The sequence below is a fragment of the Amphiura filiformis genome, chromosome 18 (genome assembly GCF_039555335.1).
Source record: "Amphiura filiformis chromosome 18, Afil_fr2py, whole genome shotgun sequence".
Taxonomy (NCBI): Eukaryota; Metazoa; Echinodermata; class Ophiuroidea; order Amphilepidida; family Amphiuridae; genus Amphiura; species Amphiura filiformis.
Window position 1 is genome coordinate 37,232,802 of NC_092645.1, and position 144,179 is coordinate 37,376,980.

Below are 144,179 nucleotides of genomic sequence, written 5' to 3' on the forward strand. Positions count from 1 at the left end.
GAAACGGAAAATCAAAATGTATCTTTTCGATGATTCTACCTGTCCAGTAATTCTTCCTGTTATAGTGAACGCTCCCGTTTACTCATCTAGCGGGGACCCCCGCGAAGCGCGGGTATCCCGCCAGTGTTTTTAATTTATCGTTTTGGTGATTTTCTTTTTTTTTTTTTTTTTTTTTGGTGTTGACAAATATTGCATTTTTATGTTCATTGTCCTTTTCTGAACCGCAAACATGATGTTGTTACTTCTCGTTGCTTTTTCTTTTTAGTTGGTGCTTGAAAGGCACCACAGCGGCCCGTCCGCGCCAAAGATAGGCATTTTATATTAACGCCCAAGTAAAATTTAAAAAGATTCTGATGTGTCATTACTCAATATTCCGTTTTTGTTATTGTAATTGTTTGTTGTTATCATATTTTATTTTAAACTTTTTACGGAATATCAAACACGTACAAAAGTCATAGGCCTATTATCATGATTATAGGCCTAAAGCCACAATAAAGTTGTAAAATATTTTGTACCGCATAAAAACTGAATAAAATACAACAACAAAAATAAAAAAAAGTGTGTCTGTTGTTGTTTTCAATCAAATAAACGTGTAAAAAGTGGGGTAAAAGTTGTAATATGTCTTGAATAAACTTGTAAAACGGACAAAAAGTAGGCCTATATAGGCCTAATGTTAAACGGGCAAAACACGGAGAGGTCACAAGACAACTGAAAAACACGGAAATTGACATAGCCTAACAAGACCGAATTTCAAAAGTAGAAAACGGAACACTTATGGCTTTAAATTAGATTGTGGTTTATGCAGTAGGCCTACCGTATATAGGCATCATGCTATAAAGAGCGTTTTAAAACACTGCATGAAAACATTCACGAAAAATGCTTTAAAGCAGTTTGCCTTTTAAAGTATGCAGAAAACATTATAAACGTGAAAGTTGAAAGCCAGACAAACATCTTACTATAAATAGGGGAATGTTGTATGTATCTATGTGGTTTATGTAAAAGGCTCCGTCAGTTTCGATCCACATGTCGCCAAATTCATACGGGAGATCAAGGAATATACGGGAAATTGCCTCGACTTTATTTGGTTGAAATCGGTCAAGAATTGGCTGCAAAAACAGTGAAAATATGGGCAAAAACGGGGTTTTTGTTATGAAAATCAGTTACCAGCCTGCGCGTCACTGCAGCTGGCAGGCAGCGCGTCGGCGCGCGAGCGTATTGCGCACTACGCCAATGCGCGCGTAAACGGCGCAGAGCCACGCGACTTGCGAGCCAGAGACCAGTGGACATGATAATACAGAAAGAAGGAAAAATAAATAAAAATTAAAGGAGAAAAAGGTACACGGGATTATGATAAAGATGAACACGTCCGCATACACGCTCTGAGAGGACGTATACGGGAAAAATATGTGTGTTGTATAAACAAAATGAAGCGGTAGACCTATACTATAAAGAAAAATGAAATTAAAATGACAAAAGAGGTACGAGGTTCAATGATTCTACCTTTTCAGTAATTCCTCCTGTTTTAGTGATCGCTCCCATTTACTCATCTAGCGGGGACCCGCGCGAAGCGCGGGTATCCCGCTAGTCTTACTATAAATAGGGGAATGTTGTATGTGTGTCCACGCAAAAGCTCCGTCAGTTTCGATCCAAATGTCGCCAAATTCATACGGGAGACTAAGGAATATACGGGAATGTGTTTAAACTTCATTTGGTTGAAAACGGTCAAGAATTGGCCTCAAAATCAGTAAAAAGTGAGTTTTCCGGGCAATAATAAAGTGATTGTTTGTTTACGGCCTATGACAACCAACGCGTCCACATGTCAAGCATAAACCGCGCCGTCGTTAGCGTCGTCGGCGTACACGACGCGCGCCACTTGACTTGCACGCAGGGCGTACACGAGTTCGCATAGCCAACTTGCGTACGGTGTTTATGGTTTAGGGTATATGGGATGGGATAACGGGATTAGGCCTACGAATACTATAAATAAAAGGTAGGCCTACTTTAGATGGATTACGGGTACGGGGTTGCGGTTTAGGGTACGGGATGGGGATAAGAGATTATCAAGGTGATAAAAATCGGAAGGAAGGAAGGAAGCAGTAGTAATGCAAAAATCGTAAGAATACGGAAGGAAACTATACAATTATGAAAGAACAAATGAATAAAATAAATAAATAAATAAATAAATAAATAAATAATTAAATGTGAAAAAAGGAAGCTAATATAATAAGAACAGAATTAAATAGGCCTATTTCATGCAAACGGGGAAATGTAAGAAAAGGCAGATTTAAAAAATAATTAAATGAATTTCAAAAAATAAATAAATAACATGAAAACGGAAAATTACAAGCTAAGCAGGAAATATTTTTAAAGTGGGGTAGGCCCACGTAGATGAAACTGAAAAAGAAAGAAAGAATTAAAAGAAGCTAAAAAGAAAATGCAAGAAGGGACATGTCTAGAAAAAATAAAAATTACCTTTTTAATGAGTCTACCTGTTCAATAATTCCTCCTGTTTGAGTGAACGCTTCCATTTACTCATCTAGCGGGGACCCGCGCGAAGCGCGGGTATCCCGCTAGTTGCAAATAAAAAGGCATTCGGCCAAAACATTCGCAAAAAGTGTTGTAAAACCAAAAGCTTTTATCGCAATCATGGCATATGGTACACCTAATAGGCCTACTAATGGAAATGTAGTTAAAATGGGTTATGAAGCACGAATTTGCGTTTTCGATTATATTTCTCGTTTGAAATTATTATTTAGCATTAAAACATTCATGAAAATGCTTTCATAAACGCGTGCTCGCTATGCCGATTTCAAATATAGACATTTTTTAAATAGAGTTGTAGGCCTATGCTATAGATGGTCGATATATGATGTATTGACATGTCAACGTTTTTGACATTGCGTTAATGGTCATGAAATGAATGAATGAATGAATGAATGAACGAATGAAATAAAACACATTTTTAGACATAAAATAATAAGCCTAATGATGTACTATACGGGCTAAGTCTAGCCTTCTAGCAAAATATTTAGGGCCTATGTTTTCTATCGTATCTACCAGATTGCGTCATCATTACAGGGCTTCTTACGGGTAACTACTTCTTACAGATAAATTTCATCTTTTCAAGTTCAGAATGAAACTTGAAAAATAAAACAAAAACAAACAAAAAATTCACTATTATGTTCATATAAAAAAAGACTAATTTATACCACTATACCAGCACTTTTTGGCGAAATTTATCGAGTAGGCCTACTGATTCTGGGACGGGGACGGTGGTGGTCTGTCGGCCCGCAGTTTCGCAATGCAATGGTGCAAGCTTTACCTACCTTGGAAGAGATCAATACCATAAAATACGGCAGTGATCGCGATTGGCGACTCCAGCGCCTCAATCAGCAATCACCTCGCCCATCCAGTTTACCATGTGTGCGTGTCTTTGCTAGCTGTACGCCGCAGTACGCGTTACGAGAACGCGATCTATTGCGGGAAAACAATGATTTATTTGCTTTTGCATTTTGACGAATTTTAATGAAAAAGGGTCTTTAAAATAGCTTTTCTTATGGTTCAAATTTTAAGATTTCTTTAAAATCTATTAATGACAAGATAAAATACGGTTTGAAGATGACATTAGTGATGAAAACTCAATTTTGGCCATGTAACACTTAAGTGATCCTGTGTGCATCCTTAAGGTTTGCAAATTGGGATCCCAAAAATTTGGCATGTGCAAGGGGGGGGGGGGGGGCAAGCGATATTTGGCGGGCCGAGAGGGGGGAGCAAGCGATTTTTGGCGAGTTGTTTAGAAATGTTACCCCCCCCCCCCTTTTTCAACTGGAAAGGACTTGTCCCTAATTTGGGACGGCAAGAGATTGAAAAACAATAAAAATAAATCTTTTCTACTGAAAATTCAATCGAAAAAGATTTGCCCCTAACTTTAATCGCTAAAAGATTGTAAAATATTGAGAATCACTCCTTTTGATTGGAAAACTGTTTTAAAAATTCAAATCACCCGACTGAATACAATCGAAAAGGATTTGTCACTAATTCGGGACGGCGAGAATGAAAAATCTTTTTTTATTGAATATTCAATCGGGCAATTTAAGAGACTATACCATAGGCGAAAGAGCTATAAAGAAGGTTCGGGGTAAAAAAAACATGGATGTTATTTTGACCTAATTATCGGCGTTTTCGTTATCGATTGGGAGGGAGGAATGGGTTATTCCAGAAAATAAATGCACATCCCTTATAGTGTATCGGATTTACGGACTTTGTCCAATCGTGCATTGGAAATCCAGACTTTTAAATTTAAAGTGTCCAAAGGCGAAAAATCGAGCAGAAAATTAGTTTAAAATCAGAAATTCCCAATTTGAAAGCTCATTTTGGACATTTCCGTGAATTTTTATTCACTTAATTGTATTTGCAAGCTTTTTTAAAGTAACATTGGCAACTGGAATTGTCGTTTTTAAAAAGCAAACGGGAAAATCCAGACATATCTTTGATTGAAAAGTTACTCCTCTATTGGGGATGTATACTTTTATCTGGAACGGCCCAATCAGCTATATCAATCGAAACAAGTTATATTAGTTTATATAAGACTTTTGTCCTATATAAACTAAGAATTATTCTAGGACATTATACCTTATAATTCGATTAAATAACATTTTGGACTTTGAACAGTCTGTGACTTTGACTTTGCTCTTTAGGGTGTCAAACATGCTCATCTGTCAGTGCAAAGTTCTTAAACTCCAATTGGCTTCTACGTGCATTATAATGACCTTTGCGTGCATGTGTTGGGTAGGCCCTATACACATAAAAATTCATAATAATCCACAACGAGATTAATTTTTGAGCTATAGGCCTACTTTTTGAATGGAAGTTCGTGATTTGCCATTGGGATGAGGCTATTGTTGTATTTTATAGCAGTGACATTGTCATTGACCAGTTACTAATAATCACAAATTATTAGGGCTGTGATTTTATCTGACTATTGACCTATACTTTTTCACATGCCGCAGTGTTGAGAAAATATTCGTGCCGGTTATATCCCAAACACCCACAGAGGTGATAGTTTACGGCGAGTTTTGTAATTATTACTTGATTTTGATATGTAAGTAATACGATAAAGTCGTCATAGGCAGTAATGTGTTTGTATTAAAAGCCTAACAAAAATTACCGGGTGAATGAATTTGGACGTAAGTCGAGAAATAGACATCAGAATCCAAAATTCTAAACATCAGCGTGTACGTGTATAGCCCATCTTATTCTGCATCTTTGAATTTCAGCTGGCTTAAAAACACACATTAATGATTTTGGAATGTTTCCAGGAAATTTAAATGCAAAGTTTAAATCTGTTAAAACTTCACAGTAATGTTGCATGGTATCAAAAATCACACGTAAAGCTGTAAGCACATGATCATTGTTATTCTTGGCTAAAATGTTCTTTGGAAAGTTAAAATATAACATATTTGCACAACATAAAGAATTGAAGTTGAAAAGCTTCCAATTGCAGAAATCAAAGTTTTCTCGGACAAACTATTATTCATCTTCAGTGAAAGCATGAATGACATAACACCGTCGGATTATAAAATAGACTGAGATACTCAAACTTTAGGAAGCGGTGAGCGAATAAGAAAACCGCACCTGTTAATCAAACTTGAATTGAATTGATGCACACATTATGTAATCGTTCATTTCTTCGCAACCAGTCAACCGAATCGAATAAAATTTTCGTACGTGATGCACAACAAAATAAGCTATGCGCTACATTTTAAATTGTTTGATTCTGATGTCTAATTCTCGACTTACAGTCAATTTTATTAGCTCCGTATTTTTTTCTGGGACCCCCTGTATGCTTTGTGCGTGATCAATTTGTAATATTGGCAGACCTATTATAGGTCTAACATGATATATATTTTTTCTATCTTGCCTATGTTCGCTAAATGCCTATTGCTAATTTCGGATTCATCGAACTCTCGGTATGCCAGCAAGTTGCAGCAACTCATGGGTAGCACCATAGACATTTGTTGGTGGCGGGTATTTATCAGTTTTCCAGTCTGTAACACAGACTACATCTTACTATAAATAGGGGAATGTTGTGGGTGTGTGAACGGAAAAGCTCCGTCAGGTTCGATCCAAATGTCGCCAAATTCATACGGGAGATCGAGGAATATACGGGAACGTGTTTAAACTTTATTTGGTTGAAAACGGTCAAGAATTGGCCTCAAAATCAGTAAAAAGTGAGTTTTTCGGGCAAATATATAGCAGTTGTTTGTTTACGGCCTATGCTAATCAACGCGTCCACATGTCTAGCATAAACCGCGCCGTCGTAAGCGAGTTGGCGTACACGCCACTTGACGCGTACGCACGGGTGCGCATATCCAACTTGAGTACGGGTTTATGGTTTATGGTACGGGACACGGGATAACGGGATTAGGCATACGAAGACTATATAAATATCGTAAGGGTACGGGGAAGGAAGAAAGCAAAAATAATTAAGGAAGAAAGAATAAAACAATGGGAACGGGGTTAAATAAATAAATAACATGAAAACGGAAAATCACAAGCTAAGCAGCAAATAAAAAAGTCTAATAAAAGGGAAATGTAAGAAAGGGCAGATTAAAAAAAAATAGTGGGAACGGGGTTGAATAAATAAATAAATAAATAAATAAGATGGAAACGGAAAATTACAAGGTAAGCAGCAAATCTTTAAAGAAAGAAGCCAAAAAGCAAATACAAGAAGGGACAGGTCTTTTCAATGAGTCTACCTGTTCAGTAATTACTCCTGTGTGAGTGAACGCTCCCATTTACTCATCTAGCGGGGACCCGCGCGAAGCGCGGGTGTCCCGCTATTTCGCTTGCAGTGGCATTGTGGGTAATAAGGACAGTGTGAACCGCGTAATAATATTTCCATTAAAAAACCATACGCAGAGCAACATTGCCCTGTTTTCTGCCAACTGCGAGGTGGCCAAGAAATGATTCAGGCTATCTAGATGCACAACATCGCGTAATTTAAGAATGATCTTACGAGCTTTTCGCCCCTACGCAGAGCTACGCACCCGATTTTCCGCCACTGCACCGAAGTTGGCAGCCAAGAGATTAAGGCTACGTCGCGTGAATTTTATTATTTATTCTAGGCCTATGAATCGTCGTTTAGTTTTACAGCAAAATTCATACGGGAGATTGAGGAATATACGGGGAACGCATTGCACTTTATATGGTTGAAAACGGTCAAGACCAAGAATTGGCCTCAAAATCAGTGAAAATATGGTTAAAACCAGGGTTTTTCCCGGGATTTTTTGTTGTCAAAACTCAGTGGTAGCGCGTACCGTAACTAACTGGCAGCAGCGCGTTGGCGTTAGTGCGTTGGCGTTAGTACGTCGCCGTACTGAGCAATGTGACCAGAGAAATAGAAAAGAAAAGAAAGGAAGACAAAACTGAAAAGGTAGGCCAATGGATGGGTCGGGTTGTGGATTATATGCATGGTACTGGATTCGGTTAAGAGATTACCCGCCAAGATAATAAAAAATCGTGAGGATACGAGAGGAAGGAAGGAAGCTAAAAATGAAAGAATAAATAAATAAATAAATAAATAAATAAATAAAAAAACGGGAAATCACAAGCTAAGCAGGAAATATGAAAAATGGGAATAAAATGTAGAAAAAAGCCAAAACTAAAAGGAGAAATGTAAGAAATTGTAGATTTATAAAATAATGCATGGGAACGGGGCTCAATAAATGAATAACATGGAAACGGAAATCACAAGCTAATCAGCATGGGAACCAAATATACCTATGCAAAAGAAACTGAAGAGAAAGAAAGGAGCTAAATGAAATTTAAAAAAAGAAGAAGACAAAAAAGGTACGGGTAGGCCTATTCTACGGGTTATGGTTACAGTAACTAAATGAAACGGGAGCAAACTAAAGAGGGAAAGAAAGAAACTAATCAGGAAAATTAAGGGAAAAAAAGAAGTTAAAATTAGAAACTAATCAGGAAAAATAAGAAAAATAAATAACAACTGAAGGAAACGGGAAATCACAAGCTAAGCTGCTAATAAAAATGAAGCTATAAAGGGAAACGTATAAGAAAGGATAGATTTAGAAAATAATGGGATTGGGGTTAGGCCTAGATAGATAAATAACATGGAAACGGAAAATCACAAGCTAAATAGCATTTTGTTTTAATGGAAACAAACTAGGCTTGTGCAGAAGAAACTGAAAAGAAAATGGAAATGCAAGAAGGGACAGGTTTAGAAAAATAAAATTTACCTTTCAATGATTCTACCTTTTCAGTAATTCCTCCTGTTTTAGTGATCGCTCCCATTTACTCATCTAGCGGGGACCCGCGCGAAGCGCGGGTATCCCGCTAGTAGACATTATACTAGTTTGTCTGGGGGTACGGTAGCACTGCCGGGTAGCACCGCGCGGTAGGGTGTACGGCGCGGCGCGCGCAGTTCAGTGCAACCAATCGCGTTCGCGTTGTGTTCTACGCTGTGCTGTGTACGCCCGTCCATGCGGTGGGAAAGTTCGGATGAACACATGTGAACACTAATCTGCTAATTACAACTGTATGATTTTAGAGAAGGCACGATATAATTATACCGGAACCATGGTTTATGGGGTTTTCTTCGAGACCGCTGGTCCAAATGAGATCATGGTCATATCTGGTAAGTAGGCCTATTGACAAATTAGGTATAGTATTAGGCCTAGTAGGCCTACTATAAACATTTAATTATCTCTACAAGTACAAACATTAAAACCTTATATGCAGGCGGTAACATTCCAAACTTGGTCAAATCATTTTTTTGGGATTTCTTTCCTTCTCGTTGCGCCCTACTAATAACAAATAAGGCGAAGCTTTCTCAATCAGGTTTAACGTACAAACATACCTTTTATTCCGTCGAACAAGTTTTATTTTGTTCCAAAATTAGCTAAAATTCACGTTTTTAGCAATCATTATAAAGCCATATTATAACATTTGCTGAAAAGAACGCCCTCAAAAAAAATGTTAATTCAGGTTTTTACACAATTGTAATGTACTTTAGTAAACAAAGATTCTCTGCAAAATCAAGACTTCAGGTGCTGTAGTTTTGTCAAAATCCGAGATTTTCAATAAAGCGCCGGAACCGGCGTTTTATTATTACGATAGAAATGTTAGTCGAACGCGTATGCGATGTCAACACCCCCCTACTTACACGGCGTGCGGGACACACACAGACACGCCACGGGATCGTACCATATTACAACCGCCAGATTAACATGCATTGGTGCTAGTAGTAAATTCCCATTTTCTTTGCATCTGCATCTGCTGATATACTGCCCAACACTCCTTGTTGCTGTATGCAGGTGGAGTAATCCGAGCAGGGTTTAGTGAGTGCGCAAGTTATGATTTAGTTTCTTAAGTGTTCATGGAGTTGTTGCTTGAATACTTCTTGGTCAGTTGCTGATGTGATGTGAAAAGGTAATTGGTTCCAATCGACTATGGTCCTTGGGAAAAAAGAAAACTTGTAGCAGTCTTTCTTCGTAGATATACGGTGGTAGGTGTTGTTTATGTTGACAAATCTAGATGAGCGTGTGGTCGGGCGTAAGATGGTTCTTGCCGGGATGGATAGGTGACCGTGTACTGCGTCATACAGCACATTCAGGCGACGCTCCTTCCTCCTCAAAGAGAGAGGATCCCACTTTAAGGCGGTGATCATAGATGTAGGACTGCTTGTATACTGGTAGTCGTTGAAGACAAATCTGGCTCCCCTGCGTTGGATGGCTTCTAACTGAGTAATCTGATCTTGTGTATATGCATCCCAAACAGCGGCACTATATTCCAGATGAGGTCTTACGAATGTGGTGAAAGCCCTGGCCTTGGTTCTTCTTGAACAGATGGAGATGTTGCGTCGTAAGAAGCCTAGGCTACGATTGGCAGAGGCAGTGATCTTGTCCACGTGATGGTTCCATTTGAGGTCAGACGTAATATCAACTCCCAAGTAGGTGTGGTTTGAAGTCTCCTGAAGGATGGATCCTCCCAACATGTACTTATGGGTAGATGGGTTCTTAACATGAGTCACTTTCATGACGAAGCATTTCTCCGTATTGAAGGCCATCTGCCACCTAGTTTCCCATGCTCTTAGCGTGTTGAGATCTTGTTGCAGCTGCTCTGCGTCCTCTGGTCCACCGACAGTTCTATAAAGAATGCAGTCGTCTGCGAAAAGTCTGACAGATGACGAGATGTTATGAGGCAAATCGTTTATGAAAAGTAGGAAGAGCAGGGGACCCAGAACAGTGCCCTGGGGAACCCCTGAGTCGACATGGATCCATTCCGAGTGATGACCGTCAACAACCACTCTTTGATGGCGCTCTTTTAAAAGGATGATAACCATTTGAAAGTGTTCCCTCTGATACCATAATGGTTGATTTTCATGAGTAATCTGTTGTGGGCAACTTTATCGAACGCTTTCGAGAAATCCATAATCACTGCGTCCACCTGTTTCCTCTTGTCAAGCGCTTGAGCCAGGTCGTGAACTGTCTGAATGAGCTGTGACTCGCAAGAATGTTTTCTGCGGAAGCCGTGCTGTTCATCACACAAAATACCATGCTGGTCAAGGTGATCCATTATGCATGAATGAAGGATATGTTCTAATGTCTTGCTGCATATCGATGTCAAGGACACAGGGCGGTAGTTGGAGGCTTTCGTCCTATCTCCTTTTTTGAAGATGGGGCTGATGTTTCCTCTTCTCCAATCTTCCGGCAAACTTCCCGTGTCAATTGATCTCTGAAAAATGCAGGCAAGGGCGGTGCAATCTCTTGAGCATATTCTTTGAGAATGCGAGCTGGTAGATCGTCTGGACCTGTTGCTTTATTGGGCTTTAGGTTGGCAAGAAGTTCGTGAACACCTTTAATACTGATCTTAATTTCAGGCATAGCTGGGGAAGGTTCAGAGTCCATTGAAGGCATGCTGGTCATATCTTCCTGAGTAAAGACTGCGCGAAATTGAGTGTTGAGTATTTCAGCCTTTTGGGTACTATCAGATACGAGTTCACCTTTGTCTCTGAGGGAGCAAATACCAAAGGAGTCTTGTTTTAGGCTCTTGATGAATCCCCAAAAACTTTTTGAAGTTGCAGAACACGAGCGCTTCACATAACTTCTATGCTGCCTTCTTGTCTTCCTTGTAGCCTCCTTCCGAAGATTTTGAAATCTTGCATGGTCTTCTGGGTCTTTGGTTTTATTATAACGATTATAAGCCCGTTGCTTGCGTCTATGCAGTCTCTTGATGTCTTGATTAATCCATGGAGATTGTTTACCCTTGGTGATTAACTTAGAGGAATGGACTTGTTCATAGCATCCGTCAGTCCTTCTTTGAAGTCATTCCACATAACGTCAACTGAGCAGTCACTGTTATCGAACTCCCTGGTGATGTTGTCAGACAATTTAGTGATCGCATCATTCTTGCTTTAGGCCTACCTCACTTGTTTGGCTCAAAATTAAAAGGGGACATATCTGACCATAAATGCTAACATTTTATTGAAAATGAATACTAATCTATTTTTAAAGAAATGTTATATTACCGTAAACGTTCGCCTAATGGCGCTTTTGGATTCTTAGAAATGCGAGAGCGCCATCCTTGTAAAATCTCAACAGCATTAAGGATACGTGTATGTTAAATTGAGCAACCTGGACATAATGCCTCAGAAAAAATATCGTGACATGACCCAATACTTTAGGTCACTAGGTTAGTTGCTAGAGCAGCAAATGTTTTGGGGTTTCAGGTATTCTTTCTCAAAGTGCCGATTCATACGTTATACCTAACTGATTTTGGTAAATCTTTTTATAACATTGTAATTTCTTCATATTTTTTTTAATATTCTTCAGTTCAAAATTACACCCTTCTATTGTCTGACCCGTTAGCTCAGTCGGTAGAGGGTGCGCCTTGAATGGTGAATGGTACTTGTTCGAATCTTGATTTCTGCCCTTTTATGTGAAGAAGGGTCAAGAAATGTTTTTGGATTTTGTCCCCATTTTACGAACGAATATTGTGAATTTTTTTTAAATTTAATTTTCTTATTTTTTTAGATAAATAGGCACTGCGAACAAACGGCAACAAAAACCGCTGACAAAATTTGCTCCACCTGCTACCTATCAATGCGTGATATATTCCACTACATTTAACAGTTAAATGACCTTTGAAAAATAGAACGGCCTCAATGTTTCAAATTGTGTAACTACATTACTTTATTCATTTATGCATTATAAATGATCAGCTATTTTTCTTTTCTTAAAAGGATCGAACCCAAGTAGATCAGACCATTGATCATATAACTATCAGACCACGAAGTAGTTACGTAACTCCGTGATGGTATCGGAACCAAGCACTGTTTGTATGGCGATCATTACAATCACGCTATTTTGGTATGCCTTTTTTGTGTACTGATTGTTTCGATCGTGGTTCATTACTTAAGCGCGTGATCCCGTTGACATAGTAACATTACGTAACTTCGATACCGGGCTTCGATACTGAATAGTTGTTGAATGCACATAATATGGAAAACCATTGAGGTATTGTGTGCCTTCCAAAGCGCCTTATAACATGTTCTCATTGTGTTGTGGAATCCTAGCCAGTATTCAATGATAGCTATAGAGGCCTTGCGTTTATCGATTGGCTCCAAACAAAGGATTTGAACCGGTTTCTTCCCCGTAATTATGGCGCAGTGCAGTCCATTCAATCAAATGTTGTCATCAACCTATTTGATCGTAGTGCATTTTGTTATGTGTGTGAGACGAACTGTCGCGGTAGATGCAATCATGCTTTTGTTGAATGCATTTGAGTAGTCCGCCATATGCACAGCCTCTATTCAGTTGGTCGTTGTATGATTTTATTTATATCATTTGAAGACTGGGCCTATTATGATACATCCTCCGTGGAACAGTTTCAAACAAATATAGCTAGGGATTATTGGGGCAGAGGTTATCTTTTGAATCCTCTTAGAGGGCTATAATTTTTTTCGGAAGGGGGGTCCCAAATGTACAAAAAGTTTGTGTCAATAAAATTGCGCACCCCCTATTTCGGCAACAAAAATTTTATGATCTCAAACCCCAAAATTGTATTGAAATCAGTCTTTTTGAATAAAATAACACACTTTCTGTGGTCTCCCTACATTTTGGTCATAAAACATTTTATGACCCCCTCCTATTATTCTTTCCAAGACTTTATGACCCCCGTATATTTGGGACCCCCCCTTTCGAATAAAATGATATACCTCTTATGACCACTGATGCATAGGCAAGGACACTCGCGCGAATTGAAAGACTTGTCGCACGCGACAGTTCGTCTCACATACATAGCAAATGCCTATAGACCACTTGGCATGTGACGTCATTGCCCGGCAGTATGCGTGCGCATTATGACAATTTACATTGTTCTTTGCCCTGCAGTGTGCGTACGCATCATAGTCTGCTAAGGGCACGTGTATTTTAAATCGCCCGCCACATTTCATACAGTACAAGAAAGCCATTGAACAGTGTAGCGGCTCGTTCGAGCATATCGATAGACGAGTCCCTCGCCTTTGTTGATAAACAGTGATGTCAAGTGGTCTATACATGTACAATCAAATAGGTTCATTACAACATTTGATTGAATGGATTGAGTTACTCTAAAATGAAACGATAAAAACAAAGAATCATGAAAAAGACACATACAAGATAAAATAATAAAATTATATAAACAATGTTAAAGATAAAATCAAGAAAATAGAGAATAAAATTTCCTCAAATCAGAAAAAAAAACATTGACAGACATCATAATCTGTCAGAAATTACTGCATGAGATTCGAACCATCAATCCTCTCCACAAGTTTTCGTTATCCTCGCACTATAGTCTAATGCTCTGCTCACTGGGCCACAACGTATCAGGTGAATGATTACCGCATTATCATGAACAAGTTTGTTCGATCTTGTTCATAATTGTATGTGTCGATAGGTTTCACTCTTTAACTACACGTACCCTTAATTATCAGTGATAATAGTCGGCTTTTACAGGGATGGCGCTCTTTCATTTCCATGAACTCCTTAGCGCCATTAGGCGAACGTTTACGGTATGGGCATTATGGCTTTAACGTATGCTTGATGCAAATCGGCGATCGCACCGCATTGGCCTTCGTTCGCGTAAAGCACGAGCGCATGATCAAGGATGATGGAATACGCACGCATGATGTGAGTTTTTCTGAGAAAATTCCCCAATTTGTTTTATTTCCTACAACTTTTCACTCATGTGACTGATCATCTTTTCATGTGACGGAAGTGATGCTGATTTTATAAAGGTAGGTCCTACGTAGGCCTACGTTTCTTGCTTTTACGATTATTTTAAGATTTTTTAACAAGACAAAAACTCCCTAGAGAAATTGGCCATTTTCACTTGTTTTCTTTTACCCCATAATTTCCATCATTTATCGAAGCACAATTGGTTTTCAAACTTTTCAGGACAAAAAAAAACAAAACAAAACAAAACAACAACAAGAACAAATTTGGTGGGCCACCCATTTCCCTCTATATTATCACATTTTTTTAAACTCTTCCTAGGATTATTGGGGGGGGGGGCATGGGGGCGAGGGCCGAAAAGGTAGGTCTATTCCAGCCCCCACACCGGAACCCAACGTCACCCCATCCCCGAGTTCCCCAGTTCCTAAGCCTATGTTTTTGAATGGTAAAAATCCACTCTAATTAAAGAATTGAAATTGCGTAGCCTATACTTTCTCCCTTTTTAGAGTGTTTTCCACTCAAAAAACGGATTATCCTTTGAAAGTGGAAATGAGTCCATTTGCCAAGTGCCGGAACCCATGTGCAAGTTACCCGCATTTAAACCTAATTATTCCTGTAGACGTGCTTCCCGCCTTAACTAGTGGTGTTGCGTCCCCGGTTGCGTCATATAGGGGCACGGGGAAGTTGGGGGAACAGTAAAGAGCAGTAATGATCTTCATCATTCTAAAAGTTTTCATCAGATGTTATTACACACAATACTGCTAAAAAAGCATACCATCTCTTTTAATTTATTTTGAATGAAGGCTCCTGTAAATCCAGACACAGGTCACAGCTATCCCCGGGACAGCTATTTGGCGAGGCATGAAATCCACACTTTCATCACCATCAAAACATATCTTGAAAATAGATGTTTCTGACTACAAATGTTCACTTTAGATGTGTTGTCAATATCTAGATGGAACATTCACTTAAAATAAACGTAGGCCTACATGCTTTTTGTGAGTTGTTACGGACCACTGTTTTGGTTGTTCTGGAGAGGACGTGGCATTTTGTTTAACAACATGATATCATCAGATATTGGCTACTTTGAGTATTGTGATTAAAAACTAATGTCTTGTCTTGCTAGAGGGAAGGAGAAGGTTAATTTTGTTAAAATAAAGTGAAACATTTACCCTTGGTTTTGCCGATTTACCCCTAACGCGAAATCAAGACACCAAAATTGGCAGGTTGTGATATTTTCCCGGGGATATTTTATACAAATATCCTCAGAACTAATTGTCCTGTTTTATGATCATGATGATTGCGGAACACCCTGAAGATTCTACAGATGCAAGTTTTGGCAGGAACTACCAATTTATAGTTTCAATTTTGATAGTACTTGCCGGGAGTACTTGTTTTGGAGAGGACATCGCTGTTTTTGTTTAACACAGAATCTATACATAATTACAAAAATGTCGCAAAACTGGACCAATTTGTGCCAAATAACCGAGTGCATTGTATTGTGTATGCTTCATCTTTGTTACCAACACAATTTATATTCTATCCTAAGAAATCATTCACAGATTCACAAGACATTCAAAATATGAAGTGGGACTCCAGAAATGTGTTAAAAATGCAGTAAATGCAATGTGATCTGATATATAAAGTTGTCAGCCTATGAAAATGCTTCTGTAGCTTCTCCTCCATAACACCCATCTAATAAAATCACCCACATTATATAATGTTCCAAATTCAGGTAACCAGAATTAATGCTGAAGCACCATTTTGAAAAGTGCACACGTAACTTGAAATAGCCCAGAAGAAGGAATCAAATTTTAATTTTAAAACTTAAAAGTTTTTCTTGTCCGGCACTACCTGTATGTTTTTCAGTGGTAAATACCGCCCTCTTTCGGTATGTTATGATTAGTTTGGGAAGCCATCTTTGTTTTGTGGGCTGGGCCGATTAGCCTGAGTCCCTCGGCCCCGATCTCGAAACAATCAACATGGCGGAATAAAATGGCCGTTTCTCGATCCAAAAACGGAGTCCCACAATTATGACTAGGCCTATCATGCCTAGGCTCGGGCTTCATGGCTTAGGCTTTATAGCCACAAAGTATTCAAATGTGAGTAAGCCTAGAAGAATGATAGGCCTAGGCCCTAGCCTGTCATGGTATGTTTTGCATGAATGTAGGACAAAATACTGGTACTATGTACGGTACATGTAATCCTATTTACCTAACTTTTTCCAAGTCTACGGTTGGGCCTTGCACGCATTTCTCCATTTAGGCATTACACTTACCGTAGTCTATGGCTGGGCCCTCATGCATCGTACCATCAGGGCATTATACTTGCCGGGTCTACGTCTACGCACCCCCACATTAGTCTAAGATTGGACCTATTATACACACATCGTATCGTTATGTATGCACGTTGTTACACTTGCATGACTTGCTATAGTCTACAGCTTAGCCGTGTACCTACCGTTATTGTGACGTAAGTTACGCAACGTAAGTTACGTTTGTAAGTTACGTTGGGTAACTTAACAATGCAATGCAATGTAAGTTACGCAACGTAAGTTACGCTATGTAACGTAAGTTATGTTGCGTGATTAACAACGCAACGTAAGTTATGTTGCATAACGTAAGTTACGCTATGTGGCTTAACAACGCAATGCAACGTAAGTTACGTAAAGCAACGTAAGCTACGTTGCGTAAATTAACAATGCAACGCAACGTAAGTTACGCAACGTAAGTTACGTCACGTAAGTTGTGTGACCTACGTTGCGTAACGTAAGTTACGCAACGTAAGTTACGTTGCGTAACTTAATGCAACGCAACATAAGTTACGCAACGTAAAAGTTGCGCAAAACAACGTAAGTTACGTTCGCGTAAATTAACAATGCAACGCAGCGTAAGTTACGCAACGTAAGTTACGCCACGTAAGTTGTGTGACCTAAGTTGCGTGGCGTAAGTTACGCAACGTGAAGTTACGCTGCGTAACTTAACGCAACGCAACATAAGTTACGCAACGTAAAAGTTGCGCAAAGCAACGTAAGTTACGTTGCGTAAATTAACGCAACGCAACGCAACATAAGTTACGCAACTTAAAGGGGTGTCACGTTGCGTAAATTAACAACGCAATGTAAGTTACGCAACGTAAGTTACGCCACGTAAGTTGTGTGTCGTAAGTTGCGCGTAACATTGTGACTACCGCATCGTAACACTATACTGACTAGTGACTACCAATCCCGCATCGTAGTTCTAGGCCCACTCCCAACTGCACATTTATACATGACTTACAACCGGTATAATCTGAGTAAATTTTTTATGACCCCCTATCGCGGGCTAATTTTTTTTTACGACCCCCTTATCTCGAGTCGAAAAGTTTTATGACCCCCTCCCGCCTACACAGACTGACGACAAATTATTCATCACTGGAACTCTATTTTTGGTCTAAAAAGTCTATGATCCCCAATATATTCATGACCCACCCCCATTCGAAGAAAATGACAGCCCCCTAATATAAACAAACACACTGGTCATAGAAAAAAAATACACGTGAATCAAGTTGAACAATTAATAAAATAAACAGTAAAAAAAAGTGAAATATTGTATTACAATTCTTTTTTTTCTTTAATTTCCCACGTGCGTATTAAATGATGAAGGAAAAGAGGAAAAACAATGCATATTTTGCAAGTCAAAGAGCTAGAGCATGAGGAGACAAGTGACAACTCAAAAATGCATGGAAAACGGGCTGGAAAATGATGTGTGAAATTAGAATGAATAAATATTCAGGCAGTACAAATTTGTTTATTTATTTATAATTTCATGTCAAATGTCATGATTATAGTAAACAATGCAAATATTTCATTCATAATAAATTATAACATCCTTAAAAGGAGATGCTGTGACCACGTGATAAGAACTAATTAATTATTCATGAGCTAATAAATGCTCCAATTTTCGAACGCAATCGTTACCAGTCCTCACCTGCAAGCACAACCCGATGACCGTGCGTAAGCAGTTGAAGGACTGGTGGATCAAGTCTATGGGCCGATTTTTAGTGTGTCTGTAATCAGCGAATTAAAGACACTTAACCATGGTTTTCTTCGAGGTTTGTGGCCCAAATGAGGCAATGGTAGTTTCAGGTAAGGAGGGAAGAAATATGTATTGCAATCCATTTGTAACTGACGGTGCATTTTGCAATAAAATGATCGCTGTAATGACGTAAACATGTCTGACTTTCGTGTGTACACGCACGTACTCAGATTTGAGACGAAGCTGCAAAGTTTGAGTCAGTTTCACGTCCAATTTTCCTATGAAATTAACATTTTTGTGCCCTTTGCTGCATAGACACACTTTCTCAAAATTATTACCGCAGTTGGGTTTGTTTAACTTGGGGTTTTAATTATGAATGATGATAAATAAATTTATGCCGATGCACGTATAATGAGAGTATTGATCCGGGACCGGGTTAGCGTTGAGCCGATGATTCACGTGAGCATGACTGATCAGTCATGGGTCTCTATCTCTGACTCTCATTTCGAGAAATAACCTCGTGTAAATTAATGTTACTCATCATATAGTTTAATTAGTTATGAAAGGTGAATTCAAATTTGCCATCAAACCGCATTATTTTATATATCAAATTAAAAGAGTGAAATTGAGTAAAGAAAGCCAAAACTGAAAACCGTTGTCATAGCACGTCACTTTCCATCTCAAAGTACATGCATCTTGTCAAATATTGACTTTCATCCAAAACATTCAGCCAACATTTGAATCAATTGCAAAACAAAACGGCATAGTCTCATGACAGAGCAGCTTTTCTATACATATGGAACTGCTATTAAAATCCCTCTAATTCCATGTGCGATTGTCTCATCACAAAAATAAATTATAAAATTGAGGTCAACTCAAGTGAAATATAGTCTAGACAACATATTTATGCAGGTTTCCTTGACAAATCTTTTTTTAAAATTTTCTGTGTAAAATTTGTATTGTACTTGGACCAATTTGGCTGACTGTGCAGTGCTAAGGTTGCCTGTGATACCTACATCAATATCATATATTCATGTTGCTTTTAGTGATTATTATATTTTAGATAGTTTACCGACCACTCCACTTTCAGTTTTAGTGCTCGTCCTCCTGTTTACCCCAGCGAGCGTGAGGTTCATACGCGTTCAGTTAATGTTTAATTAATTAGTGTACTTAGGCAAGCTCATGGGACATGAGCTGCAAGCAAGTGCATGCACTGATAAGGCTAATGAAAATCAATGTTATGTTTAGCGTAACCCGCCCACGACCACGTTATGAATTTTTTTCCACTGTACTTTTTTCCTTTTTTCTAGCTCTTAAAATAATAATTTTATTATTCATCTTGATTGTGATTTTTAATTTTTTTTTTTCGCGGTTCGTAAATAAATGCAATTTTATTTTACAAATTTTTTTATTGCGAACAATTTTACCAACTCCCTAATTTATTACTGATTGATCAGTCATTTCATTTAATTTCTTTTTAATTAACTTCTTCTTTGTTACCACCACCTCCCCTGTGTTGTCTCCTTATCCTCCCGTTCTTTCCACTGCTCCCCTTTAGCTCACATCCCTCTTCTCCAGAGATGCCAACCCTCCCTATTTTAGAGGGAGGCTGCCTATTTTTGTAAACATTTTTGTCCATTTTGATATCCGAATTTGGCAACCTCCCTATTTCTGGTAAGTTATGTGCCATTGAAGTTGCATGTAATTTTGAAAACCTCCCTATTTTTTGTTGGAATCCTCCCTATTTTTTGGATGTTAATGTTGGCATCTCTGCCTGCTGCTTCTCCCTCGAGCCTCTTATCCGCTCTGCCTCTTATCTGTCCCTAATATCATGGTTTTAGTACGTCTTCCTAGTCAACTGCCAAAAAAATGTGAATGTGAAACATCAATGTACAACAACTTATATCTTTCATTTAAGTTTTTGTTTGAATTCCTATTATGCCTTTTAAAAACATATTTTACAAAGAAAAAACTTGTAACACGCACACTCACCCATAGGAAATGTGCATACCCTCACACCCACCACCCTCACACCCACCACATCCACCCCTGACTAGTTAGAGTTAATTAGCTGCTGGAATTAATTGGTGTACACTGTACAGGATCAATTTTTTTGTTGGTGGTACTTTTAGACAAATAAATAGGCTCTCATTTAAGCCTAAATGTGCATCCCTGCTATGCTTAAAACATTTTTTATGCGCGAAACATTCAACACATGTCACCGAAAATGTGACAAATCCACCTTTTTTGGGGTACCAACTTAATATATGTGACCAATTATTTCATGGGTCTTTCCATGAAGTTGAGCCACACACACATTATGTGTGATTATAAAATGGCTTTCTTAATTAGACCATACCAGCTTTGGTAATGATTTAAATGACTTTTACTTTTAACAGACTAAACCAGAGGCTTTCAAATGACACCAAACTTTGGGCAAATTATTTTTAATGTATTTGTTTATTTTCGGTAAATTTGATGGTGTCCCGGGATCCGGGGTAAAATATGGTAGAAAAAAAAACTTTGACGAAAACCAAAGTACATAACCTTTTAAAAACTTTTTTTGTGTGTTTGCTGGGGGAACCCCCTAGTTGCTGGCATGCATACATTTATTTATCTAGCCATGTTATAATTTGTTTTCTTTTTTTTATTATCATTTTTATCATCAGGTGTCTGCTATGGCAAACCACATCTAGTCGCTGGTGGGCGTGTTTTCGTCTGGCCATGGATCCAGCAGCTCCAGCGCCTTTCTCTCAACACAATCACACTTAAAATTGACACACAACATGTGTATACAAGACTCGGTGTGCCTATATCAGTCACAGGAATCGCACAGGTGAGAGGTAGTAGAGGTATTTAAAAAAAGTTTCAACTAACAGCATGTGGTCAAAATTAATTTTGAATATAAAATGATATCAATTTAATATCATAAAATCTGAAAAAGAAAGTCTAAACACCTTTTTGAGTGGTCATTAATTTTAGCTTAATTAATGGGTGAGTGAAGTATCGGGCTATTCCGTTTAAAATCCACACTCCTCCTGTGGAAGATTTTGGAAATATCTTCCACAGGGGGAGTATGAATTTCAAATAAAAAGAACACATTCTTCTTAGCAACTCCATTTAAATTTCACACATGTATCCTCTAAGAAAGATTCAACCTGAATCTTCCCCTCACTGGGGTGGGCGAGTTTCAAATGGAGCTGCAAATGTGTTCATTCCATTTGAAATTCATACTCACCCTGTGGAGGATATTTTTATAATCTTCCACAGGGAGAGTGAGGATTTTGAATGGAATAGGCCATCATGTTAGTCGCAGTATGATACCGCCCTCACAATTCGCCATATGCTCACCAGACAAACGAGCACCTAGACATATGAAAAAAAGTCCATGTGATATATGTCTATGGTCTGCAACAATGCACCACATACTGTGGTATCTCAAATGACTGCCTTGTGTAATTTTTATTATCATTGTTGTATTATTTACATTGTAATGTTATTTTATATTTCAGCATGCTTCTCTCTTTTTGTAATGGACATGCAATTGCAATTAATATTATGATAATTAGTACTGGTACATTAAGTTCATTTTCATGTATCTCATCACACTTGGTTGATACTAATTAAAAAAAGTTGCACAAGGCAGCCTTTCTTGATACAACAGTACCCTGGTATGTGATGCAGACGACGAATTGTGTTTAAGTGAAGTAGGAATCTTCGTTGGGCAGGAAAAATCTCCTATGTGTCATTGGCCCCTGAACATGTTAAAAACAAAACCTCTTATGTAACCTGTTGGCAGTTTTGTTTTAAGCACGTTAAGGGGCCAAAAGCACATTTGAGGTTTTTCCTGCCCAATGATGGATTAATCAAAGATTTTAATGATTGAATGAAATTTGGTGCAATTTTAAGAGTTGCAATAGAATTTATTCTGTGTAAGATTTGATTATTGATTGATACCAACCACAGTTACCACACACTAATAATGCTCTCCAATTTGAATGGCAAGCCCGTAACCAGGGGGGGGGGCAAATTGCCAAAGGCCTAAAAAGTGTCCATTTTGATCCAAAAAGTCCCTTTTGAGCATAGCAAGTGAAAAAATAGGGTTTGTTTTGCCCAAAAAAGTCCACATTTTGAAAAACAAAAGTCGACTTTTTCAAAATCTGCCCCAAGTCCAAAAAAGTCCAATTTTTTTTTTTTTACAAGTGCACTTTTTCAAAATCAGCCCTCCCCAAATAAATCCTGGTTACGGGCCTGGACCATGGTCATTGCAGATTATTACCCGGTCAAACTGCAGAGCTACATGTACTAACAACCATAGACATACCACCTAGACCTATGACTGCCCATCCCTGACCGTGGCAGTAGGTGAAGCCACGTATCCAAGGTGATTTTGGTCGGGTGGTCGGACGCGGAGAAATAAGCGTTCATGTCTTGAGAGCAAGACGCGCTCGTTCACGTGATTGTTGCGCCATTATCGCTCGCGTCAAATGCAACATGTTCCATAGACGCGAACATGTCTGCTTGCTTGCGTCCGGGTAATTCAGTACTCTCAGGGTATGCGTCCTTGTCAAAGTCGTTGCTAAGCAGTGTCGGCTTCACTACGCGAGTCAAAGTTACTGGTCTAGGTTCTCGTTTGTCTGGGCTAACAACATTCTTTGTACATACCTATAATTTCAATGTTCTTACTCATTTTAAAACTTATGAGCACTCACTGAAGCGTGGACTTCCATTGTGTGCAATGTATAAAGCATGGCAACTTTTACAATATTTTATCTTAATTTCTAATGCTGAAAGAAAATTTGTCACAGAAGATGGCTTTTAAATTGGCAGATCTTTTTTCTTCTTTCAGAAAAATATTAGAAAAGGGAGAATTGATGTTTTCAAAATTTAATAAAGAAAGGAAATTTTGCATTTGCTATTGCTTTCAAGATATTGAGTGCTCAAGTGGGTATGTGCAATAGCTGCCATGAGTAGCTGCCATGTGTAGAGGAGTACAATATACCATGTGAAAATTTCCAAATAGTTCACAGGGCAGCTTTTGCACTTACGCACTTCTGGCACTGAGCAGTCACACACATAAAAGTTGTAGACGTTTTTTCTGAGACAAACTTTTTGAAAACAAACTTATTTTAGCTTTATAGAAAATTGGTTCTTGCATGCTTTGATTAAAGTACCACTACCCAGCATAAAAGAAATTCCACTTACAATGCGTCATAATATGTCAGGGAAAAAGATAAATTATTGCGTTGCAAAAACAAGAATTAAATTTTCACATTTGACTTAATTTTGTTTAATCCTGATGTGTGCAATACTGTGCATGCTAAAGTGTACGGATACTGTTTGTGTGCCATATATTGCACCAAAAGTGCCTTGCACCAAAAGATATTAATTTATTAACTCTGAGCACTCCCAATTTTGAGCAATGTTTGGCAAAGAACCTTCAGATTGTGGAAAATGGTTGTGGAAAAAAATTGTTTGGCAAGGGTAACAAACATGCCGCTCAGTTGGTTTCAAAATCATTTTATTTTTTTTGATAAACAATTCATTGCAAAAGGCAAGGCCTGAAAAGAAGACAAGGCCTGGGACACAGTTAGTGCACCATGATGAAATAGAGGCCGTCAGCCTTTCGCCATCTTGTGGGTACAAATGATACGCGTGTAACGGCGTGTTCACTGCGCACAGGGCGCAGCTTGCCACGCAGCTGTTTTCACGCATCGACGCAGTGATTTTGCTGTTCACGTATGGAGATCGAACGATCATCGCAGCGTGTACCCACAAGATGGCGGCATATGACGTCACGCTGACGGCCTCTATTGTGTTATTTCAGAAGTTAATTCCATAAATGATCCGGGTCTGTCAAAATTGTGCTGTAATTAAAAGGGTTTTAATATTTAACAGCATGCCTTTCCTAATTTACTGAATTCTCTCTATTATGTACCCACAGACAGAATGAGAGAAAGAGAACTGGGACTCATCCGCCATCTTGATACAGACATGGAGCAAAAATTGGGGATATTCGGTTTCCGTTGGAATGCGCTTGCCGCTCGAGGCAATGCAAGCGCGACACAGATGATGGGCGCATTTGTGAGAGATGTGACCTGCAGGCGATACCAAGATGCTAATGATGAGACGTAGAATTGTTTTTGTTCGTCTCCACGCATTGTCGGCAAGGACCGAATACCCCAATTTTCTCCCCATAGCTGACGGCGTGATTGTACCTGGCGGTATAGGAAGTCCTGGTTCTCCTTCTCTAATTCTGTGTTATTTTCTCAATTCTCTCTATTGTACCATACATGTACCTCAAAGCTGACAAACTGTTTGTTTTTGAAAATGAGCTGAGTGTGTGCACATGCGCTATCAACAATTACAGTCCTACATTGTATACTGTGTCTTGCAATTGTCTCAGGTAGAGAGTAGCACTATGTTAGATTTTGTAGCACAGATTTGACTCAGTGCATTTACATAAATGCATCAACAGCTTATGGACAATGCCCAGGTGGATTAGGTTTAGTGCACACAATTCAAATCTACAACTGCAAAATCCAGCATAATGTGACTCTCAAACTGAGGAGACAAGACGGACTATACAGGGGTGTCTATTCTTCCAGAAAATTGAAATTATTCCCTCACCCTACCGCGCTGTGTCACATCCGTCCCCAGATTCTTCCCCAACTGAGATCCAAAAAAATGGACCCAAAAGGGAAAATTTTAGGCTGGTTGCTATCTACATGTAGGCCTACTTTTCCTTATTTTTTTGTTCCCTCCCTTCCCTGCCTGAATATAGGTGTGTTGTTAGGCTAAGTTGTGAGTTGTTGAAGACAGGCTGGCAAACACCTCTGGGCTCTATTATCTTCAGAGCTATCTGAGATTTATTATTTACAAGGGTGTGAGAGTTCAGCTTTTTTGATTTGATTTTCAGCTTTTTTTTGTACCAGTACACTTGCCCTGTACAAAAGTATAGGATCTTCCCAAATTATAGCTTTTTGCTAGGTGTTTTGAGCTTTTTGCTAACTGTTTTCAGCTCTTTTAATATAATATGTGGTGACTCACATGCCCCTGATTTATAAAGCCTTAATGCTTCCGTCAATTGCAAGCCCGGCTACCAGGGACCCGGGCACTGTAGACACAATACCCGGGACTGTCACCCTGAAATTACCAGAAAGTACGTCCCCGGTACCCGGGACTGTACCCGGGATGTACAATCAGTCGTCCCGGTAGCGGGGCCATGAAAATACTTAAATTTTGGATTTGCTGATTAAAAACATTGAAAATTAATACAGCACTTTGAAACCCGGCTGTCATGGGCGGGGACAGTACTGGGGGTTTCACCCACAATTTGAGCCCCGGTACCCGGGACAATAGCGGGGATTATTACAATTGTCTTTGGTAATCCCCCCCCGCTACGTCCCCCGCTGTGCCCGGGTCCCTGGTAGCCAGGCTTGCAATTGACGGAAGCATAAGTTAGAATTAAAATTCTTCTGTAGCAGAGTTCAGAGATTGCAACTGAACTATGGCATCTAGGCCTAGGGAAGGATAATCATTAATCAAGGATTTGGATCTGAAGCCGAGGTTTAAATTTTAAAAGGGAAGATAAACTTGGACAATATAGAGCTGTTGGTTCTGTCTTCCCTTAGAATCCCAAATGCTTCCCTAGATAGGCAGATGTCCAAACTAAAAAGAAACTGGATTTTGTATGAAATATGCAAAGCATGACTCCCTTAATCTTTGTGTACATTATAGTATGACCACTATACTCACTATAATTGCCCAGGCAGGGAAGAATTACTGACCCAACTTTTCCCTGTGTTATGCTCAAGTCCATGGTTTCCCTCAAAATAAATTTTTTTGGGATGGGAATGGGTAAAAGCCAAGGGACCATTACATGTATGCTAATGCTATGTACCCATTATTTTTCTTCCCTAAATGATACTTGATGAATTCACCTACCCTGTAGAGCAGTCACTGCCAGCCAGTAACCATCTATTTCATTCCAAAAATAGCCATAAAACATAATTTAATACATGTTCCAGTTAAACATTTCCCCCCAAATTAGTTAATTTTATTTTTAATTTTCCTTGAATCCTGTTGACTTTCTTCTGTTTTTCCCTCTATTTTTTTTTTTCTTTTCAAAATGCAAAATTCTTCCCCAAAGGGGTAAAATTATTCCCTCCCCTTTGGGGGCGATTAACGGAAGAATAGATGTCCCTGACTATATATCTATAATATTTTTCACCCTGATGTGGTAATGACGTCAACACCGTTGAGGCAGCTGTTTCTGAGATGCATCTATGCAGCATCTTTAAATGTGTGTGTGCGTGCGTACACCAGCATATTGTGCATCCAAGCTCTACTTGATGCTGCACTTAATGAAAGCACACTGACGTCACTGCCATATCAGAGTGAAAAATGGTATAGTTCAAACATTTTTGACTTCAAATCATAAACAAGGTACCGGGTAGGGGTTTAAATTGATTGCCCATATTCACTCATATTCCACTAATAATATTGTCCCCAACCAACTTTTTATACCTGATGCCATCATGTTATTACATGTTTAATATTCTTATTAATTTTAATTTAAGAGATATTTTTGTCACCAAAGTACTTCTCCTCCCTTTTGACATCGGAAGCAAGAAATTCAATTAGTGTTAAGAAATATGCATTTTTTTATCCTCCTTCACTCGTTCCATTCCTTTACTTGCTCTGCATGCATTCATTCATTCATTGACTCGAAGGTCAAAATTCAAGGCCAAAATGAAGACATGCTTATGGCAGCCTGTCAACAATTTATGGGAAAGTCGGAGGAGGAGGTCCAACACATAAATATGGTTACGCTTGAGGGCCATCAGCGGGCCATTATGGGTACCATGACAATTGAGGTCAGTAAGCATGTACTAACCCTTTCTGTGCTATCCTGTGTGGCCCACCACGTACATCACCCATTGTATGTGGACTTCACTGGGCCAATATAGGGTAAGCATGTAGGTCATCAGTGGGCCATTGTAGGTATAAGCATGGTACCAGTGTATACAGTGTGCTGTGGTGTGTTCTACTTTATAGTGCAGTAGCTAGCTTGCAGTTGGGCCTTAACCTTTACACCCAACATTCATATCCACCACAGGTCAAAGTTCAAGGGTCAAATGATGACATGCTTCTGGCTGCCTGCCAACAGTTCATGGGCAAGTCAGAAAATGAAATTCAAATGGTTGCCATGGAGACTTTAGAAGGACATCAGCGTGCCATAATGGGCACCATGACAGTTGAGGTCAGTGATAAACATCCTGTTCCCCGCTCTCTCTTTCTTGTGTAGTGATTGATATAGTGTGTTGAATTGATGTTTTCAGGTCAAAGTTCAGGGGGCAAATGAGGACATGCTCTTGGCAGCTTGTCAGCAATTTCTTGGTAAGTCAGAGGACGAAATTCAAGAAATTGCTATGGAAACATTGGAGGGTCATCAGAGGGCCATAATGGGCCAAATGACGGTTGAGGTTAGTATTGTAATGATCATAAAACCGTTGACGAGGTAAGGATAGGGACTTCAAGGAATTTCTGTTCATTGTTCTGTTAACTTTTTGAATAGTTTTCTCCTTTGCATGGTAATCTCTGCGTTCTCGCTCATACACGCTTGACGCACGGCTCATAACTAAACAATTTGGAATTTAGTTAAGGGCTGGGGTATGAACGTTTGCACAGTATTATTTGTGGGACATGAGAGCACATCAGACATCGAATTGAATACCTGAGTGGAAGAAGGGCCCAACTCCATCAAAACTGTTTTTGAGATATTAAGAAAAAACTTTATATTTTGAAAAGTTTTATAGACAGAGTGTTTTCATCTTCAGGGGACCTTCAATACATGAACATACAATATTACATACATTCGAAATTATATATGATGTTTCCATGGCAACGGTGCAAGTCTTAATACAAGTTGAAGTAGGGCCCTTCTTCCACTAATATACTGCAAGTACCAGTTCCGTAAGCAGATGTGTTATAAATAGCTACAGAAATCCATTAATTGTACAAGTAGAAGCATGTAATATGTTAGCAAGAAAGTTTATTGTAGTGAAAAGCAGATATCAGGGATGAACAAAATTCGTCTTTAACCCAATATTTGTGGAAGAAGGGCCCAACTCCATGGAGTTGGGCCTTTCTTCCATGAAAACCATGATTAAGTGTACATGGAAGACTATTTAGAGTGTGGATTTTGGCTCATCTTTCACACACAAGGAAGAACAGTCTGCTGGCAATAAAATGATGGGTCTAACTCATTTTTGTAAAAAATTGGAGTTGGGCCCTTCTTCCACTCAGGTATTCAATTACATTCTGAATACAATGTCCTTCTGATATCAAATAATTTTGATTTTTTGAAATTTGCGATATAATACAAATTTTATGGCAAATTATTAGAAATACATATTTTTGACAGTCCTCGACATAAAATTAATAAATCAAATGATATTTGCTTGAAGTGTATGTAGCTGGGAGGAAAATTGAGGCCTTTTTTTAGAAAAAAATGTGCATCTTCAATACGAAATGTCAAAATTTTCAAATGATCGTCAGCTTTTCCTTAATTCCAGCTGCATATACACTTTCAGTACATATCATTAGATTCATAAATTTTACTTCAAGGACTTTTGAATATGAAAAATGAAAAAATATCAGTTTTTTAATAATTTTGTACAATTTGTATTTTGTATTATATCGCCAATATCAGAAGGACATTCCTCATATTCATAATACAATTTGATGTCTGATGTGTTCCCCATGTCCCACAAAAATACTGTGCAAACATTGTTACCAGAGTCCTTAAGATTAAAAGATAAACAGATGGCACTCTGACAGGCAAAGTCCCCATGCTTGGTCTGCAATGAGAACTTGTAACAGTCGCTACTTGTTTCATGGAACAGTTGGCTATCCTTAACCTGTGATGCTGGACTTTACCAGTTGAGTGCACCATCTATTTATTTATTAATCTATGGTTTATATGCATTGAAGTATACTATTTGTACATGCTTTAATTTATGCAAAGGCTTTACATGTACCTTAACATTTCATACATCCCAAAAAAGAGTGTAAAATATAGGTGGGCAGTCTCAATTTGGCATTAAGATGTCATGTAAACAAGCTTTTCCTTAAGTGGGTAACGGGCGATTTTTACCCCATGGTTATAGGGAGTTATAGCGCCTGGTTTAAATGAAAAAGTCAAGTTCAGGCGCTGGAAAAAAAATCTGTGGTTTGCGCCAGGTCTTGGTGAAACACTCATTCATACACACACTTCCATGTGTCTATTAGGAAGCCTAAACAGCTTATGCACATCATTTTCGAAGCAGCTGAATCCCAAAATGGAGAAATGTTGCCTAATTTACTTCAATCACTAATATATTTCACAAAAATACTGATTTGTGAAGGGGAATTTGAAAAAAAGATTGTGAAAGACGTGAAATTGTCCAAATGTGGCCATTAATTCATCATGTTGTGATTATTCAAGACTCAAAGAGGGCAGTAATTTTTTTAAAATTTTGAATAAATAATATAAAATCAAATGAAATAAATTGAATTTTGAAAATTGGCTCGGGACCAGGAGCTGTTTTTTCCAGATATTTAGCTCCTGGTCTGACCTTGACTTAATGCTTTGTGTACTTGCCATGCGCTTCAACAGAAAAAGTTCCAAGTTTTGAAATATATTCTCAAAATATCAAGAGCTATCTTATGAATTACTGAACCAATACTAGGCTTGTTTGTACTCATTTTAATGCATTTTTCATGCTGATTCCAAATATAGTCATGAAAATGTACATTTCTGAAATTTTTGAATTAAAAAAAAAAATTGAAACATATGTCGTCTGCGGTCAACACCTGCGTGAAGAGAGTTAAGGAAAAGCTTGTATGCAAAGGGTGAGGGTGTATTCAAAGTCATTACACTCATCTCTACCGGATATATCTGAACATGTAAAGGGTGTCCAAAAGTTCTGGCTCCAGTTTAAAACCACATACAGCATGTATCTCTAGTAAGGCGAGGCTTCCTTGGAGATACAAAATGCAAAATTTACATTAGTAGGATTGGACCCAGTATCTCTCAATGAAAGATTTCTTGAGACTGACCCAAAACTACCTCTGCACTTATATCACCATATGGAATGGCAAGGAATGAGTGTTTACGATATGCCTGCTTGACATATTAATTGCTTGATATCACCCTTTTTATTTTGATTACTTGCAGTTAACTAATTTCCCTTAACTCTGACAATTTCACACCAATTTGACCATGTGGTCAATTCTGGTGCAACAATTGTTTTTGATCCTACAGAAGTTTTCTCATGAAATTATGAAGTGTTCTGAAGCTTATTGTTTGCAATAATTATTGCATTTAATATTTATAGTCTTGTTGCATCTTTTAGCATGTATTGAAATTGGGGGGGAAAAACCACACAAAAAAAACCCACCAAAAACCCTTATAGCCATGACATGATCAGATTATGCCATGATTAGTCAAGCGCATTGCACATACTGTAACATGATATTCCACCGCATAAATCATTAGCTTTTAAAGGGATGTAACTAGATGGTATGCTTTATGCTTTGATCAGCTTCATAACTGCTATCTAACGAAAGCTTGAAAATGGGCTGTTCCATTTGCAATCTGTTGTATCTCTGTGGAAGATGCAAGAAAAGACTTTTACAGAGGGAGTATGTTTTGCAAATGAAATTGGCTATTAATTTTGAAACTCATACTCCCCATTATGGTTTGACCTCTTCCACAACTGGATTGAATATTTCAAATGGAATTTAATATTCTATTTGAGCCCCAAACTCCCTTTGGAAGACTTTAGCGAAATCTTGTACAGAGGAAATGTAAATTATAAATGGAATAGCACAATTACTTCATAATGTGATGCAATCAAGTTGAATGGGCAGAATGTCATGAAAATGTATGTGACAAGATCTGATCTACTCAAACCGAAGTTGGACATTTTGAAAATTGAGTTACTACCACCACTAACTTGCTCGATACTAGCTTACTGCGTTGAAATCCTGCATTTTTTGTTGCAAAATTATGAACTTTATATTGGTTCATTTTCTTATGTATGTTATTTAATTGTTTTTTGTTCCTTATTTTTGTTATATTTTATAACAGGTTTTCAATATTATTTATTTCATTATTGCCGACTTCGAACTAATTGGATCAGATTTAGAAATATATAACAAAACTCACCGAGTCACTGCATATCGTCATCAGGCAAAAGTTTTTTCATTTGATGTAGGTTTTGCATATTTAGCAAAATGCAGTGTTTATCAAATTTTAGTAAATTATGTAAAAAATCACACAAATTGGACACAGTGTGCATTTTACTCACTTATACTTGATTGCATTTCATGTAGAGCTTGGGCCTAAAAAATATGTTTGATTGGCGTAACCTGACCGACCCTAAAAAAAAAGGCACAACCCTGAAAAAAAAAACCAGTTAAAGAAACTAATTAAATTAAATTTAAAACAAAAGAAGAAAAACATTCCAAGGCCTTTATCAAATGCAATTTACAGCGTTACCTACCCTAATTTTTTTATATTTAATGCCAATCAAACAATTCTTTTTTAGGCCTTATTAGCTTGGTGTAGAGTAGTCAGCCAGTCAACATAGGTAAGGTTAAATCAAATACTGGACATACATTTGCATTTTACATGCTACATGTACATACAGTACCTCCGGACTTCATCAGGCATCTGACATAAAACCATATTATTTAAAACTACCAGATCCATTATTTAAATTATCTGTGGTGGAGGTTTGGGTTTGTGTAACAGTTTTGATGAAATGTTAATTAAAATGCTTTGTGTGTGTCTGTTGGTGTGAAGGGGTGTACATGTATGTGCAGGGCTTGGAAAAAAAAGTGATGACGCGTATGCAAAGAGGTCGTGGGGGGAAAGCATTTGGTATTCTTTTTTTCTTGCGATTGCATACGCCGAAAAACAAGTCACGAATCCCTTCTTAAGCAGTGTTGGCTGCCAATGAAGTCCAGTACGATTATAGCTATAATAATGAAGAGTGAAAAACTTTAAAAAAAATATTGCAGGTTTTTTTAAGGTCAAGATTTCTTGGGGGGTGATGAATATTTCCTGGCAACAAGGTTCCGAAATTCCCTACTTATTCCACTCATGCGCAAGCCCATGGGTTTAACCCCCCCCCCATGATTGAATGTGAGTGGGTGTGGGGTGGGTTTTGTCCGGGGGTTGGGTGTGTGTTTGTGCATGCTATCATTCCTGACATATGTAATACCAAAGTGTGATATGACGTCTGCTTCAGATTAAAAAACAAGGTAAGTCACTTAGTCACTAACATATTGCATAATAAACTTCCCTACTGCTGCTTGTAGTGCTATAACTTTGTCATGAGCTTCATCATTCTGTTATATATAGACATGTATATCTATGGTAAATGAATCATCTTGAGCTGAAAGATAGCGTCCCTGCACTGCAGGGCCTCAAATTTGGCGGGAATCAAAGAATCAATTCTCACAGCGATTCTCTTAAACTTAGTTTTTGAGAATCAATGTTTGTCATCCAGCTCAAGATGATGATACAGCATTTATGTTGACACTGCTTAATTATACTGTGTTCATAACATTATTGGCAAGAACAATTTCATATGTGCTCGAATTACATTTATGAGTTGCAGCCAACCCATGTATCAGGGATGTAGAAAGATAATTCTTCCTCAGGAGCTATATGTCTTTCTATTTCCGCTTCTTTTTCTCCTTCCTTTTTTCTCTCACACGGGTAGTACCTGAGCCACCATATGCCGTGGGGGGGGGGGGTGCAAAATTGCCAAATTCAAATTGGGCACTTTGCAATTTTAATGCTAAAATGTCTCAAAATTAGGACAGTTATGGCCTAAAACTGGCCAAAGGAAGATATATATTACAACTTTTGGTCAATTTTTTCTTGTTATTTCGATCAGAGGAGAACAAACTCCCCTCCCGGTCGGTACGCCTCTGCTCACACATGCTTCATTTCCTCAATTTTGATAGTCATTTTTCAAGGAGTGGTGCTCTTGGCTCCCCCACTTTCTGCATCCCTGGTATTGCAATCTGAATTTATTTCATATTTGCTTGAATATTATTGGATGACTGTGGCAGACAGATACCTTGTCTGTGTGCACGATTGCGATATAGGCATTGGTTCACTCCTGCATGTATCACTACAAGATTCCTATTGGGATTGCCTGCACAGGTACACTGTCGCCAAGATATAAATATAAGCTGGTGCTGTATACAGTAGTCCAGTACCAATGTAGTACCAATGCAGTAACACTACTGGTGGATCCTGTGCATTAGCAGCATTGTTACTGTGTAGGCACTCTGTGCGTACCAGTTGGGTATACCTTGGCAATGGTGTACCTTTGCAGGCAACCATGCTATGTATCTTGTAGTGTAGCATGTACGTACTCACAGGGCCATCTACTCTGCACAGAGTGAACTCATGCAATCATCTTGCCGATCTTGCAATGAACAGAGTCTAGCGTGCATTTTATGTCAATTTTTTTTTTCTTTCCAGAAGCTCTCATAACCACCAACAGTTTTAATTATAATGTGCATTACATTAGGCGACAAAAAACAAATCCCTGTTCTACAGGTCTGACTGCCCCACTGGGGGATGTATTGAATTAAAAACAGGGCATTTTGGGGATTCTTTTTCTAGCTTTATGGAATTAAAAATGGCTGTTGTTTGGCCAAAAGGGATTAGAAAGATGTATATATATGCAGAAGAATCTTTTTAGATTTTTCAAGCTCTCACTGATTTTTTTACGGTCATTTAGCCTCTTCAAGAATAAAGTCTCTACTTGACAAGTCTGTCCACCCGTAGAACAGGTTTTTTTTTTTTGCATTGTATATTTGTAATATCATCACACTTGTACATTCCATGCAAACTAGTACATGATTTTCAAAAGTAATTTTCTCATAAATCCACTGAAATTTTTTTGCCTGGAATGCATTTTGCTCAGGCGGTATAGAGGAATCCAAATTCACGCCTTCCTACACCTGACTAGCAGCCTTTAGTTGGGTCCCCGCCGGCTACAATGCATCCAAAATGTGTAATGATTCGCCTTGGCGGAAATTTTAAACTGCATTCCATCACCCGTTTTACACCTTCCGCGAAAACACAGGTAGACAAAAGAATGTTTACAACACAATACAGTTCCAACAGTTGTGCAAATAAAAGCCGCCTTACACCTAGAGAAGGTCGAGGAGGGTTAATAGAATAATACAATAGCAGGTTATCCTGTCGCATCTATTCATAGATGTACAAAATTAATGGATGAACAAAAGGACTATGTATGCATAGATGCGACAGGATTACCTCTATTGTATATATTATTCTATTAACCCTCCTCGTCTTTGCATCTTCTCCAGGTGTTAGGTGGCTTTTATTTGCACAATCGGGCACTCAAAACCCCAGGTTGGTGGTAGCGGGAAACCAAAGATGGCCGACCAAATCCTGACCATGACTTGGCTCGTTGGATTCGTCTATACAAAAATACAACATTGGTTGTACTGTTCTATTACTAGGATCATAGGATGTACACATTTATGCTTCTAGAATCCAAATCGCTGGAGAAATTTAACTCAAAATTTGAATTAAGATTGTTTGGACGATGGGCCAAAATTTCACTAGGTAAAACACATATGGTACAATTGGACTACAATCTGGTCATGCACATTTAACATACTTGTTTTTTTAAAACTGCTTATGTTTGGTAATTAAATATGCAAATTAGCTAATTAACCCTAACCCGCCTGTATACTACAAAATACTACTTGATATATGCGCTGTTCGTGCGTGCATCCCACGTGGTGTAATGACGCAATCGCCCTAAGTGATATATAGGCACGGTTCCGCTGGCCAGCGAAGCCCAAGACCCGTGGCAAAGTGTCGCCGACCGAGTGCTTGGCATGCGAGGGGTCTCGGGTTCGAATCCCACCCAGAGCAAACAACTTCTTTCTTTCTTTTCTCTCTTTATTCTTTCCTTCTTTCCCTTCCCGTCGCCAAAAAGCCCTTAGGGGGTTAGGGTTAATATGCATAAAATTTGAATTGAACCTGTTTTTCTACATTTAATTCTATACCTGTTACAGTGAATCATATAGAGTTTCTATGATCTTTCCACACAAAAAAGTGTCAATTACACCTGTCCCCTGAGGCAAAAAGGGCTATGATTTTGGAATTCCAAACCAAATTCAACAGTTTAAAATTAGTACAGATCCGACCACTTTTGGTTGTGGAAGAATTTTGAATACCAAACAAAATTGTAAAATTTTATGCTAAATTGTGCAATTTTCAGCTGGATTTTCAAAATTTTGTAATATTTTCAATTGGAATTTAATATGAAACTTTTCCATCTGGATAGAACAAGATGCAACTGGAATTGAAATGGGATTGAAATCTTCGACATATATATTGGGAATCCCTAAATTCAACCCAGGTTGCAATTGAGATAAAAAACAAGAAACTTGTAATTTCTTCAGAAATGATAAGCTTTGTGGACTTGCTTCATTTTATTTTTGTGTGCGAGTAGGAAATCTATCAAGACCGAAAGAAGTTTTCCAAGAATGTGTTTGAGGTGGCGTCATCTGATTTGGTCAACATGGGCATCAGTGTGGTCAGTTACACACTCAAGGACGTCAGGGATGATCAGGTATTGTAATGTGTAATGCAAGTTTTGCTCTTGAAAGCTTGGCTTTTTATTCCTTCAAAAGGCTGTATTAGGATGCATTTGATGTCATGATTGTGCTAAAATTGAATAATTAATTTTGAGTTAATCAAATAATGTGGCCCATACGCGATCAATGTTATTGATCAATATTGCGGACCCTAGATGCAGGAGTGGATACAAAATCTACTATTGTGCATGTACAGTGGTAGATTTTGTATCTACTCTTGTATCTAGGGTCTTTGATATTGATCACTAAAATTGTATGGGCCGCTGACAAGGTACAATAAGTGCATTTTAGATTTGTTTCCATTTGTATGCGTCCATATCAAAAGCGATGCACTTGTCGGCTGCTACATGTGTCTCATTGTCATTTCATACAATAGCTAGGAATAAATACCAGACTCATCTCCGAAATGGAGGTCATTTCAAATCATCCCAAATCACATGGTTTAGAAATACAGAGAACATTCCTTAACCATGTAACTTGGGGATGATTTGAAGTGACCTCCACTTGATTGTGTGAAATAAGACACATGTAGCAGCCATACAAGTGCATCGCTTTTGATATGGACGATTACATTTGTGTTGAAGACCACAGTATAAGTGGTGCTTATGATGGTCTTGCACTGAAAACTTAATTTTTGTTGAGTGCAAGAGCTAGACCATGCCACTTGCGATGATCTTACACTGAACGAAAATTTAAAAAAAATCTAATATGTACTTATGACACCTAAATTTAATCATCATATCTCTTTTGTTTGTTATCATGAAGTTTATTTGCAGTGACAAATAATATAAAAATCAACATTCTGAATATTCCAATAAAACTATACAATCTTTGGTAAATGAATGGCTTCGTAAAACAGAAAGAAATATGCTTCTCCCGCAAACCCATGCACTTGCACATACAGTCTTGCACTCTTGTCTGGTCACGAAGTGTACTGACCTTTCCATTTGTTACATACTTCAGGGTTACTTGAAAGCGCTTGGTATGTCGCGAACTGCGGAGGTCAAGAGAGATGCGAGAATTGGAGAGGCGGAGGCTCATAGAGATTCGGGAATTAAGGTACATGTACTTTTCATTTGCGATTGATGTGTAATTTGTGTTGGTTGCGATTTGTGTTGTAGGGTTACTTATTAGCTCTTGGCATGGCTCGAACTGCAGAGGTAAAGAAAGATGCCAGAATTGGGGAAGCAGAGGCTCATCGTGATTCAGGAATCAAGGTAAGGTAGACATGCCAACTAGTACGGTTATCACAGTATTTCATACGATCATCACCATCATTATCATCATCAGCTCATATCATATCTCACTGCTTGCAGGCCACTTCCAATTTTTTATCAACAGTCGGGGGAATTGCGACCTGTGTCCCCCCCCCCCACTATTGAAAACCTGCGGAGGCCACTATTTAACTGCACAGTAACGTAGCTCTCATTTGATTGGTGGCTATTTGTAAACAATTTGTAAAGCAACCAATCGGCACGCTAGCATTTCAGCAGCATCATTGTTATGCTGGTTCTGTGCAGTTTTCACCACCACAGATATGGACTGAACAACTGAGCAGAGCCCAGTGGGAAGGGTACCAGTTAAGGACCATCGATGTCAGGATTTTAAGAAGTTGATATTATTGGCCACTCATAAAAATCGAGAAATCAATTTTCCTCCCAATTTTCCTCATATCTTCTACACTCATCTACTTATAACCATTTGCTATTAGTTCATCCTCAGTTTTTTCATTCCTTGCTGGCATGAACCTTAGTCGTAGAATATCATCACATAACCTAGCACAATTGCTCAATTTCAGTCATTTTTCTGTTTTTCCGATACTTTTTTTTTTCATTATCAGCAACTTGCAGTGGCGTACCGTGGCCGCCCCAACCCCGGGGGGCTGAAAAAATTCAATTTTACCGCCCCTTCCTCAACAGCCCGAAAAGGTTGACCCAATTTTTTCTCGGTCATTTGAAATAGTAAAGAGCAAAAAAAATTCAAATTTTTCCACCCTTTTTTATTTCTTAATTCTTTTTGCCGCCCCCTTCGTTTTTGCCGCCCCTTCTTCTTCCGCCGCCCCTGCTTTTACCCCGGGGGGCTGGCACCCCCAAAGGCCCCCCAAAAATATGTGCATGACTTGGGATATATATCGATATCGATATTATTGGATATTCCTTTTTAAAAAAATTATTATTGATATTTCGGCGGTCCTTAAACCAGTATTCATGCGGGCAATGATGCACAAGAGTTCAGTAAGGCAGGGTTAGAAATTCGCAACCTAGTGCGAGAATCCTTTTGGATTCTTCCAGTGGAATTTTGCAAGAATCACCATATAACTTTGTATGATAAACTGAAATATCTAAGAGAATCTTATTTAGATTCTTGCAATTTTGTTGACGAGAATCTTTGCGAGAATGGATTCTCGGATTCTTGCTGAATTTCTGACCCTGGTTATGCGGTGTGGTTGATTAATTGAGTGTGATACCAAAAAACATAAATAATGGCATCCAAAGATAGGAAGAAATGTGGAAGAAAACAGTGTTTTACGGATGAATACGGCGCGACATGGAGTTTTATTGTGTCAAAGGCAAGGGAGACATTTACAGCAAAAGATGCACAAAATTAATTAGAAAAGGTACAAATTTACCAAAAATACGGCTTTGGGAGCAAAATACATTTTTTTTGTCGTCTGAATACAGAAAACTGGATATCAAAGTTGGCATGTCTGGTAAGGTCTCATTAAAGAGAACGCATGGGAGAGTCTGGTACTCTGGTCTGGTCCCGCGAGTGCAATGTATGGAGTACCAGGCGAGGGTAGGTGGCTGTCAACCATGACGGTTGACAGGTCGTAGATCCTGGCTGCTTTGAGGCTCCCCCTGTTTCCTTAAAAAATAGGCAGGTAGCTAGCGCTGGGGCCAAACTATGCCATCAGATTTTTTAAATATACAGTAAAACCTCATTATAACGAAATCTGATACAAGAAAAACCCTGTTATAAAGAAGTATTTTTCCAGAACCAAGATAAAAAATTCTTTTGTTATTTATTGTTTTTACAACCCTGATATAACGAAATTTGGATATAAAGAACTAATTTCTCTGTCCCTGACAACTTCGTTATAATGAGTTTCCACTGTACATGGTTCCCAGGTGGGGTACTCAGTACAAATGACCATACGGGGACGTGTCACAAACATTGGTAGCTTTTTCGGCCTTTTGGTATATCAATGACCATTTTGTATAGACCAATTTTGGTATATGGATAGGTCTTTTTTTTCAACATTTTCTCAATTATTTTTGGAAAATAGCCCAATTTTGCCTCAATCTTGCCAAACATTTTGAAATTTTACCAAAATTTGGGTAAAATCTGGCAGACAATTTGGACTTATTTCTTGAAAAATTTCTTTCTAGTTTTCAGCGGCACACCCCTACCAAAGTGGTTAAGTGGTTGAAAAGTGGTTCTGGGTTTGATTCCTTAACGGGATCACTTTTTCTACTCGTCTCACATACTTCTTTATTATTTGCGACGGGGAAATTGGTGAAACATTTGTTTATTATGATTCTACATATATTGATACCTACAGGAAGCCCGTGCTGAGGAGCAAAGAATGGCAGCTCGCTTCCTGAATGACGGCCAGATCCAACAGGCCAAGAGAGACTTTGAGCTGAAGAAAGCTTCATACGATATGGAGGTGCAAGCCAAGAAGGCCGATTCAGAACTTGCCTATGATCTGCAGGTAAGGCTTACTTCATGGTTGTTTGATAGCATGTAGAACTATGTCATGGAAAACAAATTGAATTAAACTAACTTGTTCTTGATCTACCAATGTGACCATTGTTTATGATTATTAAAGCTTTGCTATGATAGTGTATCAGACTTCATTAGTATTGTACTCCGAAACTCAATTTGATTTCCGCCATCTTGAATACCCATCAACAAATCACACCATGACAAACTGGTGGATAGACAAGTAACTTGTGACTTGACTTGTGACTTTCTTAAATGACTTGACTTGTGACTTGGTCTTGTCTTGGTGATTGGGAAAAAGTTGAACAAACATTGTTATAGATTGTGATACAAATGACTGAAGTGTGACGTCAAAATCTATTTATATTTAGTATAGTACAGATTTGTTTTGGTATCAGACGATTTGGCATGCAAAATGATCGGTGATCATAAGATTCAGATCTAGGGGGAATTGGTGTAAAACACTAATCAGGAAGTTGTCAATTTACTTGAACAAACTTACCTTTTTTTTACGCTCTTGTTCTAAGGCCGCTAAGACCAAACAACGCATCAAAGAAGAACAGATGCAGATCAAAGTGGTAGAGCGAGGGCAGCAGATTCAGGTTCAGGAGCAGGAGATTCAGCGTAAGGAGAAGGAATTGGAAGCACAGATCAAACAACCCGCTTGACTGAGAAATATAAACTAGAAACACTGGCAGGCGCTAACATGTAAGTAGACTGCTGCCCTCATTCGATCAACTAGCAGGGTTGGCGACTGAAAAAAAAAGTATGTGGTAAAAAATTGAAGGTCTTTGCAACAGGATTCTTGTTGCATAGAGACTGCGCAGCCCCTTGAGAAGTTTGAGCGAAATCCATTCATAACTTGATATTTAAATCAGACAAAAGAACTTGAAAAAATAACAACACAATTTTGGCCAGTGCAACAAAATAGCCCTTTAAGGCCAGTGTAATGGGAGAGAACATGGACCTTTTAGAGCATCATTATTTCTGAATTGTATGTCAGAAGTATATAAAACTATACATTTTTGGAAAGGAAATGAGTCAAGGAATCCCATGGTGAAGTCAGATTTGTTCAAAAATCTTGAGTTTTTGAAAAAATCACAAAAATTCACTTTTTTACCCCAATTTTTTTGTGACAACTTAGAAAAAAATCCGTTCGGAGTAAAAAAAATTCAGTTAGCTTTTTATAAAGAAGAGACATGAACTTAGGGAAGGTTTTTTTTATTTTTTTGAAATTTGTCTCTTTTTTCGAAATATTGAAAAAACATTGTGAAAAAAGCAATTTTGTCACTCTATTAAGCTAAAAATTGCACAAAATGGTGTATATTTTTGTTTGAAACAAATATTTTGAAAAAATTAGAAAACCTTCCCTAGGCTTTGATGTACTCTAAACGATAGTGCAAAAAGTTTACATTTTGCTTGCATATTTTTCGAGTTATCTTGTCACAAAAATCGTGCAATATTGTCAAAAGTGAACTCTGAGAAATCGATGTTTTAGTAAAAAATGTCAAAATTATGCACAAAAGCGTACTTATATTTTAAAACGGTAAGACTTTCACGCTTGTAAAAGCTGTATCTGGTGCATGGTCTAAATATGCATCTTTTGCACCAATAAATCTATAATGTCTGCTTTCAGTGCGCCAAAATTCAAAATAATTAAAACATCTAAGTGGCATTTTGACTGCAAATTTTTGTTTTGTTTACACCACATTTGCTGGCGTGAACAACAAACCGAATGCGCCTAGACTGCGTTGGACATACGCAGCAGAGTTGCGCCAGCGTAATCAAAATATTTCGCATTCAAGCATAATTCTGACTCATTATTTCCGCCAATTTACTAAGCTGTCTTGAGCCATGTGACTTTTTAGAGTTGAAAAGAGTGAAACAAATCAAGCAAAAATACGAGTAAATATTAGCAAGTTGTATTTTATCAGTTTCAAGTGAAAGAATACATCTTAGTGTTGATAAATATCAAGAAATCTCAAATTCGGGCGTGAGCGAATGTGTCTTCCAATACTCTGGCCTTACAAATGTAAGTCATGTTGCTGTGTACATTATACAAAGAGGGAATTTCTGTACATTTTCTATGGCATTTGCAGTTCTACTATGGTACCGCAAAGTATAATGGGATAGTCCTTTCAGCTGCTGTGAGTTGATTGCTGGTGACCTGGCAGTTTTTATAGTTTGAAACCATAGATCAAGGTTAATCCGCTGGTTCAGCCATCGTGCTGGCTGTTGGGTTTTATAGCCATCCCTTAACCCCCTGAGCACTACCTGCCGATCTAACAGTGCCTCTGATTGGTCAATATCTTCATTTTAATCACCAATCAAAATGGAGCTTTGCAAATAATTCACCCCAATTATTTGTGTGGTGAAATTATTGTAACAATGTTGCTGATTGGTCCAATTGATAATGAAAACTTCTTTTTGACCAATAGGCAGGTAGTTCTCATGGGGTTAAGCTAATAAAGACATTATGCATAAGTAAAGGAATGTCTGATGACCATGTTACACATTTCATTAAATAAATGCTTCCTGGTTAATAGTAAATGTTGAGGTTTTGTGAATCTTGTAAAGTCCATCTAAAGCCTACTTATTGCATTATATATTTGTCTCCTCCACTTTAGGAAACGTGTTGTTATGGAAGCAGAGGCTAATGCAGAAGCTATCCAGGTATGTATGGACTTTTTGGATTTTGTGATCTCTGCAGAATTATGCAGCAAGGTTCAGTCACGCTGAATGGAGCGTGATTAAATGCTTGATGGAGCGTGAACACTTAATCCGGTGGCTACGCTGCATAGAGCAAGTGGTCTAGACTGTACTAATACTAAAACATTTTGTTATACCTGCAAGGAAATTCTCAATGGATGTGAATTTTCAGTGTAATTACAAAAGGATGAATCCTGGGAATTTACATTCGTGACTAAAACTCCAGGCTATTGTTTGTAGTGGGTCTATTACAAATTGTTGACTAGATTAGTATACCCACATCAAATCCACATTAAGACTGTTGACATGAATTATGAAAGTGGGGTTCAAATGTTTTGTAAATATGAATTAGAGTGTGTGACAAGAGGGTTTATATGAGCTGCCAAGCACATTGAATGGAATTATAAGTTACAAAAACCCCAAACGAAAACAAAATCAAACAATTGAACCGGCCCATTGTTTTCCGAATATGCATTAATCTTATGTTTGGTAATTGAACCATTGTATTGCATTTTGTGTTGACACAGCTTAAAGGTGAAGCAGAGGCCTACGCAATAGAACAGAAAGCTAAAGCTGAAGCAGAACAGATGGCCAAGAAAGCCGACGCCTGGAAGGACTACCAAGATGCTGCCATGATTGACATGGTTCTTGATACATTACCAAAGGTAGGAGCTTAAACTCAGAGATGCCATTTTTCCAGTTTTAGCCTGAATTCAGGTTTTTCCTGTGTTTTTATATATTTTCAGCCTGTTTCGGGGCTTTTTGGCCTGCATTTACACGCCTTTTCAGGTTTTTCTCACCAGTTTCAGGTTTTTTGAGTGAAACTGAGTGGCATCTCGGTAAACTAGAGTTTGATTGGTACACTTTGATTTGGTGAGTACGGACAACTAAGATGCCGCCCTGACATGGTTCTTGAAACATTATGACAGGTAGAGGCTTATACTCAAGAGTTTAATTAGTAATACTCTGATATGATGAGTATACTCAAGATTGTTTCTGAGGTGGGCTATTAAGATGCCTCTATGATTGACATGGTTCTTGAGGCTTATACTAGGAGTTTGATAAGTATACTTTGATATGATGAGTATACTCAAGATTGTTACTGAGGTGAACTACTAGGATGCCGCCATGGTTGACATGGCTCTTGAAACATTACCAAAGGTTGAGGCTTATACTAGGAGTTTGATAAGTATACCTTGATATCAGGGTTTTCTTTAAGCATTTTGCTGAAGGGGTATTTTCAAATTTTTTTGACCCTTTCAATTGTGAATTTTTCCTCTGAAGGAGTCAAAAACATTGCCCAAGGGGTATTTTATAATATTATTTTTGAAGACATTTTTAACAATATGTGACGTGTCATGTCAAAAGGGGACACTTTTGGGCAGGATCGTAAATGGAGAAATAGCCAAATATCTGCCCGGGGGTGATTTTTTCACAATTTGGGTTTGTTACGAATTTGTGATGTTATTAATGTTTACAATGTTGTCTGATAGTTTCAGACTGGAATATATTAAACTGGCATCTTGTATTTTTTGAGACATTTTTCAAGGTAATTCTTACTCGCAACATTGTCAATAATATTTTTAAAGGCCGATATCTCAATTTTTTCAATTTTATAATACCATAACTTACGAACTCAATATCTTCGCTTAGGAATGTCCGATGTCATTGGGGAAAACGGCGTTGTGGAGCAAAGTATCTCTTTATTAACGACATGTAAAAACCTCAAAATTGATAACCTGCCCAAAAGTGTCTCCTTTTGACATGACATGTCACATATGTGTGTTTTAGAGCGTAGATCCGGGGGTGGGGGGAGAAATCTCCCCCAATATTTTGCCAGGGGATGGTCCATACAATCAGCCCCCAATGTTGACGCCTGTATGTAGGTTTCTGACCAAATTAACCTCATATTTGGTCATTTTATCCCCAAAAGTGCACATTTTTGCGCGCTTAGCGCGTAGTTATTCCACTTTGCACCATATTTCAACAGTTTAGCTTCAAAATGGCAAAATTTGTTGTACCATAAACTTATTCTTTCGCCAAAAGGTGCTGTATTCACTATACTTGGTGGTGTCTGAGGGGATGTTCCCCCCTGAGAGGGAAAATTTTGCAAAATTAAAGTCCAATTGAAGACATTTGGTGCATCATCATGATCATTTAAACAGAAAAAAGGACCCGAACCCAATTTGCAAGATTTCAAACTGACACTCTACATTTTAGAGACTCGCAATCACTAAAACATGCATGGATAAATGCTGACAATGGGCCCTATCGGGAGTAGGTCCTAAATGCCAAAAGCCGAGAATAAATGCACAATATCGGGTGTTTCTCTATTCAAATCTTGCAATATCTGAACGCGTACGTTTTCAAGATTTTTTACGCGTTGGACTTTGGGACTTTGGATTTGAAGGAGTCAGCAAAGTGCCTGAACACGTAAATACGCATGTTTTGTGCGTTAAAGTAAACCCTGCTTGATATGATGAGTATACTCAAGATAGTTACAAGAGGTTGACATAGGTTTGTGAAACATTGCCAAATGGCGGGGCTTATACTCAGATGTGAATGAGATCATTGAGTATACTTATTATACTATAGAAAAATTAGCAAATTCGTGTACATCATGGAACATACTCTTTGCGTGGCTGTGCGAAGTAAGCAGTTATGCACGAGATAGCCTCGCTAATATGGACGCCATGAGTAGCATTGTACAGCGTGTAGTTAGCATGATTAGTCGCGAGTAACAAGCGTAGTTGAATGTTCCACGATGACCACAAATTTAATATTTTTTCTATAGTTCCATTTCGGGCTTTAGCCAATACACACTGGAGGGGCACTAATTGCCCTCCATGTGTAACAAACCAAAATGGCGGATTTACCATATCGTTACACATACGGCAATTCCGAGTTGGTCTAATCTCTTTGTTCAAGGGGTTGAAAATATGAACATTTAATAAATTCTTTAAAATATTTTTCTTTTCTTTCCAGGTTGCCGCAGAGGTTGCTGCCCCATTGTCCCAAGCGCGCAAGATCACAATGGTGTCCACTGGCAAGGGTGATGTCGGCGCACACAAACTGACCGGTGAAGTGATGGACATTATGGACCGACTTCCTAAACTTGTCCAGACGATGACGGGGGTTGATATAGCAAAGGTGAGAGCTAACAATGAGATGTATATTTCAAAATATGAGCCATGGCTTAGACATGAATAACAAGGGTCGAGTTTTTTTATCTAGGATTTTACAAACCTTTTAAAATATGCTGTTGCAAGTACTCAATGGTCTGTTTTGTATGAAACTTAGAAAAACAGTGGCATGATCGATGGGAATTATAATATATAATAATCATAATTTTTCACCAGGTTCGCCGTCGCAAATAATAAAGGAGACAAGTAGAAAAAGTGATCCTGTCTGGGAATCATACCCAGGATCTGTGCCTTAACCACTTGGCTACGGGAGCTTCGTATAAAGAGCTGGGTTCGATTCACAGACAGGATAATTTTTTCTACTTGTCTACTTTATTATTTATGATGGCGAACCTGGTGAAAATTATGTTTATTATTGTAAGAAACTATTTAACCTTAGGTGTAAAAAGTAAAAAAAGAAGTAAATGTGCACTTGCAAATATTTGATCAAATAATTTTAAGAGGCCCAGGCAAGCTGACATAAAATAAATCAAGCCTCTGCAGGGATTCAGCCGTGGGCCTTAAGATTACTAGTAAAGCATTTTACCACTGTGCCATCTCAGTTCACAGCTGGTGCATGGGTCATCTCGCCTAGTCATGATTGCCTACTCTCTCACTTTGTTTAAGCGTAAGCGGCCAACTATATGTGTCGTTGGGCAGGAAAAACCTATGTGTCTGGCCCCTGAATATGTTTAAAACAAAACTGCCATGTTCAGGGGGCAATGACCCATAGGAGGTTTTCCTGCCCAACGACGTAATGCTCTTCGTGCAGGTCATAGGCTTCAACATCAAAAGTCCTAATTTTGAGATATTTTCTCAAAATATCAAGAACTATCATAAGAACCACTGAACCAATACTAGGAATAATATGGAAATGTACAATTCTGACATTTTTGAAACATGTCGTCAGCAGACAACCGTATGGAGAGAGTTAAATAATGAAGAATGAGACAGCCTATGCTTTCAATGTATAAGACAATGCGAGACACATTTAATAGAGGCCGTCAGCCTTTCGCCATCTTGTGCCATTTTGTGGGTACAAATGATACGTGTGTTCATGCGTCGGACACTACGCGCAGGGCGCAGCTTGCCACGCAACTGTTATCATGCATCATCACGCATGGAGATCAAACGACCATCGCAGCGTGTACCCACAAGATGGCGGCATATGACGTCACGCTGACGGCCTCTATATGTGCGAGGATCAGAAATAATTGATTCAAGCCCAAGAAATTGATTTAAAATGCGCTGCTAATATATTTTTCTGTCTTGTGTTTTTGTCTTTGCAGGCAATCAAGCCAACAAGAGTGTAGACATAGAGCGCTACCCAACCAGCCAGCCAAACCACCACCACCTGTTGCGTTATACCAATATCTCTTTTCTGAGAGTATCTACCGTGTAGTAGTTTTAATGTATATATTATTAACCACTTCAAACCTTAACGTCTTGAATAGCTATTATGTATTGGTATCGTAGAAGTATATACGACCGTGACACACAACTAAGGAATTCCTTTCGTTTGAAATTACCATGTTGACCATGAATTGCATAGGAGTGTATGGATGTTTAAACCCCATGAGTGCCACTGGCTGATGTATCGGTCTCTAAGAACTGTTTTGATTGGTTGCAAAGATGTCTATATCTTGTATTGAGGCAATCAGAGATATTGTAAGAATATAGTCAGTCTGAAGAAGATTAAAGCTGAAAATCATACAGAGTTATGAAAGCTCTATTTTCATTGGTTACTTTGATTATCATGTTTTTAACCAATCAGAGGTACTGTATAAAGGCAGTATTGCCCATGGGTTAAGCAGGTTTTCCCAACCACTGGGTAGTGACCCTATTTGTGGTCAAAAGCTCAAAAAGTATGAGGTCATGAGAACACCAAGAATTAAGTGGGACTTGTGATAAAACTTTGACCTGGGGTCGTGACCTGGAGTCACGAGCAGATCAACTTTTAAAAAAAGGGTCACAGGTTGGGAAACGCCTGTTTTATTGTATGGTATTTATCAAGGGACGAATATCAAAAGCCGTAATTATTTGTCTTAAAGTATCCAAGCAAAACGTAATTCCAACAGTATTATGTTGTGAGGGCGATTATGAAGTTTCGCTGGATGTAAAGGTGAATATGCACTTTAATAATATATAACCATTCAATTCAATTCATAACCAGACTAAACTGCTCTAAGTGTTGCCTGTTGAATACATTCTATATACTCAGATATTAATAATTCTCCTTGTGGTGTGCATAGTTATGTATGTGGATGGATGAAAAATAGTCCTAAGGTCAAACGTTACAGGTCAATTCCTTTTAATCCGCCGTATATCAAGGTTAACCATTCCAAATTCTGTTAACATGGAAGCCCTGAGCGCAAGAAGACCGTAAGTCCACTTGGCCCCTCAACATGTGTACACTAAAGTTACGTTTAGTAGGGTTTTATAATGTTTAATACATGTTCCAGGGTGAAAACATGAAAGGCTGTGAAAGATTTGTTTTGGCCGCTGAACATGTATAAAACATTACCAAACTATACAAAACTATACGTAACTTTAGTGTATACATGTTGAGGGGCCAAGTGGACTTACGGTCTTCTTGCGCTCAGGTCTGTATTATGTAACAGATAACCTATACTTTCATTTTTTTCCCCAGCCACAAAACTGCATTGGGCTATTCCAGTTTAAATTCATACACCTATGGAAGACATAACAGTATTCGTCTACATAGGGGGGTGTAGTTTTCAAATAGTGTAACCCATTCAAGCAATCCCGTTTGTAAGTCACACTCCCTGTGTGGAAGATTGAGGTCATGTCTTCTATAGGGGGTGTAAGGATTTCAACTGCAAGAGCTTATTACTTGCATTGATTTTACCATTTGGTTTTTTTTTATTAATGATTGGAATGTGCCATTTATTCACTGATTGAATTGAGGCAAAAACAGGAATGGATTGGATATTTTTGATGAGCCTACATCCTTTCAACAAATTTTAGAGAAAATAAAGGAAAAAGGAAAAAAAAGTCCACTTTACTTATACATTGTTCTACTTGTAAGTCACAAGACTATTGTTGATTGATAAAGAATGGCATGTATGATGTATGGGAAAGCGCTTTGCATGACTGGTGAGCAATTAAGTGAACTTACTCAAGCCCAAATTGGGACTTTATTGACCCGCGCAGTTACAAAAATCAAATTTTTTGCCATTTATAAGCTGAACAGTGTATAAAAGCTCCCCATTTTACATCTGGGTGAAGTGGGACACATACTTAGTGACTAAAACTAATGTGGTTGTGGTGCTATCTTGTAAATGTTTAGTATCTTGTTGTTAATATGTCTGTTCTTTTATAAGAGATACTTGTTTCTTCAACTGTATATAATATAAACTCTTAAGCAGTACATAAAACTTTAATAGATTTCAGCCAGGTTGTTGCTTTTGATGTCATGTTGAGGAGGTTAAGATGTGAGAAGCGCCCTCGTCAGTTCATGTTGGGGTACGTTGCGGTTTTGAGAGAGTAAGGGATGAAATCAAAACTCAACCCGCGGTTGACCAACAGTTTCCGGTGGTCCATTGTTTAGAACAATAGAAACCAGCTGGACAGAACCGGCGGTCGATCGCCTGTCGAGTTTTGATTTCATCCCTAACATGATATAACAGGTCTGTGTTTGGGTACACATGTGCAATCAAAAGTAATCCTTGCCAGCATGTGCCTTGCATTGTTGACCCGTCAATGTTTGGCAACAGCATATCACATTGTGACCGATGACAGGACACATGGGTGGTTTCACGTAATATGCGTGGCGCAAAACTGAGGACAACTATTTTGGCAATTTTATCATCTAAGTACTTGCTACCTTATCATAAATGAGAGGAGGTGATAACCTAGCTGAAATGGTTGAAAAAATAATTAAGAAATGGTTGAAAACATTTAAGAACATGCAAGATAATAGATTTTTATGTGATAATTATTGTATGCAAATTGCATGAAATTTGAACTGTTGGATTTCAATCTTAATTTGGCATTCAAAATTTCAAGGACTATAATAAAAATGAATCAATTTTGTACAATATATTATTAAGTAATGAAACAAAAATTGAATTTTATGTGTAAGTATTGACCAAAATATCATATGAAGAAGAAATTTATAATCAATATTGTTATTTGTTGTCATACTGATAGTATTGTGTTTAGTATGTAGATGTAGGAATATGTGCAACTTAATATAATAATCCACTAGGCATTATCAACATGTTGTGATCGAGACAATATCCGTCGTACGCTGTAGACCGTATCTACGGTACCATAACTTCTTTGTGGGTAATAGTATACTGATGATATGCCCACAGGTGGCAAGTGTTACTGTAATCCATTTCGAGTCCATTTTCATTGTTGCTTTGCAATTATGATTAAGAACTTTTAGCCAGGATTAAGGCCCCATAAGATTATTTTTTATGGTTCTCGTCTGCAAGCTTTTCATGAAATGATGTGGGCAGGAGAGTAGTTTTTTGATGTTGCAAAATTGTAATCTTTTTTGATACAAAAAACTTTTTGAAGTGATTCATTTTGCTTTTCTATCGTAATGAGTTGCTGGAGATTCAAAAGTTATACAAAGCAGGCGAGGACGAGAACAGCAAAAAGAAATTATATGGCCTAATATTCAGGTGTACACAGTTCACAAACAAATGTATGTGTAAAAAATTATCCGATATATTTTACAGGATTTTCCAGGGTTTTACAAAATGTATTAGGATTGTATTCAAATCAAATTCAAATGTGTATAAGACACTAGATGGACACAGGGTTGTTGTGCTGGGGTACAGTGTCATGTCCCCAGTGGTTTAATTCCCAACAGGTTTCTTCCAACAGTATATTTTTTAAGAAATGACCTGAGTGTGAAATTTAAATTCTCATGAGTCGGAATTTTCCAATGCAATATGTGTAAATAAAGACATAATTAACAACTTATTGTTGCAGTCTGATGTAATTTAGGTCCTTGTGAAAATGTATACTGAAGCTTGACAAAATTTGACTGACATCTCAGACAGTTAAAGTCAATTGGCCATTCAAAATTTCAAACACATACCAAATTTTCCTAATTTTGTGATACCATTGATTACATTTAATATAAAAAGAAATAGGCTGTTGGGAAAACCATTAGGAGTAAAATATGTGGGGATGTGGCTCTGTTCTTATAATATCATCTGCCACTATTCAAATACTCGGAAGTCTCAGTTTAAATGAATGTATGTGACAAGATCTGGTCCATGGGGGCCAAAGGCGGCAAGTTTGAAATTGAAAGAAGGCAAAAATATGATGGAGTAAAAACAATAAAATACATAAGAAAATAGACATCACAAAATGTCATAACTTCAGAACCAAGTGTGGTATACCTTTGGTGTTTTCGATATGCTAGCCTAATGTTTTTTATAAGGTTATAAAATAGAGTAACTAAATTTTCAAAAATGCCTCCTTTTGCCTCCATGGACCAGATTGTGTCACATATAAGCTATCCATTTCATGTACAATTCCTATAATGTAACATTAAATGTTTTGTGTATAATTTAATCGCTATAATGGATGGAGTAGATCTAATAATATAAACGATGCTATAAGATAAGTTAACCTATTATTAGATTTAATAGTTGTGCATTTACATCTTTTCAGTTTCATGCACAACATCAGTTGATCCCAGAAAAGCTAATTCCCACAAAATGTCTGCAAAATTGAAGTGTCTTGACTTATTTTTGATTAATTATTCTCAGGGGCATTGCATTTAAAGCATCAAAACAATTATGAAAAAGCACACTTTTTTTTTTAATGGAGAAATGCATTGTCAAATTAGATAGTAATGCTTTGGCTTATTTGACTTCTGCAGATTGCTTTACATAGAAAAGTTACAATTATTGAAAAAATATTTTTTTGGTTTACCATAATGCAAAAATATTTTTGGAAGGCCTAATTATTTGTGTTTATAATGTAAATACAGTGAGCTGACTTCAAAGAAATATAAAGTAGTACTGCATTTCTTCTTCGCACAGTTTCAAATTTATGCTTTATAGTTGAGTTAGGTTAAAGGTCAACACTTCCTGTTCCATGTCAGAGGTCAATTATTTACTGCCAGCTTGCCCCTTGTGATGTTGTGGTTGTTGTCTGATCTGTGTTTTGTACAAAATATTATTATTAATTTGTATTATTTTGTAAAATTTGTTTTACCCATATTACAGATGTTTTAATAGACGTAGTTAGAATTAAGAAATATTATGAAAAATGTGAAGATTCAGATTCAAAGTAGAGTCAAGGGATGAATAATTCATCAAGTTTACATGAATAATTCATCAAATTAATATGGCAGAATCTTAAAATTTGCATGTAAGCTATGGTATGCATTTTTGAAAAATCTTGATGTCCTCCACTAGGACCCACAACATGCTCATCTATCAGGGCACAGTTCTTTAACCCCAATACAGTTGCACATTCATTGAATGACCTTTGAAAATTTGGGTACACAAACTCATACTCCGCAACTTCAGGTCAAATGTTGCTCTAATTGTTTCATTGAGGTTATTGAACTATGGCATTGTGTTGAGGTTATTATGGTCCATAGTGCTCCATGAAGGTTGAAGTAGACAGATCCCCATGTTAAATCATGATGAACCAAAGTGCTAATCTTGACTTTATACCGGTAAAGTCATTATCAGTATTATGATTTTACATTACAGACATGCCAGGAGTGAAGAAATTCAGGGTGTTTATCTGTACACTGTATTGGAAAAAGGCATAACTATGTGGAAAAAGGTTGATTTTAATGAATGTGACAACTCCCGGATATTTTCAGCTGTGCTGGCATTTCTGTATACATGTTAAGACTCCTTTATTTTGTCACTACAAACTGGCCCAGTAGATTGAATTCTGTTTTTAATTACTAGACCAAATATAATGAGTTCTATAAAACATGATTGATTTGTACAGGGTGTATATCTTGATATTAAATTGTATCTTCATATACTAGTATATTAATGGTGTCTTGTCTTGTTACTGCATTGATTCATGAGTGAAATAGGAAAATGATAAAAAGCAACATGGTGAATTTGTAGTATAGTGGACGACCCCTTTGGACTCGGCATCTTGTCCCCTGTGGATGCTTGCCCAGCAATATTTTGGATTACTAAACGATGACCATGTTTGCAGTGGCGGCATTTACCCCCAATATTTTTCTTCCCCCCTGCTTTTGAGGCGAACTCCCCCCAAAATTACGTAAATTTCCACTTTTTGAGGCAATTTTGCACATTATTATGTTTTGAAGTTGTGATAATATTGGATCCAAAACATAATAATGATAAAATTGGATGCTTTACGCCCAATATTTATTGGTCTCGCTATGAGTTGTAAAATATTGGACTCGAGTACGTCTCGTCCAATATTTTAAAACTCATAGCTCGAACAATAAATATGGGCTCAACCGATCCAATTTTATATCAAAATTTGTCGATTTTGTCCCCCTGAAGTTCACTTTGAACCCCAATGCACCCCCCCAAAAAATAATTCCTGGTGCTGCCATTGCATGTTTGATGATCTTCATCAATTTTGCCCCTCAAAAAAAAAAAAAAAAAAATCACCTTCCTCCCTTTTTCCCCTTCCCCCCTCACTTCTTATTGCTAATGAATTTGTGTGTTATTGATTTGCATAAAGTGGGTAATTTATGACCGGATTCTCATTGCCACAACAATGGCAATTTTTATCTTCACATGCCCCACTATCACTTCAGGGTTGTGCAATTATGTGTACTCCAGGGGGGTGAATGCTAAAATCACTTGCCTCCTTTTTAACCATACCAACTCCCCTTCACATGTGCCAGATTCCAGGAACCCAGATTGTTTGATCATGTGGTGAAACACAAAAATTGCTTTATCATGTTGAGGCTGCCACCGCTGCCAAACTAGTTTTGCTCATAACATTGTGTATTGATATAGAATATAGTTTGTTCGATATATAAAGTTGGAAATTAATTGGCTTTTGTTACTGGGCGCGTCAATCAAGTCCCAAACTCACACTTGCATAAATTAAAATAAGCGTGCACCAGTCGCACAGGGTCTTAGCTAGCCACCCATCTGGCCGTAATTTTAGACGGCCAGTTTGCTCCTGGGACGGGCAAAATTAATGCCTTTGACAGATGCTATATTATAAATTGTATGTTTTGAGAAGCTAATTGCCCTTTTTAGTAGGCCCAATTTGTAGAACAAGGACATATCAGCACATATTTGAACTCTTTGAACCCTCAATGGGCTATAGATGTCTGGTAAATGTTTTAAAGGTCAAATAAGGACAGGCAATTTTATTCAAATGACGGGCAACCCTCAATTTCTAGCTAAGACCCTGATGCACAACATTCTATATCAATACACAATGTCTTTTTTTCCTGCCTTACATATGCTAACCAAACCTTAGTTGTGCCATGGAAGAAAGAGATGAGAAGGAACCACAACGACTTCGATCGGCCAAGTTTTAATCCGCTTATCTATTGACGCATGAAAAGAAAAGCTATCAATGGTACTTACTTTCATGTATGATCCATTTACCGCGATCGATGCTTGGCAAATTCATTACTGGAAAAAATTTATAACAAACCCATCCACGAACAAACAAACGCTACCCAGAAGTAAGATTATGGAATTTCACTGATGCTCTGAACATGTATAGTAGCTTTGTTTTGGGATCTACAGTCAAACTGTTTTCTTGATCGTGTTGTGTAGAAAATGTCCTATAAAACATCGAAAAGGTATTCAAAATCGGCCGGTTCTTTGCTGAGTTTCATCTTTAGCAAATAAGGTAAGATTTTGGTGACTTTTTCGATGAAAAATAGATGTAAAATGTTCTTAAATAATGCACAATGTTCCGGTTGAGTCCGGTACATAAAACCTGTTTAATTTAATAGTTTATATGTGTATAATCGTAACTAGCTAACTTGTTTCAGTACCAAAGACTGCCAACTCTGAGAAAAAAGTCATCAAAGTTCGGAAAAATTGGGCAAAATGGAAGAAAAAGATGTAGGCCATCAATGACCGATGATCACGTCACCAAAGAAAATCCTACAGGGTGCTTGCACGGAAGGTCATTAGTTCAAATCATCCTTCACACACGCTCCAGAAGACATGCAAATACATGGAGTACAATACCAATCACCTATTTAACGCGAGGTATTGATCAAAGTAAATCCTCATGAATAACAATGTCAACTAAATGTCGGTAAAGGGAGTGGACAAAGTGAATGCGTTCGTTGTGGTTCCTTCTTATCTCTTTCTTCCATGGTTGTGCATTGCGTTAGGTGCGACTATTGCACGCATTAACAAAAAAGATTAAATTTTCGCCTATTTAAAAGCCAACCGTCAGGCTTGCCTCTCCCTATGGCCTGCCACAAAATTTTGAAGCCCTGGGTGCACATGATTTACTGCATTAAAGAAAGAAGATCAAAATGAAGAGATAAAAGAAGGAGAAAGATTATAAAGAAAATGATTATAAGGAAAGAAAAAGAAAAGAAAGAAATACAATGTACCACAATCCACGCTAACCACCTACTGGAGAGAAATACACAATGTAACCGATAGGAGGCGCTATTTCAACATGAAAATCAAAGATGGCGGCGCCCATGAAGCAAATTTTAGGGTCTTATTTACGGAGGCGACATGTAACGTTTTCAAGCTTGAATTACTTTTCTAGTCACAAAGATCCATTTGTAAGTAGTAAAATTATTATGATGATGAATGCTATTGCTGTGCATTAATGTTTGATAGGTCTGTTTTTGAGTTTAAATTTCTATTGTCGAATTCGGAAGCAATGACCAATGTTCAGTTCACTCATTCATATAAATGCTAACCCTAGATTTAAAATACAGGTTTACATTTACTATCTTACATCATCTTGCTGTATTTCAGGCTTTTTTTCCAGCTAGGGTGTCACAGGTAGAAAACACAAATTTTTTTAAGAATCAATGCAATTACCGGTACCCGTACCGTACCCTGAGTAAAGATAAACACTTGTGCTGAACGTCAAATTGGTCACTTATCGCTCACTGTTCAAAATGTGACATCTATGATACCAATTACAGTCCCCGAAACTGTCTACTTTTTAGCCGACCTCAATTCCGAAACATTTAGTGATAGTTAAAAATGCGATCCCCAACCCTTTCTTTGGTAGCCCGAGGTAGGCCTACTCACACCTCCGTCACTACGTACGATTTCCACTGTCCTTCTCCGTACGAAGGTCTGAGACTCCTGAGCATATCTGGTCCAGGGTACACATAAAATACCACTTTTTCTCATAAATTATACCACTTCCTACCATTCCTCACGTGAAGATGAGACTAAAAACAAAACATATTTGGTGCATGTTCGTAAATTTTGAGCACATTTGAGGATGTAAAAGACCAGACTTGTGACTGTTATCGTCGCCGTGTTTTGAACTCTTCCTATAAATAGATGCTGTCAGTGTGACGTCATCACCGCGACATGTTTTCTCGGTGCCCCGTTTTTACGTACGTACATTAGGGCATTCATGGCCCTAGTGAGGAAGGAACAGGGCCATGATGTTTCGGGCTATTTCTTTGGTTACTTTGGACGAATTTGTAGAAATCTCCGCGGAGTCTCCGTGTCTGAAATTCTCCGGTACAAACATCGAAAATGTCGCATTTCTCAGTCTCGGTGATGATACTATATCCGCATCGCTGTTTTCATACATGAATATGCATATCTCTGACCCCTGTAAGGTCAAAAACGTGGCGTTGATTTCAACCAATCCGATCCACCGATTGTGACCTTTTCATGAATATTTAATAAGCAGCTTGATACTGACGTCATATCTGAGGTGACAGGAGGCAGCAGATGCCATTTTGGTCAACTGAACTCGACTTGTACGTTCTTTTGGTTGACATAAATCGAACAAAATTTTCAACAAGGCCAATTACAATTGATTCTTAGTTTCCTGTTTCCCGCCCGCGTCCAAAGTAGAGAATTGCAAAATATTTAATTATTTTATTTATATTTTGGATTTTCACTTTAAAAATAACTTTTAATGACTACCATTTGCTACTTTCTGACTTTGATCATATCATCTATAATGATGAATAAACATAGAACCTAATTGTACCATTACTTATGTATAAAATCAAACATAGTAGTAAAATAATTAAATGCATGCTCCTTGTCAAAATGGCTTGATGTAGGTTGCGACCACTTATTTTAAAATAAAGAAAATAAAAGATAATTAATAATTAATAACCTCATCCCTGGTTTTCAACCATGAAACAGGAAACTAAGAATTAATTGTGAAGGGCCTAACGGGTAATTAGTAGGATTTCAATTTTTTATTAATGAAGTTATTTGTAGTTTTGAGGAATGACAAAGTTGTTTTTGGAAACTTAGATGTTTGTTTCAACTGATGATATAGGATCGCAAGGTGAGTGAATTCGTGAAGAGATTTGCTTGTTTGAGTGATAGTAGGATACGGGATGTAGGCTAGTCCTCTGTGTTTGACCAGATCCGACGTCTCAATTCACGCGGAATTATTCGTACCTGCTAACCAGACAGCAATACTAGCAATTGCTGTATGGAACCAGACATACCCGTACCGTACGTATTACGTAAGATTTATTTCTTATCTAAGGGAACGTTCATAAATACCTTGGTGCGGGGGGCTGCTGGAAAATTCCATGGGGGGGTTAAAAAGTTTTTGTCATGGCAAAACTTAAAGGGGGACTCAAGAAAGTTTTGACACCCATAAGGGGGGTCAAAAGTAAAACACAAAATTTGTGCACGCGACGCGCACACAATAGAGCCCTTTTCATCCTGCTCATGGGCAAAAATAGTGTAAAATACACAATTTTTGCACGCTACGCACACGCATTATCCAGTAAAGCCTTTTTTGAATTAAGAGTCAAAAGCAGTTTCGACCTTGTTACAAATTTAAAAAAAAGATCTGCAGTACACTTATCATTTATCAATGTCACTCTTACAGGCCTTATGTCTACATACGATAGGTAATTTGTTTGTGTGTATTGTATACCTCGACTGCCAACATTAGACCCAGTTTTAACCACCGTTTATCAGTGGGAGCTGGTAGCCTATGGATTTGTTGTCTTGTTTAATTGTAACACTTTGGGTTGGTAAACTGTTCATTCTTTCTTATTTAAATAATATATTCAGTTTCCTCTCGTAGCGAGCAATCGTTCCCCATTGTGTTTATTTGTTCTTGTGCAGGATTCGTATTCCCATTACCTACATGTACTTTACTTTTTTGAAGCTCAAAGACATGTAGGGCCTACAGTCTCTAAAAACAATTAACTGGTACATGCATGTATGTTAAGCAACTGCAATTGTTTTTCGTCTGTACCCCTGAAATTTTATTTGGCCCACCTGACCAAGAAAGCTGGCTACGCCCCTGATACATAAGAGTGACACTGATAAATGATAAGTGTACTGCAGATCTTTTTTTAAAATTTGTAACAAGGTTGAAACTGCTTTTGTAAAGAATTACCTTCTGATAATATGTGTGCGGGTGGTGGGTGTGTGTGTGTGTGGGGGGTGGGTACAAAAAGTTTGGGTGTATACAAAAGGGGGGTCAAAAAAGTTTTGAGTCCATAAAAGATTACAGCATTACAGGGTGCGTAAGAAAATATATAGGGTGATATTGTGAAAAAACCTTTATTTTACTAGTAGATTGATAATTTATTAGAGTCACGCGGTAGCCGTGACCAGCAAGTTTTTAAAAAAAGACTGTTAAAGAAGACTACTAAGATGCTCCCGCGAGACTATATTTACACCTATAACATTAAAACACTTGACTTCTATTGTTCTATGATATTTTTCGCTGGGTACAAAGTGTATCTAAAACCATGTTTAATTTTATTTAGAGTCCCAAATGTAATATCTTGACAACTCATTAATTCAAAAAGGGACACCAATCCTACAGTCAACAATTGTTTAATAATAAACAAACACTTTTGCTTCATTTCACCCGGTATTTCATAGCGAAAATTAGTGGAAAATAATGCTGATCCAGAATTTTTGGACAAGGCTACAGCACTAGCGGGCAATCACCTACATACTACTTTTTCAGATTTACTTCCAATTATACCCTAGCGTTTTCTGAGATACCCTACATAAAAATTCTGAGCCCCATTCGCCAAAAAATCAAGTTTTTTCACAATTCTTTTGTTCTTTCCGGACGATACACCCATTCATATAATAAATAATGTACTTCGAAACAGCAATTTATATCAGAGTCCCGTAGCTCAATGGTTTCGGCGTTCGACTCCGGATCCGGGGATCCGAGTTCGAAACCGGATGACCAACTGTTTTTTTCAATATTGTATTAAACAATAATTTTATTGTCATTAATCAAGGATAATACAATTTTAATCATCCAGTGCTATTGTGATATTATTTTTTTTATCAAAGCAAGATGTTTGATTCTCAGGTTTATTAAAATATTATATTAAGGGCCTATTAAAAAAAACCCTATAGTGCAGCCGCTAGCAGAACAAATAATAAAAGAAACCTCTTTATTACTTTCTTTATTTATTTAAATCTGAACAACACAACAATCTGAATAACACAAGAAACTAGATCAGGTTACCAATATTTTCTCATTGAAATAAAGTTCTGTCCTACCACGGGCGATTCGCATGATAATAGGACAATAAAACATGTAATATGTATGAATGGTTGTTGAATCGATCTAGAGACCTGTCCCTCTGTCATCTTCATCGTGGAACTGTATTCCTACATGACTGTCATTTCAATTGTTCTACCGTTCCGGTTGGTTTGTTGCATACACTCTATAGGTGTGAAAAATTGTTCCACTAATATGGAAGGCCAGCAGGGACAAAAACGTATCCAAAAAGAGACAACCAAATATGGAAGGCCATTAAAGTCATACGTGAAGACAAATTAGCAAAGCGGCAAAAATACACAAAGGCCTATTGAAAGGAGGGACTGTCCCCACCACAGACATACAGAACAACTTGGCACAGCCTATAGGAATGTGCAACAAGATTTTCCACAGGGCTGCAAAGAACCACAAGCCGCGAAATTTTGATAGCCAACAAGCTTAAGCTATTTAATTAACCCTCGATAGAGAGCAGGGCTTGAAGAATGAGGGAAATTAAAATCACAAACCGCGAAAGACCGCCAACAAACGCCGCTCAATAGAGATGTCAAACTAGATTGCCCCACATGGTTACAAAGAACCACAAACCGGGAATTTTGGATATCCGCCTAAATTGCCCCGCGGGGCTAAAAAGAAGTTATCCAACAAGCTTAAGCTATAAATTACCCCGAGACTGCAGGGTTTGAAGAATGAGGGAAATTAAAACCACAAACCGCGAAAGAACACCAAAAACCGCCGCTCACTAGGGATATCCAACTAGATTGGCCAAGAGGGCTACAAAGAACCACAAATCGCGAAATTTGGATATCCAACAAATTAAAACCACAAACTGCGAAAGACAACCAACAACCGCCGCTCAATAGAGACATCCAGCTATATTGCCCCGCAGGGCTTCAAAAACCACACACTGTGAAGTATAGTTATCCAACAAGCTTAAACTATAAATTAACCCCAGATAGAGGGTAGGGCATAAAGAATGAGGGAAATCAAAACCACAAACCGCGAAAGACCGCCAACAACCGCCGCTTAATAGGGAAATCCAACTAGATCTATAAATCTAAATAACTATCAACTACTAAATTTGGATATCCAACTAGATTGCCCCACAGGGCTACAAAGAACCACACACCACGAAGTATAGTTATCCAACAAGCTTAAACTATAAATTAACCCCCGATTGAGGGTAGGGCATGAAGAATGAGGGAACTTAAAACTACAAACCGCGAAAGACCGCCAACAACCGCCGCTTAATAGGGAAATCCAACTAGATCTAAAAATCTAAATAACTATCAACTACGAAATTTGGATATCCAACTAGATTGCCCCGCAGGGCTACAAAGAACCACACACCGCGAAGTATAGTTATCCAACAAGCTTAAACTATAAATTAACCCCCGATTGAAGGTAGGGCATGAAGCATACGGGAGATTAAAACCACATATCGTGAAAGACCGCCAACAACCGCCGCTTAATAGGAAATCAACTAGATTGCCCAAGAGGGCTACAAAAGAACTATCAACCGCGAAATTTGGATATCCAACTAGATTGCCCAAGAGGGCTACAAAGAACCACACACATGAAGTATAGTTATCCAACGAGCTTAAACTATAAATTAACCCCCGATAGAGGGTAGGGCATGAACAATGAGGGAAATTTAAACTACAAACCGCGAAAGACCGCCAGCAACCGCCGCTTAATAGGGAAATCCAACTAGATTGCCCCGCAGGGCTACAAAGAATTATCAACCGCGAAATTTGGATATCCAACTAGATTGCCCCGCAGGGCTACAAAAACCACAATCATTAAAACATAATTATCTTGCTATCTAAGTCGTGGCACTTAGACGCGTCCGTAGTATAAGCCTTGCTACATAGTTTCAATTTGAAGTAAATCGGACTGACTCTGTGTCTCGCTGGCATCGTCAACATTGGGTATGTGTTGTTCATATTTACATTTTCTTAGTTGCCTTGAATAATTAAAGTATATTAAAATGTATATGTATCCTATTAACAATTAACATTACAGTCACGTGTAGCAGTGACCAGCAAGTTTTCCAAATAAACGGCTGATAAAGTTTTATTAAATTATTTACTGTCATAAATCAAGGATAACATAATTTCAAACATCTATTTTTCGTTTTATTCGTTTTATGGAGTACTTCATAACCCGATGACTTTCCAAGCTTAGAGCTGCTTGGCTACATTCATAAAAAGAAAGAAAATCCACCAAAAAAACGTTGACAACGTAAAAAGCAGCAAGTTTAAAAAGCCCCACCTCGGCTCACTTTTTGAAACTTGGTCCCATTTTGAATATCAACAGCAAATCAGTGTTTTTAACGTTTAAACAATAGCATCATTGCCATTAACATGCCTACTTGTTATTCGTTTAATTCAATCATTGGTCATGAACTTAATAATTATTATAAAACAAAACATATATAGGATATTGGCCAAGAACAACATAATAACCTTTCTGATCGTTGCAGAATGCTAACAACTTAATATCGCATCGGCACATTTAAGATACATAACACTTCTGGAAATGTTTTAAGTTGATAATTATGACAAAGATTAAATCAGTATCTTTTACAAATGGGACCAAGTTTCAAAAAGTGAGCGAGGTGGGGGCTTTTAAACTTGCTGCTTTCTTTTACGTTGTCAACGTTTTTTGGTGGATTGCATTTGCTACTGATATTAAAATTTAAATGACTGAAAAGAAATCTAATTTTATTTTGTTACAGGCCACACCATGAGCTTCAATAAAATGTATAGTTTTGCTATGTTATGATTGACCGAAGTGGTGATACAAGGTGCGAAAAAGTAATTAAGTTTATGCACCAAATGTTTGTTATATTTTTGAAAATAATTTCTTTAGAGTGTATCCTGCATATTAACTGTGGTAAAATGCTTTCCAAAAATTAGGGTTGGGATTTTCGGGTAATTTTGTGCCCGGTACCCGCTTACTTTTGTTTTTTAAAAAATTTTTAAAGTTTTTTTTTTGTTTTAGTAGTGTCCCTGGACCTAGACCTAAATGCTAGGATCATTCATGGTTGACCTAAAAAAAAAAAAAAAAAAAAAAAAAATTCAAGATGTTTTGTATTTTAATATGAAAATTGATAATTTGTATTCATGTCATAGTCTATTAATGATTTCAAAATGCATTGAATTTGAATGCATTTTGAAATCATTAATAGAGTATGACATGAATACAAAGTATCAATTTTCATATTAAAAATACAAAACATCTTGAATTTTTTTTTTTTTTTTTTTTTTTTCCATTAATGATCCTAGCATTTAGGTCTAGGTCCAGGACACACTAAAAACCGAAAAAAAAACTTTAAAGCTAAAATGCATGTTGTGACTAAAAATTTGGCATTTGTGTGTAGTGAATAGGGAAAAATTGTGGTTCTTGTGACTTGCAGTACTTACTCACTGAGTACTTGTAAATTATATGAAAAATACCGGTATCAAATCTTTAGTTGAATATGAATGAATGAACAAGCTTTGATTTGAGATATCATTTGCATATTACATACATGTATGTAATAGCACAGAATTTGGAAACATTGATCAAATTTAAAATTCAAAAAGATATCATGTTGCCACAACATTTCTCATAGAGATTGCACACTCTTCCATCACTTATCCTCCACCACTTATCTTCTAGGTTTATCCTTGTTAACATGTTAACATTTTTCACTAATTAAACAAATGATAATTTCAATTTGTAAAACATATTTGACAAGTAGAATAATTAAGCTGTATAATGAGCCCAAACTTTATGCAATTGGAATAGCTCTGTAGCAACAAGTTAAATCTGTAATAGGAGAGAAAAATGTAATGCCTCTCACTCTGGGTTCCACCATATGACACATGACCTTATGATATATTGACTTCATTGACACAACCTCAATGGCCATCATTTCTATTCACCATCCATTGAAGTGAGTGAGAATTGAATAGTTGCGTGTACGTCACAGTAGAAATCAACTCAATAGAAATTAGCAACCAATCTATAGAAATATGACTGACCCGCTTTTGACGTAATGTGGGGATCAACCAATTTTGCACATTATTATGTTTTGATGAATCCAAGTGTGTGAAAATATTGGATCCAAAACATAATAATGATAAAATGGGATGCTTTACGCCCTACATGTATATTTATTGGTCTCGCTATGAGTTTTATAATATTGGACTCGACTACGTCTCGTCCAATATTTTAAAACTCATAGCTCGACCAATAAATATGGGCTCAATCGATCCAATTTTATATCAAAATTGCCGCAAAAAGTGGACATTTGTGTGATGTTGGGTTTTTGCCTCAAATGTGGGGGTGGGGCAAGAAAAATATTTGGGCCCTTGCCCCCTCCCCCTGCCCCCCCCCCCCCCCCATAGCGCTGCCACTGGCTAGAGTACGTAGCTATCACTTTTCGGTCGGACAGTGTTGACATTTTTTGCAACTGATGCTATTTATTCTGTTAATTTTCTGAAATTTTGATGAAAGTTATTGCAATGAGTCAACTGTATCTTTGAAGTAAAATTTGCCTATTTTTTGAACAGTATAAAATTTTGTTGTCAAAGTTGGAAGTGCAATTTTAGCAAAAGTTTTGATGCGATCGCCCGTCATGATCGGCTGTGTTTACTTCTGAACTACCATTGCTTTACAAGGTGTCATACTTCAGCGAATCTGATTTTGAATATAAAGGTCTCTAGCCTTTAATGTGAAGCTATTAAGCCACTTACAGCAGTTCGCCATTATGCACTATTATATGCGAGGAGAGCCTCGAACTGGCAGCATACATGAATGGGAATTGAACCAGTCATATAACATTCTGTGTAAGGTTACGTAATTCTTCCTTTCATGTATGCTGCCAGTTCGAGGCTCTCCCCGCATATAGTGCATAATGGCGGAACCGTGCAAGTGGCGAATTGGTGAGCAAATTTGTCATTTGTTAATTCCTGTTGTTTAACCCCCTGGACACTACTGGTCATCTAACAGCATTACTGATTGGTTGATAACTTGAAATGCTCATTTCAATTGCCAATTATGACTAGGATTTAAACTATTTATGGTGAAACTTGCATTTGCAGATAATCTTATTAAATACCCTCCTTGATTGGCTCAAAATTGGACACAATATTCGTTTTGGCCAATCAGCAGGTAGCTTTCATGGGGTTAAGTGAAGATCTTTTCTATTGACAGGGTACAGGTAGTGGAAGTAGCAGTGAAACTAAAGAAGAACGACAACAAAAATTAGCAGGACGAGGACTCCCAAAGAAATGGCCAATTGCCGGAGTGAAACAAGTCATTGTTGTTGCATCTGGAAAGGGAGGTGTGGGCAAATCTACTACAGCAGGTAGGTCTTTTTATGAAGAAATTGGTTAGCCGGGTGATAGCAATTCGGTCCTTGCTTTGCATCACTTAGGAAGTTAGGTCCCAGGCTCGGTATGGACCGTGTCACAAATGATGTATGTGATAAGCACACAATACATGGATCCTGGGTTTTTCTACCAGAAGTCAGTTTGACCGAAATTCCTTCCCACAATACACTTGTATATAACAAGGAGATTGATTAGCCTCCAAGCTGTATCTATTGTTATGCAATACGCCTGTTACCTTGTGGGAAGAAATTTTGGTCATTGACTACTTATACTTTTAAATCTGTAGAGAAACACCAAGGATCCATGTATAAAACCCAGCACCCAAACCAACCCACCCAGGCCATTTTATGTACACATATAGTTTAAGAGTTTCAGAGGTTTGCACTGGCTCAAAATACTGGGACAAAAGTGACCAAAAATTTGCAATATGTGCATCGCCCTAGCCTGTATATCATATCAACAATAATTTTCCTCATTTTCACAGTTTTCGCTAATGGGCTTCATTTCATTTTCTGGTGCAATTCCTAATTTAAACTAACCCTTATTGTATCCATGCATACCCATCATGTAGTCTTACACCTTGTCTTAAACCCGAGTCTAAAATCCTAAACCTACAGCAAATATTAAATATAAGCACTGGGTAAAATCTTAAATCAAAATAACATTATAGTTCCAAGTGGCAAATCTTTGTGTGTATAACTGTTATTGTTTATTAACTTTTGTTTTGTTTATTTGCTTTCCAGTTAACCTAGCTTTAGGCATTGCTTCCAATGACAGGGTAAGTGTGGTCGTACATGTACGGTACTTCAATAAATCAAGTCCTCTCCCCCAGAAAAAGTGATGTGTCATATCTGAAGGTACATGTACCATAAAGCAAGTCAGGTCAGTAACCACCAACATTGTTTTATGCATAAATTTATAAAAACTTGATGCTCACAATATGCACTGAGACATAGTTGATTTGACTCTTAAAGACCCATTTCAGTGATCCCAGCGCAAGTGTGAAAAAATTAAAATTGTTTATAAATTGCTTAAAAGTGAAGGATAAGTCATTCAAATTGTCATCTGGTATTTTTGAAATGAAAAATTTGTCAAAAATGTGTCAAAAAACAAAGAAAACAGCAGTACTGACAAAGTTGAAGCCCCATTCAAATACATGTATACTGTCAGTATCTAAATTACAGATTTGTGTAAAATGTCTTATTTTGTCTTAAATACACGGCTTTCGGCTGAACCACTCGCAGACTATGTTAGCACATCTATGACAATGACAAAGATACCAAAATCTGAATTTTGATGATTTTTATGATCGTCCGGATGAGCAAATCACTGAATGGGCCTTTAAAACATTCTTACTTAATTCTGATTTTCTGCAAACGAGTAAGTAAAGATGGAACAATAATTATCAATTAATCATAGTGTGATCAAGATCTATTATAGACATCATGAAATGAAAGTGAAATTCATTATAACTAGCAGAAAATGTTCTTGTACCTGTAGATAAAAAAAACCCACAACAACAATTTTTAGTTGATACTTAAATATCTCATTTCTTGTCAGGAATCTTGTTCTCCCTGCTCTGGTGTTTCTAGATGTTAGCATACTTCTAGCATCACTTTTGTCTGGTTTCGATGGCCTCACACACTTTCTGGTTACCAAGTTGATCAGAAATTTAGTCAAGTCTGTAGGCCCCTTCATCCTTGTTCATGGTGTTTGTCTTCTACTCCTATCCAAATCACTTCATTCCGCCAATCATTTCATTCTCCATCTTTCATGATCTTTGCCTGAAATTGCTTCCTCCAGAGTATCAAATTATTGTTTCTATCTGTACAGGAAGACTTCCTGATAATATTTTTACGGAAATGTTCAAATCTTTCATATGTATGAAACTTGTAACATGCTGTGTCATGTGGGAACACTAACTTTTACTATTTTTGCTTCGGATGAAGATTCACTGTAAATAAAATTCATCATTACCATTAGTTGAATTTTCTAATTTGAAATTTTGTTCTGTAAATAAATACGTTTTTTAATTTCCGCTCCCCACAATTATATGATTGATTCTAACACAAACTTTAATTCCTATACATGTATGTTGCAGTCTAAGTCAGTTGGATTATTAGATGCAGATATTTATGGACCATCAATCCCACGTATGATGAATTTAAGTAATGAAGAACCAGAGTTAAATGCACGTAAGTATGGTTTAATACATTCCATAGGCAGTGATAGGCGTAAATCTGGGGGGAGGGGGAGATAAACCCCCAATATTTTTATAAGCGTGGATGGTCCATACAATCAACCCCCCTCCCCACAAATTTTGTATATGGGTTTCTGACCAAATTAACCTCATATTTGGAGTTATTGCATTCTTCGCATGAATTTGTTCCACTTTTGCACCATATTTCACCATTTTAACTTCAATACGTTTTTTGCATGCTTCATGCACATTTGTACCAATATTCTGTCGCTAAATATAGTGCTGGGTTCACTATGCTTCAAGAATTTTTTTCCAACCCCATCCCTCCAATGTCAAAAAGAAATCTATGCCACTGATACATTAATCTCATAAGTAGGTTCTGTTAAGGATCGTTCATACTACCACCGCATTTGCGATGCGGTGCTTTGCGATGCGGTGCGATGCCGCACTGAATCGTACTGCAAACTACTGCATTGCGATATCGCAATGAAGTTAAATACATTTTAACTTTTAATTGCGACGAGTTGCGTCAAGTTGCGGCAAAAAGTAATCGATATATCGGCATCGCAAAGCAACGCATCGCAAATGCGGTGGTAGTATGAACAAACCTTTAGTGCGGGAATGTGTAAAGTTGTGTTGGGGTGCATGTGAGTTTGTTTGTATGGTTATCCAAATGAGGACACACACAGGAAGTATACGGAATAAATGAGAACACACAGAGAAAGCGTACTGAACAAACATGGACACACCAACCAAAGAGGTCTTCTGCAAAATGACTATATTCAGAAGATCGCAAATACATGTAATGTAAAAATACATATGCTGGAGCTCCACGCTTGAGGGGTATATACGGGTATAGGTAGGGTCACAGTTGGATAGTATGGATCATGTGAGTTTTGGGTTAGGTCCATGGTATGTGTGTGTTTACACTGTCTTTAAGTTGGTGATAATTTGGTTGACTGTTCATGTGGTGATGCACAATAATTCTTGTTAGGGAACAAACCAAAAGTTTGATGATATCCTATAAACGAAAGTACTTTCCTTAGGAAGCTGACCCCGTACCTGAAACAGATGTGTTAAATGTTGAAAATTCCAACCCGAAACATGAACTTTGACCATTGGACTTTTTAACCTCCTCCCCCTAACGAAAGGACTTACATTTATAGGACATCATTGAACTTTGGGTTTGTTCCCTTAATCTTCCAAGGAATTAATTTTTTATCACAATCTCATATTTCTCTATATCCTTCCCCAGAGAAATTGATGCAACCATTGAAAAATTATGGCATATCATGGTAAGTATTTCTTAATCTTAATCTTAATATATATTCGGGAGGGGGGGGGGGTGTTAGCATGACTAGCGATTCATGTGTGGGTCTTTTTCACAGGGATGCAAGTTTTCAGGCTTTTGCCTGAAATCAGGCTTTTTTGTAGTCCAAATTTACACAGTTACTTTTATTTTCAGTCCCTTTTAAGGCCATTCTGGCCACTTTCACACTGTTTTCAGGCTTATTCAGACTTTTTTTTATTATCAAAAGTGCAATTTCATCGCTGTTTTCATAATCAGAAGCTGGGGATATGTATTGTGATAGGGTATCTAAAACACTTTGAAGGAAATTTAAGAAAAAGGGTATACCTTGCACAATAAAAGTGGTTAGGGTCCCATTGAGAACTAGAGCGGTTCTCGGGCTTCGCGGTTCTCTGCTTTGGTGGTTTGTTTTGGTACTGAATGGTACATGTGTTTGGGTGATCATTGATGGTGTTTGTGATTGATTGGTTTAGGTTGGGTGATGTATGTTTTGTTTCTGTTCAGAACCTTGTGGGGATTTGGCGAGTCGATGGGTGGGGGTAATTAGTTAAATGTTTGTAAGAAGGGAAAGTGAGAGGTTAGAGAGTTAAAATGAGGTAGACGGTAGAGGTTTGTAAAGGTTGAAGGAAAACATAGGAGCATGGACACTTGGCCTGGTGAAATAGTTGTTGAATAGAAGTTGAATGTATAATGTTTGTTGATGAATGAGACCGATTTGACCGAATTAATTACACGCCTGTCTGCAGTGGATACTTTGAAGGGAAGTGACGGCCCGGGTTGCCAAAAGATTTCAGCCCGAATTATGGGTCAAATAATCGAAAAAGTCGCCTAATTTTTCTCTTTACCATTGGTTTCTATGGGACATGAAACTATCAGAAGTCGCGGGGAGCCAATGTTGAAAAGTCGCCCAATTTTTTTCTTAACCATTGGTTTCTATGGGACAGGAAATTGTCAAAAGTCGTGGGAAAATCTTCAAAAGTCGCCCAATTGGGCTACCAAATCGCTGGTTTGGCAATCCTCACTCACTGACGGGCGATGTGACGCTTTCTTTGGCGTGGTGTAAACAAAAACATGGAATATAGCATAGGCGTCGCAACATCATTTAAATTAATTATTATTTACCGATACAACATTGTAGGCGTTTCAATGTACAAAAACTTGTGTCATAGCGTTACGTAATCGCTATCATCATCATCAATTCGCTCAACACGATGAGTCATTCATCAAGTCAAGTACCAATTTCCTTGATGTGTTTATTATACAGGTTTGGGGGGGGGGGGGGGGTTGGGCAAAATCGATTTTTCTTTTATAATATCCCGTGGACGGCAATGCACAAAAACGTATTTACGCCATAATATAAATAAGGCTAAATAAAAATAAAATGATGTTTCCGGTAACATGCTCTGAAAAAAAATTGGGACGGAAGGAAGGAAAAAAAAATTATTTACACATACTGAAATTTCGACCCAATTTAACACTTGAAGGCTAGCCAATAGAAAAACAGTATGACTCGGGGTCTCAATCGCAAAAGCTCTTCTCATACTACACAAGTGTGTCGTACTGTCCAATATCATTTACCTACTCTCTGTCATTCACTGTTCTTGTCTATATATAAAAGCTTTTTCTGTTTGTGCAATTATAGAAAACTGCTACATACAATTTGGAAATTTATGCAATACAAAACACTAAACAGATAAAATAATATTTTGAAATGACCATAATTAGGGTAGAAAAAAGTAAGGAGTCCAAACTCCAAATGGACCCTCTTATCTTAAATCCAAAAAATAGGGGTCCATAACCAAACTTTTGGGATCCAAAAATAGTCAAATATAATATTAACTTGTAAACAGTTAATGACTTGAACGTGAAATCAATAAGTGTAAATCAAACCAATTTTTTACGTTTACCTGACTTGGGGATCAAATCTCGACAGAGGTTTCTTGCCAATACAACATTTTACTAATTTGACCTCAGATGACCCCTGGTGACCCCCAAATGACCTTACCAAAATATGGCTCTAAATGGTGACTGTATCCACCAAGTTTCATGCCCATATGACAGTTTTTACTAATATGACCTCTGGTGACCCCAAAATGACCTTCAAAAAATTTGGCTCTAAATGTTGACTGTACTAACCATGTTTCATGCCCATATGACAGTTTAAACTAATTTGACCTCAGATGATCTCTGGTGACCCCAAATGACCTTCAAAAAATTTGGCTCTAAATGTAGACTGTATTAACCAAGTTTCATGCCCATATGACAGTTTTAACGAATTTGACCTCAGATGACCTCTGGTGACCCCAAATGATCTTCAAAAAATTTGGCTCAAATGTAAACTGTACTTACCAAGTTTCATGTCCATATGACAGTTTTAATTAATTTGACCTCGGATGACATATGGTGACCCCGAAATGACCTTAAAAAATTTGGCTCTAAATGTTCACTGTATTAACCAAGTTTCATGCCCATTATAACAGTTTTAACTAATTTGACCTCAAATGACCTCTGGTGACCCGAAATTACCTTAAAAGAATTGGCTCTAAATGTTGACTGTACTAACCAAGTTTCATGTCCATATGACAGTTTTAAGTAATTTGACCTCAGATGACCTCTGGTGACCTCAAAATTACCTTCAACAAATTTGGCTCTAAATGTTGACTGTATTAACCAAGTTTCATGCCCATATGACAGTTTAACCTAATTGACCTCAGATGACCTCTGTTGACCCCTGAAATGACCTTCAAAAATGTGGCTCCAAATGTTGACTGTATTAACCAAGTTTCATGCCCATATGACAGTTTAACCTAATTTGACCTCAGATGACCTCTGTTGACCCCGAAATGACCTTCAAAAAATTTGGCTCTAAATGTTGACTGTATTAACCAAGTTTCATGCCCATATGACAGTTTTAACTAATTTGACCTCAGATGACCTCTGGTGACCCCAAATGACCTTCAAAAATTTGGCTCTAAATGTTGACTGTATTAACCAAGTTTCATGCCCATATGACAGTTTTAACTAATTTGACCTCAGATGACCTCTGGTGACCCCAAATGACCTTCAAAAAAATTTGGCTCTAAATGTTGACTGTACTAACCAATTGTCATGCCCATATGACAGTTTTTACTAATTTGACCTTTGGTGACCCCTGAAATTACCCTCCACAAATTTGGCTCTAAATATTGAATCTACCCTATCAAGTTTCATGCCCATATGATAGTTTTTACTAATTTGACCTCAGATGACCCCTGGATGACCTTGACCCATTAACCAATACAAACTTGTTCAGTCTCGGGTCATGATGAACCCACCCACCAAAAAGTTTGGGTCAAATAATAATTGCCCTTGTAAAACAAACTGGGACATCCCCATACCCCCCATTTAACATGTGCTTAATATCTGTATCATCCAAGTATCCTCATCTTCAATGCAACGTTCACTATTTATCGCTATGGAATTATATTTACATGTTGAAAAAGGTAGGCCTAGGGTTGAGTTTCTTGACGGGATAATATGCAGGCCTGGGCGAGCGGCATGAGAAAATAAATGTTGGTTAATCCTGAAATCTGCCAGGTTAGTTATTTTAATTTTTATTATATCGGTGCTGACAAAATGCACAACTTCCTCAACGTTTATAAATTGAAATGAACAGTCTTTTATTCATACTTGATAGGGGTTTATCGTTGAGTGTCTAGGACAAGATTACACAATTTTTCGGCCTACATCATTTTTAGCATTTTAACTTTTTATTACTTGCTCTTTTTAATACGAGCTAAAAGGGAATTAGTTCGACAACAACACCGATTTAATGAGCGTTAGGCCTTTGTCTTATAGTGTTAGGCCTACTATTACCGTTTTTATCAAATTTTTTGCGGACACAGACAAAATACCCAGCAAACACAAAACGTTTTCGACTCATTCGCAAAAGGTTATAAAAGGTTGTCAGAAAACGTTTAAATGTCGGGTTATATAAAGGGTATATTAAGAGTATAAAACATTTTCATAACCTTAAAAACATTTTTGATAATCTACTGCTCAGCAAACAAAAATGTTTTACAGAAAACGTTTAAATGTCGGGTTATATAAAGGGTATAAAAACGTTTTAATAACATTCCAAAAAACATTCTTGAAAACTTGATACAAAACATTCTAAACAGAATGTTATTTTGGGGTTGAAAAATATTTGCGAAAAAATGTTTGCCCAAAATATTTTCAATAACGTTTTAAAAACGTTTTCATGACCTTTATATAACCCGACAAAAGGTTTTGAAAAAAACATTTTAAGAACATTTCTGTGTTTGCTGGGTTCAAACATTTTAACATAATGTTATTTAAGTATTGACACAATATTTGGCAAAAATGTTTGTAAAAATAGTTTACAATAACATTTTTTGAAAACATTGAAAAATATTGTTGTATTGTGGTTTCATACAAAACGTTTTAAAACGTTATCATGACCTTTATATAACCCGACATTTTAATGTTATTAAAACGTTTTTAGCTAAACCAAAAGCCAAAATATAACTTATTTAAAACGTTTTTAAAACGTTTTTGTGTTTGCTGGGTAGTTCAATAGTTTTTCAATAGTTGTAGGCCTACTTAATATTACGAGTCCTGCTGCACGCTGTTTTCATAAATAAAATAGTTGTGCATAGACCTAGGCCTATATCGCGATAAATATTATCTATCAATTCAACTGTATTTCTTTAATCATTGAATGGCAGAAAGTCGGGGGAAAATAAAATAATGTGATTTCCAACAACTTCATAGGCCCTATCAGAATTTCGACACGGACGACTCTTGAAATTTTTTATTTTTTCCAAAAGTGGCATAAATTATTTCATGTCAGAATTTCGACACCGACGACTCTTGAAAAATTTTATTTTTTCCAAAAGTGGCATAAATTATTTTTTTTGCGGCACCAAAAAAGAGGGCGGGCGGGTTACCGGAAACCGAATTTTATTTTTAGTAGGCCTAACAAGATGAGTCATAGGGGAAGGTGGGGCATAACGGAACACTTAACTTTGAGGATGCTCTGTGACGTCACCATAAGTAATATGACTGTAAAAATTATATGTTCAGTTGAAGTTTGTATTTACCTTTAATATACCATTAACCAATATAACTTGAATCTTACAATTTTTTATAAAAATGAAGAAATATTTTCAACAAAAAAAACCGTTTTGCCCCACTATCGGGGCAAAACGGAACCCCCCTATGGGGCAAAACGGCACCCTGGGTGTAAACTTATATCAGTTGTTCCATCGGTAGGCCCTATAGGCCTAGTTATATGTAGGCCTATATTCAGTTACAATATTAGTGGGCCTACCATCTCTGTGGAGTGAGTGGTTAACTTCTTATAGGCCTAGTAGGCCTATAATATGTATGACCAATATTTGATCAGAAAGAAATATTCAGTAGGCCTACCATCTCTGTGGAGTAAGTGGTTAACTTTTAATCATTAATTCTATCTGTAGGTCTAGTTATATGTCTATGTTTCAGCGAAGTGTTTACCATGTTCGAGTAGGCCCCTAGATAACGCCTACATTTCCTTGAGTGAAGACAAGTTATGTCCAATGGGGCAAAACGGAACCCATCTGTGGGACAAAACGCCCGGGGCAAAACGGAACCCTGTTCCGTTATGCCCCACACCTAGGGTTCCGTTTTGCCCCATACCCGATTTTTTAGAAATAGGTTGCATGCATAATACATCGTAGCATATAGGCCATGCACTTAATACAGCTCATGGCTAGTACCTTCGTGTTTACAATATACACAATTATTTGGGAATCCGATATTAATGAAGTAAAATTTCAGCGCATTAAACATCTACATATCTTACACCAGACGGGAAGTTATTTTTTGACTCGATCTTGCTCGAATGTCAGTGGATTGTTTCAGATAAAATTTTGTTGTAAATCCTCGTAGCCATACTTGTGTTCCTCAATATAATTTGCATAGACGGCAGTATTGCGAAGGCCTATTTTTCCAGGTGGTTCCGTTTTGCCCCGGGGGTCCGTTATGCCCCACCTTCCCCTACATCATAGTTTATTGGTATCACATTGATACAACCTGATTGGTCCCCATATTTTACTGCTAGAAAGCCGATTGGTCAAAAAGCCACTTGAACATTTGCCCACACATTGATCAGCCACTTTGACCTTTTTATCACGACTTGATCACGCGCCACGATTAGTGACAAGTAGGTCTATTACTATACTAAAATGCAGAAAACCTTAGACGAGCGCGTATTGTAAGGATACATCGCGTATATACTGCGTTGCACGCACTTGTGTCTGATTGGCTGCTAAGGCGATATATTGTTGCTGAGTGTAAATTTATGAATGAACTGTGCGCCGTACGCGTTGTTAGCGCCGAATTTGCAACATCACGGTAGTCGCGCTCGTAAAAGGTTTGCTGCATTTTAGTATAGTAGGGATTTTACGATTTCAATATTACATTCGCATGGACGGTCATTTTTTTGCGGGGTCGCTAGGATTCTAGCGAGTAGATTTCTTGCAATATTTGGCTTATTTACCATCCAATTTATATCCTACAATGTACCTGTATATCATTAGCATATCAAGCGCGGCCCAACAAAAATAGTTTTTTGAGGTTTCTGATCGTCACGGTCACGCTGAAACACTTTTAAGGACACAATTTCCTCCGTTTTCCCAGCCATTTTGTTTACTCGTTGTTAACGACGTAACTGATTAGTCTCGACCCCAGAGTGCAACGTGGCTGTATCGTGAACATGACTTGAAGACAGAAACCGGCTGTAAAAGAGGTGGGTCATCTCGCGAGATCTTGTGACTTGCATTGTTTCATCTCGTAAGGTTGATGGCTCAAAAATTATCTTTGAAGTATCACAAATTCCAAGTGTAAGGTACTTGGATACATTTAACAGGATAATTATGATTTAGAAATCAGATATGTGAGTACCAATATTGGTGGCTCAGTGGTTACGGCCTTGGACTCATAATCTGAGAGCTTGCTCGACGTGCGTGGGTTTGATTCCCGTCCCACCACCGTGTTGCGCCCTTGGGCAAGGCGCTTTGCCTCGCTTGCCTCACCCCACCCAGGTGCAATGGGAAGCTGTTAGGGGTAGTCACAGTCGTTGTACTGATGGACCCTCGCCACTTGTAGGCTGCAAACGTGGTTCCGACATATTCTAATGACGGCGGAATAAATGTAAAGCGCTTAGAGGCTGTTTACGGCATAAAGCGCTATATAAATGTCTACATTTTTTTTTTTTTTATATAAATTGACTCAATTGCAAAAAAAAATTTTGCTACGTTTGTATAGATCCCAATGACACACACAGTGGCATAAGCCAGTCTCTGTGTACAAACGGCGTACACGAGACTGGCAAGTCTATACCACATCTTTACGACTCTAAAAGCGACCGAGTCAATGGGGGGATATACTATCATGACTATTGGGCAACTTCCACTTGATTGGCCCTCAGCCAGTCTGAGATAGAAGTATAAATTCGTAACCAATGGCAACGGTAGGCAAAACCGGCTATGCACGACTATGTGCACGACTATATGGACCAACCTCTGGTTGGATCGCACGGAATACAGAGTTGCCAATGCAGATTAATAAGGTATAATATTGGGTGACTTTGTGAACGTCCAACTAAATTAGTACAATTCTGAATACTTCGTTATTCTTTTTGTAGATGTCGACTACCATTCAAATTTAATAGGTTTCATCATTAGCACACACTTGACATATCCTGAAAGTGTCACTGAAAAAAAATACTTCGTTTGTCTGCTTTTTTGTATACAAGAAACACATGAGACATCTGTTTGTGTGGACTTTGTGCAAGGAGCCCAAATCCCCACAAAAATGTAGCATGATTAAAGGTTAAAAGTTCCAAACCTTTGAATTTGTGTTTTCCCATTTTGTTATGAAGGGTTTAGGGTCAAGAAAATAAATAATTTAATTGCAGATGTGACCTTTATCTTTCATACAGGGACTGTTGATTTCAAATGTAGTCATCCATTCAGGTAACCCCATTTGAAAGGCACACTCCCTATGTCGGAGATGAAGGTCATATCTTCCATAGGGGGTGTAAGGATTTCAACTGGAATAGCTCATTGTGGGTCAGATCAGTTAAGTTTGACGACAGCCGAAAATAAAATTAAGGCTGCTTTTGGTGTTTTTGTTATAAATATTATAATCGTTTTCACCTCCATTTTCACAGCATGTCTATGGGTTTCTTGGTAGATGAAAAATCACCCATTGTATGGCGTGGTCTAATGGTGATGTCAGCTGTACAGAAGTTGATAAGACAGGTAAGGAAAGAAACTCACTCATTTACTCAATAACTCACTCACCTAAACCAACTCAATCAGCTGGGCTATTCCAGTTGAAATCCATACACCTCCATGGAAGACATGAACTTAATCTCCCACACAAGGAGTGTAAATTTCATATTCTGAATGGGTGACTCTATTTGAAATTTACAGTCTTTGTGTGGGAGGTTAAGGTTATGTCTTCCATAGTGGTGTGTGGATATCACGTTCAGGTAACTCCATTTGAAATCTGCACTCCCTGTGTGGCAGATTAAGGTCATGTCTTCCATAGGGGTGTATGGATAGCAAATGGAAAAGCCAATTGCATGCCTAGTTGCTGATTGCTCAATCAATCACTGACCTGCTCAGTCTTGCTTACTTTGTATTGTTTGATCTAGGTTTCCTGGGGGCCGTTGGATTATTTAGTTGTTGATATGCCACCAGGTACTGGAGATGCACAGCTGTCCTTATCACAACTCATACCAATAGCAGGTAAGCCATGCTGTGTACTACTCCACATTCCAGAAAAATACAGCACTGTTTTTTTTTGGATTAAAAAAATATTTTCCTGTTTTGCCAAATGAAACATAGCTAAATTCTAATCCTTTAGTTAGTCCTAACTAGCAATAAAAGTCAAATTTTAATATTTTTTTTTTCAATTTGAGGGAAAATAATGGTCCAAAAACATGCAATTTTGCATGTTTTCTTACAATTGTAGTCACAAACTTGTAAGACTTGGCACAAGTCTAAGCATTCAAAATCTTGAGTATAGGGTAAGAGTTAGCTCATAATTTTAATATTATATGTTATTTTTGCTAATTGGTTATGAAAAAGAATGTAAAATGTGTTTTCAAAAAATTAGAATGATATCAGCTTGGCAGTTCGATTATATCCTGGGGGTCACTCAGGTATAAAAGTTGTAAGCATCCATGTGACTTAACTTTCAAAAATTAACCTAAGCTAGGATGTCGAATATTTGTCTAAACAAGGATTTTATTCAAATAAATACACCCTAAGCGAGGAATTGGTTTGAAATGTATCCCTAAACAAGGATAGACAAACACCCTAAGTGAGGAATTGGTTTGAAATTTGCCCTTAAACAAGGGTAGACTTTGCGTGTGTCGGTAGAGTGTCATTCAGTGACAGTGACGATATCGGCAAGCTTAATATTGGCGCTGTTGAAGTCGGCTCCCGATTAAAAAAAAAATCTGGTTAGTAAAATTGCTCAGAAACCACTCTTTTGTGCCATCACCACTAATGTCCGTTAACTGGGTAATTGTAAAAAACTACCTTAAGTGAGGATCGTCCTTAAAAAACCCACCCCTTCTTTTAGTAAAATGAGTGTTTTGAGACCCTAATCGCAGATCCGTGCGGATCCTCGTTTTGCTTTTCAAAACCACCCTAAATCCGTGTTTCTTTCACATGGATGCTTTCAACTTTCATATATGAGTGGCCCCCAGGTATTATATGTGTTTTCTTATTCAGAATGTAATATAAGGTTATTATAAATACATGTAGCTGCAAAAAAAAATCTTATAATCATATAATATTCTTCATATGTTTTTCCATTCCCAGGTGCAGTTATAGTGTCCACACCACAAGATATTGCCTTATTAGATGCCAGGAGAGGAGCTGAAATGTTTCGCAAAGTTGATGTCCCCGTAAGTTTGCAGATAATTGCAGTGGTGGGGTGGTATTTTTGCCCACAACCAGATCTTTCCCCCAGTTGCCCTCAATTAAAACCAAAAATATATCGAAAATATTAGTAGCAGCCCAAGCAGTTAAAAAAGAAGTATATTTATATTAAAATAATAAAGAGAAAATACCAAAGCGGATATGATCTGATTTAATATGAAGTTTTCATCATCATTGCATGATCTTTACCCCAATCCCCATATTTGGATCCATTTGGATAAGACCTTAAAATGTGCTTTGTAAACCCCATCGACATGTACAGTATAAAATTAATTTTGGTGGTCTAATAGGGACAAGTTTTCACTCATAACATCCAAACTAAATATCTTTCAGTCCCAAGATTTTACAGGTTAAGGGCAGAGTAATGGGACAGAACATGGACCTTTTCGAGCTTCATTATTTCTGAATTGTATGTCCAAAGTATATAAAACTATACATTTTTGGAAAGGAAATGAGTCAAGGAATCCCATGGTGACGTCAGATTTGTTCAAAAATCTCAAGTTTTTGAAAAAATCACAAAAAATCACTTTTTTACCCCAATTTTTTGTGACAACTTGGAAAAAAATCCGTTCTGAGTAAAAAAAAATCAGTTAGCTTTTCAGGAAGAAGAGACATGAACTTAGGGAAGGTTTTTTTATTTTTTTGAAATTCGTCTCTTTTTTCGAAATATTGAAAAAAACATTTGAAAAAAGCCATTTTGTCACTCTATTAAGCTAAAATTGCACATAATGGTGTATATTTTGTTTAAAACAAATATTTTGAAAAATGAAAAACCTTCCCTAGACTTTGATGTACTCTAAAGGATAGTGCAAAAGTTTACCCTTTGCTTGCATATTTTTCGAGTTATCTTGTCACAAAAATCGCTGCAATAATATTGTCAAAAGTGAACTCTGAGAAATCGACGTTTTAGTAAAAAATGTCAAAATTATGCACAAAACGTCCTTAAATTTTAAAAGCGGTAAGACTTTCACACTTGTAAAAGCTGTATCTGGTGCATGGTCTAAATATGCATCTTTTTGCACCAATGAATCTATAATCTCTACTTTCAGTGCGCCAAAATTCAAAATAATTAAAAAATCCAAGTGGCATTTTGACTGCAAATTTTGTTTTGTTTACACCACATTTGCTGGCGTTAACAACATACCGAATGCGCCTTTGACTGCGTTGGACATACGCGCATAGTTGCGCCACGTCACCTTGACGCTTAATCATGGCAGTAATCACAATATTTCGATTCGTGCATTTCTGACTCATTATTTCCGCCAATTTACTAAGCTGTCTTGAGCCATGTGACTTTTTAGAGTTGAAAAGGGTGAAATAAATCAAACAAAAATATGAATAAATATTAGCAAGTTGTATTTTATCAGTTTCAAGTGAAAGAATACATCTTAGTGTTGATAAATATCAAGAAATCTCAAATTCGGGTGTGGACGAATGTGTCTTCCATTACTCTGGCCTTAAATGAGAAAATTAGTAGCTTTCTTCCAATAACGAAAATTTTACCGTTTCCGATAAAATCTGGGGCCCTGAGGCTATTATTGATCAGACTGTGGACATTTTTTTAAATACTGTGCAAGTGGTTATTTTCATGCTTTACCAATGTTATCATAATTATTGTGACAAAATATCATATTCGCATGTTGTTAAATTTGTGATATAACCTTTATTTGCGAAATTTGCAACAACAAAAAATTGTGAAAATGACCACTTATGCAGTAGAAAGATTGACACGTGAGAAGCCATTTTAGGGAAGATATGTGTAGGGGGGGGGGGGGTGAGGTGGAAAAGCTTAACATTTGTGTGGAGCAGTAGTAGGGGTACAATATTGAGGAAGAAACTGAGGAGGGATATGGTCTGAGCAAGGTAGGTTTGATAATAATTATGGCTTTTTGGAAGAATATATACCCTGGGGTCATTTTTGTTTTATTTCTTAAGAGCACAGCAAAGAATTACATTCTTCAGAACAAGGTATAAAAGATGAAGCTTGGGTGTACTGTTCATCGGACTTATTGTTTTTAAAGGTTTCAACAGTTTTGATGTCGAAACGTTGAGGCGACCAAAAAACAAGTCTGTAATATGAGCGGACTTTTCAAAAATTGCCTTTTAAGCCTCGGATTGTCATAGTTAATTGTTTTTCTTTCTTTTTTCAGGTTCTAGGATTAGTACAAAATATGAGCGTGTTTGAGTGCCCTAAGTGTGGTCATCAGACACATATATTTGGACAGGATGGAGCAAGATCCGTTGCCAAGGAGATGGGGCTAGATATTTTAGGTTGGTGTGACTTTTTTCTCATCAATTGGTACATGTATTCATGCCCCTGCTGTTTTGTTTATATTAGGGGCTTTGATGTTTTAGATTTTGGTCATATTCCCATACTTGCGGTACTAAGGCAGGACTACAGAAAACATTTTCACTGAAGTCCAGGAAATTTGCTGTTGTCGTGATGAAAGTCCTGGAATGGTTATCGATCCTGTGCCATATACTGGGGTACACAAAAAGGTGGCTTTGTTACATTTTGATGTGCAGTTTGGATTTCAAAACACTGTCTCTTGAGTATTCCTTCACTTAGAAGATTCAATTAGGTCTTAAATTGAGGCTAATTTATTCTATATATTACTCATGTTTTTATCCTGTTTTCAAATATTTTTCAATTATTTTCTTATGACGTTTGGCATGAAATGTGCCAAGGGTGGCTGAGGATTAGGGGTAGGAGGATTAGGGGGAGGGATTCATATTGTAAATTTGATTTAAAACCCCCTTTAAAAATTTGAATCTAGTAAAAAATGTCTAAATGAACTCCCAGACATCTAAACCAAGTGAATAAATACAAAAGTTCATTTAAAAGACCAATACTTGCTCAGAATGATTGTAAATGTGGAAAAAAGAGGTGGGGTTACATCCTCCCTACTTTGTGATTGTTTTTGCCCGCACTCTCTCATTTTTTAACCGATTTCCATAAAAAAGGTGTCAAAATGCTCAGAAGGATGAACCACTTCAAATGAGATGTGTAGGTAAAATGTATGAACCATTTCATTTTTTTACTATGTAACACAAAGGAACCCCAGGTTGTGACACAGGACCTATCATAAACACACAGTAAAGATGCATAATTATATACACTGCACAATATTACAGAGCAAATCATATGACACTTTTATGGTCTCTGCTGAATGAGTTTGAGATAGGGACAATGAAATTCTTTACCTTTTCCAATTTCATTCTTTTATTATAATATTTCATTTACTGTTTTCATTTTAATACTATACTATTTGTATATTAAAGAGAGTATATCAAGTATGGCGGAGACATAATACGCATTACTAATATACCTGTTCATTTTTCTGTTTATTCGCAGATGATATTCCTCTTCATATCAGTATACGAGAAACGTCCGATGAAGGAAAACCTATCGTAATATCTTCTCCAGATAGTCCTCAAGCACACGCTTATAAACACGTAGCTAATGAAGTTATACAGAGACTTCCTGAATATGCTGACTCAATGCCCGAAAGATGACAAGAAGTGATGAATAACTAAGAAACTGTCTCATATCAGTGTTGTGTATGAGGAAAGGCCATATACCAAGAAACCCCCTCTCATATGTGTTGTGAGGTGATGAGAAACTCTCTTCTTGTATCAGAGCTGGAATGTGATGAGGAATGCCATATGGTACCAAGAAAATCTGTGGGGTCCATGGCTCCCCCTGAAGCAGAGAATTTTATATAAAATCATGCTTTACGTGTTCAAATGTCTGCATGGATATGGACCAAGTTATCTCATTGAATCAATTTCATTGTACAACCAAACTCGTCCCGGCATACGTTCTGCAACAGACATTTCACATCTCTCTATACCAAAATTCAACCCTAAAGGCCTGAAATCAGCTTTCGACAAGAGTTTTTCTCTCACTGCACCTGCACTCTGGAACTCACCATCTGAATGAACTCTGTTCTGCTGTTTCTCTGCCAAGTTTCAAGAAAGGTCTCAAAACCTTCCTGTTCCCACAATAATCTGGTGGCTTTGTTTCAGTTTAGTGTTTATATTTTGCCTTTCAAATGTTTTTTTTAACAGTAAATAGATGCATTTGTTGGATTGTAGATAAATAATTCAAACATTTTAGCTTGACAAATCCATTACCCGGAAGTGATGTTTTTGTTTTGAGCAGTGGATCCTTGATAAAGACTCAAATGTTTTCAGCAGGAGAATCAGGAAATCAATCTACATACATAAAAAGGGGGCCAAAGCAATCAACTGTGGCCAAGGTCTCGTATCTCTCGATCACTTATACAATCCACTGCTCAAAACAAAAACATCACTTCCGGGAAATGTCAACAAGCCGTTTCGCGGGAAAAGCAGTGGACCAAGACACTTGTGATCAAGCCATCAGCCCCGATGGTGAAAGCTAAAGTAGTGAGTACTTGCTCAATGGATGATTTGTCAAGCTAAAATTTTTGAATTGTTTTGTTTTCCATCTTGGCGCCGTAGTCTGTATGAAATGGTGCCCTATAAATGCCATGTAATGTAATGAGGTCTGCCAATATCTTTTCATAAAGTGTTATTATGCATTGACAAGCAGCCTAGAGATGATGTCCATCAAAACTGCACTGAACTGTAGCAGTACGAGTGATCCTCATATGATGAACATCTATTGCTTAAAGAAGTGTGGTCTGATGATGTCCATCAATATTGAATTGAACTGAACTGTAGCAGTACGAGTGATCCTCATATGATGAAAATCTATTGCTTAAAGGGGTGTGGTCTGATGATGTCCATCAAAATTGAAAAATTGAATTGAACTGAACTGTAGCAGTACGAGTGATCCTCCTATGAAGAAAGTCTATTGTTTAAAGGGGTGTGGTCTGATATTTACATGTTGTCACCCTGCTACGATAATTGCCTAACCCACTTTTCAGCCTAATTGAAATTTTTGCCTAAATCATGTCTCTATTAGCATGTGCAGTGCACATTGTGCACCTGCTGTAATAATACTTTTGACATTGACCAATCATGAAGGAGATTTTGGGGTGAGTTAAGCAGGTGACAAATGGTGAGTTGGGCATTTTACCACCAGAATATATGCCTAACTCAGCTGTTTGTCTGAAGATTTTGCTCTGATTTTTGCCAAAGTCACAGGTCAAAGTCACTGAAAGTCACATGTATCAGTTATGTAATCACCCTAATCGTTTCTGATGTCTCATTATCATTTGTTCTTGTTGAAAGATTGGTGAATAAATATCTTTATATGCATTATTGAACCATATTTTGTACTTTATAATAGTTTGATAAACTCATCAGGGGCAAGTGATTTTGGCAGGCCGTGAGGGGGGACAAGCACTTTTAGGCATGCCTTTGGAAATTACTCCCTCTCTGGGCACACAATTAATGCACAGTGCTCTCCATCACCCACTTCTTGGTAAGACATGCGTGTTAAGTGGCAAAGGGTGAAGGTTTGGTTTACCCGCGAGAACACAGAAGGCCCCATGTCACGAGAGAAAACATGGGAATTTGCATAAAAATGCAAACTTGCATGAAAGTGCCAAATATTTGGTAAAATCACCTATAAATTTTTAAAATCGCCAAAATCATAGGAAATGTTTCAAACATTGCCCCCCAAAAGACAAATCACAATAATTAAAAAGAATTGATTTGAAAACATTGCATAATAACAAGTATTAACAAAAAACAACAAAAGTTTATGATGAATTCCTGTTTTTCCTGATTGACATGGGCAAGAAGCCAATCATTGGTTCAGTGGTTCTTATGATAGCTCTTGATATATTAAAAAAAAACACTCAAAACTTGGACTTATGTTGAAGCCTATGGCTAGCACGCAGAGCATTATGCAGATACATGATGAGGGGGTGATAGAGTTACGCAATCTAATGTTCAGATATCGGTAGGCCTATAATTTTAGAGAATAGATTGGTATAGCAATATATTTTACCTTCATGCAAAGTTTTAAGTAAAAAGAAGCTATGTTTTTGCTATGCAAATAATGCGTATAGAGGTTGTAATATGGGTGGTTGTGAAGAAATTCCAACCAAAAGGCCATTTTATTCCATCTAGGAAAAAAGATACTTGAGTTTTTTGAGAAACCATAGAAAGCTATCGTAGGACACGTTTCGATTAATGGTGATCAAGACTTAGTTGATCTTTTCATTAATCTCATCAGCTACATTTTGCACAGCTTAATTTTAAGATCACCTAGTATTTTGGTATATTTGTTCACGGTAGAAAAATAAATCTGCATAGCTATATAACTTAGGTCTAAAATGTCTAACTTTTTGACATTGGCAATTTGGTCCATTTTTTAGTGACTGAGTTTGCTTCTAAAATGGAACATACAATGTCTATTATGGCATTGTGTAGGCCTATGTTAACATTTCAGTGACACCACTCATGCTTAATTTTCATAGTACATGATTCCTGTCACTAAATGTTAACATAGTCTTGATCACCATTAATCGAAACACGTCCTACGATAGCTTTCTGTAGTTTCTCAAAAATAGAGAAACTCAAGTCAACTGTGCCTTTTTTCTTATATGGAAAAATGGCCTTTTGGTTGGAATTTCTTCACAACCACCCATATTCAGAAAAAATGGCAACTGCAGAAGCATACAGCAGAAAGATGCAAAAGGGCACAACGGGAAGCCACCAACACGCAAACAACTACTGCTTATTCAGCAGATTAATGTAGTAGGGAATGTAGCTTTCGGCAAATCTGCTTGTGTGCGCACGCAATTTAGAGATATGGGCTGCATTTCTCAGCTGTCTTCAGTCTTCAGATGGACTTCAGTTCTACTAGGAGGGAGCAACAAGTAACTTGTAACCAACGTAAAATATGGTCAGCGCAGAAAAGTTGAAACCAAAACGTTTCAGAGAACGGAGCATGAAGAGGTGTTTGTTAGCACACTTGCACATGTGATCCACCCGGGCATCCAATTTAAGATCTTGCTGTATGAAGATGCCCAGGACTTTGGCAGATGAAACAAAAGAAAGCAATGAATATCTTCAGATTGGGATGAGAAGGTGAGTTTCTCATGAAACATATTTGAATGGCTTGACATTTGTCAGGGTTGAGTTTCAGGTAGTTACTTACAGACCAGTCCAGAGAGTCATCAAGACAACCATTGAGCCTGGGCTCATACACCTGTTCCGAATTTTGATGATACATTAGGCTTTGTGTTGTGATCATTTCGATCAGTGGTTCGTAACAAAGAAAGCGTGATCCAGTTGACCTAGCAATGGCCATATTCTAACGTGCACTACGACCATGACGACAGCGAATTACAACCTCCATCTTGTTACATAAACATCTTTGACCAACTCATCACCACGGCCCCCTAACGCTTTCGCCAAAAGGACAGTGAGCAGTGGCGTGGGTCGCCAGTCTGATGAAGATGATAGCTTATCATAGAAACGTTACCGAAAACGTGATTAAATATACCATCTTTTACTACTGGATCCAGATAAACTTCTTTTGAGGAGGGAATTGTGCTACACCAGTTGAAATCTGCTATTGTTGTCCCCATTCCAAAGCAACACCCGCCTAGTATTGATAAAATGAGGCCTATATCATTTACTGATATTTATGCTAATTGCTAAGGTTGCTAAGGGTTTGTGGCCAAATGGATTGTGTATGATATTGAACCATATAGATATTAATCAATTTGGATCAACATCTTCTTACCTAATCAATCTTGTGCATACACTTTTCAAAGGTTCAGACAAACACAACAATGTAGGACTAAGTCCTCTCGGACTTCTCCAAGGCATTTGATCTGGTAAATCACAATATGGCTCTGAAGAAATCCGACTGAACAAGACGGATGAAACGTCAGCTGGTGAGTTATTACCATCTATTCACCACAATCTATTGGTTTTGTAAAAACAATCTGTAATTATTTGAACAATAACATACCTGATGAATCTCTACAGTTATTTTCACAATATGGCTGTTGAAAAGTTGATTGTTTTGGGGGTCCGTGGGGCTATCGTTCCTTGGGTTTGCAGTTTGCTCAATAATCACACTCAGTGTGTGATGGCCCCTTGTGTGCTGGTGTTCCTCATGGTACCACACTTGGCCCATCATTTTCCAGGCTGTCATCAACGACGCTGTTCAAAGTTGCAATTCTCAGGCATGATAATTTTCGGGTTTAAACCTGAATTCAGGCTTTATGTCTTCCACATTTACTCACTTTCTTTTAATTTGAGCCAGTTTTTTGGCCCTTTCAGCCAAATTTCACGCACTTTTTCAGGCTTTTTTTTAAACACTTCAGGTCTTTTCATGGATGATCATTATCATGCCTGAATTCTCACTACTGGAATGTCGACAATCTTACATTCGTTGAGAACCGTGCGTGTAGTGAGAAAGGCAACCTTCAGTCTGATCTTCATGACTTTCTGGACTGGTCTGAACCTCAACCCTGACAAATGTCAAGCCATTCAAATATGTTTCATGAGAAACTCACCTTCTCATCCCAATCTGAAGATAGGCCATTCATCTGCCAAAGTCCTGGGCATCTTCATACAGCAAGATCTTAAATTGGATGTCCAGGTGGATCACATGTGCAAGTGTGCTAACGAACGCCTTTTCATGCTCCGTTCTCTGAAACGTTTTGGTTTCAACTTTTCTGCGCTGACCGCATTTTACGTTGGTTACAACTTTATTATTTATTTTCCACAATCAAACAAATAGACAAATACTAATTGGATACATTATTACAAGGAAAGATTAAACGAAACGATTATGGAGGGAATGATCGAAAGGCCAATAAGGCCAGAATTGACCACCCCCTTTTATAAGAAAAATGAAAAGCAAAAGACTATCACACATGACACATACAATTTTAAAAATTTGCGCCAAGAATCAAATGTATGATAAGAAAAGATGCAATTTGTATTTTTTAAAAAAAGTTTTTCAATGATTTAGCTTCTTTGACATTTTCCTTTAGGGAGTTCCACAGGAGTTGAACTGTGGTTTGGACTGCTTGATCAGTAAAAACCTTTTTATTTCTTGTTTGATACGTTCCCTTTTGGAATACTGTGATGCCATTTGGCATTCATCGTTCACTGTTAAGCAATCCAGTACACTTGAGCGTGTCCAAGAAAGGGCCTGCAGAATCATTTTGGGTGCTAATTATATTTCTTATGATAATGCAGTTAGTGTATGTAGGATGACTCTCTCTCTTCCAGGAGAGAACAACACTAGCTAAAGTTCGCGCATTCGCTTGCTAAATCAGAGCGTACCGACATGTTGCTCCTCCTAGTAGAACTGAAGTCCATGGAAGACAGTTGTGAAATGCAGCCCATATCTCTACATTGCGTGCGCACACAAGCAGATTTGCCGAAAGCTCCATTCCCTACTACATTAATCTGCTGAATAAGCAGTAGTTGTTTGCGTGTTGGTGGCTTCCCGTTGTGCCCTTTTGCATCTTTCTGCTGTATGCCAAGTTACATTTTTTCTTATTTTTGCTTTATGTATTTTGTTTCTTTCATAATCATGATAATATTTGTTGTGTTTCTTGTATGGTGCAATTCGGCCGTTTGGCCGCGATGTTGTACAGGTTAACTTGTTCAAAGAAAGAAAGAAAAAGTATTTTGAGACCTTAAACCTCCAAAGCCCCCCCCTGGCCTCACAGGATCATATAGGGGGCAAAAAATAATTGTATTTCAATAACACTTTCAATACGTCAAATTATTTGTCTGGCCCTACGGATCCCAGAAATGAACAGTTTGTGCCGTACAACCTATGGTTATGGTTATGGGGGCACAAAAGGTAGATTTGCTTGCTGAAAAACTTTCGTAAACGATTTTGCAAATGTATCGTCTAGCTTAAAGGGTTCAGAAAAAGAATAGTTTCCACTATCTGTGATGTCTGGTTAGTATGTTACACAGCAGAGAGTGAACAGATCTGTAGGCGGAGCAGTATATCACGTTTTTTGCAGGTTTACATGGTCCAGTACAGTAACCATCAGATGACTGGCAATAGTTGTAAATTGCTGTTTTAGTGCAAACGCTGGAGGCGCATCGTATTATGAAACGGCGCTGGGCATGCAAGTTTGAGATTTTTAAAAATAATAGAGGGCGCAACATACATTTCTGATCGAAGCAATTAAACATATATTATTGCCTTATTTATTAACTATTTGTTTATTTTAATTATTAATTATTTTACTCTTTTTATGTTGTTGATTATCTCATTAGACGTTAAGGCTTGTATTCACAAAACAAAGTTAGTTCAGGTTAACTTAAAACGTGATCTAAACAATGAGGTACAACAAGGTGTACCAAATTCACCAAGCTTGCCACTTATGGAGGGCAAGGCAGTGTACCACTTGATTATTTCCCTATGCGCCGGGCAAATAATCCGGAGGTGCACTATTTTGCACTCTGTGATTGACATGCAAACATGATGAAGTCGGTACTCAGGTGGTGGCCGCATTGCATTCTCTAAATTCAGTAAATTTTCATCGTCAACCGTGTAATTGAATGGGATTATTTTGAAATTTTAAAACGCTTGAAATATCACAAACAAATAGGCCTATGTTGATAAATAATATAAATACTAGACCCTCCCTCGGGTCCGTGGAGAACGACTGGTAATGTAGATTACATAGCATTAAAAATCAACCCAATACACGGACCCTCCCAGTCTGTAGGCAATTTGACTTCCAGCTCCCACAAACTGCTGGAAGTTCACTTTTACGGATTTGGAGTCACGCAATCTTTCTATATACCACGTCCATGTTTTCACTACATTAACGTTTGTGTAAGCGACTAAACAACGATATTGTATCCGACCAATCAACGCAGCTTGGCAGCGCGGGATATTTGAAAAGGCTTCCCTAGCTAAATAATGTGCAAACATTTGCAAACCGCACGCGATAATGTACGCAATATGGACAATAGGCCTAAGTCCGAGTCGAGTGGTTGCCTTTTTATTATTGCGCGTACCATGGGTCTATCAGACGCGTGCCACTTGAGCTCAATACCTCTCAGTTGTTGACAAGTGTCCCATCCGATCTTGCGTCACATCCCGCGGCATAGCTTTGTGCTACCATATTTGAATTGAAACTGGGGCGGGGCTTTCGTAATTGACATCGGAATCACCGTGCTTCGTTGAACGAATATTTGGAAGTGAGATCTCTAACAGATTGGACCAGTCTCGGAATCAGCGCTCAATGGACTTGCGCGTTCACTTATAATACGAGTATATTTCTATATTGCTGCATGGTTGACTGTGGTGGGTGTAATTAGTGGCGTCGATTTGTGGATGAAGAGGAATGGGTTTTTGGCATTGAAGAAAATAAGGGGGGAGTTGGCATTTTTTTCATAAGGCATTACGTAATTATTTATTGTTACATTATCCAGAGATGGAACCGAACCGAGACTGGGGCCAGTCTATATAAATACAAGCTAAAACCGTTGGGGTTCGATAATGAACCCCACAAAACTAACCGACTATATTGGAAAATGCCATACGGCCGGGCGGTTTCACAAGTTGCCGGCTCGATCATGTCATCCGCCGCCTGTCGGTACTCTTGTCTAATGTTAGACCTCGTATCTAACTTGATTTGTGCTTACGGACCTTTAGAGATGCAATTTATTTTGTGCAGACAACACACGACAATTCTGCGCCGTTAACGTATAAAGCGCAAGGCAAACTCCCATCGTCGCACCGCCCTTCAACTGGAGAGAGGGAAACCCCATTCTTATTGGCAGCAGTGCCTGCAACAAAATCAGGATTTCGATCTACACACACGAACTCGGTAGGACTGTCAGCGGTGTATTTTTCGGACATCAAGTAGCCGTGGTATTCTCTGGTCCACCCTGATGGACAAGATTTTGCGGCAGGAATCGTAAGGATTTTCCCCCGCTGGCTTACTTCACAAACGGAACAGGGAACTGCGTGGTCATGAATAGATGAAAGTGGTTCGAAATCGGACGTCTCATATTCGGCGCTGTAGATTAAACCTCTATTTGACTGGGTACCGGTCTGGTAGTCGTCGTATTCAGGAATATCTGGAAGACACAAGTAATTAGAACCACTGCCATGGTGGGTAATGTACTTCCCTCCGACTAGGCCTGAAATTAAACAAAAGGAGTAGACAATAAGTTATAGTATTTTTACGAGAACGCCGTCGGTTATCACAGTACCGGTGTAGCCTGTCCCTCATGGTTGTTTGATGGGATCATTTATTAGTTTTTAAAACAAAACATCATGTGCAACCATATTTTAGGCTTAAACAGCTAAAAGTGATATCATGCTTTATATCATTTATACAGATGCTTTTGAGTCATTCTCAACATCAATTTTCCCTCTTTTACAAAATTATTCACTTTTATAGAATTTTAAAAGCTTTTTCGGATATAAAATGTATCTATTAATGACAAATTTGGTGGCGCTATTTAGTTACTGGAAATTACTCTTTCATGCTTTAAATACAAATAATTCCTTTTATTGTTTGATTAAATATGTTAAAAAAATGTCCTTATTGCTTGTTTCACCTATTCTATATAGGTGTTTTAATGGCAGTATAAAATCACCTACCCCTTGCAAATAAAGAAATATGATTTAGGATAAATAGCGCCATCTATAGTTTGCATTTAGTTAATAATGAAGCCAATTCTATATACATCAAACAACCGTCCCTGTGTGAGTGGTTGAGCTTTCGTCAAACGTGTCTCTAACTTCGAGTCCTGCTGAAGTCGGAGACACATCTGACGAAAGCTCGACCACTCACACAGGGACCGGATACACTCACAGGGCTGCACTGGTACCCGCACTGGTACTGCGATAAGAGACGGCATACTCGTAAAAATACTGTAACTTATCAGTAACAACCACATAGAGGAGTTAGGATTTCCGGACCTTTTGTCCAGTCGTGATTGTTGGAAATCCAGTTCAAAATCAAAAATCCTCAATTTGAGAGCTCATTTTTGACATTTGCGTGATTTTTCCTACATTCGATTGGATTTCCAAGCTTTTTCAAGTGATATAACCAAAGTTACCCAATTTTCTATTCTATTCAAAACTCACACTCCCTCTTTGGAAGACTTAGCTAAATCTCCCACAGGGGTGGTGTGGATTTTAAATGGAATAGCCCATTACATGCAAATACTAGGTATGTTAGAGTACAGCATCCCTTGTTTGCAATAGTGATTTAATGTTTATTACGATACGATCTGTCGTAACATTGCATGTCGTAATGCCTGCATTTATGTTTTAAATTTACCTGTGTAAACCAATGACGCTGTTGAGGGGCACTTGTTTCGTCCCCATCGGATATAAAGAGCGCCCGAGTTCTTTGCGGGCGGGCCAGGTAAACCCTCCGCGCCGGGAGGTCCGGGCGGACCCTCTGGGCCAACACTTCCAGCAGGGCCTCGGTTTCCTTGAAGACCTTGGTCTCCGTCTGTAAAAAGATGGAATTATATTATCCTTATTAACTCTTGACTGCCGGACTGAGTAGTTTATTTGACTGTTACAAAGGAGTTATCCACAAAAGAAGCCTACGTAGTTGAATTCAAATTTGGTTAATGACCTGAGCTAGGCCCAAGTATAATTGATAAACAACCTGCTAGGATCGACGGCTGAGGCCATTAACCAAATGTTTATAGACGAATCCGACGAGCCAAGTGATGGACAGGATTATAAAGTCGGCCATAGCTGGGGGCCATCCGCGCCAAACTAGCTTTGGATTGTGATCAAAGACGCCCACTATCGTGAGCACATCGGAGCGAGTAGCACTTGTCCCGCATTATCATGGCAGCGGTAAACGCTACACGCCTGTGATACTGACGTCGCGTAAAATGGATGGAAGACCCCCAGCTATGGCCGCCAGTGAGGTGTAGGAATGTGTCAAGTCGGATTCGTGTATAGGCAAATTGGAATTTTACTGTAAGGTAATGCAAAAGATTATGTGAAGCTAAAACAAACCTTCCCCGTTATGTCCATCTCTTCCATCTCGTCCATCACGACCGTTCTTCCCGTCCCTTCCATCTCGTCCTGGAGGTCCTTGACAGCAGAGACAAGAACTGGAGGTATGATCGGTGCAGTTAGAATCTAAGAGAAAACACATTTAGGTGTTCAGAATAAGGATTCAGAAAATTTGACCGACCTCCAACATATCGTTCCGGAGTTAACAAGGCAGAAATAACAATTTGGACCATTTTCATCAAATTTTAACCACTGTGGAACTCTCTATTTAAGCGTCGACCTTTTTACTCATAACACCACAACGACAAGTCGTATATAGGTGAAACTATATTCCTTATGCCAAGAGGAGTAATTGGTATAAGTTTAATCAATTTAGATTTAGATTAATTTCTAATTTTGAAACCTGTATAAACTTTGACCTTGGATATCCCGACATGCCCATGGGTAACAATTTTACACACCCGGAGTCTCATTTTGTACCACATAATTATACAACGCTTAACTGGCAAAAACCAAAGTACCTTGTAGGACACCGGACTATATATACACATATGTATATACGTATTAAGCCCGGCCGCATAAACGCGAAGGCATGCAATGCGTGAATGATTTGTTAGACAAGGTCGATCGAATGATCGGCCCCCGGGGATCGGCCCTCATGAATATGCGCGAATTCACGGCATATAAAGCACGGGGACTTTGCTTGTTAATGAATGGTCTGCATCTTTTTAGTCTAAATCTGTGAGTGCAACGTGAACTTACCATCAATGTCACATACATCACCAATGCCATTCCCGTCAGTGTCTATCTGAGCCCAATTTGAATCAACAGCGCAATTGTCACATACATCACCGACTCCATCACCATCTGAATCGGTCTGATCCGGATTTGAGTTTCTCCAACAGTTATCACATACATCTCCGACACCGTCACCATCTGTATCGGTCTGATCCGGATTCGAGTTTCTCCGGCAGTTATCACATACATCACCGACACCATCGTTATCGGTATCTTGTTGATCTTTGTTTGACGCCCTGTCACAATTGTCACATACATCACCGACACCGTCACCATCTGTATCGGTCTGATCCGGATTCGAGTTTCCCGGACAGTTATCACATGCATTACCGATACCATCGTTATCAGCATCCTGTTGATTTTCGTTTGACACTCTGTCACAATTATCACATACATCACCGAGACCGTCACCATCTGTATCGGTCTGATCCGGATTCGAGTTTCCTGGACAGTTATCACATGCATTACCGACACCATCGTTATCGGTATCTTGTTGACCTTCGTTTGACACTCTGTAACAGTTGTCACATACATCGCCGACACCGTCACCATCTGTATCGGTCTGATCCGGATTCGAGTTTCCTGGACAGTTATCACATGCATTACCGACACCATCGTTATCGGTATCTTGTTGATCTTCGTTTGACGCCCTGTCACAGTTGTCACATGCATCACCAACACCGTCACCATCTGCATTGGTTTGATCCGGATTTGAATTTCCCGGACAGTTATCACATACATCACCGACACCATCGTTATCGGTATCTTGTTGATTTTCGTTTGACGCCCTGTCACAGTTGTCACATGTATCACCAACACCGTCACCATCTGTATCGGTTTGATACGGATTCGAGTTTCCTGGACAGTTATCACATGCATTACCGACACCATCGTTATCGGTATCTTGTTGATCTTCGTTTGACACTGTGTCACAGTTGTCACAGGCATCACCTACACCGTCACCATCTGTATCGGTCTGATCCGGATTCGAGTTTCCCGCACAGTTATCACATGCATTACCGACACCATCGTTATCGGTATCTTGTTGATCTTCGTTTGACACTCTGTCACAGTTGTCACATACATCACCAACACCGTCACCGTCTGTATCAGCCTGATCAGGATTCGAGTTTCCTGGACAGTTATCACATGCATTGCCGACACCATCGTTATCAGCATCTTGTTGATCTTCGTTCGACACTCTATCACAGTTGTCACATACATCGCCGACACCGTCACCATCTGTATCGGTCTGATCCGGATTCGAGTTTCCCGCACAGTTATCACATGCATTACCGACACCATCGTTATCGGTTTCTTGCTGATCTTCGTTTGACACTCTGTCACAATTGTCACATACATCACCGACACCGTCACCATCTGTATCGGTCTGATCCGGATTCGAGTTTCCCGGACAGTTATCACATGAATCCCCGACTCCATCGTTATCGGTATCTTGTTGATCTTCGTTTGACGCCCTGTCACAATTGTCACATACATCACCAACACCGTCACCATCTGTATCGGTCTGATCCGGATTCGAGTTTCCCGGACAGTTATCACATGAATCCCCGACTCCATCGTTATCGGTATCTTGTTGATCTTCGTTTGACACTCTGTCACAATTGTCACATACATCACCGACACCGTCACCATCTGTATCGGTCTGATCCGGACTCGAGTTTCCCGGACAGTTATCACATGCATTACCGACACCATCGTTATCGGTATCTTGTTGATCTTCGTTTGACACTCTGTCACAGTTGTCACATACATCGCCGACACCGTCACTATCTGTATCGGTCTGATACGGATTCGAGTTTCCCGGACAGTTATCACATACATCACCGACACCATCGTTATCGGTATCTTGTTGATCTTCGTTTGTCACTGTGTAACAGTTGTCACATACATCGCCAACACCGTCATCATCTGTATCGGTCTGATCAGGATTCGAGTTTCCCGGACAGTTATCACATGCATTCCCGACACCATCGTTATCGGTATCTTGTTGATCTTCGTTTGACGCCCTGTCACAATTGTCACATACATCACCAATACCGTCACCATCTGTATCGGTCTGATCCTGATTCGAGTTTCCCGGACAGTTATCACATGCGTTACCGACACCGTCGTTATCGGTATCTTGTTGATCTTCGTTTGACATTCCGTTACAGTTGTCACATGCATCACCGACACCATCACCATCTGTATCAGTCTGATCAGGATTCGAGTTTCCCGGACAGTTATCGCATGCATTACCGACACCATCGTTATCGGTATCTTGTTGATCTTCGTTTGACACTCTGTCACAATTGTCACATACATCACCAACACCGTCACCATCTGTATCGGTCTGATCCGGATTCGAGTTTCCCGGACAGTTATCACATGCATTACCGACACCATCGTTATCGGTATCTTGTTGATCTTCGTTTGACACTCTGTCACAGTTGTCACATGCATCACCGACACCGTCACCATCTGTATCATTCTGAACCGCATTCGAGTTTCCTGGACAGTTGTCACATACGTTACCGACACCGTCACCATCTGAATCAGTCGGATCCGGATCCGAGATTCCCGGACAGTTATCACATACATCACCGATACCATCATTATCAGTATCTTGTTGATCTTCATTTGAGTCTGTGTCACAGTTGTCACATGCATTGCCTAAACTATCCGCGTCACTGTTTGCCTGGTCTGCGTTTGGGATGTCCACGCAATTGTCATTCTGGTCAACTATTGTATCGTTGTCGGAATCTGTAAAATAAAACAATCATGCGCATCTAAATATTCGCTTCAAGCAGATAATACTTGGACTGGTAGTTATACCTTATGTCAGCGGATTATCGGAGAAGGCCAACAGGATTTTCCAAAAACATGGAATCGCTACAGCGATGAGACCCAACTCCACATTACGGAAAAATGCTCGTGCACCCCAAGGACAAGAGGGATCCGGACTCTACAACATAATGTGTATATGAAATCCCTTGTTCTAATTGTGATCAGTCATATGTGGGTGAAACGGGGCGACGATTTTCCACGAGATTAAGTGAACACATGAAAGAAACGGACAAAGTTACGGGTTTGAAAAAGAACTACACCCGTCAGACCAGAAAACAGTCGGTAAGCGATCTTAGCAAATCTGCCATAGCCGATCACTCTGTACAACAAAATCACGTCATCGATTGGCAAGGGTCCAAAATTCTTAGAAAGGAAGGTGACGCGAGATCAAGAAGAATTATTGAATCCATCTGGATAAGGAAGAAATCCCTGCAAGTCATGAACAGAGACGAGGGGCCCATTTTCTAAGTCACATCTATGACCCAATAATCTCCGCGAGCAGTGCGCCCTCTACAGGCCGAAATTCGCCGGAGGTGTGTGGACATAGATCACTCTGAAGAAGAGTGTCGCCCAAGACACTCGAAACTGTCAGGTCAGTGAAAAAGACTTTTTATTGGTTTTGAAAAACGAACTTTGTATTCCAGATAATACTTCGTTTTCATCAAAACGAGGACAAAAAATAAAACTATTCAAAATACCGCCGAACCCAGCAAAGACCAAATGTTTTTTAAAACGTTTTAAATGGGTTACATTTTGGATTTTTGTTTCGATAAAAACATTTTAATAACAATATATGTCGTATTATATGAAGGTCATGAAGCCCGTTTTAAAACGTTTTTATATGGAAACAATCTATAACAACGTTTTTGAAATGTAAATTTTTGCGAACATTTTGTGCCAAATGTTTCGACAGCACTTGAATAACATTATATTAAGGGATCCAAAATGAGCGTTTATTGCGTTTCGACAGTATTTTTTGTGGGACATGAGAGCACCTCAGACCTATCGAATCACATTCTGAATACGAAGCATGTCTTTCTGATATCAAATAATTTTCATTTTTAAAAATCACAATATAATACAAATTTTATGACAAATGATAAAATTTGATATTTTTCAAATTTTGATATATAACAGTCCTCGAAGTAAATTATATAAATCTAATGATATATTCTTAAAGTGTATGTAGCAGGAGGAAAAGCCGACGGTCAATTGAAAATTTTGACCTTTCATATTGAAGATATGGATTTTTTTACCAAAAAGACCTAATTTTTTTTTTTTTTTTTGGTGTTTTGGGAAAAAATCCATATCTTCAATACGAAAGGTCAAAATTTTCAATTGATCGTCGGCTTTTCATCCCACCTACATACACTTTAAGTATAAATCATCAGATTTATAAAGTTTACTTCAAGTACTGTTAAATATCAAAAATATCAATTTTTAATGATTTGCCATAAAATGTGTATTAAATTGCGAATTTCAAAAAATCAAAATTATTTGATATCAGAATGACATTCTTCATATTCAGAATGCAATTCGATATGTCTGATGTGCTCTAATGTCCCAAAATAAATACTGTCCAAACGTTCATACCCCAGCCCTTAAGATTATTTTGCAGTAAGTTTTCAAAAATGTTTTTAAATGTTATGAAAATGTTTATACCCTTTATATAGCCTTTCTCATTCGGCATTTAAACCTTTTCAAGCAATTACCTCATTGGAATCAGCCCGCCGGACAATGAGGCAATTTTGAATTTAGTGTCTTAGTTAAGGGGGTACTACACCCCTGGCTAATTTTGTGCCTATTTTTGCATTTTTCTTTGATTGTTTTCATCGGTGACGAGTAAGATATGTATATTATAGGGGCAAGGACTACTGTACTTTTACTGAAAATTCAGCAACTCAAAGCAAGTAGTTATTGATTTATTGATCAAATATTGGTTTTCCCGCATTTTTGACTGTAACTCCACAACTGTTGTCTGTGCTGAAATTAGATTTCCAGTGCAGTAGTTGTAGTCCTTGCCCCTATAATATACATATCTTACTTGTCCCCAATTCGCTATAATTTTTCAGAAAATGCAAAAATAGGCACAAAATTGGGCAGGGGTGTAGTACCCCCTTAAGATATTAAATCCTCATAGAGCTCCATAGTTAACAGGCCAATAGTAATTCGGCTTTCGTTCATTTATCCTCAGTATATTGTCTTAAAATGACCGGAAAATATCCTGACAGTAGATTATTATTTTGTATAATTTTAATGTAAAAGTCCTTGGGAAGAAAGCTGATATTCAAAATATTCATCAATGGAAAGATTTTGTAATTGGAAGTTGGTTCAGGCTGCAGCAGTGACATATTAAGACACCCCACAACTTCACTGCAACACCATAGACTCTATATACACCAACCCCACACCTCACCCCCAGACACACCACATCTACAGACCCACCTAAACCGACACAAAAGCAAAGACGCACATATACCGTTTGCCTAGATATCCCCGACGTCAAAGAAAGTATTTTCATACCAAAACGAATTTATTATCATGAGTAAAAGTTAAGTTGTGTGAGTTGGCTTCCTCTTTAACATCAAACTTACCCTTATCGACGATCAATATTGCGCATCTTTGCTCGGTAGAAATGCTGAAATTGAAAACAAAAGGCATTAAACAAATAGAGGGATGTCTGCTAATGATTGTGAAGGTATCGTAAGTATAATCAAGATCACTAATCATAGGTAGAATCTAGAGCACTGATGATGATGGATAGAGTAAGGAAGTGAGCGGGGGGAGGGGGAGCATGGGCGTAGCCAGCCCTCTCTGCCAGGGTGACAATGCTCCAAGTTGATTAAGAAATAGATCAAAGCTAGTAAGCGTAGTCATGGTAGTGAGCGGAGCCTTTACTGGGCTCAGTAGGCCCCCTGAAGGTCATGGGTTTGGGACATTTTTATACCATGATGAGAAGCCTCCTTGCATACATTAAATTTTGTAACGTTTTTATGTGAACATTTTACCATGTAAAAAATGTAGGAGTTCTTCAATATCTTCCCCTTTCTCTCATTCCTTCCCCTTCCATTAAATTACTTCCCCCTAAATTACTTCCCCTTCTCTTCCTTAAGATCCCCTTCCTTCTCTTTCTGTCTTCATATTCTTCAATACCTTCCCCTTTCTCTCATTCCTTCCCCCTTCCATTACACTCACTTAAATTACTTCCCCGCAAATCACTTTCCGTTCCCTTCCTTAAATTTCCTTTCCTTCTTCATATCTTCAATTTCTTCCCATTTCTTACACTCCTTCCCCTTGTGCATGAATTGCTTCCCCACAATAAACATGCAAGTTGTTTTCCACACCTCTTTTCCCCTCATTCATTCCCTTTCCCTATTCCTTCCCCATCCCTCTTAGGCGCCCCTTTTGTTTTTCCATTTCCCTCTTTCTTATTTATTCTCGTTTCCTCTGTTGCTTTTCCTTCCCTCTTGACCCTTTCTTTTCCCCTTCCCTCTTCCTTTTCTCTTCTTTCCTTTCCCTTTCTTTCTTTTTTCTTCTTTCCTTTCCTTTTCCCTTCTTTTCTTTTTCTTTTCCCTCTTCCTTTCCTTCAGATTATTCCAGGGTGGGCCAGTCGCCCACCATGCCCACCCCTAGCTACGCCACTGGAGGAGAGGGAGAAAAAATAACGAATATAACCCTCCAACCCACATCTATTTGACCCCGCAAAAAACCCTCCTGTGAACTTATCTCGCTCAGTCAGTGTTGCCGATGCCTTATTGACCTTTTTCCCTCTATCCCACAATGCACTATTCCAGGGGGTATGACGTAGTTCATCAACCTCATAGATCGTGTGCATCCGATGGTCTTTGCCAGGCCTTTGCAATTATTTTGGCTTAATATGGGCATACTGATTCTATATATGCGGATTATCGTAAAGGCCATCGATGTTACTAATTATGCACAGGAGGGTGAAAGTGCATAGGAACAATGCCGGAAACTACGTCACGCTATTGTTCAACCTAGGCTACATCATTTTTAACGCATGCGTGTTCGTCAATACAGCTTTAGTCTCCTCCACCTTCGCAACACGGTACGTGGTGTGTCTGGAATCACACTGACGGCGGAGGAGAATACTAGCTGGTCAGACAGTTTAATTTTATCAAGCATATAATACCTGAACAATCACCGTCATTTGATCGATTTACTACAGAATATTCAAAATATAATTTTAATATTGTAAACCTGTTAACTTATATATTTGTGTACTAAAGTATAAGGACACGTGAATAAAGTCATGTCGAAGACAAAATGGCCGCTAATCCGCCTATTGTCTAGACCTAGGATACATCTTCCGGTTTGGTTATGTAACCTAGGATGCTTATCCCTTTGTATCCCTGTTATGCAATTATTGAATACACAAGTGATGCAGTTACGGAGCGATGCAGAACATCTGTGTAAGAGATTTTGTTTACGTCTTATTTGCATCTCCGAAAAAAAAGTGAAACGGACGCCGACAAAATATCACTGCGTGTCCCGCCATTAGTTTTTCACCATTAGGTCTATAAAATGTATACAAAGTTAGGTTTCAATAGCAGGAAACTTTTTTTGGCGACGACACCATGTCCATAAGGCATAGAAATGTTGTTTTTTGCCCCCCGAAAGGTATTAGTGATCGCGCGCCATTATCGTGATGATCGGGGATTCCTTTTTTGTGATGAAGGCACCAGCCGAAATGTCCGTATTCCAGAATGTAATGAACATAACTCTGTACTCCCCCGGGGAGATGATGTATTTTGCGACACTCATACCCCCCTGGAATAGTGCATGATGGGAAAAAGGGAAAAAGGTCTATAAGAAGTGAAAAAAGCGGCACAAAGGCGTGGTGAGTCAACAATTGACCTCCCAGTCCTCGCCAAAGGTCAATTGAGTTTTACAATACATTATTACGTTTAGCAAACGGAGAAACACTTCATTGATAATCCATCCAATACCTATTGATGTATGTTGCTCCATCAACTCGTAAAGGTTAAATACCACTAATAGGCCTGGGCGATACATTGAAATACGACGAGTAACTATTTGTTTTCATGGCATGCATTAAAATCGCTGAAATTGGTCAAGTTATATAGCAAAAAAAGTACTTTTTAGGGTTTGATGCTTCAAAATGGTACATTTTCTCTCATTATATGACATTTTTGTTGTAATAGTACCAAAATTCATACGCACGGCTTCGGTTTTTAGTAAATATTCGCCCTACCATATTGTAACTTTCAGCTTCGAGGGCGCACTGTCATTTTAAGATGTTTACGGTTCAGTGCGTTAAAACAAGAAAAGTCTCAGGTCAACCTATGTTGAATTTTTGATCATTTGGCATCTAAATCATAATAGTTTCACCTGATATTAGTGGCATTTAACTGTGAGAGTTGTGAATATGAGAAAATTCCACCCGAAATTAGCCAAACCAGTGTAATACATAATTAGTGGTATTTAACCTAAAGAAAACATACTTTCAAACGATATCCAAAACCGGGATCATAATTTGACGCTTTAAAGGGGTACTACACCCCTGTGGTAAATTTGTGACTATTTTTGCATTTTTCTCAAAAAATAATAAAACACTAGTAACAGAAGTTATGTATATTATTGGGGCAAGGAATTCAATTACTACACTATTAATGTCAGTGACTCAAGACAAGTGGTACCTTATTTCTTATCATAAATAAAGAACAGCTTGTCTTGGGTTACTGAAATTTCAGTGCGGTAATTGGATCCCTTGCCCCTATAATATATATAACTTTTGTTACCACTGTTTTATTAGTTTTTGAGAAAAATGCAAAAATAGACACACATTATCGAGGGTATAGTACCCCTTAACTCCAGTATTAGCAACTTGGACCATATTGTCAATGATTTCTATACCTATTGTTCTTGATAAATGAGTATCCCAGTTGTTAATATAACTAGTACTCGATGGTCATACAAGCCAATACATTAACACGTGAATGCTATTTTTGATAGACATATGGACAGAAAGACCGAAAGATCGTAAATTAGGCTATTACATTTCAAATCGACACTACCCTGTGAAAGATTTAGCTGAAGAGGGAGTATAAGTTTTCAATAGAATACACAATTGGGTGACTTCCATTTGAAATACTTACTCCAGTTGTGGAAGATATAGGTAAAGCCATAGGAGGAGTACGAGATTAACTCAGACCAATTACATTTGAAAAACACACTCCCCCTGTAGCAGATATTTCCAAAATCTTCCACAGGTCGGGTAGTGTGGATTTCAAATGGAACAACCCATTACGTCTTTACAGGTGTACCATTCTGGCATTGGGTAAGTTGACTGTATAAACCTACCAATCATCATCTGCGGTAAAGGTCAGTAAATGTGTGCCTATTTGGTCCATAGTCGGTGTCCATGACAGAGTAACAAACTTCTCGTCACCATCATTTTGTAGAGCCGATTTTGTCAATCCATCTGGGGCTATTGTTGTAATAGCTGTCACCCTGAGAAATAGAGAATAAACGATAGGAATATTTAAGTTGTTTTTATTATCCCCTATTTTGATACCCGCATGACCGATATTTTGATGCCGGCAACTATTAGGGAAAAAAGCCAGCAGGACCTTAAATTTCGACACAAGGTTCTAGAGTATTATGATTGAATATTAGACCTGCGTCTCGTCTATCACATGGTATAGGCGAATCCAACGAGTTAAGTGATGGTCAAAGTTCATTCGGCCATTACTGGTACCCCACCGCATCAAAACGCCGCTTAAAAATCGATGTTATATCGTATTGTGTTGCAAAAGTTTATCATTCTATTGACTACATATAACACGGGTGATGGAATAGGTGGGAGGGAGGGTGTTAAAGGGAAATCTGTGAATATTTTACTTGAACCATGGGGGGGGGGGGGAGTTAGAAACGAAGTACTAGTAAAAAGGAAAACAAGGGCGACCAGCAATTTTGAGCGGACGCGAGGAGGAGCGCGAAAGTTTTACTCCAACTTTTCGCCTGGCGTAAATATTGAAAATTCCCACAGGGCTAGACCTTGTTGAAGTCAGAAAGGACCAGTAGGCTGAGCAAAGAAAACCTCACTCTGCATCAACAAATTTCCAGAAATGCATAAATATTTTCATAATTCAAGTATTTTGTTTCATGCTTTAATTGGAGTAAAGAAATATTTTAGTAAATTCTAACACATGTAATAATGAAAAATATTAACTTCATTACATCCAATCTCCATACTAAAGATAAATCACCCTACAACCGGTCTTAAAATGATCATATGAATCATCTTAGTGCAGTGGTAGCGCCATCTGTTGTTATACCATATATAATATCTTTTAAAGCTATATGACACAAAAATATATAAATGAATAAATTGTTAAAGTTAAAGTATCCTGGGGTGTGGCGCAGAAGGAGGCTGGAAAGGTAAGGCAAACTGCAAAAAATACAAAAAAAACCCCAACAAACAACAACATCCAAGCACAAAATGTTTTCGACAACATTCGCAAGAAGTTTAAAAAAAGTTGCAGAAAGCGTTTAAATGTCGGGTTATATAAAGGGCATATAAAGGGTATAAAACGTTTTCATAACATTTAAGAACGTTTTCTGGAAATCTACTGCAAATATTCTAACATGTTATTTAAGTGTTGACGATTTTTTTTTCTCTTCTAAATTTCATATTTGGATTTCATTAGTTGCAAGTCTTTACTATGGAAGTCGGCGTTTATGTTTTTAAGCCAAAATAAAATTGTCTTTTTTAAATTTACAAAGCCATGCGTAACTTTAAAACATTTTTTTTAATTTAAAAAGCCTTGTAACCTTGAATAAAGAGAAAAACAATAGATGGCGCTATCACTGCACTAAAATGATTCATATGATCATTTCAGTATAAGGTGGAGGGGAGGCCATCCAATAAGGCGATAAAAAAGTAGGGCTGTAAATCACCCAAATCTATAAATAAGTTACATTTTGTTTGGAAAGTTTTCCTCTCGTTTTGCAAGCGTTTTGTTTTTTTGAGTCAAAATAAATATATAAACGTTTTGCCCCAAATGGCTGATTTTACCATTTTAACCAAACTCAGTACACTTTGGGCTAAAAATAACAACAACAACAACAAAATCTTAGATCTGGGTCGGTCGGGCCCGTTAGAACAGGGTGATTTTTTTCGTCTCCACCAGATTGTTCTCTTTCAGACCCTCATTCACTGTGGCCATAATTATTCAAGTTGTTTCAAAAATACTACTCACGGAATACTTGGATCAATTGGACTTGCTCTGATTTCCAGGGTAAAAGTAGTTCCTTGAACAATATAAAATACATCCTTGCAGCTGGTGTAGGTGGTAAAACGACGGATTCTCACCGCATACTGCAATTGTTTCTGCACTTACACACCAGGAATTGCACCGGTACTGTACTAAGAGACGTGTCGCCTGCAGTATAGATACCCATAAAATCTTCTATTGCCACGGCTATACCAAAACATTCGGGATCCCGATCATCATTACTATCAGTTGATTCGAAATCACTGTTTACAGTTAATGTACAGGTTGTCTACAATGGTCAAAATAGGAGAAAGTAAATACGTAGAAATAAAAAGTATATTACACTGTAGTTGATAAGAATTGGTTATAAACACCATTTGGATCCGTATAACCTGCACAGTGTACATGACATGCAGTTATTGTTAACTACATGTATGCACACAACACAGGGGCACTCACAATAGGCAATTGAACCCTACTGGTAGCGCTGTGTTGTAGATATACGAGATGAACTAGTTAGCATCATATATAAAAAAAAGTATAAAGGCTATGATTTTAGTACTTTTTCTATGTTTCAATTACTTATTCTTTTCAAAATATCTAAATTTTCAACCCGGTACAAGCTTTAATAACGGGGGACCATACATTTGTATGAGAAAGAAATATACCATCTATATCCAAACTCCCGTGTTATTCCAATGCACATTTTGCTTCACCGGTCCGCCCTGGCTTGGTCACATTTGCAAGAGGGGTGTCACGAAACCGTAATAGGTACGAATTTAGTTTATGGCTGGAAAGGTCACGGTGAATTTGCCGTGGACATAAGTGCACTATGATACTACTCTTTAATATACAGACAGACCTTTCCGTATTACACACGTAATCCTAACACCCGCGCGTATCTTCTTCTTCCTTATTAGTGCCTCCCTCATATGTGTGATATAAAAGTGGAGCTATTGAGCTCATAGTTAGTGGTCGAGCTATGAGTTTAAAAATATTGGCCGAGACGTAGTCGAGTCCAATATTTTAAAACTCATATCGAGATCAATAAATATTGGGCGTAAAGCATCAATTTATCATTATTATGTTTTGGATCCAATATTTTCACACACTTGGATTCATCAAAACATAATAATGAGTAATATCGCACTGCGTACAGACAAGCTGTACATATGTTTTACTCTGGAACCTAGAGTAGATGAGTCTATTTTTGAAGTACAGTCAACAGTACCGGGATGATCCCCTGCTCTTTTCGAATAGCCTGTGATTCTCACGATCGGACTAGACTAGCTAAGACTTCACGCACGTCATGCCTGTACTGTTAAAAAGTGTAGAATAATATTCTTTTAACAGAATATATTGGTGACCATCTACCTTTTTTTAACCTTAAAAATCAATCAATTTTTGAAACCGGACGTTGTTCAAATTCGCGCCAAAACTTTTTTTTATCAGATTCCTTCATGTAGGCACTTGTCGGAAGCAGATGAGCTGAAAACGTGCGAATTTTGACAATATCTTTAATAAAGCCGTAACAAGTTCAAATAAGCGGTGGACTATTATAACCGAATTTCACTGGTACATAAATCGTGGAGTGATTGGTGGTGCGCCCTCATAACCTTAAAAAAATGGCCGCGAAGCGGGCATCGCGTCGCGCGTGCGCGACGCAGGGGGTGTCTGAGGGAGGATGTGCCCCCCTGAAAAGTAACAAAACTTTTGCAAAATGAATACCTAATTGAAGCAATTTGGTGGATCATTTTGGCACTATTAGTGTGTAAAAGTTTACACGTCTGCAACGTCTGTTCAAATCTCATCACATAACAACTCATATTAAGCCTCAGAACTCACTCACAAATTGGATAAATCAGGTGCAGTATACGGCCTCCAATGTGCTGACTGTGATTCCACCTATGTTGGTGAGAGTGCCCGCCCTCTACGAAATAGACTCAAAGAACATGAAAGACCTAGCTCTCCGGTTGGAGAGCACGCGATGAGGGCTAAGCACCGCATTGATTGGGACAATGTCCGCGTGCTGGACCGCGAAAGTGACTGGTACCGTAGGGGAGTGCGCGAAGCCATTCACATCAAGAGACGAGACTGCAACCTGAACAGGGACCAGGGCAGGCACATCCTCCCTCTCAGCTACGACAACATCATCAAGTCATGTGACCCGAGAAACACCAGCGGTCACGTGACGACCACGGAATAATCCAGTGGCTCCGAAGGCTTGTGGATGCAAGCCGCAGGCTACCACAGCTCTGACGAATAAAGCCGTTAGACGTAAGTGAAAACTTTCTTATACTATGTAAAATTTTAGTTTGAAAAAGCCGAAAATTTGTGAAATGACGGTCCATGAAATCTTTCGTGGACAAGTTTCCCTATTGTTGTAGGCCTATAAATTGTTTTAAACATAATTGGGCAAATGTTGAAAGCAGAAGCGGAAATGGCGCAGTGTTTATCCACTACGCAGGGGGGTGTCTGAGGGGATGTGCCCCCTCAGAAGTAAGAAACTCTTGCAAAATGAAGACCTAGGCCTAATTGAAGAAGAAACATTGAAAAAAGCCGAGTAAATGACGGCCCATGGAGCCTTTCGTGGACAAGTTTTCCCTATATTATTGTAGGCCTATAAGCTTCAATTACGTGCAATTTAACTTTTCTCTCCTCCTTTTTCTTCTCTTTTTCCCCTTTTTTTAGCCTTTTCCCCATTTCTCTTCTCTCCTCTCCTTTCCTCTTTTTTGTGGGAGGAGGGCCCGCCGCCTCCTAAACTGCGCCTGCTGTAAAGTTAGTGACCAATACGGGGGTCCAGGGTGTTGGAAGAGGGCAGCGCCCTCTTGCCTAGGGAAATTTTGCATTTCCGAACTCAGTTCGCGCGATTTGGTGCATACTTTTTCTCTTTCTTTCATTATTTTCTCTTTCTCTCTCTCTTACTTTTTTTTTGTTGCGATTCATACCGCGGTGCTGTAGCCACCAAAGCACCCCCTAGATCCGCGCTTGCCGAACATAAATTATATCTTTTGTAATATGGACCCACCTCGTTAAGTTGTATGTCACTAGAATTAGGCACCTCTAGTTCGCCATCTTCATCGCCACGATCGCCATCTGCCCAACGGCATCTCATAACGTCACCATCAGCATCCAATACTAAATAATAATAATAAAAATATATATTATCACAAATCCTACATATCATTTAAAATACCAAACCATGAGCTACAGAATTAGACAAACACGAAATTAATAGGAAATCGAACAAGAAAAATCAAGACAACCGAGAAGATTATCTATAAAATAATCTTAAAATGATCTTACCAAGCGCTAAATTTAGTTTTAGTTTATAAGGGATCTTCTCTAATCCTCACGTTTCACAATACAGTGCGCCTCCAGCGGTCGCTGGGTTGAGGCAAAAATAACGCAGTGCATCATGGGAAAAGGTCGACATCCATAGCCCGCGTAATACGAACACAATACAGGAACATGCATCATTGTGGGTTTAAATTTCATTATAATGATATTACATGCGAATGCACACGCACACTAAAACAACAATTATAGTAGATACATTTTCTATCTATTGATTACAAGTAGGGATGACCAATGAATTATCAAGTTGATTAGAACACTCCCATAGACGTGCAGGGAGCTCAACTGTGCACTGCTTGCACAGACATTTCTAAATTGAGCTCATTCATGGGGATGATAATGCCAATTATGTTTTGTAACTATCCTGCAAATTACAGCAACATAACTCATTTGGTTTTCCTGTAAGTGTGAGTCAAAATTGGTCCATCGCCACAGTGCGCTTAATTGCCAGTGGCCAAGTACAGCACTGCTCTCAGAATGGCACAAAATATTCAGATCAATAAGATCAGGTGAAAACCTTGACCTACTGAGCTGTAATTTGGCAGAGCTACCAGTAATACCTCTATCATACCGTCTGTAAAAAGGTTAAAAATTGGACAAGTAGATCTCGAGTTACAAATTAAATCACCAGCTTCCCTTTGGAATTTCCATACGCCTTTCAAGTCATGTTAAATAGACTCTTTTCTGAACATAAATGTGATGTATTTTTCACCTGATTTCAACCCTAAACTTTTTCTTATATTTATACAATCTACACTGACTTGCTGCTATACACGCACAGGAGCTGTACTTTTAAAATACGCGCCTAATCAATAATGAGTCTTTCACTCCATTGTTAAAGTACTGTGCTCCCTGTAGTATTATGGAGTGACCAGGTCCTAGAGTTATGGTTTTGTAGTAGATGACAGTGTTCATTCAAGCCTATCAAGGTCAGTTATTAGCCACTTGCTGAATTACGATGAAAATAGCTGTAAACTATTATGCAGCCTGAAACATACACAATATGATATAAATTGATGAAGTTTTTACAGCTTAGTATGGATTTTGATATCACCTGGACTTTCGATTTTGTGCCATTTCGGCCATTTTGGATGATTTGTGGCAAATGTTTTCTAAAAGCATGATTTCAGTGCCTCGGTTTGAAGAAACAATTTATGCTATTGTCTAGTAAAGTGCCATATCATAAGAAACCCCACCCCCTTGATACTTTCACAATATGCTTGTTTCATGTTTGTATATATATTAAAATAAAGAAATATAAAAGGGTAAATATATGCTTATACCAATTTTGCTCCCATTGCTATTTTTGGACTTTGTCATTTTATTTCGTTCCAATGACCGGTCAGAATGGGAAACTTTGAAAATTCATAATTTGAAAAGGTTTTGACCGATTTTAACCATTTAACCACCAAAATACTTCTGCTGGTGAGTTCTTTCCAGAAAACAATCTTTTGTATTTTATATTTATTATCACACTCGCGTGAAAATTCAATAGCAGCTAGAACGGCGATGTCGACTCTGGAGTCGAACATTTGACTGCCAAAAGCAACCGTTGGTGGCGCATCGTATTGTGAAACGCGAGAATTGCAATGTTACCTGGAATGTTAATTTTACGTTCGCAATTCTCCTGGACATAGTATACAGGTTGTACAGAAGTTATTGGTGATGTGTTGATGCGCTGTGTATCACTCCGAACAGACAAATCAACCTTTGCTTCAAAATTCCATCCAGCATTGCTGTTTCCCTCGTCATTTAACACTGGTATCCAATCATTGCCTGGGAACCTGTGGATATCCGTAATTTGTTTTTGTAAACATGTTTCAATCAGGTACAAAGGATTGTTTTCCCTCCTTTTTGCTTGGTTATTTTTATTCTTCTTCTAATAACAACCTATGTTTTAAAAATAGACTACCTTTTGAATAGAGTGCTCAATCCGACGAAGGAAGAGCTTGAAAATTCAAAGTTAGATTTTCCAGAACAGAAGTCGTTACTCTGAATTTGATTGACCTTGTTAAATAAAACCATATTAATGTGCTCAATCTTTAGCCGGAAGTGGCCCTTAATGACCTTTGACCCTAACACAACCCATTTAAGCTGGCTAACTTGCATGCGTGCAGTTTTCATCACTATCCAAGGTAAATGAGGGAGTAGAGGGATTGCGAGCTGAAAATCATGTTTCTGTGTGTCGGTCTGGAAGTCATTCATTGATGAATTTTGACCCTCAATCTATGCACACCCCCGTAGACACTGACTACTCTCAATGCATATGTAAAGACAAAAAGAAAGAAAGAAAGAAAGAAAGAAAGAAAGAAAGAGAGAGAAAGAAAGAAAGAAAGAAAGAAAGAAAGAAAGAAAGAAAGAAAGAAAGAAAGAAAGAAAGAAAGAAAGAAAGAAAGAAAGAAAGAAAGAAAGAAAGAAAGAAAGAAAGAAAGAAAGAAAGAAAGAAGAAAAAAGAAAGAAAGAATGAATCCATTATGTTATCGAAAATTACTCAGCAGAGGATACATTTCCTGAACGAGTATTACATTTAAGAACCACTTACGATATTTTTGTGCTTGTTCCTGATGTGATCTCGAATATTGCTTCAGCAAATCCGGACTTCCAATCTTTTTCATCAATTGGGCTGAAGTCGTTACAAGGCACAGTTGCAGAATGTTCATCTGGATCACAATTGGGTCCACATTCAAATTCCAAAGTTTCGTAAATGGGATCGCCAAGCGTTGCATCATCACATACAATCCAATCTTGGAGAGTAAAGCTATTTCGCCATGACAGACGCCAACTCACAAGTATCTTAATATTAAAGAATATTAAAATTAATCATACGATTAATTATACAGGGGAAAGGAGAATTACGCATCGCACACTAGCACAATTAAACATGAATTCACAAATGGAAACATGACATGCATAGGCAGATATACCAGAGTAAAAACTCCGGACATACCTGCCTGTGCGGGGACTTGAACTCCAGACCTCTCGCTTAGTGTCGGGCGAGCGCTCTACCACTGAGCTACACAGACTGTCCCTGATAAACAGGACTCAAGTCTGGTACTTAATGGATATGAGCAGTCAGGGTAAATAGTACAAACAACACATTACATACCAGCAATCAATTAAATGATGCTTACCCGCCAGCCTAATATAATCATACAAACAAGGGAAGAGGCTCACGCATCGTACACTGGAACATGAAACATTCAAACACCACAAACCAGCGCACGAGCCAATGATGCTTAATGCTCTGCGTGCTAGCCATAAGCTTCAACATAAAAAGTCAAAGTTTTGAGATATTTTCTCAAAATATCAAGAGCTATTTAAAGAACCACTAAACCGTTAATAGGCTTGTTTGTACTCATTTTAATGCATTTTTCATGTTGATTCCAAATATGGTAATGAAAATTTACAATTCTGAAATTTTTGAAATTTTGAATTAAAAATTGTCGTCTGCAGTCGACACCCGCGTGCAGAGAGTTAAAGGTTATTCTTAATATATCATTATATAATTAAGCATCGCACACTAGCACAATTAAACATGAATTCGCAAATGGAAACATGACATGCATAGGCAGATTAATTATAGTTCTTATACTTTTATTTATTTATTTATTTATTTATTTATAACTTGACGTAACATTATTTCGCTGAACGATCGGATGCATGAACGATAAAGTTAATTTTTCACATCCATAACTTATTTTGTAACTCATTTGACAATACCTTCTTTTGAACATACATTTTGACACACATTAATTAATTATTAATTATTTTTTTATTGATTAATTAATTTATTATGTCTAAAGCATGGACCTACTTTTTCCTATCCCCACCCGGGGGGGGGGGGGACTTAACACAATTGGCCATACGGGTATGTTGACCCGGAAAGACCCCCGTTTCCGAAATCTTCCCTTTTGAAAATCCAGCTCTTTAAGACCCATAAATTGCTCATTCAACCCATTTTTGTTTTTATGGTGATTTTCAACCAAATAAACGAGAAAGGCACATGATTGTGATAGTTCTCAGCTTGATACTCTCAATGCATATGTAAAGAAAGAAAGAAAGAAAGAAAGAAAGAAAGAAAGAAAGAAAGAAAGAAAGAAAGAAAGAAAGAAAGAAAGAAAGAAAGAAAGAAAGAAAGAAAGAAAGAAAGGAAGGAAGGAAGGAAGGAAGGAAGGAAAAGGAAGGAAGGAAGGAAGGAAGGAAGGAAGGAACGAAAAGAAAAGAAAGAAAGAAAGATTACCTTATACCGGTATGTCGTCAACTCTAAAGACCCACCGCCTCAAAATTCCGGTGGAACATACCCACCAAAAATGAATGGCGTATCTCCCCGGGGTACCTACCTTCTTTGGTTCACCTGGTACTGGTTTCCATGTGAAATATCCCCCTCTTAAATGTGTCGCGGTCACTACTTCAAGAAATCCAAGAATAAGAAGGATCGTAAACGGGTATCCCTTCGATTTGAGCTTCGACTGCAACCGAATATATGAAAACTTTATTACAACATGCAGTTTAGTGTTGCCTACATGTATGCACACAACACAGGGGCCCTCACAATAGGCAATTAACCCCTACTAGTAGCGCTGTGTTGTAGATATAGGAGATGAACTAGTTAGCGTCATATATCAAAAAGTATAAAAGCTATATGATTTTAGTACTTGCTCTATGTTTCAATTACTTATTCTTTTCAAAATATCTGGTCGGTACAAGCTTTAATAACGGGGGATCATACATTTGTATGAGAAAGAAATCCTACCATCTATCCAAACTCCCGTGTTATTCCAATGCACATTAATTTTTGCTTCACCGGGCCACCCTGGCTTGGTCGTATTTGGAAGAGGGGTGTCACGAAACCGTAATAGGTACAAATTTAGTACTTTCTGTCAATCAAGTATGGTTTATTCTCTACATGTCAATCTGTAAATCATTAGCATAGTCTTTATAATAACGGGGGACCGCCTTGATGAGTAAATGACAGAAACCAGTGAAAAATACCCCAAAACTCGGTCAGTGGAGCTCCGCCCGTACATGTCAATAGCGTCATTATTGATTGGATTAGTCGACTGTAGCGGACAATTCGATCGCTCATTGGATTAATATTATCACGTGGTAATAAATTTGCTTTGGACAATCGATTACTCTAATGGTTTAGTACTGCATATCTCGGTTTAATCTTCACTAAGCGGGTTTATGGCTGGAAAGGTCACGGTGAATTTTTAATGTAAAACATGCTGATCAATTCTGTAAAGTTCCGAAATTGTTGTGATTTTTTTCCGCCGGAGGTGGGTCCACACCGGAGGTCCACAATATTCATTATTGCAAAACCAAACACTCATAACGCTACTGAACATCTTCTATTGCTATGTATAGTCGCGCTAAAAGTCGATCGATACATGTTGAAATCAGCACAATTCTGAGATACACCTTTTTGCTTTTAAATTAATTTTCTCGGGCAAATAAAAAAACAATAATTTTTTTTCAGTAGTGTCGGATAAAAACATGGTGATTGAATATACCCTTAAAAAAATCCGGGTGTTAAAATTATGCATGAAATTGTGTCTTTTATGGTAAGATGCTTGATTTTTATAAGCCTCAACTTCGAACTAATGTAGTTCGCTAAAGAAAGATTTTCGCTACCTCTATAAGGCCAGAATATAAGTTTTGCCAGAATATCCATTTTCGTTTCACCTTTTTTCCTTGCGACTACCAAAATGTCAGTACTTCATTTCTAATATAACCAGCAGAAATAATCGATATCTCTATTGACAAAATAGGTAATCGGAAATCAAAAATGGTGCAATCAAAATCGAAATTCGATAAAACTTTGATAACTAGCTTTATAATTATGATGTACTAGTTGGGAAATATCTTTCATTAGCGAATCATGTTACTTACACTAGAAGCAGGGCAGCGTCACTCGAAGATAAATGTAATAAAACTATGGATGCCGCCATTACCCTGCCACCGCGTAGGCCTGGAACACTACCGCGATTTCTACCGGCTGCATCGCGCCCGTGCTCCGCGTTCAAGAAATAAAATAACCCGTGAAAATCACGGCTTGCTGCAATCAAGGTTAGACCTTTTCAAGCCTGCAACAGCGTATTTTTTCTAATGTTGAATAGCTGTTTTTAATACTTTTAATAATATTTTTAGCGCATCCATTAACTTAATTTATTAAATACATCAAATCGACCAACAATCCCACTCTCCAGACCAAGATTTATACAAGTAAAATACTGTTTCAATCACAAAAATTAACCTTGATTTTGCGCCTACACGTAAGACTTGGCAATAGTCTATTCAGATATCGTTGTCAAGCTCGAGGTGATTGACCCTTGATGATTAACAGTCGGGAACGCGTACTGTTACGCGTAGTCATGGTGCTGGGAAGTGCTGGGCGCGTTCGGGGGTGCTGGCGACCGTCGAGTCGACGGTCGCCAGCACCCCCTTTTCCCAAGATGGCGGCTCCCATGCTGGTACCAAATTTGTAATTCCCGGCAACTTCTGTATAGCATACCGTAGCGTGCAAATTTGGCCAAATTAGGAGAATCGGCGAATCACTGTCAGCCCCTTGCTAGAAGCCTTACACTAGAAGTTTTACACCAGGGTTTGAAAAAATATATACAGTACCAAACATTATAGATTTTTTTCTGACATTTACCTAAGTAATGAAAAATGTTGCTTTTCATTTGACCGAGAAAATTAACTATGAAGTGAAAAGGTGTAACTATTTTTTTTTTCTTATATCAACACCGCTCATTTTCCATCCATCGTTTCAAGCGCCTATTTAAGGGTATACGAGGTATTGTTGGTCGAAGCAGCCAAAAAATCGATTTCATTATCTGAATCAATATATTGTATTGTATTATATTGTATTTTATTTCACTCACAAAATCGTGGCCAAAGGCCAAATTACATGTGGTTTACATTTTTAAAACATTAAGAAACATTTATAATCAACATGGAATATTGCACATACATCATAAAACATCAAAACTACATAGATAATCAAATGGGGCATTATATATTAAGAATTAAAACAGATTTTTGAGCTTAACTCAGAATAAAATGGAAATATTGCACATTGATTTCATCCTCCACCCCCCCCCCCTTGCAACACATGCGTGTGACATAAGGCTGAGCCCACACAGGAGCATACTGCATACGGCACACGTCACCCGCCACACGACACACGCCCACCCGATCAGGCCGAGCTCACATAGGAGTATAATAGTCTCGGATACTATGTGAACTCAGCCAGACCGAACGGGCACACATCGCACAGCGAACATCGTACACCGCATACAGCACAATCCCATGTGAACTCAGCCAAAACAGCAGACTCCAAAGACTGTCCAGCAGGCGCCCACAACCCCGCACCAAATTTGCTGTTTACAGCACAATGCCATGTGAACTCAGCCAAAACAGCAGAATAGTCAGATAAACTGGAAGCTGGCAAACACATTAATCCTTATTATTTAAAAGCCTGCACATGAATGGAATGGGGCTATCCCCATATCTTTTGGTTCTTGATCTGAATTCTGATAGACTTTTGTTTGTCTTAATCTCATACTATGGCTACTCCTGTTCATGGGGAACCAATCAGAGTATCTTTCTGACTCAGAACACTCAACAGCAAACTTGGTACAAAGCTGCAAACGCCTGTCGGACAGTCTTTGGAGTCCAGTATTGAAGTTCCAAAGCTTCTGTGTAGGAATCATATTTGATACCCAGAATAATTCGGCAGGCACGTTTCTGGATATTCTCCAGCCTGTCAGATTGCTTGGCAGTCAGACTACTATGCCAGACTGGAGTGGCATATTCAACCACTGGGCGCACATAAGAAACAAACACAGAAACTAGGTCCTCAACTGGAAGTCCAAATCGTTTCAAACGATTGAGCATATATAGCCTACGGCTACCTTTGCTGATCATATTGTTTACCTGAATATCCCAACCCAGATTTGATTGAAAAATAACACTTTGGTGTTTTGCAAAAGTTCATTCTACAAATCATATACTTATAAAACTTGCTTAATTTATTGTTGTTAATGAGTTGTGTACGTTTTACAAAAGTGTTGTTGTTTCAGCCCTCTTTACAACATAACTCAAGAACCACAGGACCTTTAAAAAGTATATCTGTGATATTTGAATTCTTCTACACGCTCGCTATGAATTGAGCAATGCAATTTTGCTAAAGCTCACTACCATTCGCAGGATGCTGTGAACTACATTTTTTTGTTGCTGCTTCGACCAACAATACATCGTATACCCTTAATTGACTGAGTGGGTCTTGTTTAACAATAACCATCGACTGACTAGCGTTCTACGTGATTTATCATTTATTTATCATCAATTGTATTTGCTCTAATTAATTAATTAATTCCATATGTGTATCATTCTCTATTGTGATCGGATGTAGCCTAGTATCGTAATATCGATTATTTCTGCTGGTTATATTAGAAATGAAGTAGGCCCTACTGGTTGGACATTTTGACAGTCGCAAGTGAAAAAAGGTGAAATCAAGACGGATATTCTGACAAAGCTATAATATATAGACTCTCACGATATGTCTTACAGAAGTGGCAAATATCTTTCTTTAGCGAACTTTATCAGTTTGAAACGCAAAAAAAATTAATTCCGAAGAAAATCTTACACTGAAAGACACAATTTCATGCCTAATTTTAACACCAAGATTTTTTTTAAAAAGATTAATCCAAGCACAATTTTGGTTGCGTATTTTACTCTTAAAAGAGTGAGGCTTTTCAATAATCACAATTGATGGGTATTAACCATTTTGATACAGCCCATCCCCACATACCCCTTCCCTGGGACCTTACTCCTCTTTAATCAACTTACCATGCTTGCCATGCAGTTCGCCATCACATACCACTAAAAACGTCGTACTATCCCGGTGTACTAGTAGAAGTACAAACGCCTCGTTGACGCCAGTTCCGTCGAAATGTAAAAAGAATGCGTTTGCCAAATGTAATGTCGTCACGTCCTTGTCGCTCTTTAAGGCTGTGAATGAAGGAAACAAAGTAGGCTTAGATCCTGGTCTTGTGATGTCTTGAAGTGTGCGTTTACAGCACTAATTTATCTGGGAATAACAAAATATTATCCGTTTTAATATCTAGCTCAATCCTAATCCTTACGTAGGCCAAATAAAAGCACTTTTTAATATTTGGAACATTTTGGAAATAAAGGCAACATGAATATTAGGACGTTATTGTATGCTGTGACAATCAAGCGTAAAGACTAGTATTGTACAAAGTCTAACATAAGTGCATGCATTCCAATTTAAGCAAAAACATTTCTATTTGACCATTGTATCCAGTTATTAAAATTCAACACAATATGATAAGATTGACAATAATATCTGAGATTATACTCAATAATTGTGAATGCTTAGATTACATTAAATTGTTTAACAAAATTTCATGTTTTTCACCATTTTCCCAACAAATACACAAATATAAAATGTTGACTTTTATTGCCAGTTAGTTCCAGCTAAGTTCAAACTAAAGGATTAGGATTGAAGTCAGTTTTATTTGACAAAACAAGAATTTTTTTTTTTTAATCCCAACAAGTATTGCTGTAGTTTTCTGATCGTAAGTAGATAGTGTTGTGCCAAACGGTGCTCCAAGTAAAGTTCCAATACTCAATTTTTAAAATATGACAAGTTATGAGGAGCATATGAGGAGACCACTTAACGTACAGCGTGATGTTCTGGCACTCTTTACCATGTTTACATAAAGTTTAAATATAATACTACAATACTTTATTAAGCAAACCAAAATCACGAAGAAAAAAAACCGACAAAGAATTTGTGTTATTTCCTAAATTTTGCTAAAATTATGTTAAATCAGCCGTTTTGGGACCAAAGTTTAGTAATTTTGGCTGAACAATTTTAAAACTATGTTTGCAAAAAATCCTCAGATTTTTTTTTCAGATTTTTCAGATTTTTGTGAAATTTGATTGTAATTTTAGGTCCGCCTGCCTGTAGAACAGGTTTTTAGTTTGTCGCTTTATGTGCAGTTTAATACATTAAAGACTCTTTCTTGGTGATTTTTAATCGTTTTCGATTTCTCGTCATTCAATTAGAAGTACGTTTTGGACATTTGCGCTACTCGATACGTTTACATTGTTGTTATGAATCAGAATTCGGCAGTTGTGTAGTTACTACATGTGTATTATTTTTTAGGATGCCTCGCTTGATCTACTCCAAGGACATGTTGATGAACATCGGCAGAGGTGTGATAAACACTTTTGTCCAGCGGCCATTCATACCCGAAGTTTGGAAACAACTGAAAGAATGGAACATTGTTAAACCAACAAAGAGAGGCTACCGCGGTGGAAGGTTACGTAGAACTTTTACTATTCCAACCAAAGAGCTTTTAAATAGAAATAGAGTCGCAATAGATTATATAATCTTTTGTTCGTTTGATGCCGATTAGAAGTTGCGACAGGCTATTCATAAAAGTGGTACCATTGTTTCGAATAAAGGGGTTCCGCCATTAAATTGGTCACTGATCCGGCATCATATTAACGCTCTACACAACAGGCGAGTATCAATAAGTGACCACACTACAGTCATGTGTAAGGGCAGTCATGTGTAAAGTGGTACCATTGTACTCAATGTATCCCAAATGTGTGCTTGTGTGGGTCTGAAGACTATAAGGAGGCTTTAGCTGTCGATGCAATCATCTTTACCACCCACATGACGATAGGTGTTTCATTTAAATAAATTGAATGCTCTTGGTGATCGATTACACATTAGAATGTATGAAGGCTGCCATTTCCAGTCCATATATCTATATTACACTATAATGGTAATCGCTATACGTATACATGTAAGTATAAGTATAGGCCTATAAAGGTTGTTTTTAAGAAATTTCCATTTAATTTTATTTTAAGAAGGAGATTGGTATAGAAATAGTGGCGTACCCAAAGAGGGAGGGGTTGGGGAGGGACAGATTCACCTCTGTGAGAAGTCTTGGGAGGGGGGAGGGAGGAAGAGGGAGGAGGGATATGGAGAATGAGAGAGGGCTGGAGGAAGGGATAATAAAGACAAGTAGATAAATAGAAATATAAGGAAAATGATGGGAATGAGAGAGGGAGGGTGAGAGGGGACAATGAGAGCGAGGGAGTGGTAAAATGTAGGCCTAGGAAAGAATAAGTACAGAGAAGGGAAAAGAAAGGAATGATGAATACATTTAATAATAATTATTAGGCCTATATAATAACTAAACACATAACAGCACTGGGCAGCCATTCGACGATGTCAATGCCTTTATTCGTTACGTAATTAAAACGCCCAGTCAGATGTATTTCACACCTACCAAACACAACTCACCCAATTTCGCAAACTGGACGTTGAATGTACACTCTCATGAATATTGATTGGCAACATTTTCCAATATGTCAGCGCTCTAATCGGAAACAATAGAACAATAGACCCTGCAGAGCGTTGATTCCAACACACACCACCATTCATCGTCGTCTCGATCCATTACACAATCTTGCTCATCATCGAACAGTATCTGAACATAACTTGACGCGTGTTCCAATCTCATAGGTCTGTCACACTACACCGAATAGGTCTTCCGTACAAGAAACGGATGGTATTTTAGTAAATCCGTTGTTGATCGTCAATGATCGTTTTATGTTCTTTTTATGTCCTGCTATCATCCGCCAAATGCGTTTCGTGTTAGGTGATGTTCGTTAAGTCCGTCGGCAAGTATGTGCATGCACAAAACTTGAAACGGAGTGTACCGAATACACATGTTCGGTATTTATCCGATGTGTGTTCGTATGGTGCTGCATATTGCCGGAGTTTGTTCGCTCTCCTTTCGTTCATGTTCGTTCTTTGTTCGTTGCACTCGGCCCGTGTTCGTTGCAAATACGTTCCTGTGAGGCCTTCACCACCGGATAGCATATTTTTGCATTCGGTGATGTACGTTGACCCAGACCGTGTTAGTGTCACACTACACCGGATCGGTCTTCCGTATAAGAAACGGATGGTATTTTAGCAAATCCGTTAGTGTTCGTCAATGTTCGTTTTATGTTCTTCATATGTCCTGCTATTATTCGCCAAATGCGTTTCGTGTTAGGTGATGTTTGTTTAGTCCGTCGACAATACGTTTCAAGTTTTGTGCATGCACAAAGCTTGAAACGGAGTGTGCCGAATACACATGTTCGGAAGTTGTCCGATGTGTGTTCGTACTGTTCTGTATATATACCCTGGGTTTGTTCGTTATTCTTTCGTTTATATACCGCAGGTGTTTGCAAGGTTTCGCAGGCGCTTGTGCCGGAAGTAGGCCTATGGCGAACATGTGCATCGATCATGGGGGGGGGGCTTTCTGAAGGGTGTGTGACGCAATATCATATTTCCCCCAGTACTTTAGTGACTGACAAGTAGAAAAAAGGGGGGAAAGGAAAGTGAGAAAAATTGAAGAGAGAAGAGAAGAGAAAAAGTTAAATTGCACGTAATTTAGTAGGCCTATGCATGTAAGTAGTATTGAGGGAGGGGCACTTTCTGAAGGGTAGAGGACGCAATATCAAATTCCTACCAGTTTTAGTGATTGACAAGAAAGAAAAAACAAGAGAAAACATGGAAAAGGTTAAATTGTACGTTATTGAGTAGGCCCAGGATAGTATATAGTAAGCCTAAGTATAGGCCTGTGATTATCATAGGCAGTGCTTAAATGTGGTTCCTTGGCCCAAAAGCCTGTGAAAATTACTGCCGGCCCGTCGATATGTAGGGCCCGTGACATTTTGTCACCAAAGACTTAGGTCTATTACTGACTTTAACATATCAATTCCATGCATGTTTTACCTGAAATTACGAGTCTGAAGTCTTATATCTAAGTGTCAGTGGATCAGTGTAACATTTTAAATTTTGCAAATTCAGTTCGGGCCTTCTTTGTTTTTTTTTTTAAGGCAATAATAGTGTAAAAATGATGCACCAAAAACAATTTTCCAAATTTTCCATTTTTAAAACTAAATTTTTACACAATAGGCCTAGACCTAATAATGTAAATAGGCCCTACAGTCCCCATGCAAATGGCTTCAATTGGACCTTCATTTTGAAAAATGGACAAGTCTTCCTTTTTGTTTCTGCTATGGACATCCACGTGTTATTTTTAAAACAATTGTTTATATAATGGTGAAAACTTTTCAATGGCTTCAATTAGGCTTTCGTTTCACCAATTTGCGGCTGTTTCAAACTAAACTAGCACCCAATAATAGTGCTAAAATTGATCCAAAATGACAAATGGCTTCAATTGGGCCTTCATTGTCCAAAGGTTTCTCACCTCTATTGCCCCCAGACGCTGGTTGCCCTGATATATCAGATTTGTAGCCCTTTTGTACTTATTAGCCAATATTTGACCATTTTCGTCAAAGTTTTCCCCTTAAAAGTTGTCTTTCCCCACTTTGTTCACCTTCTGAAAAAGTGCTTGCTACGTCACTGCCTCTAAGGGGTCAAAAACCCTCTCAAACACCCTCTCCTCCCCCACTTTTCTGATAGGGTGGACGTCCCTGTTGGTGCCACATGCCACGGATTCGCCGGTCATTTGTCGGACGTTGAACGATTGAATATAAAACGCCTGCAGGATTATTAGCGGCCACAACGCTTAGAGAGACGAACGGGAATCGGACCCCAAATCCGGACATTTGTCGGACGTTGACCCCCAAATCCGGTCATTTGTCGGACGTTGAACGATCGAATATAAGACCCCTGCAGGATTATTAGCGGCCACAACGCCTAGAGAAACGAACGGGAATCGGACCCCCAAATCCGGTCATTTGTCGGACGTTGAACGATCGGATATAAGACGCCTGCAGAGACGAACGGGAATCGGACCCAAAATCCCACCGAATCTTCTGCCGGACTGGTGATTTTTCCACCGAATAAAATATTTTTGTATTCGGTGATGTACGTTGATCCAGTCCGTCGTAGTGTGACAGACCTATAAAGTGGAATTTTCCCGCCGAAAGTGGTAGACTCCCCGAAGTCTTGCCTAGCAACATATAACGCCACTTCGCTATGTAATAAGACAACATCAATTGCAGACTTTGTCGTAAACACCGGAGTTCATCTCCTTGGAATAACAGAAAGTTGGTTAAATGGTGATCATCGTGATGATCATCCAATTGCTGATCTCCAAAATTCTCTGCCTCACTTTCAAGTTCATCACCTGCCCCGTAAGGGCAGTCGAGGCGGTGGAATATTTGTCTTCTGGCTCATAAAGGACTTGATGTAAAAGAAAATCAAGTGAGTCATTATCCATCCTTTGAATATATGGACTTCTTCATAACCAACACCGGTCAAGTTTCGCCGCCATTGAGATTTCTGATTATCTATCGACCACCACCTTCGAAAGTAAATAAACTTACACCGAACATGTTTTTCAACGATTTTTCTTCGCTCTTGGAGTTGATGACAATTGAACCGTCAAGGGTAGTGATGGTTGGTGATATGAATTTTCATTTCGACGTCAGTGATGACAGAAATGCAAACATCATGAAAGACTTGCTCGACTCTGCTGATTTTGAACAGCTTGTCACAGAGCCGACACACTGTGATGGGCATACACTTGACGTTATTATCACCAGGAAAGCGGAAGACGTGGTTTCCAACATTGAGGTAGTCCGTGATGTACCCCCTCGTTATTACGCAGTCAAGTGTGATATTGACATTTCACGTCCGCGATCGGTGAAGCAAGTTGTGAAATTTCGTGAATTAAGGAAGATAGACATTTTGAAGTTTCAGAATGATATCCGAAACTCTCCTCTGTCTACAGATCCAGCTGATGATCTTTCCAGCCTTGTTTTAAATTATGAAAAGACGCTTGGAGATTTGTTGAATAAACATGCGCCATTGAAATCGAAGTCAATGGTACTACGACCTAACGCACCGTGGTATGACGAGAATCTTCGCTCCGCAAAGCAAGAAAAACGTCGTCATGAACGCAGATGGTTGAAAACCAAACTAGAATGTGATCGTGAAGTATTTATTGAGAGCTGCAAAGCTTACACCCGACAACTAGAACAAGCGAAGCGCGATCACCATCGTAACAAGATCTCCGAATGTGATGATCGGCAATTATTTCGACTTGTCAACGACATGACGCGTCCTACTTCTGCGCCAATTTTACCACCACATGATGACGCAAAAAAGCTGGCCAACAAATTTGGAACATTCTTCCAAAACAAGATCAAGAATCTCAGGAGTGCACTTGACAACTCGGACTCGCTCAACATTTCTGCTGAAATACGCGACCAATGTGTTAGTGAGTTCACCTCATTTAGAGCTGTAACTGAGGAGGATGTTGGTAGCATCATATCAAGCTCGGTAATCAAATCGTGTCCTTTGGACCCGATCCCATCATCGCTGCTGAAAGACTGCTTGGAGTCCCTTCTTCCAAGTATCACTCACGTGGTCAATATGTCGCTTATTTCAGGCGAAATGCCACAAGAACTCAAAGTCGCGAGAGTTGTTCCACTGCTCAAGAAATCCGGTCTAGCTTCAGAAGAACTAAATAATTATAGACCTATATCAAATCTTAAATTCATGTTCAAGACAATTAAAAAAGTTGCTGCTTCTCAGTTGAATTCATATCTTGATGAAAACAATTTGCATGCTCCAATGCAGTCAGCATACCGCAAATATCACAACACTGAAACGGCTCTGTTGCGCGTGCAGAATGACCTGCTTTGTGCAGTTGATCAGCGTCAGGAAGCCGCTCTCATTTTACTTGATTTTTCGGCTGCGTTCGATTTGATTGATCACGACATCTTGCTGCATCGACTGCGTCAACTCTATGGTATTGAAGGCACTGCGTTGAAATATATGTCATCCTATCTGAAGGGCCGTTCTCAGTGCATTGATGTTTGAGGTGTCACCTCTGATGAATTCTTTCTTCATGAGGGCGTACCTCAGGGATCCGTATTGGGTCCACTCATATTTACCATGTATACTGCCCCACTAGGTGACATCATTTCATCCTATGGGTTGAGTCATATGATTTATGCTGATGACACACAGTTGTATATAGTTCTTGATCCATCCAAGCGTAGTGAGAGTATTGATATAATTGAACGGTGTGTTTCAGATATTAAGGCATGGGCAGTTACCAATAAGCTAATGCTGAATGATACAAAAACTGAGGTTATTCATCTGTCATCTCAATTTGTCAAGAACCTGCCACTACCACCACTTACCATTGGTAATGCTATAATAGATCCATCGACCTCAGCCCGAGATCTTGGTGTTGTGATTGATAGTGCACTTAACATGAAAAAGCATGTAAAAGCTTTAACAAGATCAGCCTCTTTTGCTATCTACAAGATTGGTAAGATCTGCAAGTATCTTGATAGTAAATCAACTGAGCGCCTTGTACACGCATTCGTCACTTCCAGACTAGACTGCTGCAACAGTCTTCTGTTTGGCCTGCCAAAATATGAGATTGCCAAATTGCAGCGCATCCAGAATTCTGCTGCACGTCTAGTCTCTCGTGCAAAATATCGTGACCACATGAAGCCAGTTTTATACGATCTCCACTGGCTTCCGATTGAACAGCGTATCGTGTACAAGGTGCTCCTGATTACTTTCAAGGCCTTGCATGATCTAGCCCCATTGTATATAAAAGAATTGGTTAATACATATCAACCCACCCGTTCACTACGTTCCACTACACAAAAGTTGTTGAGTGTCCCAAAGTGCAATACAAAGTTTTATGGTGAGAGAGCTTTTTGTAATTCAGCTCCAGTCTTGTGGAACAACTTGCCTATACAACTCAGATCTGCAGATTCCATCAATCATTTCAAGAGTATTTTAAAAACTCACCTTTTTACCAATGCATTTAGTGATGTTTCTTAAACTTTTAAATTTGTTTACCTTTTAACCTAGTCTCATCTCAGCTGGTTCTGAGTTTTATCTGGGTATCAGTTGTATATTTTTGATATAGTTGAAATGTATTTGTGCAATTAATCTTTGTAGTTTTGGTGTTTTTAATATTTTGTAAAGCGCATTGAGATTTTGTATGTAATGGGCTATATAAGAAATAAATATTATTATTATTATTATTAAAATACAAGCCTTGTAAGTAGAAATAACAACAAATAAATAGGTTGAGGGCCTAGGAAGATTTTCCTCCGGTTGATATGATCGGTAAGACGCTAGAACTGTCTTTGTTTATAACTTCCAACACGTCATCCACATAACGCAATCATAGCTTAGGTCTACAATCTAGGGGTGCCGTAGCAATTGCCTGCTGTTCCAGAGCCTCCATGAATATATTGGCAGCAATCGGTGATACAGGGCTGCCCATCGCAGTACCAAAAAGCTGGCGGTAAATCTTACCTCTAAAGATAAAATATGTGGTAGTTAGTATGAACTCTAGAAGTTCTATCACATCCTTACTGGTTAGCAACCCTGTCTCTCTGTTGTAAACACGCAGTATATTTTCATTCTCAAGTCTGCTTTGAACAATATCTAATACTTGGTCGAATTAACTACGTCATGCGAGTTGAGAATGAATGTCTTCTTCATCTATAACCACTTTAGCGAGATCTTCAGACAATAATAATTGTTTGCAATTCTTGACATGATGTTGAGTGTTACCAACCAATGCACCTAAAATATCAGCGAGCCATTTCGATGTGCTATACTCGATTGTTGCTGTATAGTCTACGATTGGACGCAATGGGGTGTTAAGCTTATGGATTTTTGGCGTACAATATAATCTGGGTACATTTTCGGCCGTAGGATAGAGCTGTTTATACTTCAATTCGGTGATCTTACCTTCCTTCTTGAGATCGAGACCTGTCAAGGTCTCAAGACAACGTTTTAGTGATAGAAAAAATAACCCATCACAGCTATTTATTTAGTTACTTCGCAAAATCATCCACATCCACTTGCCCAATTTTGAGAACACTCATAAAAAAAAATTCACTGCTATATGGGGGTTTGCAACAAAAGCAGTTTTTGGCTGGCTGCTTAAACAACAACAAAAAACAAAAACACCCTAAAGAATAATTAAAACACAACAACAAAAACCAAACAAACAAACAAACAAACAGTCAAACAAAACAAAACACACCCCCACACACATGCAAATTTGTAGTGTAATTCTCAAACAATCACGAACAACGTGAAGCCTAAGAGGAAAAACGACTCTTACCTTAGCATGTATCAGTCAACGACAATCCGCTAGCTCCCCAAGCAGTATTGTGAGGCACTTTTTTGGCAACTGTTATTATTTGAGCCGGATCCTAATTATCTGTAATTGTTGGCTTTTCATGGCTAACAATAAAAATATGACATGTTATCAAGCATTGAGATATTCCAGTTGGAATCATACACCCCTATGGAAGACATGACCTTAATCTCACACACAGGGAGTGTGAATTTTAAATGCTCCATTTGAAAATTGCACTTCCTGTGTGGGGGCATATATAATTAAAATGGAACAGCCCAGTTAGCCGGATCCTACTTGATCTGTTATTGTTGACTTACCAAAGCTAACAATATAAAATATGACATGTTTTCTATTATCAAGCGTATTTTCTTTTATTGTAATATATTGACCGCTTGTTCTGGTGGCACATGTTACAGCCAAGGCAGGCGTTAACAACATCTGTTAAGTTTAGCTACAGTAGCATCAGTCTAGTCTAGTCTATGACCCTCAAAATACCCCCAGAAATGATCCCATAGGGTTATACAGGGGTCAAAAATTAAACATGCTCCGATTTCACTCATTAGCATATCAAATTATCCGTCTGGTCGTAAGACAAAAATATAAAATTTGTGCGTGTATAACCTGTGGTTGTGGAGTTATGTGCCAAAAAGGGTCGAAGGTCAATTTTCAAATAAACAATTTTTAACAAGGTTCGTAGTCGCAAATAATAAATAATAATGGAGACAAGCAGACAAAGTAATCCCGCCCGGGAATCGAACCCAGGACCTCAGGTTTACAAGACATGTTCCTTAACCACTTGGCCACGGAGATTCGTGATTAGGCTGGTTGAAATTCGAACCTATAAGCGGTCACTTAAACTTATCTTCACCCCGCAAATAGCCCATTTAGTACAGGAGCAGCAACCTCAAAAAAACGACTTCGTTCATCCCCCACTACATACAAGGTTTGACACCATAGATAGTAAGTATGGACCCTCTAGATAGGTAGGTAGTGGACTCAAATTGTGGTATCACTTTTTTTTTACAGGTCATTTTATGTATGGACGTATAATCGCATAAAATCACAAAAAAATAGGACAAAATTAAGGGTAGGGAGATATAAACTCCAAAAACTCAATTTTTACTCGTGATTTTGAATTCATTAAACAAAAACAGGTTTCATTTGAGCATATTTGGAAGTATATAGTCCATAAATGAGTGGTAATCTGATTTTTAAAACCATATGTGTAAAGTTTGACATTGGCCTCAAATCTCACAACTATACCACTTTATATTTTCAAAATTGAGTCAGTTTACATTTTTAATTTTTAATTTAAATTTTAATGTTTTATTTTGTTTTTAATGTTAAGCATATCAAGGGAAACATTATTGTAACAGTTCCAATCATTGTAATATATATGAGTTCGTCAGGGTGTCTGTGGGACGTGTTGTGTGTGGGGTGCTGGGTGTACATAGGGTATGTGTGGGGGTGAGGGGATGAATGTGTGTGTACATGAATATGTCACTACACTGCACCAACTGCCATTTACAAAATCCTTTAAGTTTCCATTGATGTAATATTTTGAATATTTATGTGTAGGACGTGAGTAACCACTGGGAAAAAGACAAAAAATGTTTAAAAAAACCAAAAAACCCAACAAAAACTGATGTTGATTTCCCTCGTATATCACCATAACATAGAAAAAATATTAAGGGGTAGGGGAAAATAAATCATAAGAACTCAATATTTTACTCATGATATTGACTTCATCTTGGTATTAATTCTATTCAATTCAATTCAAAATGTATATCTAATTGATTGTTCTAACTTTTTAGTATTATTTTAAAGCAAAGCGACCATTAGTTGTCAGGAAGATACACAGAAACTGTGAGAAAAGGGTACGTTTTCTATGTCTAACAGCGTAAATATGACAATATTAAGGGGTAGGGGAAATATAAACTGCCATAACTCAACTTTTACTCATGAAAATGAATTCATCTTGGTATCAAAATGTATCTAATTGATTTTTCTAACTTTCTAGTATCATTTTAAAACAAAGCAACCATTAGTTGTCAGACAGATATACAGAAACTGTGAGGAAAAGGTAACTTTTCTATGTCTAACAGCGTGAAGATGACACTATTACGGGGTAGGGGAAATGTAAACTGTCATAACTCAACTTTTACTCATGAAATTGAATCCATCTTGGTATCAAAATATATCCAAGTTATTGGTCTAGCTTTCTAGTATTATTTTAAAGCAAAGCGACCATGATTTGTCAGGCAGATATACAGAAACTGTGAGGAAAAGGTAAATTTTCTATGTCTAACAGCGTAAAATGACAATATTAAGGGGTAGGGGAAATTTGTAACTGCCATAACTCAACTTTTACTCATGAAAATGAATTCATCTTGGTATCAAAATGTATCTAAGTGATTGTTCTAACTTTCTAGTATTATTTTAAAGCAAAGCGACCATTATTTACCAGGTAGATACACAGTATTTGTGAGGAAAAGGTAACTATTCTATGTCTAAGAGCATAAATAAATATGACAATATTAAGGGGTAGGGGAAATATAAACTGCCACAACTCAACTTTTACTCATGAAAATGATTTCATCTTGGTATCAAAATGTATTTAAGTGATTGTTCTAACTTTCTAGTATTATTTCACAGCAAAGCGATCATTATTAGATGTCAGGTAGATACACAGTAACTGTGAGGAAAAGGTAAATATTCTATGTCTAACAGCTTAAATATGACAATATAAAGGGGTAGAGGACATATAAACTGCCCTAACTCAACATTTACTCATGAGAATGAATTCATCTTGGTATCAAAATGTATCTAATTGGTTGTTCTAACTTTCTAGTATTAATATAAAGCAAAGCGACCATTATTTGTCAGGCAGATATACAGAAACTGTGAGGAAAAGGTAAAATTTCTATGTCTAACAGCGTAAAATGACAATATTAAGGGGTAGGGGAAATTTATAACTGCCATAACTCAACTTTTACTCATGAAAATGAATTCATCTTGGTATCAAAATGTATCTGATTGGCTGTTCTAACTTTCTATACACAAAGCGATCATTAGTTGTCAGGTAGATACACAGAAACTGTCAGAAGGGACCGTTCACCAAACACTTGTAAGGGGGAGGGCCTGATACAAAAAATGTCATCGCAAAATTTCTTCGGCCCCCCTTTACAGACCTCAAACATTTTAGGCCCCCTTTTTGACATGAAAATTATGGGTCAACCCCATAGAAAATCATATAAACTCAATTTTTCCAGGAAAACTTTTGGTCATTTTTTTCAGCCCCCCCCCCTCCCCTAGGAGGGCCAAAAATTTTCAGACCCCCTTTTTGCATCAGCCCCCCTTACAAGTGTTTGTGAACGGTCCCTAAATATGACAATATGACAATATCAAGGGGTAGGGGAAATATAAACTCCCATAACTCAACTTTTACTCGTGATAATGAATCATAGTGCACTTACGTCCACGGCGAATTCACCGTGACCTTTCCAGCCATAAACCCGCTTATTGAAGATTAAACCGATATATGCAGTACTAAACCATTATATAGTAATCTATTGTCCAATGCAAATTTATTACCACCTGATAATATTGATCCAATGAGCGACCGAATTGTCCGCTACGGACGACTAATCCAATCGATAACGACTCTATTGACATGTACGAACGGGGCCCCACTGACCAAGTTTTGGGATATTTTTCACTGGTTTGCAGCTGTTTGCTGTCATTTACTCATCAAGGCGGAGTACCGTTATTATAAGGACTATGCCAATTATTTAAAGATTGACATGTAGAGAATAAGCCATAATTGATTGACAGAAAGTACTAAATTTGTACCTATGACGGTTTTATGACGCCAATCTTCAAAATACAATAAAAAAATGGCTGCCCGGTGAAGTAAAATGTGCATTGGAATAACACGGCGAGTTTGGATAGATGATAGGATTTCTTTTTAATAAAAATGTATGTTCCCCCGTTATTAAAGCTTGTACCGGATTGAAGATTCAGATATTTGGAAAAGAATAAGTAATTGAAACAGAGAGAAAGTACTAAAACCATAGCTTTTATACTTTTTGATATATGATACTAACTAGTTCATCCCCAATAGCCACGATACAGCGCTACCAGTAGGGTTCAATTGCCTATTGTGAGTGCCCCTGTGTTGTGTGCATACATGTAGTTAACAATAACTGCATGATGTTCATCTAACGTTCTAGTATCATTAGTTGTTATGTAGATACAAAGGAAATGTGAGAAAAAACTTCCATGTGTAACAGTGTCAAATATGGTAATATTAAGGTTAGGGGAAATATTACCATAACTCAACTTTGGCTGCATTAACTGTGAAGGGGAACACAGGAATACAAATCGTTGCACCAAAATTTGAATGTAGTATACGATTGAGGTTTCTTACGTTAATTGGTACAATTGGACCATTTTTAAAATATGACCTTTATTTATGATATTTTTGATATATTCGACGTTAACTATAACCCCTGAACTAAGCTTCGTAGAACTATGACAATTGTCTTTTTTTAAATTCTTAGCGATGAGAGGAACAATTTGAGATTACAACATTACAACATGATAGGATAATTTTTTAGTATTGGCCCCATTATGACCTTCAACCCCTCGTGGGAAACTTAATTGCTTTTAAAATAATGCCAGAAAATGAGAACAATCAAATAGCTACATATTGATACCAAAATGGAATTCATTTTCGTCAGTGAAACTTGTGTTTTGGTGATTTGTATGTCCCTTACCCCTTAATATTGTCATATTTTACGCTGTTAGACATTGAATATTAACATTTTCATACATTTTATGTCTATCTACCAGACAACTAATGACTTAATTGCTTTTAAAATAATACTAGAAAGTTAGAACTATCAAATAGCTACATATTGATACCAAAATGAATTCATTTTCATCAGTAAAACTTGAGTTTGGGTGATTTGTATGTCCCCTTACCCCTTAATATTGTCATATTTTACGCTGTTAGACATTGAATATTAACATTTTCATACATTTTATGTCTATTATACCAGACAACTAATGACTTAATTGCTTTTAAAATAATACTAGAAAGTTCGAACTATCAAATAGCTACATATTGATACCAAAATGAATTCATTTTCATCAGTAAAACTTGAGTTTTGGTGATTTGTATGTCCCCTACCCCTTAATATTGTCATATTTTACGCTGTTAGACATGGAATATCAACATTTTTCTCATATTGTATGTTTAACTACCGGACAAATAATGGCTTAATTGCTTTTAAAATAATACTAGAAGGTTAGAACTATCAAATAGCTACATATTGATACCAAAATGAATTCATTTTCATCATTAAAACTTGAGTTTTGGTGATTTGTATATCCCCTACCCCTTACAATTGTCATATGTTACGCTGTTAGACATTGAATATTAACATTTTCATACATTTTATGTCTATCTACCGGACAACTAATGGCTTAATTGCTTTTAAAATAATACTAGAAGGTTAGAACTATCAAATAGCTACATATTGATACCAAAATGAATTCATTTTCATCAGTAAAACTTGAGTTTTGGTGATTTGTATGTCCCCTACCCTTAATATTGTCATATTTTACGCTGTTAGACATGGAATATCAACATTTTCTCATATTGTATGTTTAACTACCGGACAACTAATGGCTTAATTGCTTTTAAAATAATACTAGAAGGTTAGAACTATCAAATAGCTACATATTGATACCAAAATGAATTCATTTTCATCATTAAAACTTGAGTTTTGGTGATTTGTATGTCCCCTACCCCTTAATATTGTCATATTTTACGCTGTTAGACATGAAATATCAACATTTTTCTCATATTTTATGTTTAACTACCTGACAACTAATGGTTTAATTGCTTTTAAAATAATGCCAGAAAATGAGAACAATCAAATAGCTACATATTGATACCAAAATGAATTCATTTCCATCAGTAAAACTTGAGTTTGGGTGATATGTATGTCCCCTTACCCCTTAATATTGTCATATTTTACGCTGTTAGACATTGAATATTAACATTTTCATACATTTTATGTCTATCTACCGGACAACTAATGGCTTAATTGCTTTTAAAATAATACTAGAAAGTTAGAACTATCAAATAGCTACATATTGATACCAAAATGAATCCATTTTCATCAGTAAAACTTGAGTTTTGGTGATTTGAATGTCCCCTACACCTTAATATTGTCATATTTTACGGTACTACACATGAAAAATCGACATTTTTTAACATTTTATGTCTTTCCAGCTAACAATTAATGGTTATTTTGCTTTAAAAGATTACAACAACCAAATAGCTATATATTAATGCCAACATGAATGAATTATAATGAGTAAATGTCGAGTTACGTTGGTTTGTACGTCCCCTAACCTTTAATATTGTCAAATTTTACGCTGTTACACATGGGAAAATTAACATTTTTATCATATTTTATGTCTATCTTATGGTTTTTCTGTTAAAAATTATACTGGAAAGTTAGAGCAATCAATTAGCTACATGTTGATACCAAAATGAATTCATTATTATGAGTAAGGGTTGAGTTATGGTGGTTTTTATTTCCCCTACCCTTAATAATGCCGTATTTGACATGGTTGTACATAGAAAAGTAACCTTTTCTCACATTTTATGGCTATCTACCTGACAATTAATGTTTGCTTTGCTTTAAAATAATACTAACACGTTTGAACAATCAATTAGCTATATATTAATTCCAAAATGAATTCATTATCATGAGTTGGAGTTGAGTTATGATGGTTTATATTTCCCCTACCCCTTAATATTGTTACACACGCTGCTACATGTGGAAAAGTAACTATTTTTTACATTTTCAGTCTATTTTCCTGACAAACAGTGGTTGGTCTCACCCCATACATATAAATATTCAAAATAGTACATGAATGGCAACTTACCAAACAAATTTTGTTAATAGAACTTATATAGTTCAGCCGAGTGACATATTAAGACATGTAAAACACCCCAACACTGAACCCTATACACACCCCGTACCCACCCCCACATACCCAACCCCACCTACCCCAAACCCACACAACACAAACCAACATGCAAGCAAACATGCACTTACATAAATATTTGAACCAGAACATCAAAGTTTGCCTGGATATGCTTGATATTAAAAACAAAATTAAAAAATGGAAACTTAATTAATTTTGAAAATAGAAATTGGCACAATAGTAAAATTTGAAGCCAATGTCACAAAAACACCCACCCTACGCATTGTTGTGAAAAATCTGATTTTCCACTAGTGTATAGACTGGCCACTTCAAATCATGATCAAATGAAACCCAGGTTTGCTTTCAAATAATACTAGGCAGTTGGAACAATCAATTAGCTACATATTCATACCAAAATAAATTCATTATTATGAGTAAAAATTAAGTTCTTGGAGTTTATATTTCCCCTACCCCTTAATTTTGTCCTATTTTTGGTGAATTTATGCGATTATACGTCCATACATAAAATGACCTGTAAAAAAAAAGTGATACCACAATTTGAGTCCACTACCTATCTAGCAGTGATCTAGAGGGTCCATATTAACTACCTATGGTGTCAAACCTTGTATGTAGTGGGGGATGAACCAAGTCCTTATTTAGGCCCCCTGTGGGATCTTGCTCCTGGACTAATTGTAGCTAGGGCTGTAAATGCGAGAAAAATTGCCATCCTCCCTGTAAAGGAAATATAATGGAAAAAAAAGTGGCATGATCGACGGGAATTATATAAATAAACAATTTTTCACCAGGTTCGCCGTCGTAAATAATAAAAGAGACAAGTAGAAAAACTGGTCACGCCCGGGAATCGAACCCAGGACATCAGGTTTACAAGACCTGTGCCTTAACCACTTGGCCACGAGAACTTTGTGACTAGGCTGGAAGTTTAAGTGACCACTTACAGGTTCGAATTTCAACCAGCCTGATCACGAAGCTCCCGTGGCCAAGTGGTTAAGGCATAGGTCTTTTAAAACAAAGTTTTTGCATTTAGTAGTAAATTTGTGGTGTCATTTACCAAATACTATTTACCAAATTCATTCGGCTGCCAAGCAGGCGACTACAAAGTTTCTCCATGCATCTGGCAGTAGAAAGTTGTCGAAATCCCCCAACAGTTTTTTGCACATAAGACAAGTAGGATGTTCTTTGCCTTCCAGGTCTTCTTTTACCATGTAATGGGGTGTAGAGAGCATATCATCTGCATGGTTCATCTTCCTGCATCCTCAGGATATGTCCCAGGAATCGTAGTTGTCGTAATCTGACAGAGTTGATAAGAGGCACAGTGTTTGGTGATGGTATAGACACTTTCATTACTAAAATTCAGTGCGCTTGATGTTCAGCATTATCCTGTAACATGATGTACCAAAAGCGTTATTTTCCATGTCAGTAGATATCACCCAGGCCTCGCAGCCATAGAGCAATACTGTAACGCAAGTGGTGTGAAAAAGCTTGACTTTTGTTCCAACAGTGATTGCTTCTCCACAGATGCTCCAGTTTCCAAAATGCATACCAAGCAAGTGCCTTCCGTCGGGAGAGGTCACTGGTGCTAGAGCCCATCATGGAACCAAGATATTTAAATTCGGTGACATAATTGATGGGTTCTCCGTATAATTGGAGTGGTGGCTGAGGATTGCAGTTGATGGTCGTGTACTCTGTTTTGGAAACACTGATGATGAGACCCAGGCTTTCTGCTGCAGCCGCTGTTCTGGTCAGCTGTGCCTGTGCCCGCGGGATGGAAGATTCAAGTAAGGCAATATCATCAGCGAAATCCAAGTCGAGTTCAAAACCTTGGCAAGATAACGCCTGGAGCGACGCAGGTGTGTTTCAACACCACTGTCAGTCTCCTCGGTAGCCATCTTCATCAAATAGTCGATGAGAACAATGAATAGGAATGGGGCTAGAACACCCCCTGCAATACTCCAGTAGTCACTAGGAAAGGATCCGAGATGTTGCCATCTACCAATACGGCACTTTGCGAATTAATATACAGTACACGTATTGCCTTTACGATGCTCTCTGGGATACCATAGTGCCGCAAAACAGAAAACATCATCTTCCTGCAGATTGAATCAAAGGCTTTCTTGAAGTCAATGAGTGTTATAAACTCAACCCAGAAAGTATCGAAACGATTATAGATAGTCAGATATATCGGGAACTTAAATATATAGCAAAAACTTATTTAATGTATATAAAGCGCAGCTTTCTCCTGCGCATTTTGATACCTCTTTTGTTGCTCTACGATATCATTTGGTTGAGTTATGGGCGCTTGAGAGGCTGCAAGTCGGATTTTGAAAGTTGCACTTAGCTCCTATTCAAGCCAAGGAAAGATAAGACATCCTATTCAGAGCATGCGACGACGAATCCAGACAGTGATAGACAGTGATGGTGGGCACACCAAGTATTGAGATGTCAGCAGAAAGAGTTCATGAGATAAGTAAAGGGTAGCAAGTATTGAAGTTGGAAGTCGAAGGAGTAGAATAAAGTAAAGTTCATGGTTAAGTAAACAGAGCACATCGGTCTCCTTTGTCTTGATTTTGTGTGCATATTGCAACGAGTGTCAACTTGTAATGTAATAATAATTATTCTCTTCGAATAGAGATAAACTTGTTTTTGCAATAGACCTGCCCTTTAAGACAAACCATCACGATATGTTAATTAGGGTCAGGGGCTACTAACCATAATCCTAACCCTTATCCTAACCCTAACCCCAACCCCCGTAACCCTTAAACCTAATTAGCATATCGTGAGGGTCTGTCTTAAAGCCATATTATAACATTTCTGTAAAAATAGATTAGTATTTATATTCCATAAAATGTTAGCTTTTACTGTCAGATATGTCCCCTTTTAATTTTGAGCCGAACAAGTGAGGTAAAGCATATACAATTGGAATTTACTACTAGCGCCCATGGATGTTACTCCCGCGGTTGTAATACGGTACGATCCTCTGCGTGTGTGTGTGTATCCCGCACGCCGTGTACGTACTGTGCATACGTGTTCGACTAACATTTCCACCGTAATAATAAAACGCCGGTTCCATCGTTTTATTCAAAATCTCGGATTTTGACAAAACTACAGCACCTAAAGTCTTGATTTTTGCAGAGTATCTTTATTCACTAAATTACATTACAATCGTGTAAAAAACAGAATTTAAAAATATTTTGAGGGCGTTCTCCTCAGCAAATGTTATAATATGGCTTTAAATGAGACATCTTCCCAAACTATATGCTGGTCTTTTGTAGCGTTGGTACCACCCGATTATATGCTGGTTTCAGACAATTAGAAGTTGGTGTTAATTGCTTAAACTCAAAATAACAACAGATGGTCGCAATCAAGATCGACATATTGAATATAACTTTTGTTTTCCTTTGCTTGAATTGAATTGTACATATCCGGTTGCAAACAATAATACGGATTGATTTATGTATAAACACGTGTGACTCTTTATTTTCCTTTATTTGTGCAAATCCGGTTCCAAATAATACTCCTTTATTAAAACACGTGCTACTCAGTGGCAAAGCAATTTGAAACAAAATAGCAGGTACAAATACCAACTCAAAATATGATTTCCAAAAATTAGAATACATAACTCGAAATAAGTTTTTGTTCAAGTCTTTGGGCTTAATTGTCACAGCATATGAAAAACGCCTTTTAGCCCTTATTTCTAAAAAAAAAAATTTTATTAAAAAATAGTCATGTATTTGTCTGAAATAGGGAGTAAGTATACCTTTAGTACAAGAGAATGGCTATTTAAAAGGGTTGACCGCAATTAAGATGCCTGTTATTAGGCATGATTATAAATATGAATTAGACTAATTTTATGATCTCCTAATTTGACCTTGATTGATATCTATATAAATAAAATTTATATTAAAACCGTCGCTTTTTGACTTTTATTGCTATTTATGAAAGTAAGAGTACGACGTAATTATTGTTGTTTAATGGTGCAAATACACAGAATGAATAGCTTCATGTATGTGCTTCTATCAAGTGATACCAAAAAAAGTACATTGACCATGATTAAGATGCCTTTAAGGAATCGGCTAGTAATGTTTGTACAGTATTTTTGCGGGACCTGAGAGCATAGCATACATACCAAATTGTGTTCTGAATACGAGGAATGTCCTTCTGATATCAAAATAATTTTGATATTTTGAAATTCGCGATATAATACAAATTTTATGTCAAAATATTATAATTTTTGGGTGTTTTGGGAAAAAAGTCTGTATTTTCAATACGAAAGGGCAAAATTTTCAAATGATGGACGGTTTTTCAAACAGCTACATACAGTTTAAGTACGTATCACCAGATATAAAGTTTACTTCGAGAACTGTTAAATGTCAAAACTACCAAATTAATAGTTATTTGATATAATTTATATTAGAAGGACATTCCTCGTATTCAGAATGCAATTTGGTGTGTCTGATATGCTCTCATGTGTTGCTAGCCGATCCCTTAATAGCGCATGATTATAAATATTAATTGGGCTGTATTTCTTTATGATCTCCTAATTTGACTTTTATTGATATTTATATTAAAAGCTCTCACTTAATGGCAAGTTATTTATTAAATGTTGAAATTTTAATGAGTATCTTATTAAAGGTATAGTTATTTAAAGAAGAATACATTTTCATTTGTGGCTATTGACGTTGGCGAAGTAACCCGGTTGGATATTCATCGTGGTTAAGAAAATAAAAAATATGATCATTGTGTTACCATTGTAAGGACAATCTACGATATGAAGAATCAAATGATTGTTGTTCTATTTAGTAAGTTTATCTTTCCTTTGTTAGAAATTTAAGCAAAAATGAAAAGGACTCATAATTCGCTAAGCTCGATTCGTAAAGCTTGTGTATTTGCGAAATGTTAATTTATTATGTTCATTATTTTGTACTATGCATGAGCTGGTTTCTGAGGTTTATCCGCTATCCCAGCCAACAATTTTACGTTGTTACAACGTCGTATAAAAGTAATCTACGTTGTACTTAGATTGTCATCTGCGTTGTAAATACGTTAATTTGTGAACTCGTTCGAATTCGCGTTATGACAACGTTATTTTCGACGTTGATTTTCGGGCGTTGATATAACGTCATTATGAAGTATTATTCATACGTTGTTACAACGTTCGACTGGACATAATAGGGACGTTTGAATAATACGTTCAAAACTTGACGTCGAAACAACGTCATAACAACGTCATAATAACGTTATATCAACGTCCGAAAAATAACGTTGTCACAACACAAATACGAGATCACGTAATTGCATCCTAAGTACAACGTCAGCGAACGTTTTGGTGCAAATGACGGGCACTTGTCAAAGAGACTTCTAAGGGTCGCTAGTCTGTAAAAAAAGAATGTAAGTTCGTTTGAACCCTAACCCTAACTTTCGAAATATCGAACCCTTTTTATTATTCGGATTAGCGAACCTTAGGACTAGCGGTCAGTTTCGGTTTCAGAGGCTTAAGATGATTTCATACTCTATCGCTGATCTACGAGCGAACGATGTTTGACCAATAAGGTAGCAGGCTATTCCCAACGCAACAAAAAGCATGCTTTCTCATTGGTTAAACGCAAATCGCAATCGCTCAACCCAACAACTAACTTATATATAACGTAAGCCATAATACAAACCATAAACCTAACCCTAAGCTTCACCTGTCTGTATTATGTCTGTAACCTTGTAACCTTGTATGTCTGTAACTCTGAACTCTAGCCTAACCCTATCCCTAACAAATCCTAATGCTAGCCCTTAACATACCTTCTCAGTTACCGCTAACCGTAACCCAAACCTAAGATGCCACAAACGCCACCTTTAACCACCAAAAATCAAATCCTGATAGGGTTTCATTTTTTTTCAATGTCAGTAATATTCTCGCCAAATTTCTTGTGCGGAGAGAATTGTTATGCTGGACAAGGCGTCATTGGACACAACAAAGTACGTTGGACATTGGCTCCTGAGATTCCGTGTGACTGTACCTATCTGGAGATGGGAGGATACAATATGAATGACGAATTTTCGATAACAGAAGATGCCGACATACATGACATAATGAAACGGATTGAACATCTGGTTTGCGACATATCTGGTAAGTTTTTAATTAATTATATTGAATTTAATTAACTCTCTTGCCTTTTAGTTGATTTGCAACTTTTTAATTTTCCGATCGTTAATACTAACAAAATAATAATAATAATAATAATAATAATAATAATAATAATAATAATAATAATAATAATAATAATAATAATAATAATACTAATAATAATAATATAATGATAATAATAATAATAATAATAATAATAACAAAAATAATAAAGCCACGGACTTGTATCGCAATTTCTTCATAATTCTTTACCATGTTTACAGAATGGCGCTGACAACTATAGCGCAAGAAACCTTGTAAACCATTTTAGCATCATTCAGAACGCTACACTGTACAAGCGCACAACCCTTACTAGCCTACAATGTAATGGATATATGTAATAACCATTGCAGCCAGGATCGGCTCCTTGCGACGGGTTTGAATTTGAATGCCTTTGGTGAAGTACATGTACATCTAATAAGATTTGAGGTAATCAGCCTTCATGATAGGGCACATGGTCGACACCGTGTATTATAAATATTTTTCCCTGCAACTTAATACTCCGTTGGTGAGCGACGGGCGATTGGTATTTCACCGAACGCAAGAAAAGGAGTCCTATCTGATTGGCTAGAAATCGATCGCTAGATCGCTCAGTGGTGAAGTACAAACTCAAAATGTAGAAATGTATTCAATTCGATTGAAATCAATTAATATTCTATTATTGACGCAGATAAAGAAAGTGGCATAGTGTCTCGATATGTGCATTGTATTATAGACTTGTGATTTAATATTCTATACAGCACCTGGATCTGAGCTTAGCTTCCTTTTATATGATTACAATTCTCAAACAGTTAAATATATCACATTTTTAACGTACGATTTAAAAATCGTTATGGATAAAATGCAGTAAAATATATCTACAGCAAACAGCAATCGCCGCTAATTAGTGTATTGAATTTCCAGTTAGTGTATTGAAAACAAAACCTGGGTTTTACCTGACAACAAATCGAATTTTCTTGTAATGGCAATATCATATGGGGAAATCGTAAACACGTGTAGAATAGAAACTCTGTGGTATCTCATATCGTGTAAAATGGTATGCTTAGCCTGAGTCGCTCGGCCAATCTCGAACAAAATCGCCATGCGTAGCTGTTGAAAAACGAGAGGATTCGCCGTACTATCACGGCAATTTTTGACACGAAGATATAGGAATGATGACGCTGTGTAGGGCCTATGTAATAACCATTACAGCCATGATCAGCTCTTCGGGATTCGTACTGGTAAACCGGGATAATTTTGGAAATTGGAATGCCTCTTTTGAAGTACATGTACATCTAATACCATGCAGTCACCACAGAACTGAAGTTGCGTGACTTGCGTTACAGTACTATTATGGTTGTGAGTCATGGGTAATCTTTAACAGGATAATGTGCAGCGAAATTCCATGTTTTTGCAACATCCGAACAAACACAAACATGGTTTTTTTTAATGTTTCTCAAACGTAACGTTTCGTTTAAACATATTTAAATATCTTATATAAAAGTCATAAACACGTTTCTTAATTGTAAGAAATTGTAAAATACTTTTTGGCAAGCACTTTTGCAAAATATTTTGTCAACACTGAAAGGGGTTTGACACTATCGACAGCCTCCCCCTCCCCCCATTTTTCTTCATCAAAACTGAGATTTTGATATCAAAAGAATGTTCGTATTTTTCTGATTACCCCAGTAAAATTTACCGTCAGAGTTATGATTTGTTTAGATGTTATGAACAACGTGGTGAATCGTGGTAACCACAGCCGAAAGTAAACAATATCCTTTAGGTGACCTCGGAATGACGTCACAAGCCGTTGACCTCCGTTGACAACAAATCCGATTCAGAAGTCAAATTTGTAGTTTTCTGTGGTTCGGCCAAAATACTACCATTTCTATAACTTCTCGACATATGGGGCCTCCAGCCAACAACAAAAATAAAGACTCTTCTCTAAATGTTCATGTGTTCAGCTTCACATAAAATGCAATTTTTGCCAAGTATTTAACCTTTAATTGACCGAAATCGGCCCAGAAATTTGATTCGAGGTCAAAACAGAATGTAAACAAATTTGAGTCAGCTCTGCTTCAACTAGTCGCTCTGCTGCACGATCTATTGTTGGTTGAAAAGCGTAAGTGTAGCGTCATGTAAAATAAGTACCCGGATTGCCGGGGTCTAAGAAAACAGAACCCCAGGAACAGAACATGAACACATTTTTTAAAAATCACATTATGTTAGAAACTTTTGCAGCGAGTTTTAGAAAAATGTTTTCAATCGGGCTCATGTAGTCTCATAAAAATTTAAATTCTGCTGCCCAAAGAACTTACTACTAATTGTTCCGATGTAACTGGTAAGAAACTTCAATAGCTGAACATGCTGAACCTGGCTGTGATGGTTTATTGTAGCATGTCTAAGGTGTGCACCTTTTAGCTGCATATCCTTGAATTCTTATAATAGGGGTCAGCGATAATCTGTAAAGTGTGCAGGTGTCTTGTGACTTGGACACATACCACTATTCGCCCATTCCACGGTTCCGCCATATATATACAAGAAGAGCCTCGAACTGGCAATATATATGGAAGGAAAAAATACTTTACACAATGTTATATGACTGGTTAAAGTCCCATTCATGTAGGCCTATGCATCCAGATCGAGACTCACCTCGCATATGGCGGAACCATACAATGAGCTAATAAATGTTTGTTTTTGTTTTGTGTTTCCAGCCGCAGGTGATACAACACCGCCAACGGTAACCTTCTGTCCATCTGACGTTACAGTTACTGTGACGTCAGGGTTAACCTCAGCTGTTGCGACATGGGTAGAACCGATGTCTACCGACAATGTCACTCTTGCCAACTTAACTACCGTTAGCTCGCATACTTCCGGAACCACGTTCAATCTTGGCACGACTCTTGTTGCATATAACATCTCTGACGCAGCAGGAAACATGGCAACGTGTACATTTAATGTTATTGTGCGGACAGGTATGTAGGAATGTTTACATACTGCAGTTACTGTCCGTTTTCCTATACACAATACACAGTGCTCTCACCATTGACGCGTGACCCCTACAAATGATGTATGTTGGGAGAATGGACACTCGCCTAGTTAACATCACTGTGTGAAAAATAACCAGCCAATATTTTATTTATTCTCCAAAACTTCTAGCAAATATATTTCTCTAACATGACCTAAAATTACAGCTAGGTTAGATGTTCAGAAATGGTCGTACTTTTGTAAAATATGAGTGAGGGCAAGGCATAGCTAGCCAACTCCCCGTGTTATTTGAATGGAGATTTGACCGAAAATATTGGTATCGGACCGCTCACTTCTGAAGGATGCCACAAAAAACCGGTAAAAGCTACATTTAAATTATTCTAAATAGGTTCTAGAAAATAAAGTTTTGTAACATGTCCTAAATTTTTAGCTAATTTAGGTGTTTGGAGAGGGTCGTACTTTTGTGTTTTAGGAAGGACATGTAAACGACAGATAACACCAAAAATATGAAGAAATTATTTCTAAACCGTGTTAAGTCAAAAATCATTATGTTGCTCATTTTCAAGAATGCTGGTTTACAAAAGCACGACATTGTCTGATTTCGTGAACAAAGCCACACATAACATTGTTTCCTTTCGTTTCCTTTATAATCGGTTACCCAACTGAAGCTATGAATACCAGCTTTATTGCGATATCGCACATGAAAACAGTCACTTGTGCACAACCAGAGAAGATCCGATTTAATCAGTTGAGCTGTTTCAATGAGTGTTATCTTGGTTTAATAGCTTTTAATGGGGTTAAGTCCTGCAAAGGTCGAGATGAATTCTACTGTAGACATGACTGCATCATGATGCAATAATTTGCAAATAAAGTATTGGCAATTCCAGATGTATATATATGTACTTTCAATAAAATACTATTAATATGATCCATTTTGATCGTAAGAAATTATTATTATAAAGCAACAGAAAGGTGTGGAAATTTGACTTCATTCATACGCGCGGTTCATATACGTGCAGATTGTCCATTGAAATGCGTTTGAGATCGGCCGTATAAAAATAGAAATTGCGATTTGCATTTTTAATACAAACGAATGGAGGACGTTGACATTGACAGTTCTGTACTGCTTTACTATTTCGCCCACGAAAATGTATCGTTTTAAATACAAAGTTATGATAATGCATGTAGTGTCCTAGCTTCCTCAATCTACCGAATTTGTTTTTTGGCAACCATAGTATTCGGGAAGCACTGAAATACAATCAATTTTAAGGAACATTATATTCAAATATAAAAACTGATTACAGTCAAAATCAAAAGCTTGCTGAATTAACACCAACAAGACCGCTAAGTTATCTTATTTATCAGCCTCCTATGGCCAGCACAAGCATTGATCTCAGTCGATGGTGATATGTACGCATGTATTGAACAGCTTTGAACGGTCGTATGAATTGACCGCGCTAATCGTTTGGAAAATCACAATCTGGCTACTGATAAACAGCCCTGCAAATATATCGATTTTAAAATAATTAAATCAGCTTAGTTTGACATTTAGATTTTAGACTCCGTATACTCACTATTCATAATTTAGCATCATCAATCTAATTTTAATGCCCACCAGAAATGTAAAAAAAGTATTTTAATTTCGTGTTTTTGTCCTGAAATATCACATTATAAATGTAATAAAGCGCCGTTATTTTGTTCTATAAAAGAGTTTGAAAAACAGATGAATACTGCACTCTATGTACATCTAAATGTCCAAATCAAAAAATCTACATTTGCGAACGTCGGTGTTGCCAGTTCCCGAACGACAATTTAAATTCGGTTTTATAGTTCCCTATTAATAATTTTTCAATAAATTCAATGATTCATATAAATTAGGCATAAAATCTCGACTGCCTGCCCAGGAAACATTGCCGGGCCAAGCAGCAACATAGACTTTGGTAACTAGTAACTACATGTAACTCTACTTAATTTGGAAGACTTACGCTTACATTGTTCGTGGTGATTTTATCGGAGAAAGATCGGGGGAAATATTACTTTTACACACACTAGCTATATACATATAATTTGACAATTTTTCACGGGGCGAAAAATATTTAGCCGGAAGGAAACAGTTTTTTGAAAATGCAAATTACCTTCTAGTTAAAATTGATAAAAAAATTGATAACATTACATAAGAAATAACGATCTAAAAAAATATATGGCTTTTGGTCCCGATGTAACTTGAACGCAAAACCACCTGATCTGGAGTCAGATGTGCTGGCAGTTGCATCACGGCACCGAGAGAGATGTTATTATTATCTTTTACACTCAGAACTCTAGTAAACCGATGGATATTGTTGTACAAGGCTCACTCAGTCATTTAAGGTTAGAAACTATTTTATACTGTTGCGATTTGGTAGTTCACAGCATCTTGCGAACGGTAGTGAGCTTTGGCAAAAATTGCATTGATCATTTCATAGCGAGTGTGTAGA

General features: G+C 37.9%; 3 protein-coding genes and 1 non-coding gene across 4 annotated transcripts; 3 read left to right on the forward strand and 1 right to left on the reverse strand.

Annotated features, from left to right (window-relative positions):
• The first annotated feature begins 16,128 nt into the window (after positions 1-16,128).
• On the forward strand, positions 16,129-52,587 carry LOC140138650 (flotillin-1-like). Its single transcript, XM_072160390.1, is given in 13 exon segments — positions 16,129-16,168; positions 18,262-18,360; positions 20,920-21,086; positions 27,372-27,515; positions 35,821-35,940; positions 37,087-37,182; positions 39,528-39,680; positions 40,219-40,354; positions 40,357-40,399; positions 42,319-42,364; positions 42,928-43,065; positions 45,386-45,550; positions 46,872-52,587. Coding segments are annotated over 12 exon segments (1,281 nt in total). The 5' UTR covers positions 16,129-16,168; positions 18,262-18,311; the 3' UTR covers positions 46,896-52,587.
• Positions 52,588-55,206: 2,619 nt separating this feature from the next.
• On the forward strand, positions 55,207-83,376 carry LOC140138654 (iron-sulfur cluster transfer protein NUBPL-like). Its single transcript, XM_072160393.1, has 10 exons — positions 55,207-55,306; positions 64,441-64,594; positions 65,363-65,397; positions 66,721-66,814; positions 68,075-68,114; positions 76,344-76,434; positions 76,833-76,926; positions 78,010-78,095; positions 80,280-80,400; positions 81,485-83,376. The coding sequence occupies exons 1-10, from the start codon at positions 55,208-55,210 to the stop codon at positions 81,643-81,645; spliced, it is 975 nt and encodes a 324-aa protein (XP_072016494.1). The 5' UTR covers position 55,207; the 3' UTR covers positions 81,646-83,376.
• A 38,425-nt stretch (positions 83,377-121,801) lies between these two features.
• Positions 121,802-123,232, forward strand: LOC140139124 (uncharacterized). The gene has a single exon (XM_072160906.1). The coding sequence runs from the start codon at positions 121,802-121,804 to the stop codon at positions 123,230-123,232; it is 1,431 nt and encodes a 476-aa protein (XP_072017007.1).
• Positions 123,233-133,391: 10,159 nt separating this feature from the next.
• Positions 133,392-133,465, reverse strand: Trnat-ugu (transfer RNA threonine (anticodon UGU)). Its single transcript has one exon. It is a non-coding gene; the product is annotated as a tRNA-Thr (tRNA).
• Positions 133,466-144,179: the final 10,714 nt, after the last annotated feature.

Bases quoted from the DNA above. Each gene is read 5' to 3' on its own strand.
- LOC140138654 (XM_072160393.1), top strand. From the start codon at position 55,208: ATGGCGGCGCCCATGAAGCAAATTTTAGGGTCTTATTTACGGAGGCGA. The intron at 66,815-68,074 runs GTAAGTATGGTT...ATCCTTCCCCAG, and splicing joins AGAACCAGAGTTAAATGCAC to AGAAATTGATGCAACCATTG. The intron at 80,401-81,484 runs GTTGGTGTGACT...GTTTATTCGCAG, and splicing joins GATGGGGCTAGATATTTTAG to ATGATATTCCTCTTCATATC.
- LOC140139124 (XM_072160906.1), top strand. From the start codon at position 121,802: ATGGTTGGTGATATGAATTTTCATTTCGACGTCAGTGATGACAGAAAT.